This window comes from Nomascus leucogenys, unplaced genomic scaffold (assembly GCF_006542625.1).
Source record: "Nomascus leucogenys isolate Asia unplaced genomic scaffold, Asia_NLE_v1 Super-Scaffold_241, whole genome shotgun sequence".
Lineage (NCBI taxonomy): Eukaryota > Metazoa > Chordata > Mammalia > Primates > Hylobatidae > Nomascus > Nomascus leucogenys.
In genome coordinates, this window is record NW_022095767.1 from 1,919,587 (window position 1) to 2,060,964 (window position 141,378).

The following is a 141,378-nucleotide window of genomic DNA, read 5'->3' on the forward strand; positions in this document are numbered from 1 at the left end:
AACCTCACCTCACATTTACTGAACACCTAACATGTGCTAGATCCCACACGCTCTCTCTTTTTCTTTTTTACAGTTGGGGTGGTGGGTGGACCTCATTCTGTTTCTCAAGCTGGAATACAGTGGCAGGATCATAGCTCACTACAGCCTCGAACTCCCGGGTTCAAACGATCCTCTCACCTCAGCCTCCCGACTGGCTGGGACTACAGGCACACCTCACCACGCCCGGCTAATTTTAAAAACTTTTTGTAGAGACGGGGGTTCTCACTACGTTGCCCAGGCTGGTCGTGAACTCCTGGCCTCAGGCAATCCTCCCACCTTGGCCTCCCAAAGTGCTAGGACTACAAAGCCTGAGCCACCGCGCCCCGCCTGTCCCCCAAGTCTTAAGAAAAGTGCCTAGCACATCCTGTGTAAGACATCATTACTCCCAGTTACAGAGGACGAAACAGGCTCAGAGAGATCACGGGACTTGTACAAGATCACATGGGTAGCGGCAGAGCTGGGAACCCAGAACCGGGGGATTGCACCCTGCTCTCCTCCAGCAAACTCCTCAAGGTCCCTCACCAGCAGGGACTTCTCTTCTGCCTCCCGGAGGCCCAGCCGCAGGAGGCTCAACTCCACCTCCAGGGAGCCATTGGTGTAGAAACCGAAGCTGTTCAGCTGGATGTCTGCTCGCTTCTCCCCCTGCCGAAGACCAAGGAGGCAGAGGCAGTTCAGACCTCTTTCCGCCTGCCCAGCCCCAGGGGTCTGGCACGAGGACCTCCAGAAGGGCCTCCTGGTACCCCTCTATTTAGGACAGGCCCAGAGGATGACAAGAGAAAGTTGAGAGAGACTTCCTCCCTGCAGGGAAAGGGTGACCCTGCATTCTGCGACCTCTGTTCTGACAGCCCAGGAACAGAGATCCCGGGGCACCTGGAAGTCTCCCTACTGGGGTGAGCACCACCCGGAGAACAGTTATTCACCTCGGCGTGCCTGGCCTTCACCTCCCCGAAGAACTTTTAGATTCCAGTTGAGCTCCCAGCAACATTTCAACGGAACCCCCCAAATCCCATTACGTGCCCAGAGGACCCCACTCTATAGCCCCCCAGGACCCCGCTGTGCGGCTCCAAGGGTCTCTAGCGCCCCAAAAGTGATTCCAAGAATTTAAAGGACTAAGACCCAGTGGGGGGAGAGGGGTGTAGTCCCCAAGAGATGGAGCCCCGCCCCCGAAGGGAGGGGGCCGACCCCAGCGAGGCTGGCCCGGCAACTCCATCCGGAGGACCGAAGGGGATCCCGGGACTAGACCACTCCCGGCCCGGAAACGGGGGGCGCCGGACCACTCCACCGCGTCGGGGGCGGGGGAGGGCGGACGAGACCACTCCAAGCCAGGGGGCTTCTCCGAGACAAAGTTGCGCCCCCGACCCCAGACCCTCGCGCGGCGGGCCTCACCGTCAGCGCCAGCCGGTGGATGCGCCCGGAGCAGCCACCCAACAGCAGCAGCAGAAGTAGCCGCTGCCCCCACTCCGCGGGGCTCCCGCGGCCGAGCCCCCTCCTCTCGCTCACTGCCATCTCTGGAGCCACCGCCTCCCCGACCCCGCCTCTGGCGCCCAAGCCCGCCCACCGATGAGCCAATCGCAGCACGGCGGGGCCCGGCGCTTCGGGATTTCCAGTCCGCCAACCAGTCAGCAATTGCCTCTCCGCAAGCCCGCCTGCTTACGTCACCCGATGGACAGCACCGGTTCCGAATGGGAGTGCCGATAACGCTTAACCGCCGAGCTCACTCTTACCAATCGCAATAAAGATTGTCCGGATGTGATTTAATGAGCAGTTTATCTAACCAATTGTCATGGATCTGATATCCGGCCCTTGAAGCGGAATTTCTCCACCCACTCTTAACGGTCTGGAACTACATTACCCAGAGTGCAGCGGCCTCAGACAAGGTCCACAAAGCAGTAAATAAACTACATTTCCCAGTATCCCCAAGGACGGACTTCCTCTTCTTGCCCCAGGGATGTGGCTCCCAGCCAGAGCTCAGGCTTTTGGTAAACACACGCATCTGTTCAGGCCTGACCTGTTTTCCTAATCTTCCTGGTCCACAGAGAGGCCTAAAGCTGGCCTCAGGTTAAAGTTTGACCCTAGGATGACCTATGACCCCAGGCTGAGACCCCAGCCTTAGGCTAAGCCCTTTATTCCAGAGTGAGGCAATTGGAGCCCCACCCCCAGATTCCAGGCTAGACCGGACTCCAGGCTGAACCCTGACCCCAGGTGAACTCCCTCTCTGCAAGTTGAGTCCTAACTTCATCCTGAAACTCTGACACCCCCTTGTCCCCCACACCACACACTGAGGCTTAATCTCTGGTTTAGGCCACCGATCTGGACTAGCCCTGACTCCAGATTGGACCTGACCCCTTACCGGGTTGCTAATCCTTCTGGTTAAGCCTCTGGCCTCAGTTTGAGACCCTATCCCCACGGTGGTGCTGACCTGGGCTGAACCCCAATTCCAGTTTGAGTCTCTGAGCAGAGGTGAACTCAGAACTTTGCTAGGCTGAGCCCCCATTTGAGACGAGCCACTGAAGTCACTGGGTTCAGTTGCCCAACTGCAATCACATTTTCTAGCTCAGAAGCCACCGGCAGGTGGGGCCAGGTCTCAGCAGAGACATCAGTCCCAGTGTGGGCTCCCAAAGCTCTCCTCCTGGGCTCAGCCGTATCTCTCTGTTCTGGGAGCCTGGGTGCTCTGTGTAAGGGCAACATATCCCCAAGGGCCCCCCTGCAAGACGCCCCGCCTTGTCTGAGGCTGCAGAGAAAGCGCCAAAGGCCGGAGAGAATGGGAGTGGGAATCCCCAGTGCCTCCTCTCCTCTTTCATCCCAGCACCTCAAAGGGATTTACAAGGTGTGAACAGACTTTTATGGGAGAGGTGACAGACTTCCCTTCTCCAGGGCCCAGATGGCCCAGATGTCTGGAGGAGGGGCGGAGTCAGAATCTCAGGGGCAGTACTGAGAATGAAACCAGGTTAAACTGGAAAATGGGCAGATGCAGGCGCGAACTGGAAGGCAGCTGGGGAAGGGCCTGGGCCTGGCGCCCCAAGGACAGCCTGTCCTCAGTTTCCCAGCGGAGACTCTGGGGGAGGGAAGGCAGGATGCGGTGCGGGAGCTAATGGACCCGGCCTTGGCGGAAGCGCGTCCTGGGTTGGATCGAAGCCCTCTCATCCGCCCTGTGGCCGGAGGGACCAGACCATTAGTGGGACGAACCTAGACGCCTGGAGCCGGGCCGGCTCGCAAGAACGGGGTGACCTCAGGTTGCCCCTGAAATGGGGTTGAGGAAGGACTTCTTGAGTTTGGGGTTTTAGTGTCTTGGCCCTTTAAGGAATAATTGCGGGGAAAGGGGAAAAGGAGATAGGAAGAACCGTTTGGAGCGGTTAAGGAAGATGAGAGGACGAGAGGGACCCCGGGGATTTGGAAAAAATGGGTGCGGGTTTTTTAAGGGGTCGGTCCAGCGGAGTCGAGTGGCAACGTTGCTTTAAAAGGGGGCGGGGCGTCCGTTCGACCCCGCCCCCGAAGCGCAGGGCTAGGGCTCCGCGCGGGTGGGGGCGTGGCAGAGCGTGCAGGGGGGCGTGGAAGAGTCTGGGGTGGGCGGGGGCCGGGCGGGGTGGGGCGGGGGCAGGCGCACCGCCCTCGGCTGAGTCTCCCCGGGGAGGGCGGAGGGCGGCGGGCAGCGGGCGGCGGGGACCGGGTGCGGTGGTGGCTGCGGCGGCGGGAGCAGCATGGATTGGGGCACTGAGCTGTGGGTAAGTCCAATCGGCCCGCCTATAAGTTCCCCTTTGCTGGGGTCCAGGCACCCCCCTTTTGTCCCCAATGTATCTTAGAGGGGGCTCCGCGCCTTTCCTTTCCACCGACCTCTGGGTCCCCGCCCTCCACCCTCCGCCCTCTCTCGAAGTTTATCTGGGAGTTTCAGCACGCTCAGGGGCGAAGGGCGACTTTGCCGGACCGGCGTGGGGAAACTGAGGCACAGGGTTGAGAATGAGGCGGGCAGAAGGAATCCTGGGGCCAGGCCGGGGCGGCTGAGAGAGGTCACCTATTTTGGGCGCTCTGGTCGGGCAGGCGGCTTATCTTACGGCCCCTGGGTCCCTGCCCGTCGTCCGCCTGTCCGGCTGGGAGGGGGGAGGGGACCCTCTGGTCACCCTCATCCCCACCCACGTGGGACCTAGAAGTCCTGACCGCCCTTTCCCTCGCCTTTAATCAACACCTAGGGGCTGGGGACGCTCATGGAGGGGAAGGGGGATGCTAAGCTCGGCCTGATCCCCCTCCCTGGCTTCCCCCTGCTCACCCCAGGCCCAGGGCGCGACCGCCCCCTGGTCGCTTATAACCTCAGCCCTGGAAGCCCCAGAAATTTCCCCCATCCTAGCCGGACCTCTGACCCCTCCCCTTCCTGGGGGCGGTGGAATCCCTGAGTTCTTAGTGCAGCGGGGGTAACTAGACTGCCACCCCCTCCTCCACCTCTGCGATTTCTTTTGGATGTGTAGTGGGGTCAGTGGGGTAAATTGAGTCACCCATTGGGGGATCCCTGGAAGCAGGGAGATCCAGGGAACCTGGTGCCTGCCCCCTGGCCACTCAGGGGCCCCCAATCTGCCAGGAACCCTGCTCCTCTGGCCTTGACTCACGCCGGGCCGGCCGGATTTTCCGGAATCCGGGGGGATTAGGGGAGCCCGAGCTGGGGGAGTGGCCCTGTCCCCTTCCACGCCCCTCTTGGCGGTCCTATGTCGGAGACCTCCATCTCCCGGCCGGGGTGGCTGGGGCCTGGGCGCTCTTCTCCGGCCCTTCCCGGGAAGGGGAGGGGGTTCCCGCCAGTTTCCTGCCTCCCCCCGCGCCACGCCGGGGCGGCGCCGGGAAGCCACTCCTTCTAGGAACGCAGAGCCTTGGCGCGCCCTGGGAGTCTGGTCGGCGGGCTGTGGGGTCCCAAAATCGTGACCCCAGCCTCTCCCCTCCTCCCCCACCATGTCCCATGTCAGGATCAGTTCGAGGTGCTCGAGCGCCATACGCAGTGGGGGCTGGACCTGTTGGACAGATATGTAAAGTTCGTGAAAGAACGCACCGAAGTGGAACAGGCTTACGCCAAACAACTGCGGTGAGACCCTGGGGTGGACGCTACGGAGGACGCGCCTAGGGCGACGGGGAGCGGCGGGAGGGCTGCGGGCTCAGCCCTCCTACCTCTGTCTCCCCTTAGGAGCCTGGTGAAAAAATATCTGCCCAAGAGACCTGCCAAGGATGATCCTGAGTCCAAGTAAGGTTGGAGAGGGGCTGCAGGGCTAGATTTGTGGGGGAAGGCGGTGCGTGGGTCTCACTTCCCCTCCCTCAGCTGGGACACCCCACCGCTCCTCTCACTTCCCCCTCTAGAGGTGAGGGCATGGATGCAAGATGCGGGATTATCTGGCTTGGAATCCTGAGTCCACTGCTATGTAGATGAATTGCCTTGGGCTTGTGACTCAGGTTTTCTGCCACTATTTTCCTTAACTTAAATACAGAGGCCCCAGCAGTTACAAAAGCGGTAACTTTGGGCAGATGACTTAAAGTTTTGCGCCTTTGTTTTCCTCATCTGTGAAATGGAATGATGACGATTCCTCCAGCTTTGTAGGGCTTTCATGAACATGAGCTGGGTTAATGTATTAAAACAGTGTGCAGTCCATATTAAACGCCGTAAGGTGCATTTGACTTTGAGTCCTCAATTCCAAAATCCAAAAAAGCCTTGGAAATCAAGTTGTTTTGGTCACTTGTTTGGAGGCAATGTCTGACGTGAACTAACTTTTTGTTAATTGTAGTTTTTTTTTGTTTGTTTGACAAAGTTTCACTCTGTTGCCCAGGCGCGCCATCTCAGCTCACTGCAACTTCCGCCTCCCAGGTTCAAGCTATTCTCCTGCCTCAGCCTCCCTAGTAGCTGGGATTACAGTCACCTGCCACCATGCCCAGCTAATTTTTATATTTAATAGAGACAGGGTTTCACCATGTTAGCCAGGCTGGTAATTGTAGTTTTGACTTTTATCCCACTTAGTGTTACAATGTTAACACCTCTCATTGTAAATTAAAAAAAAAAAAAAGGGTTGGGCGCGGTGGCTCACACCTGTAATCCCAGCACCTTGGGAGGGCGGGCACTTGAGGTCAGGAGTTCGAGAGCAGCCTGGCCAACGTGGTGAAACCTTGTCTCTTCTAAAAATACAAAAATTAGCCAGGCGTTGTGGTGCGCGCCTGTAATCCCAGCTACTCAGGAGGCTAAGGCGTGAGAATCGCTTGAACCCGGGAGGTGGAGGTTGCAGTGAGCCAAGATCGCACCACTGCACTCCAGCCTGGGCGACAGAGGGAGACTCTGTCTCCAAAAAAAAAAAAAAAAAGATATGGTGTTTGATTACAAAATGATGCCCCCAACCCCACTGAGATGATGCATAAAAGGTGGTATAAGCCTTGTACACCATCTTTAAAAACTGGAACATTCTGTGTTCCAATATACATTCAAGGTCCTGTGTGGTGGCTCACACCTGTACTCCTAGCACTTTGGGAGGGCCAGGCAGGAAGATGCAGAGCTCGGGGGGATTGGAGTTTGAGACCTCATCTGGGAAAAAAAAAAAACATAGCCAGGTGTGGTGGCGTGTGCCTGTGGTCCCAGCTATTTGGGAGCCTGAGGTGGAGGATCACTTGAGCCCAGGAGTTTGAGGCTGCAGTGAGATGTGATCATGCTGCTGCGCTGCAGCCTAGGTGACAGCAAGACCCTGTCTCAAAAAAAAAAAAAATACATTCTACTCAAGGGTTGGGGTTAAGGAATATGGACCAGAATTTGTCATCACTTCAAGGATGAAATTCTTGGGGCTTAACCCTTTTCCACCTGGAGGTGTGTCCTGGGGCATCAGCCTGCTCGGGGGCGGGGGGAGGGGGCCTGACTCCCTGTTCCCTGATTCTCATCCGACCCCAGATTCAGCCAGCAACAGTCCTTCGTACAGATTCTCCAGGAGGTGAATGACTTTGCAGGCCAGCGGGAGCTCGTGGCCGAGAACCTCAGTGTCCGTGTATGTCTTGAGCTGACCAAGTACTCACAAGAGATGAAACAGGAGAGGAAAATGGTGAGGATCCCCCGATTCAGGTTTTGCAAAGGGCTCCTGCTGGAACCCTGGCGAGCCTTACCACTCTTCTTTCTGTAGCACTTCCAAGAAGGGCGGCGGGCCCAGCAGCAGCTGGAAAACGGCTTCAAACAGCTGGAGAATGTGAGTTTGCAGAGGTGGCAGTGACTGTGGCCCGGAGGCACGGGGGCAGGGTTGCGGATCCCGGAGTTAGGGAGCTGCCCTCTTTGTCAGACCTGGACCTTCCCTCCCCCATAGGCTTCCAGTACGCCCTTGTCCCCTACTTACTGGATGACATCCAAATAATCCCCGATACCTTGGTTTCCCACCCTGCTGTCTTCGGGATGGTGGCTCCCTCACTCCGGTTCTGTGCCCTACACAGAGTAAGCGTAAATTTGAGCGGGACTGCCGGGAGGCAGAGAAGGCAGCCCAGACTGCTGAACGGCTAGACCAGGATATCAACGCCACCAAGGCTGATGTGGAGAAGGTGTGTGTGGCGGGGGGGTGGGGTCTGGGACAAGCTTTGGGGGGTCCGAGTGGGACGTGACCAGAACCTGGCAGTACCTCCCACCTCTGCATTCCTCAGGCCAAGCAGCAAGCCCACCTTCGGAGTCATATGGCCGAAGAAAGCAAAAACGAATATGCGGCTCAACTGCAGCGCTTCAACCGAGACCAAGCCCACTTCTATTTTTCACAGATGCCCCAGATATTCGATGTGAGTACTCCCAGTTCTCAGATCTACCTTCCTGAAAGCCTCTAAATGTTAGCCAACTCCTACTCATTCATCAGAACCCCAGCTGTAATGTCCCAGTCCCTGGATTGAAAGGGAATCAGAAACCTATAGTAACAGTGAGCTGTGCTTTTAGTCGGCTGTTCTTCCTGCTGGGCATGCCTTTTACTTGTTTGTTTATTTACTTCTATAGAGAGATGGGGCCTGGCTCTGTCACCCAGGCAGGAGTGCAGTGGCGTAATCACAGCTCACTGCAGCCTGGAACCCCTGTGCTCAAGTGACCTTTCTTTCCTTTTGAAATTCCTACTTATTCTAAGCTCTACCTCTAACAGCCCCTCTGAAAGGTCTCAAATTTCCCCTCTCCTGTTTCAATCTAGCGCTCCACTCTCTGTCCCATCCCTGGCCCTGGGAGTATCAGGGCTGGTTCTGCTTTTCCTTCAAATCCCTGCTCCCTTGTCTCCTCCTTTGAGAAGCCTTTGCTGACCCCCTAGGCAGGCGTCCCCCTCTGAGATGCCCCTGGCCCTGTGTCTCTTCCCCAATCACACTGGGCTGGAGTCTCTCTTCCCGACTCTGTCTTCCCCTCCAGACTGGCTTGGGGCTGGGGCCAGCGTGGAGCGCGATCATATTTGCAGAGTGAATCACTGTGCTTCTAGTCCCTCTGTTAGCACCCCTGAGCCACCCTTGTCCCCGTCCTTACAGAAGCTCCAAGACATGGATGAACGCAGGGCCACCCGCCTGGGTGCTGGGTATGGACTCCTGTCGGAGGCCGAGCTGGAGGTGGTGCCCATCATAGCCAAGTGCTTGGAGGGCATGAAGGTGGCTGCAAATGCTGTGGATCCCAAGAACGTGGGTGCCTGGTCTGGATCCACTGGGCTATGGGAAGGGCAGAGGGAGGTCTCCATAGGCTAGGCACCTGACTACTCATCCACTGTCCCCCTCCCCCAGGACTCCCAAGTCCTTATAGAGCTGCACAAGTCAGGTTTTGCCCGCCCGGGCGACGTGGAATTCGAGGACTTCAGCCAGCCCATGAACCGTGCACCCTCGGACAGCAGTCTGGGCACCCCCTCGGATGGACGGCCTGAACTCCGAGGCCCAGGCCGCAGCCGCACCAAGCGCTGGCCTTTTGGCAAGAAAAACAAGGTGGGGGCCGGGACCCTTGGGATGGTGGGGGAGAAGGACAGTGAGGTGGGGACAGTGGGGCCCCTATTGAGTCAGCCCCAGCCGCCTGAACGCCGAGTCCTGGGCAGGAATTTTCCTCTTGGCTGCCAGCCCGGGCTGGAGGGAAGGAAGGCGGGCGGGCCGATTGGCCTGGGAGTCCCCGGAGGCGAAGGCGGGGGCAGGGTGGGGAGGTCTGTGGCGTTTGTCTGCTGCTTCTCGGGATGCTGGGAGAAAACCTGCTGGTGGAATTCAGGGCTGGCCTGAGGGCTGGTGACACCATCCCTGGGGACTCCCCGAGTTTCTCTCTCCATCCTGCTGATGGGACTCTGGGAGCCACCCTGCACGTCCTGTTTTCTTGGGGTTTTGGATTTTAATATACCTTAGCACCCTTGGTTTATACCTTTGATTTATACTTTGGGTCCCGCTTGACTTACACTCTCATACCTCTCCTTGACTTACACCTGTGATCCCCGAGCTTAAACCTCTGATGCCCCTAACCCCTCTCATTTTCCTGCCTTCTACTCCTTCTCAGCTTGTGGTTTTATTTTTGTTTATTTATTTTTGTCCTCTGTGGCCTCATACCTGTCTGAGACCTTGATTCCTGCATGCGTCTTCTAGACTGTCAGCCCAGAAAGCTAAGTGGACAGAGAGACATGGGCCTCCCTGCCTCCTGGACCCATGCTTGCTCCCGGACATAACATTCCAGAGACCTAGGAGATACCGGGGGAGTGAGAGTTCTGGCTTTCGGGCTTACAGTTCAACATCCTCCCCGCCACCTTCCAGATTTTTTTGTGTCGCTCCTGCATGCGTTTTCTCTGTGTGGTTGTGCATCTTGAGTTGTGGTTTTCTTACCGTTTTTTTCTTTCTCCATTTTGTTTTTCCTTTTTTCTTTTTTGCGTCCATCCGTCCATCCATGCGTCCATCCCTCCGTCCATTCGTCCTCATTCTCTACATCCTCCTATGCCCCCCGACCCCTTCAACCTGTCCCCCTCCCCGGCCCCCGCCGGTAGCCTCGCCCCCCACCCCTCTCCCCCCTGGGGGGCCCCGTACCCTCGGCATTGCCTAACGGACCCCCGTCCCCCCGCTCCGGCCGTGACCCCTTGGCCATACTGAGCGAGATCAGTAAGTCGGTCAAACCGAGGCTAGCATCCTTCCGCAGCCTTCGAGGCAGCCGTGGGGTAAGTGAGGCCTCGGGGCAGGAGGAGGTGGTGGCCCTAGCCTGCCCAGCGGCGGGTGGCGGGACCCTGGGCTCGCTTCCTGCCGCTGGCTGGGCCCCACTTCCCTGGTTGCCCAACCCAGACCTGCTTTGCTCTGTGCATGGCCTCGCTGCCAAGAACCATGGCTGGGGAAGGGAGTGAAATATCTCAGAAGGGTGCAGAGTCTGGCAGCCTAGACTCCTTGGTCCCAAATTCAGCCCTCTACCCACCTTGCAGACAGTGGTGACCGAGGATTTTAGCCACTTGCCCCCAGAGCAGCAGCGAAAGCGGCTTCAACAGCAGTTGGAAGAACGCAGTCGTGAACTTCAGAAGGAGGTTGACCAGAGGTAAGGTGGTGGGGTAGGGGAGGACAGGCAAGGAACATGATAAAATAGTAAATGAATTTCATTTATTTGTTTATTATTTGATTTGATTTGATTATATTTTATTTTGTGACAGGGTCTTACTCTGTTGCCCAGGCTGGAGTGCAGTGCCGTGATCTTAGCTCACTGCAATCTCCACATCCCAGGTTCAAGCGATTCTTGTGCCTCAGCCTGCCAATTAGCGAGGACCACAGGCATGCACCAGCTAATTTTTGTATTTTTAGTAGAGGCAGGGTTTCCCTATATTGGCCAGGCTGTCTTGAACTCCTGGCCTCAGTTGATCTGCCTGCCTCAGCCTCCCATAGTGCTGGGGTTATAGGCATGAGCCACTGCCCTGGTCTGTAAATGAATGACATTTAAATGGTGCTCAAAGATCTCCCCAATAATCCCAAGGCCCCGACGGTTTTACAGGTGATTCCTACCACACTTAGACAGTTACTACTTCTTGGCCAGGTGCAGTGGCTCATGCCTGCAATCCCAGCATTTTGGGAGGTTGAGGCAGGAGGATCATCTGAGCCTAGGAGTTTGAGACCTGCCTGGGCAACAGAGTGAGACCCCATTTCTAGCAAAAATAAAAAAATTAGCTGGGTGTGGTGGTTTGTGTCTGTAGTCCCAGCCACTTGGGAGGCTGAGGTGGGAGGACAGTAAACCTGGGAAATTGACACTGCAGTGAGCTGTGACTGCACCACTTGCACTTCAGCCTGGGTGTCAGAGTGAGACCCTGTCTCAAAAAGAAAAGAAGAAACAGTTACTTCTTGTCTTATACAAGTCATTCCAGGAAACAGAAAAAGAGTGAAAGCTGTCAACCTCTTTAGGCTGAAGAATCCAGATTCCCAAATCAGTGGCCAAGAATTCAATAAGATAAAATTGAGGGCTCATTTTACCTTATTTATGATCATAGAGGCAAAATCCTAGCCAAGCAAATCCAGTGTTTAAAAAATAATACATCACTTTGGGAGGCCAAGGCAGGCAGATCATGTGAGGTCAGGAGTTTGAGACCAGCCTGACCAACATGGTGAACCCCCATCTCTACTAAAAATACAAAAACTAGCTGGGCATTCTGGCACGCGCCTGTAATTCCAGCTACTCAAGAGGCTGAGGCAGGAGAATCGCTTGAACCTGGGAGGCGGAGGTTGCAGTGAGTCAAGATTGCACCATTGCACTCCAGCCTGGGCAACACAGCGAGTCTCTACCTCAAATAATAATAATAATAATAATACATTAGCTGAGCGCAGTGGCTCATGCCTATAAGCCCAGCACTTTGGGAGGCTGGGTAGATGGATCACTTGAGCCTAGGAGTTCAAGGCCAGCCTGGGCAACATAGCAAAACCCCATCTCGAAGAAGAAGAAAGAAAGAAAGAAGAGAGAAGGAGAAGAAGAAGGAGAAGGAGAAGGAGAAGGAGAAGGAGAAGAAGAGGAAAGAAGAAAAACCCAAATAAATTTTTTTTTTAAAACTAAAAAAAAAAAAAATCCACCATTGGTTGGGTTTTATCCCAATAATGCAAAGATAGTTCAATATCAAAAAATATATCAATCTAGTTCACCACGTTAATTGGCTAAAAGAAAAAAAAGCAGCATATGGTTATCTGTTTAACAGCTCAAACACTTAAAATATTGACAATAAAAAAATCTGCCAGATTAAAAAAAAAAATCTTTACTCACTCTTTCCAAGCAACCAAATCCTCTTCCCAGTCCTGTTACATAATAGGAATGATGTTTGCCACTTGCAAACAGGCAGCCAAATTATATTTTGCCATTTGCATGTAACCTCTTGGACAGAATGGCTTTTATTGGTGTAAAGTTCCATTCAGAACTCTCTAGTTCCTGGGTTTCTATGGTGGAGGGGTTAAGGGTGCATGTTCTGGAGTCACGACAAACTGGACTTGATTTCCAGGTTCATCTCAGGTCTTGGGAAGCTTGTTTCACCTTTTAATTCCTCAGTTTCTTCATCTGTAAAGTGGATCAGGTATTAGAACTGGAATGAAGTTGGCCAGGTGCAGTGGTTTACACCTGTAATCCAAGCACTTTGGGAGGCTGAGGCAGGCAGATGGCTTGAGGCCAGGAGTTTGAGACCAGCTTGGCCAACGTATGGAAATCCTGTCCTTACTAAAAATATAAAAATTAGCCAGGCATGGTGGCGTGTGCCTGTAGTCCCAGCTACTCTGGAGGCTGAGGCACGAGAATCACTTGATCCCAGGAGGCACAGGTTGCTGTGAGCCGAGATTGCGCCACTGCGTTCCAGCCTGGGCGACAGAGTGAGACTGTGTCTCAAAAAAAGATAAAAAATAACTGGAAGGAAGTTGAGCTCAGATCTGGTCTTTTCCAAAGGTCTATTATAGTCGTGACTACCTGTATATATAGATATAGAGGAGACAGGGATGAGAAACTAATGATAATGATAACAGTATTTATTAGTCACTTACTGCATTCTAGGCACTATTCTAAACAGTGTACATGGATTTATTCGAATTTTCAAGTTTTCCTGAGGGATTGTATGCAGACTTAAGATCCTGTCTTGTTTAGTGTTATATTTATCTTTATTTATTTTTTCCCCATCCCGCCCCCCCTTTTTTTATTTTTTAAAAATTGTTTTGATTTTTTACTAGGGACAAGGTCTCACACTGTTGCCCAGGCTGGTCTTGAACTCCTGGCCTCAAGTGATCCTTCCACCTCAGCCTCTCAAAATAATACTGGGATTACAGATGTGAGCCACCATGGCCAGCCCAGTGTTATATTTCTGATGCTTGGAATAGGATCTGTATGCAGTAGGTACTCAATATGTATATGAGTGATAGTGAGGACTTCCTAGGTATCAGGCATTGTATTAATCCTCACAGTGACCCACATGAGATATTAGGATCATTATCTCCCTTTCCAAAATAAGCAAACAGCAGTGGGGGTTCAATGATTTAAGCCAAGCTCACACAACTAGGAAATATTCAAACTGAGATTCGAGCCCAGGCAGTCGGGCACTAGTATTTGCATCCTTAACAGTTGTCCTGCCTTGCTATTTGCTCCCTGATGCAAAACCCGTGTGTTTTGCTTGTTAAATCACATGGAGCCTGGTGCTGTGGCTCATGCCTCTAATCCCAGCACTTTGGGAGGCTGAGGCAGGAGGATCCCTTGAACTCAGAAGTTTGAGACCAGCCTGGGCAACATAGCCAGACCCCATCTCTACTAAAAATTTTTGAAAAATCAGGCGAGTGTGATGATGCGGGTCTATCGTCCCAGTTACTCAGGAGGCTGAGGCAGGAGTATCGCTTGAGCCTGGGAGGTCAAGGTTGCAGTGAGCCATGATTGCACCACTGCACACCAGCCTGGGTAAAGAGTCAGATCGAGACCCTGACTCAAACAAAACAACAGCAACAAAAAAACTCACACGGAACTATGTTTTCCTGTCTACCTGTCTCCCTTGTCATAGGGAAGCCCTAAAGAAAATGAAGGATGTCTATGAGAAGACACCCCAGATGGGGGACCCCGCCAGCTTGGAGCCCCAGATCGCTGAAACCCTGAGCAACATTGAACGGCTGAAATTGGAAGTGCAGAAGTATGAGGTCAGGAAAGACCCTGGGGAGGGGCGGGAGCCAGCGGGCCTGGCTGAGTCACTGCTGGGTGGGGTGGCGGGGGGTCGGGGACAGGGGAGGTGTTCGGAGCTGGGGGTCTCCAGCTGTTTTCCATCACAGCCTTGGCTGTGCGTGGGTGATCTCAGGGAATCTCTGGGTCCAGAGTGGGCTGACCCCAGGGCTCTGCCCTGGAACGATTTTCCTGTCCCCTCCTCCCAGGCGTGGCTGGCAGAAGCTGAAAGTCGAGTCCTTAGCAACCGGGGAGACAGCCTGAGCCGGCACGCCCGGCCTCCCGACCCCCCCGCTAGCGCCCCGCCAGACAGCAGCAGCAACAGCGCATCACAGGACACCAAGGAGAGGTGAGGGGTGACGCCAGAGTGGGTCTGTTCCCAGTGTCCCAGGAGAGCCTGTCTTTATCTGCCGAATTCTCCCCAAACAGCTCTGAAGAGCCTCCCTCAGAAGAGAGCCAGGACACCCCCATTTACACGGAGTTTGATGAGGATTTCGAGGAGGAACCCACATCCCCCATAGGTCACTGCGTGGCCATCTACCACTTTGAAGGTGAGAACGGCCAGAGTGGGCTTGGTGGGGGATGGGCGGCAGTGTCTCTGGCTAGGTTCAGTTTAAATTCGCCTAAAGCAGGGCTGGGCGGGTGGCTCAGGCTTGTAATCCCAGCACTTTGGGAGGCTGAGGCAGACAGATCACTTGAGGTCAAGAATTCCAGACCAGCCTGGCGAACACAGTGAAACCCCATCTCTACTGAAAATACAAAAATTAGCCAGGTGTGGTGGCGCACGCCTGTGATCCCAGCTACTCGGCAGGCTGAGGCAGGAGAATCCCTTGAACCCGGGAGGCGGAGGTTGCAGGGATCCGAGATCGCGCCATTGCACGCCAGCCTGGGTGACAGAGCGAGACCCTGTCTCAAAAATAATAAATTTGCCTAAAGCAGATCTGGGCCCACCCCCACCCCCATCACAGGGTCCAGCGAGGGCACCATCTCTATGGCCGAGGGTGAAGACCTCAGTCTTATGGAAGAAGACAAAGGGGACGGCTGGACCCGGGTCAGGCGGAAAGAGGGAGGCGAGGGCTACGTGCCCACCTCCTACCTCCGAGTCACGCTCAATTGAACCCTGCCAGAGATGGGAAGAGGGGGGCTGTCGGCTGCTGCTTCTGGGCCACGGGGGGCCCCAGGACCTATGCACTTTATTTCTGACCCCGTGGCTTCGGCTGAGACCTGTGTAACCTGCTGCCCCCTCCACCCCCAACCCAATCCCACCTGTCACTCTGGACGGACCCGCTGTGCCTTCTACCATCGTTCCACCATTGATGTACATACTCATGTTTTACATCTTTTCTTCCTGCCGCTCGGCTCCGGCCATTTTGTTTTATACAAAAATGGAAAAAAAAAAAAGAAATCATATCAAGTTCCTGGAGTCGGTGTCTTATTAGAGGATTTAAATACTGGGACTGGAAGTACCTAACGCCACGTTTCTTACAGGCCACACAGGGAATGAGGAAGGGGAGGTGATCTTGGGCACACCTTGAGTCAACCCTGCCCCTTTCTGGAAGTTGGCCTATGCCATTGTCAGTGGGTGTCTGCTTGTGACTCAGGTCTGGAGAAGGATACCAAGTTTTTTTTTCTTTCTGAGACAGTCTCACCCAGTTGCCCAGGCTGGAGTGCAGTGGTGTGCATGATCTCAGCTCACTGCAGACTCCATCTCCCGAGTTCAAGCAATTCTGCCTCAGCCTCCCAAGTGGCTGGGATTACAGGCACACACCATCATGCCCAGCTAATTTTTTGTAGAGATAGGGTTTTGCCATGTCGGCCAGGCTGGTCTCGAACTCCTGACCTCAAGTGATCCATCTGCCTCGGCCTCCTAAAGTGCTGGGATTATGGGCGTGAGCCACCGCGCCTGGCCAGGACACCAAGTTTCATCCCTTCTGAATGCACTGCAGCTTCTGAGAATGGGTAGCACTTATTGAAGACCTACTGTGTGCCAGGCATTCTCCACCTGCTGTCTCATTCCCGGCCACAATTCTTAGAAAGTACACAGCCTCAACTTTTACATTTTTTAAAAGTTTTTTATTTTTCAGTTTTTGTAGAGATGAGGTCTCACCATGTTGCCCTGGCTGGTCTTGAACTCCTGGCCTCAAGCCTTCCTTCCGCCTCGGCCTCCCAAGGTGCTGAGATTATGGGCCTGAGCTGCTGTACGGCTATGATTTTGTTAAAGGCAGACACAGAGAGGTGAAGTCATCTGCTAGAAATCACGGCTTTTAAGAGGTGGAGTCACATTCGAACTCTGGCCTCTGATGCCAGATCTGCAGGTCACATGTTCACCATGACCCAGATGACCCTGACTGCGCTCCCCACCTCTTCTGTGAGGCACAGGGCAGGATTCCACCTGAGGTGTGAGGAGCCTGGGACTACTTCTTTGGTCTCTTCTGGGGTTCGCAAAAACCTGGGGGTCCCGGGTGTGAAGAAGGGTATCTGCGCTCTCAGCGGTCAGGCTCCAGGCGCTGCGACAGGACGCCGAGGACGCGCTGGAACTTCTCAAAGCGTTCAGCGCGCGGAGCTCCCGCGCCCCGGCTACCCCAGAGCAGCCTCCGCACGAAGTCGGTGGTCAGGGCCTCCCTCAGCTCCGGGTTAGGCCGGAATCCTGGAAGCAAGGTCAGGTGGGCTGGGGGCTGGGCCCAGGCGCCCGCCTTGCCCCTCCCAACCTCCCCGCACCTTCCTTTCCCCAGAGGACTTTGACCCAACAGGGGCCCGGGAGGGACCTGCCCCACCTGCGGGATGACTAGGCGGGGTCAGAGGGGAGGGGGCTTCCAGCTCTCTGCAGGAATGGGGGTGGGGTGCCTGAGGGGCTCTACTGCAGTGCAAGGGGGCGGCCTGTTCCAGGTGCCAGATCCTGGGGGTCCCGCCTTAGGGGCTGTGGCTGGACGTGGGGCTGCCCCGGGGACGGGATCCCAGGTTGTCGGGGAAGGTGGGGGATCTTGCCGGGTGGGCTGCCCTAGGATAAGAGGGAGGAGTCGTTTTGGAGGGAGCAGGGCGTTCTTGGGGATCGAGATCCCTGGGGGGCGGGATCGTCTTAGGTGGGAAGGGGGAGTGGGGACCCGCGGAGGTGGCTCTGGGGGCAGGGCAGCCCGTTTTGAGGTGGAAGGCCCTGTTCCTATCAACACCGCTGGATGCAGCGTTTGCTTGGGGTGAGAACCTTCCTGGAGTGTAGCCATCCCAGTTTGGGTGGGGCTCCGGGAGGCGTGGCGAGAGGCTCCCCTCCTGGGACAGGCTGGGTTTGGGGGATCCGGTTAGAACTTGCAGGGTGCTCTGAAGTCTGCAGTCCAGCGCAGAGGGAACGCTCACCTCGCAGGCGCTGGGCTGCCACCTTGCGGAATTTGGGTGCGTCCCGGGCCATGTGACGAGCCCCGTGCAGGGTGCGCAACAACCGCTCACAGCTCTCGTCCAGCGGCCCCGCGACTTCCTCGCCCTCCAGCAGGCGCACCATGGGCGCCACGTGCGGCAGCGCCACCTCGCCGGGGTCGCAAGGTCCTGCGGAGGTGGAGGGTCTGATCAGGGTTTGGGGCTGTAGATGGGGCATAGCGCGGAGGTGGAACCTAGGACAAATGCAGGGGCGGGGCTTAGGACTGAGCGACAGCGGGGTCTGTGGAAAGGGGCCAGGACCAGACGCCCCGTATGGAGGGCGGGGGTCTATGGCGAAGGGGCGTGGCCTAGGGAAAGGGGCGGGGACAAAGGCTGGTGGGGGCGTGGCCTAGGAACAAGTCTCGTGTGGAGGGCGGGGCCTAGGGAAAGGGCCAGGACCAACCCTCATGTGGAGGGCGGGGCCTATGGTGAAGGGACCGGGCCTAGAACAGATGCAGGGACTGGGCATAGGACTAGATTGAGTCCTGTTAAATTTGGTCTGGGCCCCCAGGGATGCCAAGCCCCAGACCTTCACTCACCAGCGCCCTCGTCCAGAGCCCGCATCAGCGGCTTTAGCTCCTGCTCAAAGGCCAGCGCAGCCTCCGTGTGGCTCCTTCGGAGCTGGCGCCACGTGTGCTCCAACCGGGACACCTGAGAGAAGAGACCTGCGCATGCCTCCTTTCCAGTCTTCCCAGTAACCCGCACTCCAGCTTCCTCCAGTCCCTGCTCCCCACGAACCTGGGGCATGAGCAGGGCGCCCATGACCGCAGCCAGCCCGGGCAGGTCCCCCGCCGCCCCTGGCCGCAGCGCCAGCGCCAGCTCTACCAGGCCCCTCAGTGCGGCTGCGCGCTCCTCCAGCGGCCCCGAGCAGCCCAGCACCGCCAGCGCCCCGGCCAGCGCCAGTGTCTCATGCCTGCAGAGGCGGAGGGCAAGGGTCTGGGGGAAGTGGGGAGGTTTGTAATGCAGGGGTGAGGGGGGACAGGAGGTGGCATTGCCCCATCTCCCTTCTTCCCTGGGGAGCCATGAGTGGGGAGCTGTTTGGAGACCTTGGGAAGTGGGGGGAATTGGCCTCCCCCAACCAAGATTCCAAGCTGCTGGCTCACCTCTCCAGCAGTTCCAACCTCAAGCGGTGTCCATGGGGAAGAGTGAGCAGCTCCAGGCCAGATGAGACTCCCATGTTGCCCCGCTGATCCCTGGTCACTCCCAGGAGGCCTGTGGCCTGCAGAAGGGAATGGGGAAGTCAGGTGAAGAGTGATTATGTAGGTATGTTTGGGTCTTGCCCTGGGCCTGGGGAGGAGCATCCCAGAAGGTGACCCACCTGGCAGTCTACCAATAGCAGGTGAAGGGCGGTGCTCCCAGGATGGTGCTCCAGGAACAGGCCACGGAGAGTATTCAGGACTTGGGGTTCCAGGGGCCGATTCTGGGGGCCCAGCAGGCAGGAGGGGGCATCAGGGGGGCAGAGAGAGATCTCAGCCTGTGGTCTTGTAAAACATCTATTCTCTTCCTCCTCATCCTCCTCGGCCTCCCACCATGGGGCCTCTGGCTCTGGGCAGCTTTGCCTCGGGGATGTTCCCTGGACACTGGGCACTCGGGGCACCAGCTCGCAGTACGTTGGGGGACGTTCAGAGGCATCAGGCAGTTCGAAGGAGGGTGTCCGGGGGGGCTTTGTTGGTGCCTTGGCTTGAAGCTGCCCATCGGAGGCCCTGAGACTGTCGGCAACAGTTCCTAGGGGAGCGGGGGCCTTCAGCAACACGGGGTCACTGCCCGTTCGGGGCAAGGCAGATACGGGCATGGTGGAGGCTCCTAGAGGTCATACAAGAGGGGTCAATGGGAATACACGGAGAAGACTGCTGAATGGGCGGGGGTGAGAGCTTCATCGGCTACCACCCACCTGATTTATCCACTCATTCCAATAATGGGGTATAACAACCTATCTGGGTGCAGTTTTGAATTTCAACCACCTTGACAGTAGAAATGCTACATGCTTACACATGGTTGGAAAACTTTGGCATCTCTATAGTTCTGTAAATTATTTTTTAAATATTTTATTTTATTTTATGGAGATGGGATCTCACTGTGTTGCCCAGGCTGGTCTGGAATTCCTAGTCTCAAGCAATCCTCCCTCCTCGTCCTCCCAAGGTGCTGGGATCACAGGCATGAGCCACCTTGCCTGACCCTATGAATTCTGAATACTACATTCTAAATTTGAATTCTTTGTTTTTGCCCCTCTGACTGAAAGATGGTAAGCAGTGACCCAAAGAAATTAAAAATTTTTTTTAAAAAAGGATGAGCGTGGTGGCTGACGCCTGTAATCTCAGCATTTTGGGAGGCCAAGGTGAGAGGATCGCTTGAGGCTAGGGATTCCAGACCAGCCTGGCAAACATAGCAAGATCTTGTCTCTACAAAAAGTTAGAAAATTAGCTGGGCATGGTGGCATGCCCAGCCGTCTTGGGAGGCAGACGTGGGAGGATCACTTGAGCCAGAGGCTGCAGTGAGGTATGACTGCAACACTGCACTCCAGCTTGGATGACAGAGTGAGACCCTGTCTCGAAAAAAAAAAAAAAGATATCTATCTACAATTAAGTATAGATATATCTCTCTATATCATATCTATAGAGATAGATATCTATATTATATAAATATATAATATATATTAAAATTAAGTATATGTTAAATAAAATTAACATTAAATGTATAATGTTGCCCTATATACTATATATAATTACATTTATATATGATAGATATTTTACTTTTTTGTGATAATATATATTATATCTCTCCATAGATATATCTATATAAAATATATATATAATTAATATAGATATCTATAGAGAGACAAAGTATAAAAAATTCACAAAGCTATGTATGGTATGACACTCAGATAAGTGTCAAAGAAACCAAGCTTATTAAACTTTTTCTTTTTTTTTTATTTCCTCTAAAAAAATAAAATAAAACAAGATACACATGCAGAATGTGGAGGTTGAGTATCCGTGTGCCATGGTGGTTTGCTGCACCTACTGACGCCTCCTCTAAGTTCCCTCCCCTCACCCTAAACTTTCAAATGATGTCCTTTGTAAGTTGGTGGCATGTTGACCTCCTGGACTATTAGTACTTAAAACTGTACTAAGACTTTTGGGAGACTGTATTTACCAGGCCTTTGAATAGGCTCTTTTCTAGGAACTTGAAATCATCCAACAGTGCCTGGCTCACTCTGAGTTAAGGTCCAAAGTGCTCACAGTAGCTGAAAAATCCTCACAATCTGAGCCCCAGGGTCTCCCTCTCTGACTCTCCCCTCATTCCCTCTGCTTCAGCTACACTCATCTGTCCCTCCTTCCCTCCCTCCCTCCCTTCCTTCCTTCCTTCCTTTCTTTTCTTTCTTGACGGAGTCTCACTCTGTCACCAGGCTGGAGTGCAGTCACGCCATCTCGGCTTTTTGCAACCTCTGCCTCCTGTGTTCAAGTGATTCTCCTGCTTCAGCCTCCCGAGTAGCTGGGACCACAGGCACCACCACACCCAGCTAATTTTTGTATTTTTAGTAGAGACGGGGTTTCACCATGTTGGCCAGGATGGTCTTGATCTCTTGACCTCGTGATCCGCCTGCTTCGGCCTCCCAAAGTGCTGGGATTACAGGCTTGAGCCACTGCACCCAGCCCTTCCTTTTCTTCTTCTTTTTTTTTTTTTTTTATTTGAGACAGGGTCTCACTCTGTGGCCCAGGCTGGAGTGCAATGGTACAATCACGGCTCACTGCAGCCTTGACTTCCTGGGTTCAAGGAGTCCTCCTGCTTCAACCTCCCAAGTGGCTAAGACCACAGGCGTGCAACACCACACCCAGCTGCCCACTCATTTTTTGGTTGAATGAACAGCTTAAATTCTTGTTCTGACCCAAGAGCCTTTGCACTGCCTCTTCTTCCTGCCTGCTTATCCCCCAGTTATCCACCTTGTTACCTCCCTCATTTCCTTCAATTTTATTTTATTTTTTTCTGCAATGGGGCCTTTCCTGAATACTATTTAAAATTGCTTACCCAGGTACAATGGCTCACGCCTGTAATCCCAGCACTTTGGGAGGTCGAGGTGGGTGGATCACCTGAGGTCAGGAGTTCGAGACCAGCCTGATCAATGTCGTGAAACCCCATCTCTACTAAAAATACAAAATTAGCAGGGTGTGATGCATGTGCCTGTAATCCCAGCTACTCAGGAGGCTGAGGCAGGAAAATCGCTTGAACCCAGAAGGTGGAGGTTGCAGTGAGCCGATATCACGCCATTGCACTCCATCCTGGGCAACAAGAGCACAACTCTATCTCAAAAATAAATAATTAAAAATAAAATAAAATTGCAATATACATCTCCATCTTTATAGTCTCTATCTCCCTTACTCTGTTTTTTTGTTTGTTTGTTTTTTTGTTTTGTTTTTGTTTTTTGTTTTTTTGGTTTTTTTGAGACAGAGTCTCACTCTGTCGCCCAGGCTGGAGTGTGGTGGCGCAATCTTGGCTCACTGCAACCTCCACCTCCTGGGTTCAAGCAATTCTCCTGCCTCAGCGTCCCAAGTAGCTGGGATTACAGGCATAAGCCACCACACCTGGCTAATTTTTGTTTTTTGTTTTTTTCTTCAGTAGAGATGGGTTTTCACCATGTTGGCCAGGCTGGTCTCGAACTCCTGACCTCAAGTGATCCACCCACCTGGGCCTCCCAAAGTGCTAGGATTACAGACCCGAGCCACCTCACCCTTCCCTTACTGTTTTTTTTGTTTTGTTTTGTTTTTTTGAGACAGAGTCTTACTCTGTTGTCCAGGCTGGAGTGCAGTGGTGTGATCTCGGCTCACTGCAACCTCTGCCTCCTGGGTTCAAGCAATTCTCATGCCTCAGCCTCCCGAGTAGCTGGGATTACAGGCATGCGCCACCACGCCCGGCTAATTTTTGTAGTTTTAGTAGCGACGGGGTTTCACCATGTTGGCCAGGCTGGTCTTGAACTCCTGACTTCAGGTGATCCACCCACCTCGGCCTCCCAAAGTGCTGGGATTACAGGCCTGAGCCACTGCGCCTGGCCTTGCCTTACTGTGTTTTAATTTTCATCTTGAAGCAAACAAAATTGCCTTATTTTTGTGGTTCATGGTTTGTTGTCCTCCCATAGACTGTTGGCTCCCATCGGGCAGGGATCTTTGTCTCTTTCTGGTTCATTGATGTATCCTAGCACTCTGTGCAGGGCCTGGGATGCAGAGAGGGCTCATGTTGAATGGGGTTGGGAGAAGGATGGGAAAAAAGGGGCATGAGGGGGCATTCAGTTGAGTCCTCCTTTAGGTAAGACCGTCAGACTCAACTGCTTTGAGGAACTTACCCTGGATGGAGAGGAGCCACTCAGGAAAAAAATAGGGGAATGCGAATGTTCCCATCACTGGTGGAAATGTAAAGTGCAAAGGCCCCGAGGCGGGAATAAAAGCCTGAGGGTTCGAACAACTGCAAGGAGGGCTGCGTGACCAGCATGAGGAGGGTATGTAGCAGAAGTTGTTAGCAAGGTAAGCTGTGGTCAGGACAGGTACAGCTCCTTGGAATAATTGTAAACACACTTTTTTTTTTTTTTTTTGAGATGGAGTTTTGTTCTGTCATCCAGTCTGGAGTGCAGTGGTGCCATCTCGGCTCACTGCAACCTCCGCCTCCCAGGTTCAAGCGATTCTCCTGCCGCAGCCTCCAGAGTAGCTGGGATTACAGGTGCGTGCCACCACGCTCGGCTAATTTTGCGTTTTTAGTGGAGATGGGGTTTCACCATGTTGGCCAGGCTGGTCTCGAATTCCTGACCTCAAGTGATCCACCGGCCTTGGCCTCCCAAAGTGCTGGGATTACAGGCGTGAGCCACCGCGCTCAGCCTTGTAAACACACATTTTAAGCACCCACAAAGTGCCTGCGTGTTTTAAGTCATCGTGATTGTCATCATTTTCTAAAGCAAGAAATTGAGGCTCCAAGAGGTTCTTGCACCTGACCAAGCTCTCTTAGGTGGTGAGTGGCAGAGCCAATCCCTGAGCCACAGGCCATTCTGGCAGACACTCACCCATCCCAGCGGGGTCTTCTCTTGACTGCCCCATATGTGCCAAATCTGCAGGCTGACTGTTGCTCCACTTCCTTGCCCTGGGGGACAGAAGTGGGAGAGACCTGTAGTCCCCACCTAAGCAGTGTCCCCCACCAATATCTGGAAAACCCTGTGTCCAGTTACTTTGTACCAGTAAGTCTCAACCAACCAAGGTGACCTACGTCCAGGGGACTCTTAGCAACGTGTGGAGACATCTTTAGTTGTCACGACTAGTAGCATCTAGTTGGATGGAGCTCAGGAATGCTGCTCAGCATCCTACGATGCACAGGATATCTCCACCTCCTCCCCCACAACCAAGAATGTTCGGGCCTCAAAAGTCAACCAAGGCCGGGTGCAGTGGCTCACACCTGTAATCCCAGCACTATGGGAGGCCGAGGCGGGTGGATCACTTGAGGTCAGGAGTTTGAGACCAGCCTGGCCAACATGGTGAAACCCTGTCTCTACTAAAAATACAAAAATTAGCCAGGCATGGTGCACCCCTGTAATCCCAGCTACTCGGGAAGCTGAGATAGGAGAATTGCTTGAACCCGGGAGGCGGAGGTTGCAGTGAGCTGAGATTGTGCCATTGCACTCCAGCCTGGGCAACAGAGTGAGACTTCCACTCAAGAAAAAAATAGAAATAAAAAAGTAAAAAAATTAGCTGGGCATGGTGGTGCACTCCTGTAATCCCAGCTACTCTGGAGGCTGAGGCAGGAGAATTGCTTGAACCTGAGAGGTGGAGGTTGCAGTGAGCTGAGATCATGCCACTGCACTCCAGCCTGGGCAACAGAGTGAGACTCAGTCAAAAAAAAAAAAAAAAAAGTCAACCATTGAGTTGGAAAACCCTGGGAGTGTTAGGTGTTCTCAAGGAGGCAGGGAGACTGTGAGTACCTGAGAGGCTGTATCCGAGCTGGGCCATCCATCAGGGTGTCCTCGCTAAAGCTGCGTCGCAGAGGCCCCTGCCAAGTCACAGGCCTGGAGACCACAGCCCCTGTGGCCTGGGACAGTGGGCGCCTGCCTGTCATATAACTGTGAACCAGAGCGGGTATGCTGGGGAATTGCTCATCCTCCAGTTGAAAGAGGGCTGTGGGTCTGCCTGGCCGGGGACGCAGGGCCACACGGAGCACCTCAAAATGGAGGGCTGAGCCCCGCCAGCGGCAGGAGATCACGGGGTGGCCCCCACGGGACCCAGAGGCACGAACCAGGAAGTCACCATCTTGCTGAAGAAGAGCTTCAGCCTTCTATGGATGGAGGTCAGGGGGCAGGGGAATTAGGAATGAGTCCAGAGCAGTGGTTATGGTGGCTCCCCCAACCATCGCCCCCACCACCCAAGAACAGCTACCCCAGTGAAACTTCTGTGGCAGGCAAAGACTGGGAACTTTCACACTAAGTTCTGTCCCCCTTTATCTTGGCACCTAAGTAGACTATATTTCCCAGGCTCCCTTGCAGCTAGGGTTGTCATGTGATGAGAACTGGCCAATGGGATGTGGGGTAGAAGGGCTATGGGAAATATCCAGACCTGGCCCATAAAACCCTGCTGCACAATCTTATAGGTTGTGTCCCCTAGCTGTCAGCTGATATCCCCCAAAGCCCAGAGGGATGACAGAGCTACAAGATGCACTTGGCTCCCGATTGATTTATGGAGCTTTGCATCTCCGCTTCTCAACCACCTTGGACTATGACATTAACATGTTGACTGTGTTTAGCTGGTGATATCTTGGGAATGTTTGTTACAGCCACTAGCTGATGCTGACCAATGCAACATCTAATTTGGTAAATGCACTGGGCTTGTTACACAAATGTGGCTTCAAGAGAAGCCATTAGCTGGATGCTTCCAGATTGGGGCCCCCTCTTTTATAAACATTTGCAAGCAGTCTTATGCCAGCTGTGGTGGCTGGTGTCAAAATAGGGTAGGAAGGGTGGGGCACAGTGGCTCACACCTGTAATCCCAGCACTTTGGGAGGCTGAGGTAGGCCGATCACTTGAGATCAGGAGTTTGAGACCAGCCTGGGCAACATGGCAAAACCCTGTCTCTACCAAAAAATATAAAAATTAGCTGGGCGTGGTGATGTGCACCTGTCATTCCAGCTACTCAGGAGGCTGAGGTGGGAGAATCGCTTGAACCCAGGAGGCAGAGGTTGCAGTGAGCCGAGATGGAGCCATCACACTCCAGCATGGGTGACAGAGTGAGATCATGTCTCAAAAAAAAAAGGCTTGGGGAGGTAGAAGGGCCAGGACCCCAGAGAGAGGCAAAGTAGAGCTGAATGTGGGGTCTGGGGACTGAATAATAGATGTAGCAGACACACGTGTGTAGCCCTTACTGTATGTCAAGCACTGCTTTGAATGTAAAGGGTATTAACTCCTGTAATTCCTGTAACAAGGGTGGTAGGTATTATTATACCTTTTTTTTTTTTTTTTTTTGTTCTTTGAGACGGAGTTTCACTCTTGTTGCCCAGGCTGGAGTGCAATGGCACGATCTCGGCTCGCTGCAACCTCCGCCTCCCGGGTTCAAGTGATTCTCCTGTCTCAGCCTCCCAAGTAGCTGGGATTACAGGCACGTGCCACCATGCCCGGCTAATTTTTTGTATTTTTAGTAGAGATGGGGTTTCATCATATAGGTCAGGCTGGTCTCGAACTCCTGACCTCAGGTGACCTAACCACCTCGGCCTCCCAAAGTGCTGGGATTACAGGCATGAGTCACCGTGCTTGGTCCGTTTTTTTCTTTCGGCCTTTTTTTTTTTTTTTTTGAGTCAAGGTCTCTCTCGATGGTCCAGGCTGAGTGCAGTGGAGCAATCATGGCTCACTTACAGCCTTGACCTCCTGGGCTTAAGCAATCCTCCCATCTCAGCCTCCTGAGTAGTTGGGACAACAGGTACATGCCACCCATGCCTGGCTAATTTTTGCTTTTTCTTTTTTTTTTTTTGTAGAGACAGATTTCTGCTATGTTGCCCAGACTGGTTTGGAACTCCTGGCCTCAAGTGATCCTCCTGCCTCAGCCTCCCCAAGTGCTGGGATTACAGGCATGAGCCAACATGCCTGGCTTGCTATCCCTATGTTAAAGATGGGGAGACTGAGGCCCAGAGAGGTCAAATATCCTGCCGAAGGTCACACACAATATAAGTTGTAGGGTTTGGATTCGAACCTAGGGTGTCTGGGTCTAGATTATGGGATTTTAACTATTAAGCTCTACTGCCTCTCATGATTTCATGAGATGCTCAGGGTCCCAGAATTTTTGGGGGTGACAACTGAGTTTCAGATGGAGGTGGGAGCCTCAGATTTGTTTGTTTGTTTATTTATTTATGTTTTTGACAGAGTCTCGCTCTGTTACCCAGTCTGGAGTGCAGTGGCACAATTTTGGCTCACTACAAACTCTGCCTCCCGGGTTCAAGAGATTCTCCTGCCTCAGCCTCCCAAGTAGCTAGGACTACAGGCGCATACCACCACATCCAGCTAATTTTTGTATTTTTAGTAGAGATGGGGTTTCACCATGTAGGCCAGGCTGGTCTTGAACTCCTGACTTCAAGTGATCTGCCCGCCTCAGCCTCTCAAACTGTTGGGATTACAGGCGTGAGCCACCGTGCCTGGCTTGGGAGCCTCACATTTAGAGGGAAATACCAGGAGGTAGATGGAGTTCAGAGGGAGAGACAGCCAGAGCCAAGAGTAGTTTGGGGGCATTAGGACTCTCCTTAAGCTCCATCACCAATCTCATCATCCCAAAGAAAGTGATCATTTAAATATAGTGACAGTCCCCAGCCAGCCAACCTTCAAGACAGTCCCCAGCCCTCTGCCACCTGTCCCAATAGACCTTGGCACTAAGTCCCTCATTCAGGGACCCAGGAGTCCTCAGCAAGGGTGGGAGAGGCTCCCCACCAGACGGTGCTGAGGGCCTGCTGTGGGTGGTACCTGGCGGGACAGGAGGCCGTGGTACCAGGGTTGGCCAGCAAGGTCTTCTCCATCCTGTGGCACCTGCATGGAGCTCTTGGGGACAGAAGGTGCCAGGGCTGAGCTCTGCACTTTCAACAGGCCTCAGTCTTCCACATCTGTAAAATGGGAATAATTAGCCCTTCTTCTTGAATGTCTGGGTCAGCTCCTTCTATCCTCTTCTTAATTTTGGAGACAGCTCCGTCAAATCTTTTTTTTTTTTTTTTTTTTGAGACAGTCTCATTCTATCACCCAGGCTGGAGTGCAATGGTGCAATCTTGGCTCACTGCAACCTCTGCCTCCCAGGTTCAAGCGATTCTCCTGCCTCAGCCTCCCAAGTAGCTGGGATTACAGGCGTGCACCACCACACCCAGCTAATTTTTTTCTTTTTTTGTATTTTTAGTAGAGATGGGGTTTCATCATATTGGTCAGGCTGGTCTTGAACTCCTGACCTCAGGTGATCCACCTGCCTCAGCCTCCCAAAGTGCTGGGATTACAGGCATGAGCCACTGCACCCAGACTTGTTTTTTTTACATGTAAAGAGAGAGGTCTCATGTGTTGCCCAGGCTGGAGTGCAGTGCTATTCACAGGTATGATCATAGCACACTTTAGCCTTGAATTCCTGGGCTCAAGGAATCCTCTAGCCTCAGCCTCCCAAGTAGTTGGGATTACAGATGTCACCATCATGCCTGTTCCAAATATAATGCAATTGAAGAAAAAAAAAATGACTGAAGATAACATCATGCCACCCCATCTTGCAGAAATGTAATTAATGAATTCACTGGACCCCTATTTATTCAGCACCTTATGGGGTCCCAGGCTCTGTTCTAGGCCCTGGAGACATAGCATTGAACAAAACAGATAGAAATCTCTGTCCTTGGAAGCTGACATTCTACTGGGGAGCAGCACCTCCGAAAAGAACTAGATGATGGCGTACATGAGTGAGTGCTAGACAAAAAAACTAAACCGTGGATGGGATATAATGAAAGTACAGGTGCTGGGGTGAACACTCTTTTTTTTTTTTTTTTTTTGAGACAGGGTCTTGCTTTATTACCCAGGCTGGAGTGCAGTGGTGCAATCACAGCTCATGGCAGCCTTGACCTCCTGGGCCTCAAGTGATCCTCCCACCTCATCCTTCTGAGTAGCTGGGACTATGAGCATGGGCCACTGTACCCAGCTAATTTTTTTTTTTTTCTTTGAGACCGAGTCTCACTCTGTTGCCCAGGCTGGAGTGCAGTGGCATGATCTCAGTTCATTGCAACTTCCACCTCCTGGGTTCAAGCAATTCTCGTGCCTCAGCCTCCTGAGTAGCTGGGGCTACAGGTGTGTGTCACCACGCCCGGCTAATTTTTCAAATATTTTTAATAGAGATGGGGTTTCTCCATGTTGGCCAGGCTGGTCTTGAACACCTGACCTCAGGTGATCCACCCGCTTCAGCCTCCCAGAGCACTGGGATTACCAGCATGAGCCACTGCATCTGGCCGTGCCTGGCTAATTTTTAAATATATATATGTAGAGATTGGGTCTTGCCATGTTGCCCAGGCCGGGTGAACATTTTTGATCATGTGGCCAGGGAAGGTCTCATTGAGTAAAGTCTGGAAGGAATTCTGGGGAGTGTGCGAGGTGACTCTCTGGGTGAAAAAACATCCCAGTCAGGGGGAATTTAACTTACAAACATCCATGGCTTCTCGGCAACCTATGCGCACACTCAGAGGTTCTCTGGATAGGTGCAAGTCTAACCCCTATTTTTTGCTTTAGAAGCAACGCTGGGGGCCAGGCACAGTGGTTCACTCTTGTAATCCTAGCACTTTGGGAGGCAGAGGCAGGTGGATTATCTGAGGTCAGGAGTTTGAGACCAGCCTGGTCAACACAGTGAAACCCCGTCTCTACTAAATATACAAAAATTCGCCAGTCCCAGCTACTCCGGAGGCTGGGGCGAGAGAATCGCTTGAACCCGGGAGGCAGACCCTGCAGTAAGCCAAGATCACACCACTGCACTCCAGCCTGGGTGACGGAGCAAGACTCCGTCTCAAAAAAAAAAAAAAAAAAAAAAATGTAACCCCAGGGTTAAGATTTTTAAAAGGTCACATTTTGTAGCAATGTCAGCAAACAGCAATGTTGCCTTTGCAGATCCTTCTATTTCGGAGCCCATACATTTGGTTATCATGATGATCGAATTTAGATCTCAGACATTTTGGTAGTTTCCTGATAATCTCACAGGCCTCAGGGCCAGTGTGTCTCAGGTGTCTGGTTGGGGAGATTTCTCTGGATGGTCCAGAAGAAGAAAATCTGCTTCTTACTCTCCTGCAAGCTCTCCCCGCAGCCCTGCAAAGTCTTCTGGTAGGGTCTGCAGAGAAATTCCTGCCTCCTGAGTCAGCAGGAAGTTCCCAGACCAGCCCTAGGTGGCTTTAGGGGAGGAGCGCTGGGCAGGGAGCCAGCTGCCAGTGCCGCATACCTGAAGCCAGGTGTGTCTTTGGAATGCCTGTGCGCTTCCTGTTTGTCACCTGGACCAGGGCTAGCCTCGGCCCCAAGTTCCTGTCTTGTGTCTCCCTTAGTGAGAGTGAAGTTGAGTAAATAGCAAGGTTCTGGTTAGTTTGGGGACACAGGGTGGCCATAGGTCAGCCAAAGGCCAACTAAGTCATCCTCCTGCCTCTGAGTCCTTTGGGATCATTTATGTGGGCACGGAAGAGAAGAAGGGGGCAGAATCAGGAATCAGACCAAGCGTAGGGAGAGGAGAGAGGGGATTATTCATGTTCCAGTTGGATCATAAACATGTGTCCACGTGTGGGGAGGACGTGGAGAGTGGGAACCACCAGTACAGGCAACACAAATACAGATGTATGCAGGACTCGCTTTTGACATTGGTCGAACATTGCTGGAGCACTTGCTGTGCACCAGGCTCTGTTCTAGGACCTAGAGATACAGTGACTAAGGAGACTAAAGCCCGGCACCGCCCTGCCCTCCAGAGCTTGCAGTAGGCTGGGCAAGACAGACTGCAAACAAGCACAAGATGAATGGAGAAGACAGACCATTTCTAAGAGTTATCAATGAAAGTGACAAGCCAGGGAGATGTGATAGAGGAGGCTGGACAGGACAGCCTCTCCTCTAAAGTGACATTGGAACTGAGACCTCAGTACAGAAGGAGGCAGTTAGGCAAAGATTTGGAGGAGTCGCCCGGATGAGGGGTACAGTAAGGGCAAAGGCCTGGAGCTGAGATGCACTTGCTTTTTATATTTTACATCATCAAGGCGGCTGGTGTAGCCGGAATACGATGAGCAAGGAGTAGATAGGAGGGAAACGAGGTTAGAGAGATCAGGAGGAGAGACCAGGCAGAAACTGGTGGACTTTGAATTTTAATCTCTATGGCCCAAGGGTTTTAAGTGAAGGAGGGGCCCGAACTGATTCGCCGTTTAAAAGGATCACTCAGGCAGAAATGGAAACAATGGCTTTCTGTGCTGCACAGGAAATACACTTAGAGAGGCACGCCCAGGTAAGCCCGGGCACACCGACACGCGTAACGCACAGCGACCCACTCATTCGCGAGGCGACCTCTTCTACCCCAGATCCTCCCTGCGAGCCGGTGGCCCCACCTGGAAAGAGAGGACTCCCCATCCCAATAATCCGGGTTCTGGATCTGCCCCGGGGCTCCACTCACCTGGGCAGGACCCGCGGGGCTCCCACGAGGCTGGGTCCAGGCGGAAGCTGAGGCTTTGCGGCTCCGGGCTGCTGTCACCCCCGCCCTCCACCTTGCCACCGCCCCAGACTTCCCAGACCACACCTAGTGGGAACCCAGCCCAGTTACCTGACCACGCCTCCTTCAGACCCCGCCCCCTGCGGGCCCCGCCTCAAACTAACTTCCCAGGCCCTTGCTCCGCCCCCTTAAAACAATTTTTTTGCTACTAGCCACGCCCTCTTTTGCATCGCATCGCTTTCTCCATAGACCCTGCCCACTAGGGGAGCACCGCGCATCCTTTCCTGCCAATGGCCCTCCCCCTTGCACATAGCCACGCCCATCGCCGAGTGACTACGCCCACCCGCAACCACCTCCTTCTTAGCCCCGTTCCTTAGGGAAATAGAACAAATTTCATCCCAACGTTCCCGCCCCTTAGAACCTTGCCCCTCCCTTCCACCCGGGCGGCCCCAGGCACCCAGGGCCCTTTGGTACCAGGGCGGGGTGGGGTGGGGTGTCTCTCTCCCCTCCCCGCCAAGGCTCCGGGTCAGGGCAGGGCAACTCCCTCGGGCTGTTACGCCAGGCTGGGGTAGCTGCGGCAGCTGTGACGTAAGGAGGGGTGCGCTTCCTCCAGACCGCCCTCCCGGATTTTCCGGAAAGAAGCCCCATTTGGTGGCGGGTTTTGTGGAGAGACGTCCGGGAAAACGCGACAGCTTCCTTCAGTGACAGCACGCTGGAGCGGGGCGGGACTTTGGGGGAGGTGGAAGGCAAATCATTCAAGTGGTTTCCCAGGTGGGAGGAAGGGTGGGGAGGACTTCCATCGTGATGCCTGGAGACGAACAAGAGAAAAGGTGACAGGGACCTAGAGCAAGACAGAGGACACTTTGGCCACGTTTATTCATGAGTTCCTCATATTAACATCAGTCTTGTCTTGTAGAGACAGGGTCTTGCTATATTGCCCAGGCCGGAGTGCAGCGGCGTGATCATAGCTCACTGTAGCCGCAACCTCCTGGGCTCAAGCTATCCTCCCGCTTCAGCCTTCCAAGCAGCTGAGCCTAAAGGTGCACACCACCACGCCCAGCTGATTTTATTTTATTTTTTGTAGAGATGGGGTCTTACTATGCTGCCTAGGCTCTGGAACTCCTGGGCTCATGCGATCTTCCTGCCTTGGCCTCCCAGAGCGCTGAGATTACAAGCATGAGCCACTGTGCTTGGCCCCAGTAACCACAGTCTTAAAAGCAGTAGCAGCAGCTAACATTTATTGAGCACTTACTGTACACAAGGGCTGTTCTGTCAACTTGCCTTTATTTTATTTTATTTTATTTTATTTTAATTTCATTTCTTTATTTTATTTATTTTATTTTATTTTATTTTATATTTTATTTTATTTTATTTTATTTTTTATTTTATTTTATTTTATATTTTTTGAGATGGAGTTTCACTCTCGTTGCCCAGACTGGAGTGCAGTGGCAGCAGTCTCAGCCCACTGCAACCTCCACCTCCCGGGTTTAAGCGATTCTCCTGCTGCAGACTCCCAAGTAGCTGGGATTGCAGGCTAATTTTTGTATTTTTAGTAGAGACGGGGTTTCACCATGTTGGCCAGACTGGTCTCAAACTCCTGACCTCATGTGATCCACCTGCCTCGGCCTCCCAAAGTGCTGGGGTTACAGGCATGAGGCCTCTATTTTAATTTTCAAACAGACCACCCTGTAAGGATGGTAGGTAGTATTTTCATCACTTCCATTTTCCAGATGGAGAAACTGAGGCACAGGGCAACTAAACCATTTGCCCAAGTTAACCTGGCTTGTAAGTGGTAGAGGAGAAATTCAAACCCGCAGCTCTGGAGCTTTATCCTGTCTGCCTCCCTTTCAATCTTCGCAGGCCCACTTTCCCCAAGATGCTGCTTTGCGGTGAAAGTTACTCACCTACCATTTTACAGATGAGGAAATTGAGGCCTAGAGGGCCAAGGATGCTTGGAGATGAAAAGTTTTGATGCCTGTAGGTTGCAAAGCAGGGAATTTCCAGACTGGGCTCCCCCCACCGGCCCTGGCAGATGTGAAAGAGACTCCCGGGTCAAGAGCGGAAGGAAGTTTCTTCCTTATCCCCCACCAGTCTAGTACTGGTACAGTCAGAGGGTAGGGGCCTGTCCAGGGAAGGGGTCTAGCGCCTCCTCGTGGTTATAATAATTTAAAAAGGGGGCCCAGCACTTTGGGAGGCCGAGGTGGGCAGATCACCTGAGGTCAGGAGTTCCAGACCAGCCTGACCAACATAGTGAAACCCTGTCTCTACTAAATACAAAATTAGCTGGATGTGGTGGCATGCACCTGTAATCCCAGCTACTGGGGAGGCTGAGGAAGGAGAATCACTTAAACTTGGGAGGCGGAGGTTGCTGTGAGCAGATTAGCTGGGTGTGGTGGCATGCACCTGTAATCCCAGCTACTAGGGAGGCTGAGGAAGGAGAAGCACTTGAACCTGGGAGGCGGAGGTTGCTGTGAGCAGAGATTGCACCATTGCACTCTAGCCTGGGCAACCAGAGTGAAACTCTGTCTCCTAAGAATAATAATAATAATAATGACAATTTAAAAAGAAACTCCATGACGAGGGCCACGTGTTAGGTGGAGGGGGAGGGCCCTGCTTACACTCTACTGGGGTGAAAGCTAGGGGTGGGGTCAGAGAGACCTAATCTCATGAAGATGATTTCAGCTAATGATAAGGTAATGGCTGGGAAGCCAGTAAATGTTTGTTGAATGAGTTAATGAAAGACACTATTGGGCCTGGCGCGGTGGCTCACGCCTGTAATCCCAGCACTTTGGGAGGCTGAGGCAGGTGGACCACTTGAGGCCAGGAGTTTGAGACCAGCCTGGGCAACATGGTGAAACCCTGTCTCTACTGAAAATACAAAAATTTACCCGCGCGTGGTGACACCTATAATCCCAGCTACTCGGGAGGCTGAGGCAGGAGAATCGCTTGAACCTGGGAAGCGGAGGTTGCAATGAGCCCAGATGCGCCACTGCACTCCAGCCTGGTCAACAGAGCAAGACAAAAAAAAGACACTATTGCAGTCTATAAGGAGAGGAATGATGGTGGCTTGAATTTGGGTGGTGGCCATGGACATGGGGATAAAGGGATGGATTTGGGATAAACGTCAGGTGCAGTCAATAGAGCTTTCAATTATTTATTCATTCAACAGGTATTTATGGGGCATGCATACGTGCCAGGTGCTGCATAAGGGAGGGTCAGTAGTGAACCAAAGAGACACAAATTCCTGAATAGACAATAAAGTAACAAGGATGACCAGGCACCGTGGGCCACATCTGTAATCCCAGTGCTTTGGGAAGCCAAGGTGGGAGGATTGCTTGAGGCCAGGAGTTCAAGACTAGCCTGGGCAACATAGTAAGAGCCCCTCTCTGCAAAGAAACTTAAAATTAGCCAGGCACGGTGGCACAAGCCTGTAGTTCCAGCTACTTGGGGGCTGAGGCGGGAGGATCACTTGAGCCCAGGAGCTTGAGGCTGCAGTAAGCTATGATCATGCCGCTGAGCTCCAGCCTGGGTGACAGAAGAAAGAGGCTGGGCACAGTGACTCAAGCCCGTAATCCCAGCACTTTGGAAGACCAAGGCAGGCAGATCGCTTGAGGTCACGAGTTTGAGACTAGCCTGGCCAACATGCTGAAACCCTGTCTCTGTGAAAATACAAAAATTACCTGGGCATGGTGGCAGGCGCCAGTAATCCCAGCTGCCTGGGAGGCTGAGGTGGGGGAGAACCTGGGAGGCGGAGCTTGCAGTGAGCCTAGATCATGCCACTGCACCCCAGCCTGGGGGACAGAATGAGACCCTGTCAAACAAACAAAACAAACCAAACAAACAAACAAAAAAAGCCAGGCGCGATGGCTCATGCCTGTAATTCCAGCACTTTGAGAGGCTGAGGCGGGTGGATCACCTGAGGTCAGGAGTTTGAGACCAGCCTGACCAACATGGAGAAACTCCATCTCTACTAAAAATACAAAATTAGCTGGGCGTGGTGATGCATGCCTGTAATCTCAGCTGCTTGGGAAGCTGAGACAGGAGAATTGCTTGAACCCAGGAGCAGAGGTTGTGGTGAGCTGATCACACCACTGCACTCTAGCCTGGGCAATGAGAGTGAAACTCCATCTCAAAAGAAGAAAGAAAGAAAGAAACAGAGAGAAAGAGAAAAAGGAAAGAAAGAAGAAAGAAAAAGAGAGAGAGAAAGAGAAAGAAAGGAAGGAAGGAAGGAAGCAAGCAAGGAAGGAATGAAGGGAGGGAGAGAAAGGAAGGAAGGAAAAAAATAACTATAAAAAAATCAGATTTGTTGGACGAAGATCAGAGCTTAACCTAGGGAAGTGGGTAGGGCTGATGGAATGTGGAAAAGGCTGTGATTTGAAATCAGGGGGTTTAGGAAGACCTCATGAGAAGGTAGCATTTGAGCAAAGACCTGTAGGGGTGAGGGAGCTAGCCATGAAGTTGCTTAAGGTGGAGGACACAGCCCGTGCAAAGGCCCTGGGGCAAGGCTGTATGTTCCTGGCATGTTGGAGGAAGAGTGAAGAGGCCTATGTGGCGGGAGCACAGTGAAGAGGGGGAGAGAGGGAGGGGGGAGGGCAGGGAGGGAACTGGGCAATTCAAGCAGGGTTTTGTGGGCCTTGGGGAGGACTTGGGCTTGTCCCTGGAGGAAAGTGGGAGCCATAGAGAGTTGTGGGCAGAAGAGGGGTGTGCCCTGACTCAGATGCTCACAGGCAACCTCTGGTGGTGGCTGCAGGGAGGACAGACTGTGGGGGATGGGGGCTGGAGCCAGGAGACCAGCTGAGTGATGATGGGGCTGGACCAGACAGAGGAGGGGGTGAGAAGTGGGTGAATTCTGGGTATATTTCAGAGTGTCACTGCCACTGTCTGCATATGGAGGAAGCTCACCCATCTCATAGTCTAGCTGGCCTGACTTCCCCAGCCCCCCAACTCCCCGTGCCCAGGCCTGTGTCGAGTGGGCGGAAGAAAGAGATGTCAGATTCTGCATGGAAGGCGCGGGGTGGGGCTGGGCTGCAGGTGCTCCCCCAGCTCCCCGCCGCCCCATGGCTCCTCCTCCTCCACCCCCTCTCAGGGCGACAGTTACAGGCAAAGAAGAGGAAGTGGTAGCACTAGCTGTCGCTCCACAGGCGAGCAGGGCAGGCGTGCGGGCGGGTGGGTGGTGGAGGCCGCGAGGGTGCACGGCTGGCCCTGGGCAGGCGGCAGCCATGGAGCTGTGGCGCCAATGCACTCACTGGCTCATCCAGTGCCGGGTGCTGCCGCCCAGCCACCGCGTGACCTGGGATGGGGCTCAGGTGTGTGAACTGGCCCAGGCCCTCCGGGATGGTGTCCTTCTGTGTCAGCTGCTTAACAACCTGCTACCCCATGCCATCAACCTGCGTGAGGTCAACCTGCGCCCCCAGATGTCCCAGGTGAGCCCTCCATGGGCAGGTGTGCTGAGGGTTGGAGACGGGGGTCCTCCCCGGGGCTGACAGTCGAGGGGTTGACGTGCTCCACCTCTGGGCCTGCAAAGGAGAGGGAATATGCTTACAGGTCCAGGGCTGGCCCAGGGGGTGGTCACAATCTGAGATTCTGGGGTGGCCTCCCCAACCTTAACAGGCCCCCTGTGTGGGTTCACGGGCCCTGAGTTGGCCCGCATCTGGGCTGAGAACTGGCAAACTAGGGGTTAACTCTCTTAAGCCCCAGGCTGCCTCTACTGTGGTTCATGCCCCCAAATGGGACCAACCAGAGGTCTCGGGGGAGCTCCCCAGAACCCCCAGGGTGGCCATTGGGTTACCTGAGGCTTTGGACTCCTTTGACCCCCAGAGTCTGGATGTGGGGGAGGAGCCTCCGCCAACATCTTCCCCCACATGTGTCTCCTCCTCCCGGGCCCTGGGCCCCTTCCTTCCCCTTACATCTTCCTTCCCCTTGGCTTCCTGCCTGGGCCTGGGGCAGCATGGGGCAGGTGGGGGGCTGCAGCCCCTGGGATCTGAGCTTCCTCCCTGTATCCATCTCAGAGGAGATAGTAAGGCAGGGCCCAGTCCTGGGCTCAGAGAGTGGGTCCTGAGGTCTTGGTTCTTGGAAGAGCTGCATTTTCTCGGCAGGGATTTCTGCAGGGGCCCAGGCTGGAGGGGTGGTGGCAGATTTGACTGTGGCTGTATGAGGCTGGCTCAGGAAATATATTCAAATCCCTATTTGAATGTGGTTGGGTGGGCGTGTGATGTGGCTGCATTATGTTTCTGTAGCATCTTGTCTGGTTCCCCAGGGCTGCTGGGTGGGAACGGGGGACGGGGCAGGGCTGGTGGAGTCCCATCTCCTCTGGGATGAAAGGAGATACAGCCTTATCCTGGGGCCTGGGGGACACAGTCCTGCCCTGAGGTCTGAGGGGACAGCTCCCATCTGGTCCTCAGGCTGGCCCTGCAGATGAGGAGCTGGGAGGATAAGTTAATGGAGATGGGCCCATGGGGGTTCCTGGGGGGTGGTTTTCAGGGGCAGGGCCATTGGTGGAAGAGATCCATGGGCCTTTACTCCTTCTGTTTATTTTATTTTATTTAACTTTATTTTTTTTGAGATGAAGTCTCACTCTGTCGCCCAGGCTGGAGTGCAGTGGCGCGATCTCGGCTCACTGCAAGCTCCACCTCCCAGGTTCATGCCATTCTCCTTCCTCAGCCTCCCGAGTAGCTGGGAGTACAGGTGCCCGCCACCATGCCCGGCTATTTTTTTTTTTTTTTTTTTGTATTTTTAGTAGAGACGGGGTTTCACCGTATTAGCCAGGATGGTCTCAATCTCCTGACCTTGTGATCCGCCCGCCACAGCCTCCCAAAGTCCTGGGATTACAGGTGTGAGCCACTGTGCCCGGCCTTTTTTTTTTCTTTAAAGACAGGGTCTCACTCTGTCACCCAGGCTGGAGTGCAGTGGTGCGGTCTCAGCTCACTGCAACCTTAGCCTCTCAGGATCAAGCAATTATCCTGCTTCAGCCTCCTGAGTAGCTGGGATTACAGGCGTACACCACCACACCCGGCTAATTTTTGTATTTTTAATAGAGACAGGGTTTCACCATGTTGGCCATGCTAGTCTTGAACTCCTGACCTCAAATGATCCACCCACCTCAGCCTTCCAAAGTGCTGGGATTACAGGTGTGAGCCACCGCGCCCGGCCGCTCCTTCTGTTTTTTTTTATTTTTTTTTTATTTTATGTTTTATTTTTTGAGACGGAGTCTTGCTCTGTCACCCAGGCTGGAATGTGGTGGTGCAATCTTGGCTCACTGCAACCTCCACTTCCCGCATTCAAGCCGTTCTCCTGCCCCAGCCTTCCTAGTAGCTCGGACTACAGGCACACGTCAACATGCCTGCCTAATTTTTTTTTTTTTTTTGTATTTCTAGTAGAGATGGGGTTTTGCCATGTTGACCAAGCTGGCCTTGAACTCCTGACCTCAGGTGATCTGCCCACCTCGGCCTCTCGAAATGCTAGGATTACAGGCATGAGCCACCTCGCCTGGCCCTTCTGTTTCTTCAGTGCCAGGGGCTTACACCGTCCTCAGCTGGGACAGGGCTTCCCGAAAGGAGAAGGCGCTCCCCGTACCAACCTAAGCATCCATCCTCCGGCCACAGCCCATCCCAGCTTTGCCTACATTTGCTTAATCTTCTGGTTTCTAGGGCATGAGGAAGAAGTCATGGGATCTGTTAGGCCCCATCTGTTAGACCTGGCAGGGAGTCAAGGTCTCTGTGATGCTTCAATAGCAGCTAATGGGAAAGTGGATAGACTTAAGGATGAACTTCCATTCCTGTGTGTGTCTTAGCTAAAGCTAGTTTTTGGATGAAGGGTGAGGGTGCATGATGCTAATCCCTGGGAGAGCAGCTGCACTCCACATACAGTCCTAATCCTCTGTAACAGGGAACAATGGGAACCCAGGTGGGGTCAGGCTTTATGCAAGAGGGGACATTTGTGCTGGGGTTTTGAAGAGTAAATAGGAGTTTTTCTCATTGTTCTGGCTTCCTGTGCCCAGCTGTATCAGGCTGCAGGCTGGGCAGGGGTGTACCCAGACCCTTTCCCTCTGGGAGGGGGCACATTCCTGCCCCTACCCATTTTGTTGCCCTTTGAAGCTCGGCCCTGTGTCTGGTATGTAGTGGGGACGTGTGAGGGAAGGTAAAAGGTCTCGACAAGAAGCCAGAGGAAGCTGCCACAGGAACAACATCTCTGGGTTTCTGGGTGCCTAACTGTCCAAAGATTGAAGCTAGAGCTGTGAATGCCCCATGGGATGTGAAAGGGTAGAGGGAAAAAGGAATGGTGCTTCTGTGGAGGAAATGGCATAAATAAAGGTGTGCAGGCTGGAATGAGAATTCTTCCCAGTTTCTGTCATTTCTCTTCAGAGTCCTCTTTTTTCTCAGTTGTTTCTTGGGAAGAGGGTGGAAAGAACATATTGATCCATCCATTCGTCCACCCACCCACTCATTCATCCACTCATCTATCCCTCCAATTATCCATCCATCTGCCCATCCATCCATCCATTTATCCATCCATCCATCCATCCATCCATCCATCTGCCATCCATTCATCCATCCATCATCATCCATCCATCCATCCATCATCATCCATCCATCCATCATCCATCCATCCATCCATCCATCCATCCACTCATCCATCCATTCATCCATCCATCCACCCATCCATCCATCCATTCATCCATCCATCCACCCATCCACCATCCATCCATTCATCCATCCACTCATCTATCCATCCATCCATCCATCCATCCATCCATCCAACCACCCACTCATTCACCCACTCATCCGTCCATCCACTCATCCATCCACCCATCCATCCATCCACTGATTTATCCATCTATCAATCTATCCATCCATCTACTTTTCCATCCATCTATCCACCCATCCACCCACCCACCCACCCATCTACCCATGGATCCATCCATCCACTAATCTATCTTTCTTATTTATTTATTTATTTATTTATTTATTTATTTATTTATTTTTATGGAGTCTCACTCTGTCACCCAGGCTGGAGTGCAGGGGCATGATCTTGGCTCATTGCAGCCTCTGCTTCCTAGGTTCAGGCAATTCTCCTGCCTCAGCCTCCCGAGTAGCTGGGACTACAGGCACCCGCCACCATGCCCAGCTAATTTTATATTTTTAGTAGAGATGGGGTTTCAACATATTGGCCAGGCTGGTCTTGAACTCCTGACCTTGTGATCCGCTCACCTCAGCCTTCCAAAGTGCTGGGATTACAGGTGTGAGCCACTACGCCCGGCCCATCCATTCATCTCTCTATCATCCACCCGCCCACCGACCCATCCATCCATCTACTCATCCATCCATCCATCCATCCATCCATCCATCCATCCATCCACCCACACACCCCATCCATCCATCCACTCATCCACCCATCTACTCATCTATCCATCCATCTACCCATCCATCCACTTATCTGTTTAACCATCCATCTATCCATCCATCCATCCACCCACCCATCCATCCATCCAACAATGACAAGGTCTGCCAGGGGGCCCTGTTCTTGGTGCTGGGGACAGTGAGAATAGCACACACACACACAAAAGCCCCTGTTGTTGAGGAGCCTGCATTCTAGTGGGGGAGGCTGACAGTGAGGAAATAAGACAATGTGTAAGTCATCAGGAGGTCGTGTGTACTCATCTGGAGAAAACAAAGTGGAACAGGGTATGCGGGAGGCACTTTGACGAGGAGGGCTAGTAGTAAGGTGACATTGGAGCAGAGACCTGGGGAAAATTAAGGAATGAACCATGTGGATCTGGTGAAATGGTGTCCCAGACAGTGGGTACTGGCAGTGCAAAGGCCCTGAGGTAGGAGCCAGTCAGTGCCTGTACGTTCAGGGCAGCGACTGGCCCAGCTGGTAGGAATGGTGCAGGAGGTCAGTTGGATGAATCTCCAAGCGGCTGGTCCCCTTGAGATTTGAGGCCCAGGGAGAGAATGATACCATCATAAGAAGCCACAGCTATACCAAGACACCCAACTCTCAATTACGAATTTTTTTTTTTTAAATGAGACAGAGCCTTGCTGTCTCCCAGGATGGAGTGCAGTGGCACTGTCCCAACTCACTGCAGCCTCCACCTCCCAGGTTCAAGCAATTCTCTTGCATCAGCCTCCTGAGTAGCTGGGATTACAGGCGCCTGCCACCACGCCTGGCTAATTTCTGTTGCCCAGGCTGGAGTGCAGCGGCATGATCTTGGCTCACTGCAACCTCCTCCTTCCGGGTTCAAGTGATTCTCCTGTCTCAGCCTCCTGAGTAGCTGGGGCTACAGATGCGTGCCACAATGCCTGGCTAATTTCTGTATTTTTAGTAGAGACGGGGTTTCAGCACGTTGGCCAGGCTGGTCTCAAACTCCTGACCTCAAGTGACCTACATGCCTCGGCCTCCCAAAGTGCTAGGATTACAGGCATAAGCCACCACGCCCAGCCACCACTGTGCTCTTGAAATCCAAAATCTGGGCTGCAGAGATGGAACTTGAAGGCCAAGAGACTGGAGAGGAAAGAATAGATTGTTGGAAAGATCCACCAGGACATGGGAGCTGGTTAGACCTAGGATGTGGGCAGCTGCTGGGGCCAAGATGATGTTAAGGTCCCCAGCCCCAGTGAATAGTGGGGAGAGGGTGGGACAGTTAGAGTAGGGGGTGGACTGGGGAGTGGGTTGGGTGGTGGCTTAGGAGAGCCACACCTGGGTTCAAATTCTGGTACCACCACTTCCTGGTTTCACCTCTCTGAGCTTTAGTTTCTCCATCTGTGAAACATAGATAAAAATGGCACCTTTTAAGGCTGGGTGGTGGCTCACGCCTGTGGTCCCAGCTACCTGAGAGGATAAGTGGGGAGGATCACTTAAGCCTGGGCTGCAGTGAGCTGTGATGGCACCACTGCATTCCAGCCTGGGCAACAGAGAGAGACTTTGTCTCAAAAAAACAAAACAAAACAAAACCCTATTTTGCCTGGGTGTGGTGGCTCATGCCTGTAATCCCAGCACTTTGGGAGGCTGAGGTGAGAGAATTGCTTGAGTTCAGGAGTTCAAAGCCTGGTAACATACTGAGACCCTGTCTCTACTTTTTTTTTTTTTTTTTTCTTAAGAGACAGAGTTTTGCTCTGTTGGCCAGGCTGGAGAGCAGTGGTATGATCACAGCTCACTGCAGCCTCAAACTCTTGGGCTCAAGCAGTCCTCCTGCCTCAGCCTCCCGAGTAGCTGGGACTACGGGTGTGCACCAGCAATACCTGGCTAATTTTTTATTTTTTGTAGAGATGGGGTTTTGCTATGATGCCCAGGCTGGTCTTGAACTCCTGGCCTCAAGCAATTCCTCCCGCCTTGGCTTTCCAAAGTGCTGGGATTACAGGCATGAGCCACTGCACCCGGCCAGAATAGAGGTTCTTATCTTCATCCTCCCATAACAGGAAAGATGACACATGCCACTCACTGATCTATGCTTGCTTTCCTCACTAATCACCTTGGCAGTCTTTCCAAGTCAGTCTGTAGAGATTATAATTATTCTTTATAACATGACTGTGTATTCCATTTATTTTAAGAAAGACTTACATTTTGCTTGCCCTGTGCTAGACATTAGTCTAAACCAGGGAGGGGCCTGGCTGAATGCAGTGGTTCAGGCCTGTAATCCCAGCACTTTGGGAGGCCGAGGCGGGAGGATTGCTTGAGTCCAGGAGTTAGAGGCCAGCCTGGGCAACAGAGTGTGACCTCGTCTCTATAAAAATGAAAAATAAAAATAAAATAAAGCTGGGGGCTGAGTGCGGTGGCTCATGCCTGTAATCCTAGCACTTTGGGAGGCCGAGGCGGGCAGATCACCTGAGGTCAGGAGTTCGAGACCAGCCTGGCTAACACGGTGAAACCCCATCTCTACTAAAAATACAAAACTTAGCTCAGTGTGGTGGCATGCGCCTGCAATCCCAGTAACTATGGAGGCTGAGGCAGGAGAATCACTTGAACCCGGAAGGCGGAGGTTGCAGTGAGCTGAGATCACACCACTGCACTCCAGCCTGGGCAACAGAGTGAGACTCCATGTCAAAAATGAAATGAAATATAAAATAAAATAAAATAAAAGTAAAGTGGGGGAAAATAATTTCCCTATTCTACAACTGAAGCTTCTTTTTTTTTTTTTGAGACGAGGTTTTGCTTTGTCCCCCATGGTGTAGCACAGTGGTGCAAATGGTTCGATCAGGGCTCACTGCATTCTCAATCTCCCAGGCCCAAGTGATCCTCCTACTTCAGCCTCCCAAGTAACTGGGACTACAGGTGCATGCTACCACGCCTAAGATTTTTAAATTTTTAAAAACATTTTTAATTTTTATGGGTACATAGTAGATATATATTTATGGGGTATGCGAGCTATTTTGATACAGGCGTGCAATGTGAAATAAGCACATCATGAAAAATGTTTTCTTTTAATTAATTAATTAACTAATTATTTTTGAGATGGAGTTTTGCTCTTGTTGCCCAGGTTGGAGTGCAGTAGTGCGATCTTGGCTCACTGCAACCTCTGCCTCCCGGGTTCAGGCGATTCTCCTCCCTCAGCCTCCCGAGTAGCTGGAATTACAGGCATCCACCGTCACGCCCAGCTAATTTTGTATTTTTAGTGGAGACTAAAAATTTTGGGGTTTCGCCATGTTCGCCAGGCTGGTCTCAAACTCCTGACCTCAGGTGATCCGCTAGCCTTGGCCTCCCAGAGTGCTGGAATTACAGGTGTGAGCCACTGTGCCTGGCCCAATTATAGCTTCTAAAAAATAATAATAACCTCATCCGTGAATCATTTTCCAGCTCCTCTGCTGTGTGCTCTTGGGAACATTAGTAAACCTCTCCGTTCCCTGGTTTCTCATTTGTAAAATGAGGATGCTAAATCCCTATTTACAGCATTGCTGTGGGGGATAAGTGTCTTATTATAAAGAACCTAGAAAAGTATTTAGCTGCATATACAGTCGTGTGTTGCTTAGTAAAAGGAATCTGTTCTGAGAAATGCGTAGTTAGATGATTTCATAGTTGTGTGAACATCATAGAGTACATTTACATAAACCTAGAGGGTACAGCGCACTGCACACCTGGGCTATATGGTATAACCTATTGCTCCTAGCTACAAACCTGTACAGCATGGGACTGCACTGAATACTTACCATTGCGTTGCAAGATTTCTTTTCTTTTCTTTTCCTTTTCTTTTCTTTCTTTTTTTTTTTTTGAGATGGAGTCTCACTCTATTCGCCAGGCTGGAGTGCAATGACGTGATCTCAGTTCACTGGAACCTCCACCTCCTGGGTTCAAGAGATTCTCCTGCCCCAGCCTCCCGAGTAGCTGGAATTACAGGCATGTGCCACCACATCCGGCTATTTTTTTTGTATTTTTAGTAGAGATGGGGTTTCACCATGTTGGCCAGGCTGGTCTTGAACTCCTGACCTCAGGTGATCTGCCCGCCTCAGCCTTCCAAAGTGCTGGGATTACAGGTGTGAGCCACCATGCCCAGGCGATTTCTTATCATTTATACCATATTTTATACAAAGATTTCTTATCTTTCTTTTGAGACAGAGTCTTGCTCTGTAACCCAGGCTGGAGTGCATTGGCACGATCTCTGCTCACTGCAACCTCCACTTCCTGGGTTCAAGTGATCCGTCTGCCTCAGCCTCCTAAGCAGCTGGGACTACAGGTGCATACCACCAAGCCCATTATTTTTAAAAGTAGAGATGGGGGTCTCCCCATGTTGCCCAGGCTGGTCTCAAACTCCTGGCCTCAAGAGATCCTCCCACCTCGGCCTCCCAAAGTGCTGGGATGATAAGCGTGAATCATCGTGCCCCACCCAGTCCTTGTGTTTTTATTTTTCAAATTTTAAGACGTTTTATTTTGTCAACGGAAGTGCTAGCCAATGTTTGTGTTTTTGATAGATATTGCCAAATTGTTATCCGTCTTGGATTGTTTCCATATGAGTTATTTCAATTATACCACCACATGCCAGACAGAGGACTGGCTTCTCTGCCGCCTCCCGACAGATGGTTCTGTTGCCAAGATTCTGGAGTTTTGCCAGCTGGATGGGAAATCAGTGGAGCTTATTAAGTCTCAATTTACATTTTCTCTTATTCTGAGTGAAGCTGAGCCTCTTTCCTTATGTTTAAGAGCTATTTATATTTTCTTCCTGTGATATAATCTCTGTTCATATCACTTGCTTACTATTGTTGCCCTTTCCAGAACTACTGACCTTTTCTCTTATTGATTTTTTTTTTTTGAGGCTGAGTCTTTCTCTGTTGCACAGGCTGCAGTGTAGTGGTGCGATCTCAGCTCACTGCAACCTCCGCCTCCCAGGTTCAAGTGATTCTCGTGCCTCAGCCTCCTGAGTAGCTGGGATTACAGGCGTGTGCCAAGATGCCCAGCTAATTTTTGTAGTTTTGGTAGAGACAGGGTTTCGCCATGTTGGGCTGGCTGGTCTCAAACTCCTGACCTTGAGTGCTCCGCCCGCCTTGGCCTCCCAAAGTGCTGGGATTACAGGCTTCTCTTACTGATTTTTAGGAGCTCTTTATATATAGGTCGACTTAAATTGCAAGTCAGGTATTTGCTAGCTTTGTGGTCTCGGAGAAAAAAAAATTACTTAACCTATTGGATCCCTGATTGTCTTATCTATAAAATAGGAAATCTATAAAATGAGAATTTTGGCCATGCACATGGCTCACGCCTGTAATTCCAGCACTTTGGGAGGCTGAGGTGGGTGGATCACCTGAGGTCAGGAGTTCAAGACCAGCCTGTCCAACATGGCGAAACCCCGACTCTACTACAAATACAATAATTAGCTGGGTGTGGTGGCGGGCACCTGTAATCCCAGCTACTCGGGAGGCTGAGGCAGAAGAATCCCTTGAACCCGGGAGGCGGAAGTTGTACTGAGCCAAGATTGCACCACTGCACTCCAGCCCGGGTGACAGAGTGAGACTCCATCTAAAATAAATAAATAAATAAATAAATAAATAAATAAATAAAATGGAAATGTTGACAGTACCTTTATTTCAGAGTTGTGTGAGGATTAAACATGATAAGGTAAATTAAATTCCCAGCATGGCAATTAACATATAGCAAGTGCTAAATGAAAGAGAGTCATTATTTTTGTTAGTTTAATTCCATTGAGTCTGAGCTGCCTGTAGGCAATGGTATATAAGTCAGGGTATGTATGTTAACTGCTGCAACAAATTGCATCATTTTGCCAGGCACAATGGCTCACACCTATAATCCCAACACTTTGGGAAGCCAAGGCAGGCTAATCGCTTGAGGCCAGGAGTTCGAGACTAGCCTGGGCAACATACAAGATCCCCATCTCTACAAAAAAAAATTACATATATATAAATATAAATATATATATACATATATATATATATATATATATATATATATTAGCAGAGCATGGTGGCATGTGCGTATGGTCCCAGCTATCTAGGAGGCTGAGGCAGGAGGATTGCTTGAGCCCAGGAATTGGAGGCTGCAGTGAGCTATGATCGTGCCACTGCAGTCCAGCCTGGGTGACAGAGTGAGACCCTGTCTCAGAAGAAAAAAAAAAAAAGGCTGTGTGCGGTGGCTCACGCCTGTAATCCCAGCACTTTGGGAGGCCGAGGCAGGCAGATCATGAAGTCAGGAGTTTGAAACCAGCCTGGCCAATATGGGGAAATCCCGTCTCTACTAAAAATACATAAATTAGCCGGGCGTGGTAGCAGGCGCCTGTAGTCCCAGCTACTTGGGAGGCTGAGGCAGGAGAATCGCTTGAACCTGGGAGGCGGAGGTTGCAGTGAGCCGAGATCACGCCACTGCACTCCAGCCTGGTGACAGAGCAAGACTCAGTCTCAAACAAACAAACAAAAAAACCAAAAACAAACAAAAAAAACCCCAAACCCTCAAAACACAAAACCAAATTATATGACTTCAATGATAGTGACAGTTTATTTCTTATTCATGTCACAATTCAGTTTGGGTCAACTTGGGGGGTTGGAGGAGGAGGGCTCTGTGTTAAAGTCTCTCCAGGGCAGAGGCTCCATCATCTCATGGTCTTAGCTTCCCGAAGGCCCTTGGAGTCTTTTCTACTGGGGAAAGAGCGCTATGAAAGAATTTGCCAGGCCTGGAAGTGGTGCTATCACCACCTCCATTCTTTTTTTTTTTTTTTTTTTTTTTTCAGACGGAGTTTTGCCCTTGTTGTCCAGGCTGGAGTGCAATGGCACGATCTCTGCTCACTGCATCACTGCAACCTCCGCCTCCCGGGTTCAAGTGATTCTCCTGCCTCAGCCTCCCAAGTAGCTGGGATTACAGGCATGCACCATCACACCTGGCTAATTTTGTAGGGGTTTCTCCATGTTGGTCAGGGTGGTCTCGAACTCCTGACCTCAGGTGATCCACTTGCCTCGGCCTCCCAAAGTGCTGGGATTACAGGGGTGAGCCACCACGCCCGGCCTCCATTCTTGTTATTGGCCAGAACTTGGTCATATGGCTCCATTTAACTACCAGGGATACTAGGGATGTGGTTAAACTGGAGCTGGGAATAAAAAGGAGATAGGTTGGTTGGATGCAAAGAGGTCAGTGCCCTAGAACCTCAGGGTAATGCTTCGCTGGCTCCAGAAATGCAGGTATGGAGGGGGTTTCAGGAATGCAGGTCTAGGGCCGGGCACGGTGGCTCATGCCTGTAATCTCAGTAATTTGAGAGGCCGAGACAGGAGGATTGCTTGAGGCCAGGAGTTCGAGACCAGCCTGGGCAACATACCAAGGTCCTGTCTCTACAAAAAATAAAAAAATTAGCCCGGCATGGTGGTGCACACCTATAGTCTCAGCTACTCAGGAAGTTGAGGCAGGAGGATCGCTTGAGCCCAGGAGTTCAGTGCTGCAGTGAGTGAGCTATGATTGTGCTACTGTACTCCAGCCTGGACAAAAGAGTAAGACCCTGTCTCTAAATATATCTGTGCAGGTCTGTGGAAATCTCAATGGGATGTAGAATGAGAAGGACCTGAGCCAAGGCCATGGGGGAGAAATTCAGCTGGGGATGAGGGGGCTGGGTGACAGCAAACCTCAGCAAAATGGGTTGGGCTGATTGGAAAACCTCCTCTTACCTAGCCTGCTAGGGCCAACGGGAGGGGCACCTAGGATGGGTCAGCACTTGGCACCGTCCCTTCCTTTCCATTCCATTCTGTTCTTTTTTTTTTTTTTTTTCAAGACAGAGTCTCACTCTCTCCCAGGCTGGAGTGCAGTGGCACCATCTTGGCTCACAGCAGCCTCTGCCTCCCAGGTTCAAGTGATTCTCCTGCCTCAGCCTCCTGAGTAGCTGGGATTACAGGCAAGTGCCACCACACCTAGCTGATTTTTGTATTTTTAGTAGAGATGGGGTTTCACCATGTTGGCCAAGCTGGTCTCCAACTCCTGGCCTCAAGTGATCCACCCGCCTCGGCCTCCCAAAGTGCTGGGATTACAGACGTGAGCCACCACACCCAGCCTCCATTCTGTTCTATTCACTGACCTCCTCTCTTGGTCCAGTGCTGGGAAATGTCACCTTTCAGGACTTTCACAGAGATGCTGGAAATCTCTGTCCCTTCCCTACTCACAGCCCTTCCCTGGTTCCCTATTGCCCTTGGTGAAAAAGACAAAATCCTCACTGTAGCCCACAAGGGCTTATGCATTTGGCCTCTGTCCACCTGTCAGCCCTCCCCTGCTCCCTCTCTTCCCATTGCTCTCTGCACTGCAGCCACATCAGCTACCCAGCACAATCCAGCCTCAGGGCCTTTGCACTGGCTCTTCCTTCTTCAGGGACTTCTCTTCCCTCAGGTACACACTGTGAGTGTTCTCTTATCTCCTTCAGGTTTCTCTTTCTCTCTCTCCATCTCTGCTTTTTCGGAGAAGGGGTCTTGCTCTATTGCCCAGGCTGGAGTGCAGTGGTGTTATCATAGCTCACTGCAGCCTCCAACTTCTGGGCTCAAGTGATCCTCCTGTCTCTGCCTCCCAAAGTGCTCAGATACAGACATGAGCCACTGCACCTTTTTCTTTTTTCTTTCTTTCTTTTTTTTTTTTTATGGGGTCTCTGTCTATTGCCCAGGCTGGAGTGCAGTGACATGATCTCAGCTCACTGCAACCTCCGCCTCTTGGATTCAAGTGATTCTCCGGCCTCAGCCTCCTGAGTAGCTGGAATTACAGGCATGTGCCCCCATGCACGGCTAATTTCTGTATTTTTAGTAGAGACAGGGTTTCACCATGTTGGCCAGGCTGGTCTCAAACTCCTGACTTCAGGTGATCTGCCCGCCTCGGCCTTTCAAAGTGCTGGGATTACTGATGTGAGCCACTGCACATGGTCAGCGGCCAGGTTTCTTTCTTTCTTTTTTTTTTGCGACAGAGTCTTGCTCTGTCACCCAGGCTGGAGTGCAGTGGCACGATCTCAGCTCACTGCAACCTCTGCCTCCTGGGCCCAAACGATTCTCCTGCCTCAGCCTTCCGAGTAGCTGGGATTACAGGCATGCGCCACCACACCCAACTAATTTTTGTATTTTTAGTAGAGATGGGGTTTCACCATGTTGGCCACCTGGTCTTGAACTCATGACTTCAGGTGATCCGCCCATCTCGGCCTCCCAAAGTGCTGGGATTACAGGTATGAGCCACCGCGCCTGGCCCAGATTTCTTATCTGAGAGATCTTCCACTGTTTCCAGATATAAAATCATAGATTTCCCGCTCCCAACTTCCCATTCTCTTTCATATTTTATTTTTCTCCATAGCACTTAGTGCTCTCTGACCTGTCATAGTTTTTAGTTATTTGCTTATTACCTGTTTTCCCCACTCAAATGTCAAGGCAAGGATTTTTGTCTATTTTACGTCCCCCAGTGCTTTAGAACAGCACCTGGCACATAGTAGGGGATCAATTAATTATTTTTCATTTATCATATGAATATATGATTCTAATTGCTTCATTCATTCACTTAACACAGGGGCTGGCAAATAATAACTCATGGGCCCAAGCTGCCTCGTGTTTTAAAAATTATTTTAGCTTGTGTCTGTAGTCCCAGCTACCTGGGAGGTTGAGAAGGGAGGATCGCTTGAGCCCAGGAGTTTGAGGCTGCAGTGAACTATGATCCTACCACTGTACTCCAGCCTGGGCAACACAGCAAGCCCATCTCTGAAAAATAAATTAATTAAAAAAATTAAAAATAAAAATTATGGCTGGGTGCAGTGGCTCACGCCTGTAATCTTAAGACATTGGGAGGCTGAGGCAGGAGGATCACTTGAGCCCAAAGGTTTGAGATCAGCCTGGGCATCCTGGCAAAACCCCATCTATACAAAAAATACAAAAATTACCTGGGTGTGATAGTGTGTGCCTATAGTCCCAGCTACTCAAGAGGCTGAGGTGGAAGGATCACTTGAGCCCGGGAGGTGGAGGTTGCAGTGAACCATGATTGCACCACTGCACTCTAGCCTGAGCAACAGAGTGAGACAGGGTCTCAAAACAAAATGAAACAAAACAAAATAAAAATTATTTTATTTACTTTTCTCATTATTGATTTGAAGTTTACTATTTTTATATTTTATTATTTTTTTTTTGGTATTCCACATATTCAGAAAAACGTCTCTAGTAACAATCTATAAAAATGATCCCTGAAAGTAGAGTCTTACTGCCTTATTTTGAAAATAAAATTTAACCAATACACGGTCAGGCCGATTTGTTGACATGCAATTTTTTTTTTTTTTTTTTTTGAGATGGAATCTTGCTCTGTCATCCAGGCTAGAGTGCAGTGGCCTTCAGGTCTGGCTGGATCCAGGGGCTCAGGCAATATCTCAGGACACCTTCTCCCCACCCTTGGTCTTTCCATTTCTGTCTCTATCTATTTTTTGTTTGTTTGCTTTTTTGTTTTTTGAGACAGGGTCTCACTCTGTCACCAAGGCTGGAGTGCAGTTGTGTGATCTCGGCTCACTGCAACCTCCACCTCCTGGCCTCAAGTGATCCTCCCACCTCAGCCTCCTGAGTAGTTGGGACTACAGGTGCACACCACCATGCTAGACTAATTTTTGTATTTTCAGTAGAGATGGGGTTTCACCAAGTTGGCAAGGCTGGTCTTGAACTCCTGACCTCAAGCAATCTTCCCCGCCTTGGCCTCCAAAAATGCTGAGATTGCAGGCGTGAGTCACCGCACCCAGCCCTCCATCTCTTAACTCTGCTTTCTTGTGGGTGTTTTCCTCCATCCTCAGTCATTCTTTTCCCTCATGGAGGCAGATGAGTGTGACCATCTACTCCAAATTTATTTATTTATTTATTTATTTATTTATTTATTTAGTCTAAGTTTTGCTTTGTCACACAGGCTGGAGTGCAGTGGCACAGTCATAGCTCCCTGCAGCCTCAAACTTCTGGGCTCAGGAGATCCTCCCACCTCAGCTTCCCAAGTAGTTGGGACTAATAGGTGTGCGCCACCATGCCCAACTTTTTTTTTAATGTTTTAAAGACATTAAAACACGGCTGGGCATGGTGGCTCACACCTGTAATCCCAGCATTTTGGGAGGCCGAGGCGGGTGGATCACGAGGTCAGGAGATCGAGACCATCCTAGCTAACACGGTGAAACCCCGTCTCTACTAAAAACACAAAAAAATTAGCTGGGTGTGGTGGCAGCGCCTGTAGTCCCAGCTACTCGGGAGGCTGAGGCAGAAGAATGGCGTGAACCTGGGAGGCAGAGCTGGCAGTGAGCTCAGATCCTGCCACTGCATTCCAGCCTGGGTGACAGAGTGAGACTCTGTCTCAAAAACAAACAAACAAACAGACAAAAAACATTAAAATATTCAGTGGAGATGGACCTCACTATGTTGCTCAGGCTGATATGGAACTTCAGGCCTCCAATGATCCTTCTACCTCAGCCTCCCAAAGCTCTTAGATCACAGGAATGAACCACCACGCCCTGCCTGCTCTAAATTTATATTCTCATCACGCTGAGTTCTATGGAAAATAGGGGGGTTGACTTTCTGGTCACTGAAGCCAAGGTCCTAGCATTATCCTTCGTTGAACATGATTCTTTTTATTATTATTATTATTATTATTATTATTATTATTTTGAGACTGAGTCTTGCTCTGTCGCCCAAGCTGGGGTGCAGCAGCACAATCTTGGCTCAGTGTAACCTCCACCTCCTGGGTTCAAGCAATTCTTGTGCCTCAGCCTCCCTAGTAGCTGGGATTACAGACAGGTGCCACCACACCTGGCTAATTTTTGTATTTTTAGTAGAGACGGGGTTTCACCAGATTGGCCAGGCTGGTCTTGAATGACCTCATGTGATCTGCCCGCCTCGGCCTTCCCAAGTGCTGGGATTACAGGTGTGAGCCACTGCACCTGGCTGTTTGAACATGATTCTTTTTTTGTGGAGGTGGGAGGTGGCTGGTCACATGTCTATTTCTGAACCGGCTGCTGTGGCCAGGAGAATACCATGCTCTGATGGACCAGGCCGGGGTCATGTGCCTATTCCTTGAGTTGAGGTTGGGGTGGCTTCCACAGGGGAAACTGAGGAACTGTTACCTCCGAAGGGGAAATAAGATGTCAGGAGGAAATCAGTGTTTGTATGGGCACCGAGTTCTAAATTTAAGCCAGAATTTCCAATTCTCAGTCCTGTTGACATTTGGGGCCGGATCATTTTCTGTCCTGGGAGCTGCCCTGTGTATTCTAAAATGCTTAGCAGTATGCTTGGACTCTATCCATTTCACACAAGTAGCACCTCTCCCCAATATCTCCAGACATTGCCAAATGTTCCCTGGGAGACAGAATCACCCGGGCGGGGGGCAAACCAGTTTTGGAGGGAGTGAGCTTGCTGGCTTGGGGAAAATCCAAAGAGATCTGATGATTACTGGCTGAGAACAGCAAAGAAGAGATTGAGGGCTTATTTGAATTAGAATATTCATTTTAATTTCTTTCTTTCTCTCTCCTTCCTTCCTTTTTTTTTTTTTTTTTTTGACAGAGTCTCGCTTTGTCGCCCAGGCTGGAGTGCAGTGGCACGATCTCGGCTCACTGCAAGCTCCACCTCCCAGGTTCACACCATTCTCCTGCCTCAGCCTCCCAAGTAGCTGGGACTACAGGTGCCCACCACCATGCCCAGCTAATTTTTTGTATTTTCGTAGAGATGAGGTTTCACCGTGTTAGCCAGGATGGTCTCAATCTCCTGACTTCATGATCCACCTGCCTCGGCCTCCCAAAGTGCTGGGATTTCAGGCATGAGCCACCGCACCAGGCTCTTTCTTTTCTTTTCTGTTCTGTTTTCTTTTCTTTTCTTTTCCTTCCTTCCTTCCTTCCTTCCTTCCTTCCTTCCTTCTTCCTTCCTTCCTTCCTTCCTTCTTTCCTTCCTTCCTTCCTTCCCTCCTCCCTCCCTCTCTCTCTCTCTATTCCCTCCCTTCCCTTCCCTTCCTTCCTTCCTTTCTGATGTAGTCTCTCTCTGTCACCCAGACTGGAGTGCAGTGGTGTGATCTCGGCTCACTGCAACCTCCACATCATGGGTTTGAGTGATTCTCCTGCCTCAGCCTCCAGAGTAGCTGGGTTTATAGGCACATGACACTATACCCAGCTAATTTTTGTATTTTTTAGTAGAGAAGGGGTTTTGCCATCTTGGCCAGGCTGGTCTGGAACTCCTGACCTCAAGTGACCTGCCTGCTTTGGCCTCCCAAACTGTTGGATTACAGGCATGAGCCATTGCGCCTGGCCTTATTTTTTATTTAATGATGGGGAGAGGCCAGGCGCGGTGGCTCATGCCTGTAATCTCAGCATTTTGGGAGGCTGAGGCGGATGGATCTCCAACATGGTGAAACCCCATCTCTACTAAAAATACAAAAAAATTAGCCGGCCATGGTGGCAGGCACCTGTGATCCCAGCTACTCGAGAGGCTGAGGCAGAAGAATCACTTGAGCCCAGGAGGTGGAGGTTGCAGTGAGCCGAGATCGTGCCACTGCACTCCAGCCTGGATGAGAGAGTGAGACTCTGTCTCAAAAATAAAAAATAAATGCTGGGGAAAGGAAGAGGGGAGGAAGACTCATTTGATGTTATTTTATCATCAGTGATAAGGGCTACACTGATTGCTGGGGTTACAGCAAGGGACATAATGGACACAGTTAATGCTTTTCTGAGTTCATGCCCTCGTGAGGGAGGGGGTGGTGTTTTTGTTCCTTGTAGCTTTTGTAACAAAGAACCACGGATCGGATGTCTTAGAACAAAGGACATCTATTCTCTCATAATCCTAGAGGCCACAGGTCTGAACTCAAGGTTTCTGCAGAGCTGTGCTCCCTCTGGAGGCTCCAAAGGAGAATCTTTCTCTGCCTATTCTTGCTTCTGGGGGCTCCAGATGATCCAGGACAGGCGAGCCCCTGGATTGGGGCTTAGCCCGGGAGGGTTCTTGGCTTCACCCAGGAAAGAATTCAAGGGCGAGCTGGCGGTGTTAGCAAGTTTTACTGAAGCAGCCATGCAGAGCAGCAGCAGAGGTACTGTTCCTTGCAGAGCAGGGCTACCCCATAGGCAGTGAGCACAGAGTAGCAGCTCAGAGGCAGTCCTGCAGGCATATTCATCCCATTTTAATTATATGCAAATCAAGGGGTGGATTATACAGAGATTTCTAGAAATAAGGTGGTAACTACTGAGTTGTCAGATATATGGAAAGGGGCATCAGCTTCTGGGTGTTGTCATGGCAATGGTAACCTGACATAGCACTGGTGGCCATGTTTTACAGAGAGGCGCTTTTGCCTCTTCCCTGTTTCAGCTAGTCCTCAATCTGGTCCAGTGTCTGAGCCCCACCTCCAGAGTCAAGCCCTGCCTCCTACCTCACATGCATCCTTGGATTGTAACTCCATCTTTACATGGTTTTCTCCTGTGTCTATCTGTGTGTCTCTTACAAGGACATTTGTCATTGGATTTAGGGCCCACCTGGATGATCCTGGATGGCCTGGGTGGGTCTTAAATATCTCCTCATCTTGAAGTCCTTGAGTTGTCTCCTCATCTTGAGGTCCTTGAGATAACTCCTCATTTTGAGGTCCTTGAGATACCTCCTCATCTTGACGTCCTTGAGCTATCTCCTTATCTCGAGGTCCTCAAGCTATCTCTTCATCTTGAGGTCCTCGAGATACCTCCTCATCTTGAGGTCCTTGGGATACCTCCTCATCTTGAAGTCCTTGGGATACCTCCTCATCTTGAAGTCCTTGGGATACCTCCCCATCTTGAGGTCCTTGGGATACCTCATCTTGAGGTCCTTGAGATACCTCCTCATCTTGAGGTCCTTGAGCTAGCTCCTCATCTGGAGGTCCTTGAGATATTTCCTCATCTGAAGGTCCTTGAGCTAGCTCCTTATCTTGAGGTCCTTGAGCTACCTCCTCGTCTCAAGGTCCTTGAGATAGCTCCTCATTTTGAGGTCCTTGAGCTATGTCTTCATCTCAAGGTCCCTGAGACATCTCCCCATCTCAAGATCCTTACCTTACATCTTACAAAGTTGTTTTCTCCAAAAAATGTTCACAGGTCACCTTCACAGCTTCCAGGGATTTGACCTGGATACATCTTTAGAGGGGAGCAGACCCATTCCAGACAGTAAACAAATAGACAGACAAAACGCTGGCACATTGTAATAAATGTCACAGATGAAACAAACCCAGGGATCAAGGGGAAGAAGAAGAGGAAGGCATGCTTTCTGGAGGGTGGTCAAGGAAAGCTGAGAGCTGAAGGAGGAGGAGCCAGCTCTGGGAAGCATGAGGCAGAGAGGGCAAAGACTGTGCAAATGCCCTAAAGTGAGAAGAATCAGAATGAAGGAGCTTCTGGAAGGAAGGGAGTGAGTGGAGGGAGAGTGGTAAAGAATGAGGTTTGGGAGGAAGGCACTTCCCTAGAATGGCTATGGGGATGTGTGTGGAACTTAAGGGGGATGGGAAATCCTTGGAGCATTTAAGCTGATCAATGGTTTAAAGAGGTCCCTGACCAGGTGTGGTGGCTCATGCTTGCAATCTGAGTGTTTTGGGAGGTTGAGGCAGGAGGATCACTTGAGGCCAAGGGTTTGAAACCATCCTGGGCAACATAGTGAGATCCCACCTCTACAAAAAACAAAAAAAGCAGAGGGATCTGGAAAAAGAAGGTTGATGAAGGCATCCCCATGAGAAGTGATGGTGGCCTCAACTGGGAGTCAGGAGTCATGGATCCAGCTCACATTTTCGTTGAGGAGGAAGGGTGGGGGTGGATGAAAAGAGGAGGCTGGTCTTATATTCCAGGAAGGCAAGAATTAAAAAAATGAAATGAAATGAAAACAGGAGGCAGGATGGTGTCTAGGTTTACAGCTTAGGGACTTGCATTAATTAGGGTATCTTCTACTGTAGTCGGAAGACTAGGGGAGGAACAGGTCTTGGGGAGTTTGATCAAGCAAAGGAAGGAAGGCAGTACAGCATAATGGCTAGCACATGGTTCTTTTTTCTGTTTTGTTTTGTTTTGTTTGTTTTTGTAGAGACAGGGTCTCACTATGTTGCCCAGGCTGCTCTTGACATCCTGGACTCAGGTGATCCTCCCATCCCAGCCTCAATGCTGGGATTACAGGGCATGAACTACCATGCCTGTCCAGTGCATGGTTCTTAACTAAGGGGTGGTGTGGGGTAGCAGTGGGGGCGAGGGGAGTGACTCTGTCCCCCCAGGGGACATTTGGCAATGCCTGGAGACAGTTTCAGTTCTCACTACTGGAGGGCCTGGTGTGCTATTGATATCTATTGGGTAGAGGCCAGAGATGCTTCTGAGTGTCTTCCAATGCCCAGGACAGGCCCCTCTCCCACCAAATGTCAACAGCGCTGAGACTGAGGGACTCAATGCTAGGCACATGGACTCCAGTTGCCTGGGGGGTCCAGGTTCTAGTCACAGCTGTGGGATCTTGGGCAAGTTATCAAATGCTTCAAGAAAGGACCATATATATGGCCAGGCGCGATGGCTCACATCTGTAATCCCAGCACTTTGGGAGGCCGAGGCAGGCGGATCACGAGGTCAGGAGATCAAGACCATCCTGGCTAACACGGTGAAACCTCGTCTGTACTGAAAATACAAAAAATTAGCCAGGAGTGGTGGCGGGCGCCTGTAGTCCCAGCTACTCGGGAGGCTGAGGCAGGAGAATGGTGCGAACCTGGGAGGCGGAGCTTGCAGTGAGCCGAGATGGCGCCACTGCACTCCAGCCTGTGCGACAGAGCGAGACTCCATCTCAAAAAAAAAAAAAAAGAAAGGACCATATATCAAAAGTGACCCCAAAAGCAGAGGGAGCCAAGACACCAAAGAATGCAGCAGACAAATCCTGTTTGTTGGTAAAGGGTGATTTGTTGGGGAGCTTATGGACAGAAACATGGTCTTGGGCGGTGGCAAGACAGGTACTTCTGTGCACCATTACCTCGCAGACCCAGTGCTTATATAGTACAGGAAAATGTGCAGGACAATTAAAGGCAGTCCTCCAGAACAGGCAAGAACACTGTGCACATCACAGCCTATAATTTGCATGATAACATCAAGTTTGCTTTGATATGTTCTTACACTAGGGAGAGCAAATAACGTAGAACTCAGGAGACGTTCCAGGGACTGGGGTTAGTCAGAAGTCAACATGGCGATTAGCATCCAAGATGGGGCCACTTTGTCTTCACACAGAACCTCTCTGTGACTCAGTTTCCCCATCTTTCAAATGGAGATAAAAATAGTCCCTACCTTATAGGATTGTTATAAGAATTAAAAGTGAGGTAATAATTGTAAAGTTGCAAAGTGGTTCAAGCAGTATCCGTTAAATGATTGGTAAATAAATCATTGGTAAATGATTTACCAGTGATATTGATAAATGACTTATCATTTATAAATCATTGATAAATGATTTATTTACCAATAAATCAATGGTAAATTATTTATTTACCAAGGGTAAATTTCACTCATTGATAAATGACTTATTGGTAATAAATCAATTATCAGTTTATTGGTTTATTGGTAATAAATCATGTATCAATGAGTGAAATCATTTGGGACAAAGAAGAGAGAGGGAAAAGAGGTGGTCTGAGGGTTGGGCCTTAGGCTGTAACAGCATAGAAACACTGGGGAGAGGAGAATACAGTGACTGAAGAGGAAAATCAGGCCAGGTGTGGTGGCCCATGCCTGTAATTTCAGCATTTTGGGAGACTGAGGCAGGAGGATCACTTGAGCCCAGGATGAGCTATGATTGCATCACTGCGCTCAAGCCTGGGTGACACAATGAGATTCTGTCTCAAAACAAAACAAAAAAACAAAGAGGATAACCAGATGGGTGTGGTGTCAAGAGACCAATGCCATTGAGAGGAGTAGATTCAGAAAGTGTCATGAATAGCAACAAAAACATAAGTCACTTTAATGAGCAACCACTATGTTCAGGTGTTGTTCTAGGTACTTTGTACTTATTAACGCTTTTGAATTTTCACAACAAATCCATAGTGTTGGCACCACCATATATTTAGGTTATTATTTATTGCTGTGAAACAAACCATCCCAAACTGAGTGATGTAAGAAAAACATGGTTTTTGATTCTCACAGATTCTATGACTCAGGAATTCAGACAGGGCATAGTGATGATGGTGTGAAACTTTGACTTTCTGGGGACTAGAATCCTCTGGAGGATTCTTTGTCACATGATGGGTGTCTGGGCTGGGATGACTTGAGGCTATGCTCAGTTGGAGCTATTGACTGGAGCACTTACCTGTGGTCTCTCCAAGTGGCTTGGGCTTCCCCACAACATGGCGACTAGGTTTCAAGAAACTCGGAGAGAGAGAAAGTATTCCTCAAAAAGATCAAGCCAGAAGCTGCAAGGCGTCTTCTAACCTACTTGGAAATCACGCAGTGTCACTTACGGCAGTTTTCGTAACAAGAAGCGATACCCTGGCTTCTCTCTTCCTACCCTAGGCACCAGCAAGGACCTCCAATTGGCTGAACCTATCTAGGAGCAGGGTGCAAAGGAGCCTGGGAAATGTAGTTGTGTTCCTGGCAGCGCAAAACAAAGGAAGGGGATGAGTCATTAACCAATGAGGTTAATGACCTACATGAACCTTGAGCAAATGACTCTCCTTCTCTGAGCCCTGTGTATCGCTCGCAAAATAGGAGCCCTACTTCATTGCAGGATCGTTTTGAAGACCAGAGGAGACAGTTGTAATGCACACGAACTGCTTCACCCAGGGCTTAGTTCTTTTATTTACTTATTTATTTATTGAATTAATTTTATTTATAACTCTAATGGGTAAGCAGCCTGGTTCTCAATTGATGGGAGCTGTTGATATTGCCATTGGTCTGAGAACTGATGATATGTAACGGTTTACCATGTCCTGGCACAGGGTGGCACGTCTTAGCTCTATTGGTCCTGCTGGTTTTGGGGTTTAGTCCACTCTTTTTGTTTGTTTGTTTTTTGAGATGGAGTCTCACTCTGTGTTTGTTTGTTTGTTTTTTGAGATGGAGTATCACTCTGTCGCCCAGGCTGGAGTGCAGTGGCAGAATCTCAGCTCACTGCAACCTCCGCCTCCTGGGTTCAAGTGATTCTCCTGTCTCAGCCTCCCGAGTAGCTGGGACTATAGGCGCGTGCCACCGCGCCCAGCTAATTTTTGTATTTTTAGTAGAGACAGGGTTTCACCATATTGGCCAGGCTGGTCTCAAACTCCTGACCTCGTGATCCGCCCGTCTCAGCCTCCCAAAGTGCTGGGATTCCAGGGATGAGCCACCGCGCCCGACTAGTCCACTTTTAGATCAAGCCCAGATATCCTTTCTTGTGACCGTCTCTGCCATGAGCTACCAGGACATGACGAATCTGCCTTCTTTCTTGCTGCCTGTTAGGGATATGCCCCCATGATCTAATCACCTCTTAAAGGTCCTGCTTCTCAACACCATTGCATTGGGGATTATATGTTCCCAACACGTGCACCTTCAAACCATAGCAGCGTTTAAGCACTCCAAGGATATGGGTCTACTGCCTTCAGCCTGACTTGCTATTGAGTGTGTACTCGAGGGAGAGGTGGGAGAAATACTTCAAAGGCTTCAAAATCATTTGTCCTTCTTTATAGAGACTCTGGGAGATATGGCAGGATGTGGGGTGCTTGGGGTGACAACCACTTGCTCCATTTTGATTACACGGCTACAGTTTGGGCATATCGGCACCTGAAATCACCCTTGGTTCACTCCCTTCCTCCCTCCCTCCCCCTTGCTTAGTCCGCTCCAGGCACACAGATCTCCTGGCTCCAACATGCCAGGGCCTCAGGGCCTTTGCACTGGCTGTTCCCGCTGCCTGAAATGCTTTTTTCTCAGAGCCTTTGCACTAACCTCAGGGCTTCTTGCACTAACCTCACTGGCTATTCCCTCTGCCTGACATGCTTTTCCTCCAGACACCCACTTGGATTGTCCCTTCACCTCCTTCAAACCTTTACTGAAACACCACTCTCTCAATGAGGCTTCCTGGACTTCCCTATTTAAAATTACACCCCCTCCTGACATTCTCCATTCCTTTTCCTACTTATTTTTTTCTCCCTTAACACTTACCACCTTCTGACAAGCTATGTAATATATTCCTACAATACCTTCATTGTCTTCCTTTGCCAGAATATCAGCCCCTTGAGGAGAGAGATGCTTATCTCTTTGGTTCATGGCTGTATCTCCAGCACCTAGACCAGTACTGGGTGTATAGTAGGTGCTCAATAAATATTTGCATATTTGGCCAGGCACGGTGGCTCACATCTGTAATTCCAGCACTTTGGGAAGCCGAGACGGGTGGATCACTTGAGGTCAGGAGACCAGCCCGGCCAACATGACAAAACCCCATCTCCACTAAAAATACAAAAATTAGCTAGGCGTGGTGGCAGGCGCCTATAATCCCAGCTGCTCGGGAGGCTGAGGCAGAAGAATCACTTGAACTCAAGAGGCGGAGATTGGTGTGAGCCGAGATTGCACCACTGCACTCCAGACTGGGTGACAGAGTGAGACTCAGTCTCAAAAAAAAAAAAAAAAAAAAAAATTGCATAGTGAATGAAGGAGTTTCTGAATGATCAAAGCCCTCTCACCTGCTACTCCCTCTGCTTGGAACCTTTTTACCACCTTCACACTCTAAAGTAAGAATAGTTTGAATTACAAAGAATACAAATTTATCTCTCATTCAGTATGTTTTATCAAGAGCAGGAGCAAAATGGCCGGGCGCAGTGGCTCATGCCTGTAATCCCAGCACTTTGGGTGGCCGAGGCGGGCGGATCATCTGAGGCTGGGAGTTCAAGACTCAGCCTGACCAACATGGTAAAACCCTGTCTCTACTAAAACTGCAAAATTAGCTGGGTGTGGTGGCGCATGCCTGTAATCCCAGCTACTCAGGAGGCTGAGGCAGGAGAGTTGTTTGAACCCCAGGGGCAGAGGTTGTTGTGAGCCGAGATTCTGCCATTGCACTCCAGCCTGGGCAACAAGAGTGAAAGATCGCGCCATTGCACTCCAGCCTGGGCAACAAGAGTGAAACTCCGTCTAAAAAAAAAAAAAAAAAAAAAAAGAGTAGGAGCAAAAATATGACTAAGACTGTATTTTGCATTATTGACCAATGATGGTTTATATTATTTCCTTATTTTCCACCCCATCTTCCCCCGCCCACTCCCTAAGCTGATAATCATCCTATGCACCTAGTTTTAGGGGAGAGACACAGCAGGGCAGCCAGTATCCTGCTGACTTAAAAAAAACCCAGCTATATTGACATACAGTAAATTACATATTTAAAATATATTGGTGGGGCATGGTGGCTCACGCTGTAATCCCAGCACTTTGGGAGGCCAAGGTGGGCGAATAACTTGAGGCCAGGAGTTCAATACCAGCCTAGCCAACATGGTGAGACCCTGTCTCTACTAAAAATACGAAATTAGCCAGGCATGGTGGCGGGCACCTATAATCCCAGCTACTCAGGAGGTGGAGTTAGGAGAATCACTTGAACCTGGGAGGCGGAGGTTGCAGTGAGTGGAGATCGCATCACTGCACTCCAGCCTGGGCAACAGAGTGAGACTCTGTCTCAAAACAAAAAAAAAAATACGATTTGGTAAACAATTTTTTCTTTAATTCCTAGATTTGTTTTCAGAAACGGTCTTGGCAGGGCATGGCGCCTGAAGCCTGTAATCTCGCCCCTTTGGGAAGCTGACGTGGGAGGATTGCTTGAGTTTAGGAGTTCGAGATCAGCCTGGGCAACATAGTGAGACCAGCCTCATCTCTAATAAATAATGAATAAATAAATAAAATAATTAGCTGGGCATGGTGGCATGTGCCTGTGGTCCCAGCTACTTGGGAGGCTGAGATGGGAGGATCATTTGAACCCGGGAGGTGGAGGCTGCAGTGAGCCAAGATTGCACCACTGCACTCCAGTCTGGGTGACAGAGTGAGACCCTGTTTCTCCCCTTCCTCCCACCCAAAAAAAAAGGGGAAAAAAAGAAAGAATCAGGGTCTCCCTATGTTGCCCAGACTGGCCTTGAACTCCTGGACTCAAGTGATCCTCCTACCCTAGCCTCCTGAGTAGCTGGGATTACAGGTGTGTGCCACTGAACCTGGCCTGATTTGATAAATTTTGGCATATGTGTGCAACTATGAAACCAGCCTTGAAATCAATGCATCAAATCCATTGCCCCTCAAAGTTTCCTCCATCCCACCCCTCCCTGCCTCCCCCTCCTCCCACCTCTCATTCCCTGGTACCTCCTGATTTGCTGTTAGTCACTGTCGATTAGTTTGTATTTCCTGGAGTTTTATGTAAGTGGAATGGTACCATCTGTGGTCTTCTGTGACTGGCTGCTTTCCCTGAGCATGATGTCCTAGTTCATCCCTGTTGTTGTATGTATCAGTGTATCATTCTGTTGTACGGACACCCCCCAGTTTGTTTATCCATTCATCCCTTGATTAGGTTTTTTTGTTTGTTTCGCTTTGTTTTTTTGAGATGGAGTCTTGCTCTGTCACCCAGGCTGGAGTGCAGTGGTGCAGTCTCGGCTCACTGCAACCTCCACCTCCCGGGTTCAAGCAATTCTTCTGCCTCAGCCTCTCGAACAGCTGGGACTACAGGTGTGCGCCACCACACCTGGCTAATTTTTTTGTATTTTTAGTAAAGACAGGGTTTCACCATGTTGGCCAGGCTGGTCTCGAACTCCTGACCTCGTGATCTGCCCACCTCGGCCTCCCAAAGTGCTGGGATTACAGGTGTGAGCCACCACACTCAGCCTATACTTTAAGTCCTGGGATACATGTGCAGAACGTGCAGGTTTGTTACATAGGTATACACAGGCCATGGTGGTTTGCTGCATCCATCAACCCATCATCTACATTAGGTATTTCTCCTAATGCTATCCCTCCCCTAGCCCCCCACCCCCTGACAGGCCCCAGTGTGTGATGTTCCCCTTGGTTGAGGTTTGAATTGCTGACGGCACTTTTGGCTATGATGAATCAAGTTGCTAGCTTGATTCATGGTGGCACATGACTGTAGTCCTAACTCTTCGGAAGGCTGAGGCAGGAGGATTGCTTGAGCCCAGGAATTTGAGACTGCAGTGAGCTATGATTGTGCCAGGTCGCACTCCAGCCTGGGTGACAGAGTGAGACTGTCTCAAAAAAAAAAAAAAAAAAAAAGAAAAGAAAAGGAAAGAAAAGAAAACAGAATCAAGCTGCTATGAACATTCTGTACAAGTCTTTGTATGGACATGTGCTTTCATTTCTCTTGAGTAAATGCCTGGTAATGGAATATATCGTATGATAGGTGCATGCTTAACGTTTTAAGAAAACTTACCAGGCCAGTCACGGTGGCTCATGCCTGTCATTCCAGCACTTTGGGGAACTGAGGCGGGAGGATTGCTGGATCCTAGGAGTTTGAGACCAACCTGGCCAACATAGTGAGGCTCTGTCTCTTAATTTTTTTTTTAATAAGAAGAAAATGTACCAGCTTTTCTTCCTTTGTGCTGGAATTGCAAGGTAAAAAAATAATAGTAATAACAAGGAAAACGTACCAACTTTTCCAAAGTGGATCTGCCATGTGATGTTCCCGCCAGCTGCTCAGCATGCTTCTCTTCTTTGCTTCACTGTTTGTCTCAATTTTTTTTTTTTGAGATGGAGTCTTGCTCTGTTGCCCAGGCTGGAGTGCAGTGGCATCATCTCAGCTCACTGCAACCTCTGCCTCCTGGGTTCAAGTGATTCTCCTGCCTCCGCTTTCCAAGTAGCTGGGACTACAGGCATGTACCACCACACCCAACGAATTTTGTATTTTTAGGAGAGACAGGTTTCACTATATGTTGGCCAGGTTTGTCTCAAACTCCTGACCTCAAGTGATCCACCCACCTCGGCGTCCCAGAGTGCTGGGATTACAGGCGTGAGCCACCACGCCCAGCTTCTTTTTTTTGTTTTGTTTTTTGTTTTTTTTGAGATATCCTCGGTCTGTTGCCCAGGCTGTGCAGTGGTGTGATCTTGGCTCACTGCCACCTCCGCCTCCTAGGTTCAAGTGATTCTCCTGCCTCAGCCTCCAGAGTAGCTGGGACTACAGGCGCCTGTCACCACGCCTGCTAATTTTCTTTTTTTGTATTTTTTGTAGAGTCGGGGTTTCACCATGTTGCCCAGGCTGGTCTTGAACCCCTGACCTCAAGTGATCCGCCCACCTCAGCCTCCCAAAGTGCTGGGATTACAGGCGTGAGCCACCGTACCCAGCCACTCACCATCTCTTTGTCGCCTGCATGGCACCATTCTCTCCTGTACCACCCCAAAGTCTTACCAGGTGCCTCCTGTATTTAACCAGGTACCATAGCTCTCTGTGCTTCCCGGCACACCCTCTTACCACCCTCATCATCAATTATTCACCTTGCTGTCTGCTCAGTGTTTGTCTCCTGGCTGGATTACATAAGCCCTGTAAGGGCAGAGCTCTGTTTGTCTTGACCACCACTAGGTTCTGGTGCTTGGCGTGCAGTAGGCATTCCACACATGCTTGCTGAATTAATGCATGACCGGGTCTGGGGTGCTGGGTTTCACACCAGGCTCTACCGCAAACATTTGGTCAAGTATTTTCATTCCCGATGTACAGAGGAGTCAACTGAATCAATGGAAAGCAAAATGACCCATCCAAGCTCCCTCAACTTGCTGGGCTGGTCTGGGAGTTGAACCAGATCTGCCTGACCCTCCCACCGGTGCTGAAAAGTGGAGTGTGTGCTGGGGTGGTAGAGGATGGGGCAGAAGAGAGACAGGCTTCCTCACAGAAGGGTTTGAGGGCTAGGATGAGGCGTGCACACTCTGCACCCCCGCTTCGGAGCTTTGAAAAGGTGCACAGCACACCCGCCCTCTCTGGGAACCCTCGGGAGCTTGAGGTTGCCTGATTAAGGGGCTGATGGGTTGAATGCAAAGGGCCCCTCCACCCACCCTTTTTTCTATCTCCCCAACCAAGCTCTGGTAACAGGCATTTCCGGTTTCCGGCCGGCTCCCTGGGGCTGGGGTGGGGGTGGGGAGTTGATTGCTGCCGTCATGCTTGGCTCTGGGTCCCTTCTCTCAGACCCCAGAGGCCTCTGTCCCTGCACACTGCTTCCCCGAAGGAGCGTGGAAAGCCAGCGGACCTTTCTGGCTCTTTCTTCATCTTGGGCAGGGGTTTTGTTGATGGGAGACTGGCTGGCAAAGGGGGAAGAAGGAACCTCAGGCAGGGTTCACCGCAGTGCGCCTGGGTGCTGATTTGCATATGGGCAAGATGCCAGCACAATGGGTGCCCGCCTCTTCCTGGAGGAAGGAAAAGGGGCACTGAGGGGGGTTGCCCCCAGCAGGGAGGAACCGTCCTCATATGCCCCTCCTACGTTTGTTTAAAGGACCTCCTGTCCTTTGCCACTTCCTCACACTCTTCAGGCGACCGGGAAGTCCTTTCTGGTGGTCTAACTGCAGTCACTGCTGCTGTCTGATGGAGCCCCTTTCTTTAGCTGGCCCCACCGCATCCGGGAGAGGGGATGAATCATGCCCCCTTTCCCCTCTTTGAGGCATCACATGACTGGAAGGAAGCTGTCTCCGGGTTCAGCTGATCTCCCTGAGGTCAGGAGGGAACTTCCTCCCCTGAGCCACAGACACAGCCATCTGCTCTATTGTCTCTGGTGACCTGCCTGCCCATGACCGCCCTCATTATGCCAGTCTCTAAGAGGCACCAGGAGCAGCTTAGTGTGGTTCAAAGAGGCAGTGTTGTACAGAGGTTAGAGGCACAGACTTTGGGCTCACAGTGCTGGTATCTGGTTCTCCATTCCTATCTGTGTGGTCCTGGATGGGCAGTATCCCCTCTCTGAGCCTCAGTTGTTTCCTCTGTCAAAGGGAGATTTATTCATTCAACAGATTTTATTGAGCATCTACTAGTGTCAGACATGGTACTAGGTATTGAGGTCCTCTATTTACCCAAACGAGTTGAACATTTATGTCCACACAAAAACTTGCACGCAAGTCTTTGTAGCAGCTTTATTCATGATTGCTGAAACTGGGAAGCAACAAAGATGTCCTTCGGTAGGTGAATGTGATGTAGGGCAAGGCAAGCCCTAAATTGGGGCTTAGCCTGGGAGGGTTCTTGGTTTTGCCCAGGAAAGAATTCCAGGGTGAGCTGGAGGTGTTAGACAGCAGCTTTTACTGAAGTGAAAGTGCACAGCGGCAGTTGCAGAAGTCCTGCTTGTTGCAGAGCAGGGCTACCCCACAGGCTGTGAGCCCCGAGTTGTCAATGTTGCAGTCATACTTATACCCACTTTAATTATGTGCAAATTAAAGGGCAGATTATGCAAATTTCTAGGAAAAGGGTGGTAACTTCTGGGTTGCCGGGTCATTGCCATGGGAAAGGAGTAGTAGCTGCTGGTGTTACCATCACAATGGCAAACTGCCATGGCACACTGGTGGGCATGTGTTATGGAAAGGTGCTTCTGCTCCAGCCCTGTTTTAGCTAGTCCTCAATTTGGTCCATTGTCTGAGCCCCACCTCCGGAGTCAAGTTCCACCTACTTCCTCATATGGATAAATAAGCTGTGGTACATCCAGACAATGGAATATTATTGTGATTATTACAGATGGACTTTTGCCCTTGTTGCCCAGGTTGGAGTGCAATGGTGTGGTCTCAGCCCACTGCAACCTCTGCCTCCCAGGTTCAAGCTATTCTCCTGCCTCAGTCTCCTGAGTAGCTGGGATTACTGGCACCTGCCACCACACCTGGCTAATTTTTGTATTTTTAGTAGAGATGAGGTTTCTCCATGTTGGCCAGGCTGGTCTCGAATTCCCGACCTCAGGTGATCTGCCTGCCTTGGCCTCCCAAAGTGCTGGGATTACAAGCATGAACACTGTGCCATTCCCATACCTCCTTTTTTTTTTTTTGAGATGGAGTCTTGCTCTGTTGCCCAGGCTGGAGTGCAGTGGCATGATCTCAGCTCACTGCAAGCTCTGCCTCCCAGGTTCATGCCATTCTCCTGCTTCAGCCTCCCGAGTAGTTGGGACTACAGGTGCCTGCCACCTCGCCCAGCTAATTTTTTGTATTTTTAGTAGAGACAGGATTTCACCATGTTAGCTAGGATGGTCTCGATCTCCTGACCTTGTGATCTGCCCTCCTCAGCCTCCCAAAGTGCTGGGATTACAGGCGTGAGCCACCGCGCCCAGCCCATACCTCCTTTTAATTACATGTACAGTAAGGGGCAGTTTATGCAGAAATTTCTAGGGAAGGGGTAGTAACTTTTGGGTGATCAGGTAATTGCCATGGAAAGGGGTGGTAAAGCCAGGTGCAGTGCTTCATGCCTGTAATCCCGGCACTTTGGGAGGCCAAGGCAGGCGGATCACCTGAGGTCAGGAGTTTGGTACCAGCCTGGCCAACATGGTGAAACTCCATCTGTACTAAAAATACAAAAATTAGCTGGGCATGGTGGCACACACCTGTGATCCCAGCTACTCAGGAGGCTGAGGCAGGAGCATTGCTTGAACCCGGGAGGTGGAGGTTGCAGTGAGCCAAGATCACAACACTGCACTCTAGCCTGGGCCACAGAGCGAGACTCCATCTCAAACAAAACAAAACAAAAACAAAGAAAGTAGACCAGGCGTGGTGGCTTACATCTGTAATCCCAGCACCTTAGGAGGCTGAGGCAGGAGGATCACTTGAGCCCAGGAGTTCAAGACCAGCCTGGGCAATATAGTGAGACCCCCATCTCTACAGATATATATACACACACACACACATATATATACACACATACATATATATCTACACACACACATATGAGTTGGGGGGATGGTTTCAGGATGAATCAAGCGCATTACATTTCTTGTTCACTTTATTATTATTACATTGTAATATATAATGAAATAATTATACAGCTCACACGTATGTATGTGTGTATATATACATGCACACACATATATTATATATAGTAATATTTATTCATATATATGAACAAAAAAGAAAATAAAAGAGAGGAGGAAAGGAAGGAAGGAAAAAGGAAGGAAGAAAGGAAGGAAGATCAGTGTGGAGCCTCTGATGGAAGTGTCTTGGATGCTAGAGGGGTTTATGGGCTGATTCCCTCAACTTCCTCCCGTCTAACAAGGTCTGGTGTTCCATCAAGGCAGTGGGTATGCCCCAAGAAGTTTGCAAATGACAGAAAACCTAATTACAGGTCAACAAACCATGACCTGTGGGCCAAATGCAGCCTGCCACCTGTTTTTGTAAATGAAGCTTTTTTTTTTTTTTTGAGACGGAGTCTCACTCTGTCATCCAGGCTGTAGTACAGTGGCACAATCTCGGCTCACTGCAACTTCTGCTTCCAGGGTTCAAGCAATTCTTCTGCCTCAGCCTCCCGAGTAGCTGGGATTACAGGTGCATTCCACCACGCCCAGCTAATTTTTGTATTTTTAGTAGAGACGGGGTTTCACCATGTTGGTCAGGCTGGTTTAGAACTCCTGACCTCATGATTCACCTGCTGTGGCCTCCCAAAGTGCTGGGATTCCAGGCGTGAGCCACCATGCATGGAAGACAATTTTTCTAATGAAAAAAATTTTTTCTCAATGCCATTTTGGAAGAGAAGCAAACTCTTCTGTGGGTTTTAAGTATGGCTTCATTCAGTAGCTCCAGCAATGTCATCAAGGACTGCATGTCTCTGTGATGGATTCCTTTTCCAGCTTTGTAAATCTAGGATCTCCCACTCATGGCAGCAAAGTAGATGCAGTTGCTCCAGACCACGTAACCTCACCCTTGACCAACAGAGGGGAGAATAAATCACTGTCCCGGAAGCTGGAGCTTAAGATCCGGGATTTGCACTCTCTCATTGGTCTGAGGTGGGTCATGTGTTAATCTCTGAACCAATAGCCATAGGCAAGGGGATGGGCCATGCTAATTGACTGGAACTGGGGGTGGAGCCCCTCTCAGCCCATGTTGCTAGAAGAGAAAGAGGAGGGGGTATTGATGTATGCATAATTAGTTAATGAATATGTTCGTTCTTTCCACCAACCCTCACTGATTTGTCTACTGTGTCCCAACAGCAGGGAATGTGATGGTTGATAAGAACTTGTTTCTGCTGTCATGGTGATCCCAGCCTACTGAGATTCCATGATCTGTTCACACAGTTACAGCCTGTTGTAATCAATGCTGTGTATTTATTAGGATAGAGGTTTGGCTACTGTAACAGTTAGGTAGAGATTAATTTATCATCTAAACCTACAGAGCAGCAGTCTCCAACCTTTTTGGTAGCAGGGACCAGTTTTGTGGAAGACAATTTTTCCATGGACCAGAGTTAGGGGGGATGGCTTCAGGATGATTCAAATGCATTACATTTATCGTTCCCTTTATTTCTATTATTATTACATTGTAACGTATAGTAAAATAAGTATACAACTCACCATAATGTAGAATCAGTGGGAGCCCTGAGCTTGTTTTCCTGCAACTAGTTGATCCCATCTGGGGGTGATGGGAGACAGTGACATCATCAGGCACTAGATTCCCGATAAGCAGTGCACAAGGTGGATCCCTCACGTGGGGTTCACAGTAGGGTTTGCACTCCTATGAGGATCTAACGCTGCAGCTGATCTGACAGGAGGTGGAGCTCAGGTGGTAATGTGAGCAATGGGGAGTGGTTGTAAACACAGATGAAGCTATGCTAGCTCACCTGCCTACCACTCACCTCCTGATGTGTGGCCCAGTTCCTAACAGACGATAGACCAGTACCAGCAGGCTGGTACTGGGAGCTACTCTGGAGGTGGAGGTGGGAGGATCACTTGAGCCCAGGACGTGGAGGCTGCAGTGAGCTGTAATCACGCCACTGCACTCAGCTGGGCAACAGAGTGAGACCCTGTCTTTAAAAAAGAAGTTTAAATCACGCCTGTAATCCCAGCACTTTGGGAGGCCGACGTGGGCAGATCACGAGGTCAGGAGTTCGAGACTCGTCTGACCAAGATGGTGAAACCCCATCTCTACTAAAAGTACAAAAATTAGCTGGGCATCGTGGCATGCACCTGTAATCCCAGCTACTCAAGAGGCTGAGCAGGAGAATCGCTTGAACCCGGGAGCCAGAAGTTGCAGTGAGTCGAGATTGTGCCACTGCACTCCATCCTGGGTGACAGAGTGAGACTCTGTCTCAAAAAAAAAAAAAAAGTTAGAAAAAAAAAGGCCGGGCACAGTGGCTCAAGCCTATAATCCCAGCACTTTGGGAGGCCGAGGCAGATGGATTGCCTGAGGTCAGGAGTTTGAGACCAGCCTTGCCAACATGGTGAAACGCGTCTTTACGAAAAATACAAAAATTAGCCAGGTGTGGTGGCAGGTGCCTGTAATCCCAGCTACTCATGAGGCTGAGGGAGGAGAATCACTTGAACCCAGGAGGCGGAGGTTGCAGTGAGCCAAGATCACACCATTGCACTCCAGCCTGGGTGACAAGAGTGAGACTTCATCTCAAAAAAAAAAAAAAAAAAAAGTTCAAAAAACCCCCAACCAATTCTCTCCTCCCCAATAATTACCCTAGGACAACAGGCATAAACTTGGGTCATCCTTGGCAAACTGGGAGGTAAGTCACTCTGTGTAGCAGAGAACCAAAGTAACAATGACTTAAATAAAACTGAAGATTATTTATTTCTTATGCAATAATCTCAGCTTAATCAGTCCAAGGCTGTCATCGTCCTTTCTACAGTGCCGAAGACGAGCTCCTCCTGTTCTGTTGTCCCGCCACCTGTGAATTTCCTTTGTCCTCAGTTTCCAAGAATACTTATCACCATACTCACTTGCCAGCCAGATAAAGGGGCTAGAATGTTCCTCCCTTTAAGAACGCAACCTGGCATTGCACATTATCAGTTAGCTTTTGCTGTGCAACAAACAGTCCCCTGAAATGGAATGGCTTAAAGACAACATTTGTTATTCCAATTCATTTGGTAAATTATCTGGGCAGATAGGTGATCTCTGTGGTTAGCTAATAACCTGGCTGGGGTAGGTAGTCTAGAAGGGCCTCATTCACATATCTGCTGGTTGGCCAGTTGATCAGTGTAGGGTACCTTTAGCTAGGTGCTTGTCTCTGCTCCACACCGTCTCTCATCCTTTGGCAATTTAGCCTGAGTGCTTGAATTTGGCAGGAGTATTCCAAGAAAGCAACAGGAGAAGTTGCAAACCCTCTATGGGCTAAAGCAAGTCACGAGACCAACCTAGACACAAAAGATGAAGACTTAGATTCTACCTCTTTTTTTTTTTTTTTTTTTGAGACAGGATCTCATTTTGTCACCCAAGCTGGGGTGCAGTGACTTGACCTTAGCTCACTGCAACCTCAAACTCCTGGACTCAATTGATCCTTAGCCTCCTGAGTAGCTGGAACTACAGGCATGTGCCACCACGCCTGGCTAATTTTAAATTTATTTGTAGAGACGGGGGCTTGCTTTGTTGCCAGGCTGGTCTTGAACTCCTGGCCTCAAACAATTCTCCCACCCCACCCAATCCTCCTAATCATGTCTTGGAATTACAGGCGTGAGCCACCATACCCGGCAATTCTCTCTTTGGATGGTAGGGGCTGGAAAGTATTTGTAATCTACCACAAAGGGCATTCAGGCAGAGGCAACCTTATATACGAGACCTGGAGACGAGAGATGGTAAAATAGGTTGCATTTAGCGTGTGGCAACCATTTCTACCTGGCTGGAGCAGAGGTGGGAGATGTAAGTGAGAAAAAAAGAGTAGAGTCATCACAGAAGTCAGCAGGGGCCGTGGTGAGGTTGGACTTTGTGCTGAGGATGATGGGGGAACCATGGCAAGGTTTCAAGAGGAGATTGACGTGGTTAGATTTGCTGTATGAAGGTGGGCTGAGACAAGTATAAAACGGATCAGGAAGATCACTGAGGAGGCTGTTGCAGCCACAAAGGTGATCACTGTGGTGGCTGCTCTAGGATTTGGGAACGGGGATGGTGAGAAGAGCTTAGATGTAAGAGATAGTTTGGATGTAGAATCTGAATGATCTATTGATTGACTGGAAATGGATTCAATGAATTCTCCATTTCCAGCCAGGTACAGTGGCTCATGCCTGTAATACCAGCACTTTGGGAAGCCAAGACGAGCTAATTGTTTGAGGCCAGGGGTTCGAAACCAGCCTGGACAACATAATAAGACCCTGTCTCTACAAAAAATAAAAATAAAAATAAAGTTATCTGGGCATGGTGGTGCATGCCTGTAGTCCCAACACTCAGGAGGCTGAGGCAAGAGGATCAATTGAGCCCAAAAGGTGGAGGCTGCAGTGAGCTATGATTGTGCCACTTCACTCCAGTCTGGGTGACAGAGCAAGACCTCATCACTACAAATAAAAAGTTAGCCAGGTGTGGTGGTGCATGCCCATAGTCCTAGCTGCTCAGGAGGCTGAGGCAGGAAGATTGCTTGAGCCCAAGCTCAAGGCTGCAGATTGCACTACTGCACTTCAGCCTGGGCAACAGAGTGAGACCCTGTCTCTAAAGAAATAAATAAAAATAAACCCGACTTTCAAAACACTTAGATTCATTCCTGGCTTGTAGACGATCACCTATGAAATTACTCTAACTTGCCCGGGCGCAGTGGCTCATGCCTTTAATCCCAGCACTTTGAGAGGCAGAGGTGGGTGGATCCCTTGAGGTCAGGAGTTCGAGACCAGCCTGGCCTACATGGTGAAACCCTGCCTCTACTAAAAATACAAAACATTAGCCAGGCGTGGTGGCGGGAGGCTGTAATCCCAGCTACTCAGGAGGCAGAGGCTGGAGAATTGCTTGAACCCAGGAGGCAGAGGCTGCAGTGAGCTGAGATCACGTCATTGCACTCTGGCCTGGGCGACAAGAGTGAAACGCTGTCTCAAAAAAACTCTAACTTGATTCTGAAGGATTGGGGAGTGTTGAAAATCATCTTGGGTTCGTAAGCCAGATTGCTGGGTGGTGATGGAGGCATTGTTAGATGAAGAGGCTGGAGGGAGGAGAGCAAGTTTGAACTGGCAATGATGTCAGTCTTGGACCTGTTAAGTTTGAGGTGCCCATTGTTGAAAGAATGAACCTGTTTCCCCAGCTGTAAGCAAAGAAATGGATTGCAATGAAAAGGCTTGCTTTCAACTGTTGTTCCAAAACCTTGGTCCTGGTCTGGAACAGAGTTACAGACTGTCTTCTAGTTACCGTGTTATTCATTTTTATTTATTTATTTATTTATTTATTTACTTATTTATTTATTTTTGAGATGGCGTCTTGCTCTGTTGCCCAGGCTGGAGTGCAGTGGCACGAGCTCGGCTCACTGCAACCTCCACCTTCCAGGTTCAAGTGATCCTCCTGTCTCAGCCTCTCAAGTAGCTGGGATTACAGGCATGCACCACCATGCCCGGCTAATTTTTGTATTTTTAGTAGAGACGGCATTTCACCATGTTGGCCAGGCTGGTCTCGAACTCCTGACTTCAAGTGATCTACCCTCTTCGGCCTCCCGTAGTGCTGGGATTATAGGCATCAGTCTCCATGCCCAGCCTCATTTATTTATTCAATAAATTGTATTGGGCACTATTGCATGCCACCACGTGGTGTTCAGGATTCAGAGGTGACTCAACCCTAGGTCCTGACTTTGTCTGGAGAGAGCCCAGCACAGGCGTCTTCGTTGTCAGGCCTGGGTTGAGGAGGGACATCATGTTAAGGGAGGCTGCAGTGTGGGGGAGGATGAGGACTCTGCTTGGCTGAAGACATTGGGGAAGGCTTCCTGGAAGGAGAAATATTGGAGACGGGCCTTGAAGGATGAGTAGGAGTTCACCAGGCAAATAGGAGAGGAACTTTTAGCCCAGACATCAGTCCTTTATTCATCTCCCTGCATATAATTACTGTAAGAATTGGCAAGAGAAGCTGGAATGGAGATCCATGAGGTTTCTGAGGATCAGACGGACACATCACAGCTAACTCTGGCCCAAAGGGTACTTCATTAGGACAACACCAGCTACTGTAACAAACAAGACATTTCAGTGACTTAACATGGTAAAAATTTATTTCTTGTACACAAAACAGTACAATGCATGTGCTTCTGGTTCCAGGTTGGGGGACTTTTCCCCACAGAGTAATTAAGGGACCCAGGCTACTTTCATTTGCGGTTTTGCCATTCCTTAGAGTCTCAGCCTGCAGAAAATAGGGAGAGAGGAGGTATGGAGAAGTAATTTCTCCTTAAATACAGTGCCCTGAAAGTGATGCATATGACAAATGCTCCTATTCTATTGGCCAGAAGCAGTCACATGACTGCATCCACATGCAAGGAGAGATGGGAAATGCAGTCCTTAGCTGGGTAGGCATTTTCCAGCAGCAATTCCATATTATGGAAGAGAAAGCATGAATTTTGGTGGATCTTTAGTGGCCTCTGCCTGAGGTAGACAGCAGGAATAGAACTAAGGGCTTGGAGGCAGTAACACTCAGTTTGATTTGTGCTCTTGAGTAAACCCTTCTTCTCACTCTTTGGGTTTCTCTCTCTGAGTGATGAGTGATGAAGATTGGAAGCTGGTTAATACCTAAGGTCTTTTCCAGTTTCAAAAATTGACTGGGTGCAGTGCTTCACGCCTGTCATCCCAACACTTTGGGAGACCAAGGCAGGCAGATTACTTGAGGTAAGGAGTTCAAGACCAGCCTGGCCAACATGGTGAAACCCTGTCTCTACTAAAAAGAAAATACAAAAATTAGCAGGGCACGGTGGTGGGCGCCTGTAATTCCAGCAATTCGGGAGACTGAGGCACTTGAACTTGGGAGGTGGAGGTTGCAGTGAGCCAAGATCACACCACTGCACTCCAGCCTGGGCGACAGAGGGAGACTCTATCTCAAAACAAAAACAGAAACAAAAACAACCAAAAATACAAAAATTGATGGGTTGGTGAATGCTCTTGGGTTTCCCAGCTGGAGCTAAGATGATGATGGTGATGATGATGATGGTGGTGATGGCCATGGTCATGAATATGATTGTGGTAATGATGGTGGTGATGGTTATAATGGTAATGATGATGGTGATGGTGATAGTAATGACAATGATGATGAGAATGGTGATGACGAGTATGGTGATGGTGATGATGGTGGTGATAATGATATCACTATCATGATGATAATGATAATTTCCAGAACTTGAAACGTCCAGCCCTTTTTATGAGTTATATAATTGAATTACAACAACATGACACAGTAGGCATAAACCCTTCATGTTGGTTCATTTGCCTTTATCCTTATGTTACCTATTTATTGCTAAGTAACAAATTATCCCCAAACTTAATTGTAAAAAACAACCATTTATTATGCTTATGTATTATTTGGGTCAGGAATTCTGAAATAGCTCATCTAGGCAGTTCCCACTGGGGTTTCTAATGAGGTTGCGCACAGATGTTGGCTGGGGCTGCAGTCATCTGAAGGCCTTAGCTGGAGGGTCTACTTCCTGAGTGGCTGGGTCACATAGAACTTCAGCTCCTCACCACCTGGGGCTCCCCACAGGACTGATTGAGTGGCCTCACAACATGGTGGCCAGTGAGTGGTCCAAGAGACCAAAATGGAGCTTCGATACGTTTCATTATGTAGTCTTGAGAACTCACATCTTGTTACTTCCACCCTATTCTTTTAGTGACACATGGCCAGTCTTGGTTCAATGTGGGAGGGGATTACAAAAGGGCATTTTAACTTGTGTATGAATACTAGGAGCTGTGGGCCATTGGGGGCCATCTTGGAGGCTGGCTACTACAAGCACATTGTCTTAATTACTGTAGATTTATGGTGTCAATATTCGGTAGGACTCATACCCTTTATTTTCCCTCTGTAGGAGTATATTGGTGACTCATGACTGAGGTTTTCTGTACAAATCTTAGGATTTGTATGTCAAGTTCAATGAAAAACCATTCTGGGGTTTTTAATTGAAATTGAATTAAATCTATAGCTCAATTTTGGAGAGAATTGAAGATTTTAAAACTTGAGTCATGGGGCTGGGTGCGGTGGCTCATACCTGTAATCTCAGCACTTTGAGAGCCTGTGGTGGGAAAGTCACTTGAGACCAGGAGTTGAAGACCAGCCTGGGTGATATAGTGACACCCTGTCTCTATAAAAAATCTTTAAAAAAAATTAGCCAGGTATGGTGGCATATGCCTGTAGTCCCAGCTACTTGGGAGACTGACACAGGAGGATTTTTTGAGCCCAAGAGGTCAAGATTACAGTGAACTATGATCGTGCCACTGCACTCTGGCCTGGGTAACAGAGTGATACCCTGTTGCTAAAAATAAATCAATGAATGAATAAATAAAATAAAACAAAACACTGAGTCTTGCTAGAAAGGAACTGGTATACATTCTATTTTGTTTAGGTCACTAGCTTTATGTAGTTTTGTTTCACATCTTCTAGGCTACAGTCAATAGTAGTATCCTTTTAAAATCAAAGTCTGATTTCCCTATGTGAAATGCTAAATTCTTCATTTTACCATTCAATCAGTTCTAGCAACTGTGGACGCTTGTGCAATCCACACCCTTATCAAAACAGAACATTTCCATCACTTGTGGCCTCTCTGAGTCAATCTCTACCTTCCCTCTTGCCCCGGAAGCAACCACTGATTTTTCTATCATCATAGGTTAGTTTTGCTTACTCTAGGATTTCACAAATTTTTTTTTTTTAATTTGTGAGTTATTTTTGCTTATGTACTGACACTTAGTACACTTTGTATATTGATTTTGTATTCAGCCACACTGCCAAATGATTTTATTAATTTTAGCAATTTATCTGTATATTCTTTGGGAATTTCTATGTTGACGATTGCTTCTTCTGCAAAAACGACTACTGTCTGCCTTTCTTTCTTTCTTTCTTTCTTTCTTTCTTTCTTTCTTTCTTTCTTTCCTTCCTTCCTTCCTTCCTTCTTTCTTTCTTTCTTTCTTTCTTTCTTTCTTTCTTTCTTTCTTTCTTTTCTTTCCTTCTTTCCCTTTTCCTTCTGTCTTGTCTTGCAGTACAGGCTGAGATCTTCAATACAATGTTGAATAGAAATGGTGATAGCAGGTTGTGTAGTTCTGATTTCAAAGGGAATCTTTTCAACATCTCATTATTAAGTATAGTGTTTCGGTCTACGTTTTTTGAAGGCCTTCTTTATCAGGTTACAGAAGTTCCCTTTCATTTTTACTTTGCCAAGAGATTTTCCCCCTCTTTCTTTTGATCAGGAATGAGTGTTGAGTTGTTATGGCATCTTTCATGTGTCTCTGTTGCAAATTTCTCTTTTTGACAAAAAGAGAACAGGTCTTGGGTCAGAGCCTTGGGCAGGCAACAGAATCTACCTAGAATTTAATAACAATGTTTGAACCATATTTATTCTACAGTTGCTTCTTCTTTTATTTATTTATTTTGAGACAGGGTCTCATTGTGTTGCCTGGGCTGGAGTGCAGGGGTGCGATCATAGCTCACTGCAGCCTCTACCTCCTGGCCTCAAGTGATCCTCCTGCCTCAGCCTCCTGAGTAGCTGGGACTACTGGCCATCACACCAGGCTAATTTTTGTATTTTTTGTAGAGACAGTGTCTCTCCATGTTGCTCAGGCTGGTCCCAAACCTCTGACCTCAAAGTGATCCTCTCGCCTTGGCTTCCCAAAGTGCTGGGATTACAGGTATGAGCCATGACACCCATCATACAGTTGCTTCTGTTTGTAGCACATGAGCTTAATTTTGTAGGAGGATGTAAATTTCTCTTCTTAAACACAAAAGAGTTAAAGTTCATGTTCCATACGCAATGGGTTACATAGCCTGTGGCAGCAATTGAGAAGATGATACATTCTGCAAATGGAAGTGTGAGAAACAGGGTTACAACAGGCACTAAGTGCCAGATCAATTCGCACACACAGCTGTGGCATAATGGTTACACACAGGCTTGGAAGTCATGCTGCCTGAGTTTGCATCCCAGCTGTGTGTCTCACCTCAGTTTCCTTGTCTGTAAAATGAGGATAATAATATTACTTACCTTGAAGAGTTGCTGGGAGGAGTCCATGTTATCTCTGTAGCATGCTAAAATTGAGAGCACGGTGGGTGGAAGCTCATGCCAGCTTCCACTACACACAAGGTAAAGAGAAAAGGCTGTGGTCAAGAAAGTGGGCTCAGCTGGGAGTTGTGGCTCCCACCTGTAATACCAACATTTAGGGAGGCTGAGGCAGGAGGATTGCTTGAGGACCAGCCTGGTCAAGATAATGAAACTCTCTGCTGTCCCTGCAAATTTTTTTTTTTTTTTTGAGACGGAGTCTCGCTCTGTCGCCCAGGCTGGAGTGCAGTGGCGCAATCTCGGCTCACTGCAAGCTCCGCCTCCTGGGTTCACGCCATTCTCCTGCCTCAGCCTCCCGAGTAGCTGGAACTACAGGCGCCTGCCACCACGCCCGGCTGATTTTTTTGTGTTTTTGGTAGAGATGAGGTTTCACCGTGTTAGCCAGGATGGTCTCGATCTCCTGACCTCGTGATTCGCCCGCCTCGGCTTCCCAAAGTGCTGGGATTACAGGCGTGAGCCACCACGCCTGGCTACAAAAACATTTTTAAAATTAGCTGGATGTGGTGGCACACATCCATTGTCCTGGCTACATGGGCCTCCTTGCTGTTCCTTCAACATGTTAGGCAAGGTCCTGCCTCAGGACCATTGCATGCGCTGTTCTCTCTTCTTGGAATACACTTTCTTGTGTGCTATGGGTTGAACTGTGTCCCCCCAACATTTATACATTGAAGCCTTAACCCCTAGTACATCAGAATGTGGCTGTATTTGGATATGGAGTATTTACAGAGGTAGTTCGGTTAGAATGAGGTCATCTGTGTGGGCCCTAATGCACTCTGACTGATGTCCTTATAAGAAGAGTAAACTAGGGTACACAGGCAGGGCAAGACCACGTCACAGTGCAGGGAGAAGGTGGCTGTCTACTGACATGAGCCCTTAGAGGAACCTACAAATATCCAGTCCTAAAAAGTAGAAACAAACTGGCCGGGCGCGGTGGCTCATGCCTGTAATCCCAGCGCTTTGGGAGGCCGAGGTGGGTGGATCACCTGAGGTCAGGAGTTCAAGACCAGCCTGACCAACATGGTGAAACCTCATCTCTACTAAAAATACAAAAATAAGCTGGGTGTGATGGCGGGTGCCTGTAATCCCAGCTACTCAGGAGGCTGAGACAGGAGAATTGCTTGAACCTGGGAGGCGGAGGTTGCAGTGAGCTAAGATCGCACCATTGCACTCCAGCCTGGGGGACAAAGTGAGACTCCATCCCCTCCCAAAAAAGAAAGAAAAGAAACAAGCCATCCATGAAAACACTTTGTGATGTGCTGTTTTATATCACAGAATGGAACCTGTGTTTTGATTCAACAAGTTCAAAACACTCTTTTTGTAAAATCTAAGAAGTTATGTTTCTGAACCTATTGAGCCTTTATAGGAACATATGAATATCCAGTCCTAAAAACTAGAAACGAGCTATCTGTGAAAACACTTCGTGATGTGCTGTTTCATATCACAGAAGGGGACCTGTGTTTTGAAGAAACCAACCCTACTGACACCTTGATCTTGGACTTTTAGTCTCAGAACTATTCTGGACATTTCCTATGAATAGAATTGTACAATACATGGCATTTTGTGATTTGCTTCTTTCACTGAGCATGTTTTTAAGGTTCATCCATGTCATGGTGTGGAACAGTATTTTGCTCCTTTTTTATGGCTCAGTAATATTCTGTTGTGTGCATTTGCCTGTGCTGGACATTTCATATAAATTGATGCATGCAATACGTGGCTTTGGAAGATGGATTTTAACCAACTCTACTGACGAGTCTGCTTTAGGACTCTTGGTTCACACTGACTTCATGGAGAATGTTGGGGGCTGTGGGAGAGGCCAAGTCTACAAGCTGCGGGAGGCTGGTGGATGGAAGCCTGGTTAGAATCCTTCAGGATCTGGGGAACCTCAGAGAGTGCTGAACCTGTTGGGACGTTGGATGAGCCAATACTTGGCAAATGCAAGAATACAAAGGTTTCTTTCTTTCTTTTTCTTTTTCCAGATACTCAAAAGCTGGGGCCGTGTTACATGTGCCCGGCTGTTTCATTACTTAATATCTTTTTGGTTGCAGGCCATGGCAACCGAATCTAAAGTGACTTAAACAAGAAAAGGAATGTTTTGGCTCATGAAATAAAAAAGTTTAGGGATGGCCAGCCATGGTGGCTCCCACCTGTAATCTCAGCACTTTAGGAGGCCAAGGCGGGCAGATTCCTCAAGTCTAGGAGTTCAAGACCAGCCTGGGCAAAATAGCGAGACCTTGTCTCTACAAAAAATACGGAAATTATCTGGGTGTTGTGGCACATGACTGAAGTCCCAGCTACCTGGGAGGTGGAGGCAGGAGGCCTGGGTTTTTGTTCGTTTGTTTGTTTGTTTGTTTGAGACAGGGTCTTGCTTTGTTGCCCAGGCTGGAGTGCAGTGGTGCCATCATAGCTCACTGCAGGCTCGAACTCCTGGGCTTACCGATCCACTCATCTCAGCCTCCTGAGTAGTTCAAAATGTTTTTGAGGTCATCCACATTGTAGTATGAATCAGTGCTTCATTCCTTTTTATGGCTGAATAATATTCCATCTTATGGATATACCACATTTGTTTAACTGTTAGTGATTAATTTTATCTTTTGTGAATTTTAAGCGAACAAAAACGTTCAGAGCATAGATCTGGATCATGCACAGCTTAATCTTTATCAGAAGAGAATGCAATTTTATGGAAGGGGGTCTGTGCTTTCATTTCCCCTCCACACCAGTCCCCAAGCCAGGTGGCCTGGGGGTCAGTTTCTCCCCTGCCCTTTCATCCTCCCCCACCCTCATTTCTCTGTCTCCTCACAGTTCCTGTGCCTTAAGAACATTAGAACCTTCCTGTCCACCTGCTGTGAGAAGTTTGGCCTCAAGCGGAGCGAGCTCTTTGAAGCCTTTGACCTCTTTGATGTGCAGGATTTTGGCAAGGTGAGCTGGGCACTTGAAGCCCAAAGACCGAGTTTCAGTTCATTTCCATTGACATCTACACTGAGCAAGCTAAGGGCTGTCAGGGGACAGTCAGACAAGCCAGACCAGGCCATATACAAGGTGCAAATAGCACTGGCTTGGTATACGTGGAACTGGGTTTCAGTTCCTGCTCTGACACTTGCTGTGTGACCTTGGATACGTGGCTGTGCCTCTCTGAGCCCCCCGTTTGTCATCTGAAATATGGGAATATTGTCACCCTGTCCTCTCTGAGTGGCTATGAGGATTAAATAGAAAGATAGAGGGCCGGGCGCAGTGGCTTACGCCTGTAATCCCAGCACTTTGGGAGGCTGAGGTGGGCGGGTCACGAGGTCAGGAGATCGAGACCACCCTGGATAACACAGTGAAACCCTGTCTCTACTAAAAATACAAAAAATTAGCTAGGTGTGGTGGCCGGCGCCTGTAGTCCCAGCTACTTGGGAGGCTGAGGCAGGAGAATCACTTGAACCAGGGAGGCTGAGGTTGCAGTGAGCAGAGATTGCGCCACTGCACTCCAGCCTGGGCGACAGAGTGAGACTCTGTTAAAAGAAAGAAAAAGAAAGAAAAGAAAGAAAGAGAAGAAGGGAGGAAAGAAAGAAAGAAGGAAGGAAGGAAGGAAGGAAGGAAGGAAGGAAAAGAAAGAAAGAAAAAGAAAGAGAAAGAAAAAAGAAAGAAAGGAAGAAAGAAAGAAAGAAAAGGAAGAAAAGAAAGAAAGAAAAGGACGGAAGAAAAAGAAAGAAAGAAAAAGAAAGAAAGAAGAAAGAAAAAGAAAGAAAGAGAAAGAAAAAAGAAAGAAAGAAGAAAAGAAAGAAAGAAAGGAAGAAAGAAAGAAAGGAAGGAAAGAAGGGAAGAAGGAAAGAAAAGAAGGAAGGAAGGAAGAAAGGAAGAAAGAACAAAAGAGAGAAAGAAAAAAGAAATAAAGAAAGAAAAGAAGGAAAGAAGGGAAGAAGGAAGGAAAGAAAGAAGGACGGAAGGAAGAAAGAAAGAAAGAGAAAGAAAAAGAAAGAAGGAAAGAAAGAAGGAAAGAAAAGAAAGAAAGAAAGAAAGAAAGAAAAGAAAGAAAGAGGAAGGAAGGAAGGAAGGAAGGAAGAAAGAAAGGAGCAAAGGGTGGGGCTCATTTGAGGGAACGATGGTATGGGAATGGGAGGTAGAGAAAATCCTGAATTAGGCTCCCAAGAGGCATGGGGTCTAGTGCCTCAGACAGTCTTGCAGCTGGAAGCTGTGTTCTGCCGTGGGGGTGTATGAGGGGCTCACTGAGTGGCCACTGCCCCTTCACAGGTTATCTACACCCTGTCTGCTCTGTCCTGGACCCCGATCGCCCAGAACAGGGGGATCATGTGAGTAACCACCTGGGCCTTGGGCCATTTAGCCCCAGTCCTCTCCCTCCCTGAAGCCCCACTTCTACCCAGCCCCCAGGCCCCTGGCTCACACCCTCCTGACCCCCCAGGCCCTTCCCCACCGAGGAGGAGAGTGTAGGTGATGAAGACATCTACAGTGGCCTGTCCGACCAGATCGAGTGAGTGCTCAGGCCTGTGGCCGTACAGCTCACTGGAGCACCGTCCTGGGGGTGGAGGGTCTGAGGGGACATGGCCTTGCCCTTCGGGAAATAAGCTCATACCCTGGTGTCTGGGGCACACAACCTTGCCTGGGAGTCTGGGGAGACACAGCCCTGCCCCGGGGTCTTGGGGGGACATGGCGCTGCCCTGGAGTCTTGGGGGACATGGCCTGCCCTTGGGGCCTGAGGTCCCACCCTGGGAGTCTTGAGGGGACAAAGCCCTGCCCTGGGGTCTGAGGGGACCCTGCTCTGATCTGGGAGAGGTCCGAGGGATCCCTGACCTCACAACCCACAGCGACACGGTGGAGGAGGATGAGGACCTGTATGACTGCGTGGAGAATGAGGAGACGGAAGGCGACGAGATCTATGAGGACCTCATGCGTTCGGAGCCCGTGTCCATGCCGGTGCGTGAGGTGGAGGGTCGGGCCTGGGGAGGGCGCGGGCGGGGGGCAGCCCCAGGCCTCCCAACACCGGCCTCTCCCCTCGCTCTCAGCCCAAGATGACAGAGTATGACAAGCGCTGCTGCTGCCTGCGGGAGATCCAGCAGACGGAGGAGAAGTACACGGACACGCTGGGCTCCATCCAGCAGGTGGGCACCTCCCACCCAGCGCCTGCCAGGCGCATGCGCAGGAGCTGGGCCGGCAGGTGCACGTCCACCTGTCCCGCCGCTGTGGGCAACTGAGGCTTTTCCTGCCCCCATCGCTTTTCCTTTCTGTGACTGTCTCCGTCTCTGAGTTTCTCTGACCTACATATGTATATATAAATATGAGTCTGACATATATATATATATATATATATATATATATATATATAGTATAGGACACTGCCTGCAGGAGCAGCCAAAAAAACAAAAACAAACAAAATAAATACAAAATTAAAAAAAATAAATATATTAAACATATATATAAATAGAAAATATATAAATATATACAAAGTATATAAATATATAAATATAAACATATAATGTGTATAAAATATAAATATATGATATATGATATTTATAAGATATAAAATATATAGTTTTTTATATAGAGCTATATGTAAATAATATATACAATATATAAATATATGACATATAAATAATATGTAGATATATTGATACAGGTATATATCTTTTTATATAGGTATATATTTTTAATATACCAGATATATATCCATATGTAGATATATATCTTTATATATCTTATATACCTATTAGATATATATCTTTATATATCTTATATACCTATTAGATATATATCTTTATATATCTTATATACCTATTAGATATATATCTTTATATATCTTATATACCTATTAGATATATATCTTTATATATCTTATATACCTATTAGATATATATCTTTATATATCTTATATACCTATTAGATATATATCTTTATCTATTTATCTATCTTTTTTTTCTTTTTGAGACAGGATTTCTCTCTCATTGCCCAGGCTAGAGGGCAATGGCACGCTCTTGCTTTACTACAATCTCTGCTTACCAGGCTCAAGCAATCCTTCTGCTTCAGCCTCCCAAGTAGCTGGGATTACAGGCATGCACCACCATGCTCAACTAATTTTTGTATTTTTAATAGAGACGAGGTTTCTTTTTTTTTTTTTTTTTTTTTTTTTGAGACGAAGTCTTTCTCTGTCCCCCAGGCTGGAGTGCAGTGGCGCGATCTCGGCTCACTGCAAGCTCCACCTCCCGGGTTCACGCCATTCCCCTGCCTCAGCCTCCCAAGTAGCTGGGACTACAGGCGTCCGCCAACACGCCCGGCTAATTTTTTGTATTTTTAGTAGAGACGGGGTTTCACCGTGTTAGCCAGGATGGTCTCGATCTCCTGACCCTGTGATCCACCCGCCTCGGCCTCCCAAAGTGCTGGGATTACAGGCGTGAGCCACCGCGCCCGGCCCAGAGACAAGGTTTCGCCATGTTGGCCAGGCTGGTCTCGAACTCTGACCTCAAGTGATCTGCCCACCTCGGCCTCCAAAAGTGCTGGGATTACAGGCGTGAGCCACTGTGCCCGGCTTATATATCTATCTTTTAAAGATATATATCGTTATTTAAAGATATATATAAAGTATATATAAGATATATAATATATAAAAATATATATTATATATATATTTTTTTGCTATGTTACCCAGGCTGGTCTCAAACTCCTGGGCTCAAGCAATCCTCCTGTGATCCAAGCCCTTTGGGAGGCTGCACTGGGCCTCTTCCTCTTGTCTCTCTGTCTCTCTCTTTATCTCTCACTCTGTCTGTTTTTCCCTCTGAGTCTCCTCTCGCTACTTTCTTCCTCCATGTGTCATTCTCTCCTTTGTAGCTCTTTATCCCAGGCTCAGTCTTTTTCTGTATCCTCACCTCTCCATTTCTTTTAAAAATAGCTTTATTGAGATTTCATTAATATACATATAATCCACCCATTTAGAGTATACAGTTCAATGGTTTTTGGCATACACACAAGATTATGCAGTCATCACCACTGTCTAATTTTGGAAGATTTTCATTTGTTTTGTTTTGATCTTTTTTGTTTCTTTTGTTTTGATTTGTTTTGTTTTGAAATGGGGTCTCGCTCTCCCATCCAGGCTGCAGTGCAGTGGCACGATCATAGTTCACTGCAGCCTCCAACTCCTGGGCTCAAGTGATCCTCCTGCCTTAACCTCCTGAGGAGCTGGGGCTACAGGTGCATGCCACCACGCCCTGCTTAATTCTTTAATTTTTTTTTTGTAGATATGTGGTCTTGCTATGTTGCCCAGGCTGGTCTCCTACTCCTGGTCTGAAGTGATCCTCCTGCCTTGGCCTCCCAAAGTGTTGGGATTACGGGTGTGAGCCACCACTCCTGGCCTTAATTTTAGAACATTTTCATCATCTCCCAAAGAAACCCCAAACTCTTTAGCTGTTCCCCTTCAATCTCTTATGTTCCCCCAGCCCATGGCAACCACGAGCTTACTCCCTGTCTCTGTGGATTGCTCTCTTCTGGACATTTCATATAAAGGGCATCACATAATATGTGGTTTATATGCATCTGGCTTCTTTTGCTGAGCAGTGTTTTCAAGGTTCATCCACGTTGTAGCCTGTGTCAGAGCTTCATTCCTTTTCATGGCTGAATAATATTGCATTGTATGGATGGACCACATTTTTTTTTTTTTTGAGACAGAGTCTCACTCTGTCGCCCAGGCTGGAGTGCAGTGGCATGATCTTGGCTCACTGCAACCTCTGCCATCCAGGTTCAAGTGATTCTCCTGCTTCAGCCTCTTGAGTAGCTGGGATTACAAGCACCTGCCACCATGCCCAGCTAATTTTTGTAGTTTTAGTAGAGACGGGGATTCACCATCTTGGCCAGGCTGGTCTTGAACTCCTGACCTCGTGATCGACCCGCCTCAGCCTCCCAAAGTGCTGGGATTACAGGCGTGAGCCACCGTGCCTGGCCAGACCACATTTTAAACACCCATTCACCCACTGATAAGCATTTTGGTTGTTTCCGCTTTGGGATTATTATGAATAATTTCACTGTGAACATTCTTGTACAAGTTTTTGTGTGGACACGCTCCCTCTCTTTATCTCCCTCTGTGTCTCCTTCCCCTGTCTCTCTGAGACTGGTCTGGAGGAGGGAATCTTATCTTCCGTCATCTTTCTCTCCCTTCCCCGCAGCATTTCTTGAAGCCCCTGCAACGGTTCCTGAAACCTCAAGACATTGAGATAATCTTTATCAACATTGAGGTGAGCCAGCCGATCCCCAGCCCTCTTGGGTCTGTCTAGTGCGGATAACCTGCTGCCCCTACCTGTCCCTGGATTACGGGGATTGGGAGTTGAGCAGCATGGGATGGGTGGGTGACCCTTTCCTGCCTGGCCCCCTGAGCCCTGGGCTCTGGTCCCAGCCCTCACCCTTCCTTCCGAGTAGGACCTGCTTCGTGTTCATACTCACTTCCTAAAGGAGATGAAGGACGCCCTGGGCACCCCTGGCGCAGCCAATCTCTACCAGGTCTTCATCAAATACAAGGAGAGGTGAGACCCAGCTGGCCAGACTGAAGCTGTAGGGTTACTCTGCCTTGCCTAGGCTGGGCATTTGAGAGATCTTACCCTCAGACACCACTGGACAGGGAGGGCTTTGTGCTGTGTGCTCCTGGGCGAGGGGCTGCCCATCTCTGGTTCAATCCCCAGCTCTGCTGTGTGGCACTAGGTAGTCACTTAACCTCTCTGTGCTTCTGCTTCCTCAACTGTACATCAGTGGGTCACAGGAATGTGCCTCCTAGGCTGGTGGTGAGGGTTGACTACACGGATGCACACAGGGCCTGGCACATAGTAGATGCTCAATAAGTACTTGTTAAATGAAGGAACATTGGCCAGGTGTGGTGGCTCATGCCTGTAATCCCAGCACGTTGGGAGGCTGAGGCAGGTGGATCATTTGAGGTCAGGAGTTCAAGACCAGGCTGGCCAGTATGGTGAAACCCTGTCTCCATCGCCTAAAAATACAACTAAAATACAACTAAAAATACAAAAAACAATTAGCCGGGCATGGTGGCGTTCGCCTGTAATCCCAGTTACTCAAGAGAATTGCTTGAGAATTGGAGGTTGCAGTGAGTCAAGATCACACCACTGGACTCCAGCCTGGGCGGCAGAGCAAGACTGTGTCTCAAAAATAAAAATAGGCCAGGCGTGGTGGCTCACGCCTGTAATTCCAGCACTTTGGGAGGCCAAGGAGGGTGGATCACTTGAGGTCAGGAGTTCGAGATCAGCCTGGCCAACATGGCAAAACCCCGTCTGTACTAAAAATACAAAAATTAGCTAGGCCTGGTGGCAGGCACCTGTAATCCCAGCTACTTGGGAGGCTGATGCAAGAGAATCACTTGAACCCGGGAGGTGGAGGTTGCAGTGAGCCGAGATCGCACCACTGTACTCCAGCCTGGGCGACAAGCGTGAAACTCTGTCTCAAAAATAAATAAATAAATAAAATAAAATAAAATAAAAAATAAATAAACATTGGGCAGAGACAATACCAGGTACTATGGTGAAATTACTGTAGCATTAAATGAGATAATGCTACAATAGCCTCACGTGGGAGATGCTATTGTTATGCCCATTTCACAGATGGAGAAACTGAGACTCACGTTTCTTCTCCGGCTGGGAAGAGCAAGGCCAGGGCTGACGCCAGCCTCTGCCCGACCTTGATGCCAGCCACCCTTACCTGGTGGCCTGTCCTCTCCCTGTAGGTTCCTCGTCTATGGCCGCTACTGCAGCCAGGTGGAGTCAGCCAGCAAACACCTGGACCGTGTGGCCGCAGCCCGGGAGGACGTGCAGATGAAGCTGGAGGTGGGGGCCGGACCACTTCTGGGGGGCCTCTCCCACTCCTCCCCAGGCCCTGGGGGCAGCAGGGAGGACACTGAGTTGCAGAGGGTCCACTTTCTGCTGCAGCCCAGCCAGGGATCCATCAAAGGCCTAGGGAGGGAGGTACTAGCCAGCCAAGCAGAGGAAATGGAGAAGAACAGAAATGGGCTGGCCCTGGGTCTGGGCTGACCCCCGATATCAGGGTGAAGTCCTGACCCTGAAGTGAGCTCTGATCTCACACTGAACCCCAGCTCTGGGCTGAGCCCTAGCACTGATTGTACCCCAAGTCTGGGCTGAGCTCCCACTTCTCACTGAACCCCAATTCCAACCAACCCCTGATCCCAGGCTGAACCTGATCTTGAATTGAACTTCAACCTGGATCTGTTTGTCTGGTGGAAACACAGACAGGGCAGGGGTGGTGAGGACGGGGGCTCTCCAGACCTGTCCCTCTCCCCATCTCCAGCCCCCCTCAGCAGGCAGAATAATAGACCGCTATCCCAGGCAGCATTTGCCACATTCCAGTGTTTTTTGTTTGTTCGTTTGTTTGTTTTGAGACAGGGTCTCATTCTGTCCCCCAAGCTGGAGTGCAGTGGCATGATCATAACTCACCGCAGCCTCGACCTCCTGGACTCAAGCAATCCTCCCAACTCCTGCCTTGGCCTGCTGAGTAGCTGGGACTACAGATGCATGCCACCATTCCTGGCTAATTTTTGTGTTTTTTTTTTTTGTTTTTTTTTTTTAATTATAGGGTTTCACCATGTTGTCCAGGGTGGTCTCAAACTCCTGGGCTCAAGTGATTCACCCACCTCAGCCTCTCAATCAAAGAGCTAGGATTACAGGAGTGAGCAATCGTGCCCAGCCTCTTCCTGTTGCTTTTGTTTGTTTGTTTGTTTTTTGAGATGGAGTCTCCCTCTGTCACCCAGGTTGGAGTGCAGTGGTGTGATCTCAGCTCAGTGCCATCTCTGCCTCCTGGGTTCAAGCAATTCTCCTGCCTCAGTCTCCTGAGTATCTGGGATTGCAGGAGTCCGCCACCACGCCAGCTATTTTTTTTTTTTTTTCATAGCAGAGACGGGATTTCCCCATGTTGGCCAGGCTGGTCTTGAACTCCTGACCTCAAGTGATCCTCCCACCTCGGCCTCCCAAAGTTCCTTCCAGTGGTTCTCAAGCTGCCCCCACCTCATGGAGTCCTTTCCCTGTTTCCTTGGGGGCAGATATGATGCTTTGGCCTCTAGAAAAATCCCCACAGCTCTGGGGTGGAGAGCTGCCCACGTATTTATTCAAATCTATCTGCACCCACCCTGCAACTGGCTCTTGCTGGGACCTGCCTCAGTTTCCCCATCGTTCTCTGATTCCCCAGGAATGTTCTCAGCGAGCCAACAACGGGAGGTTCACCCTGCGGGACCTGCTGATGGTGCCTATGCAGCGAGTTCTCAAGTATCACCTCCTTCTCCAGGTGCCGGGCACATCCCTGAGGCGTGGGCTCCACGTACCTACCCTCCTGTGTCTATAAAAGTGGGGACGGGGCTGGCTTCTGGGGGTTGGGTCTCTAGGACGCTCAGGGATGGGTCACTGGGGTCCTGTCTCAGCCTCCAGGGTCAGCAGTACGATGCAGGAGCTGGTGAGCTAGCATTGTTTGGAAGGCCCTCCCCCCAGGGAGAAGGGGAGGGGCCCAGGTGACGTCTGACGTCTTGGTTCTCTCAGGAGCTGGTGAAACACACGCAGGAGGCGATGGAGAAGGAGAACCTGCGGCTGGCCCTGGATGCCATGAGGGTGAGTGGGTGTAGGGTGCTGGTGACTCACCTGCTGCGGACACCCTCCTGGTGGGGCTGATCCTCTAGCCGGGGTTAGGTAGGATCCTGGGTCGGCTGTTGGGGAACCAGGTTCACCCCTGCCCCCTCCCCAGGACCTGGCTCAGTGCGTGAACGAGGTCAAGCGAGACAACGAGACACTGCGGCAGATCACCAATTTCCAGCTGTCCATTGAGAATCTGGTGAGGCGGTGGAGCCAGGTGGACCAGGGGTGTGGCCACGTGGGGAGGGTGTCTGGCTCCTTTCTTGGGAGACCCTTGCTAGACCCCCTGCCTGCTGCATAGGACCAGTCTCTGGCTCACTATGGCCGGCCCAAGATCGACGGGGAGCTCAAGATCACCTCGGTGGAACGGCGCTCCAAGATGGACAGGTGGGTGGAGTCAACATGGATCTGGGATGGAGCCTGGGCAAAGGGGTGGGGCCAGGCTCCTAGATGGGTAGGTAGGTGGAGTCAACACAGATCTGGGTGGAGCCTGGGCAGGGGCGGAGCCAGGCTTCTAGATAGGCAGATGGGTGGAGTCAACACGGATCTGGGAGGAGCCTGGGCAGGGATGGTGCCAGGCTCCTAGATGAGCAGGTGGGTGGAGTCAACACAGATCTGGGTGGAGTCTGGGCAAGGTGGGGGCCAGGCTCCTAGATGGGTAGGTGAGTGGAGCAAACCATATCTGTGGTGGAGCCTGGGTAGGGATGGGGCCAGGTTTCTAGATAGGCAGTTGGGTGGAATCAACACAGGTCTGGGGAAGAGCCTGGATAGGGGCGTGGCCAGGCTCCTAGATGGACAAGTGGGTGGAGCCAACACAGATCTGGGGTGGAGCCTGGGTAGGGGTGGGGCCAGGTTCTTATGTAGACTTGTAGGTGGAATTAAGATGAATTTGGGGAGGGACCTGAGTGGGGGTGAGGCAAGGTTTCTAGACAGACAGGTGGTAGACCCATCCAGAGAAGGCGGTGGAGCCTTGATGGACAGGCAGGACAGGGCCAGCGAGGGGTATGGGTGGAGCGAAGACTGACAGGCAGTAGGGCCAACGCGGATCACGTGGGTGAAGTCAGTATGGAAAGGTGGGCATGGCCAAGTTGGCCAAGGAGGAGGAGAAGGGCAGGGTGGGATCAGGATGTGGAGGAACTGGTCAGAGAGCTGATGGGGACAGTTGGGAAGAGCCAGACAGGAATGCCTTATCCATCCTTCCAGGTACGCCTTCCTGCTCGACAAAGCTCTGCTCATCTGTAAGCGCCGGGGAGACTCCTATGACCTCAAGGACTTTGTGAACCTGCACAGCTTCCAGGTTCGGGATGACTCTTCAGGAGACCGAGACAACAAGAAGGTGGGGCTTTGACGCCAGAGCTATGGGGTCCTCCACGCAGTCGGCAGCTTAGCCCTCTCCACTTGGGCATGCGCCTGTTTGCCAGACTATATCTACATGGAAGTGTGTGTTAATCCACTCAACAGGTGTTTTTTTGTTTGTTTGTTTGTTTTGTTTTGTTTTGTTTTTTAAGATGGAGTCTCGCTCTGTCGCCAGGCCAAAGTGCAGTGGCGCAATCTCGGCTCACCGCAACCTCCGCCTCCCGGGTTCAAGCCATTCTCCTGGCTCAGTCTCCCGAGTAGTGGGGACTACAGGCACACACCACCACACCCAGCTAATCTTTGTATTTTTAGTAGAGACGGGATTTCACCATGTTGGCCAGGATGGTCTCGATTTCTTGACCCCGTGATCCATCTGCCTCGGCCTCCCAAAGTGCTGGGATTATAAGTGTGAGCCCACTCAACAGTTTTTAAATTGAGCACCTACTATATCCAGGGCACTCTTCTAGGCACTAGGACTAAAATGGAAAGCAAGAGTTTTCATTTTGTTTGTTTGTCTGTTTGTTTCCTTTTCTTTTTCTTTTTTTTTTTTGAGACAGTCTTACTTTGTCGTTCAGGCCGGAGTGCAGTGGCACAATCTCGGCTCACTGCAACCTCCGGCTCCCAGGCTGAAGCAATTCTCCTGCCTCAGCCTCCTGAGTAGCTGGAATTACGGGCACCCACCACCATGCCCAGCTAAATTTTGTATTTTTAGTAGAGACGAGGTTTCACCATGTTGGCCAGGCTGGTCTCAAACTCCTGACCTCAAGTGATCTGCCCATCTTGGCCTCCCAAAGTGCTGAGATTACAAGCGTGAGCCACTGTGCCTGGCTTATTTTATTTCTTGTATGGTACTTGCATTCTTATGGGATGCTTTCTACAAAGAAAAGTAGATGGCTGGGTGCAGTGGCTCATGCCTGTAATCCCAGTACTTTGGGAGGCCGAAGTGGGAGAATCGCTTGAGCCCAGGAGTTTGAGATCAGCCTGGGCAACATAGGGAGATCCCCGTCTCTACAAAACATAAAAAAAAAAAAAAATTAGCTGGGCTTGGTGGCACATGCCTGTAGCCCTAGCTACATGGGAGGCTGAGGTGGGAGGATTGCCTGTGGCTAGGAGTTGGAGGCTGCAGTGAGCTATGATTGCACTACAGCTGGGACCACAGAGTGAGACCCTGTCTCTATTAAAAAATAAATGAATAAAACAGGAGATGTGGCTGTGGTAGGTGAGGGTGGGAGGGGAAGCAATCTTACCTCCATTATTCAGGGACATTCTCCGTGGAAGTGACATTTGAGCTGAGACCCCTCTCCCTCTCGGCTCTTCCTTACTTCCTTCTGCTTTTTCTCCTGTGAACTCTTCTCTTTAGTTTTTCCCCTGGAGATCCCCCCTGTGCTATGGTCTGTGGCTTCTCTATTTCTTTTTTTGAGACAGAGTCTCGCTCTGTCGCCAGGCTGGAGTGCAGTGGCATGATCTCGGCTCACTGCAACCTCCGCCTCCTGGGTTCAAGCGATTCTCCTACCTCAGCCTCCTGAGTAGCTGGGATTACAGATGCCCGCCACCACGCCTGGCTAATTTTTTTGTATTTTTAGTAGAGACAGAGTTTCGCCACATTGGTCAGGCTGGTCTCGAACTCCTGACCTCGTGATCCACCCACCTCAGCCTCCCAAAGTGCTGGGATTACAGGTGTGAGCCACCGCTCCCCGCTGGCTTCTCTATTTCTCAACCTGTGCCTCCCTCGAGGAGCCAGTTGCTGTCTTGTAACTGCCTGCTTACAGCATCCGTCTCTCCTACCAGGCTGGAGCTCTGGGGACCACATCCTATTCACTGCTCTGTCCCCAGCTCCTAGCAGTGTCTGTTTCTCAGCAGGCGCTGCACCAATGCTTTGTTGAACAGACAAATCAATGATGAGTGACATGCTGTGTCAGGTGTGTGCTTCTGCAAAGGGGTGTGTGTGTGTGTGTGCATGTGCACGCATGTGTGTGTGGTTTTGGGTTTATGGTTGTGTATTTGGATATCCTAGAAAGCCCTTTTACAAGGATATCCATGCATGGTGCTAGGGGCATAGAGACTGTCATGGGCTTTCTTGTTCCTTACAGAGGGAGGGGTGGGTGGGTGTGTGCTCCCACCTCTGCAGGGGCAGTGCCTTCAGTCTGAGCTCTGCTTCCCTGCAGTGGAGCCACATGTTCCTCCTGATTGAGGACCAAGGTGCCCAGGGCTATGAGCTGTTCTTCAAGACAAGAGAATTGAAGAAGAAGTGGATGGAGCAGTTTGAGATGGCCATGTGAGTCCCCGTCTTCCTCCCTCTTTCTGTCCGCAGAGGGGCAGGGGCTGGGAAGAAGGAACCTGCTCTAGTCCCTACTCTGTCCTGACATGCCATGGGACCACTCTGAACCGCAGTCTCTTCATTTGGGAAATAAGAGGGACAGGCCCAAGGCTGTCTTCATCCTTGGAATGCAGGGGTTGTGTGCAGCTACCAGCCCAGACTCTTCTCCTTTCCTCCTCCTCTTTCTTGCTCTCCTCTCCTCTTCCTTCTCATCCTCCTGGTTTCCTTCCTGCCCCTCCTCCTCCTCTTTCTCCTTCTCCTTTCCTCCTCTTCTTTCCTCCTCCTCCCCTTCCTCTTCTTCTTCCTTCTCCTCTCCTTCCTCCCGTTCCTCCTCCTCTCCTTCCTCCTCTTCCTCTTCCTCCTATTCCTCCTCCACCTCTTCTTCCTTCTCCTCCTCCTTTTCCTCCCCTTCTTCCTCTTCCTCCTCTTCCTGCTCTTCTTCCTCCTCCTCCCTTTCCTCCTCTTCCTCTTCCTCTCCTCCTTCTTTTCCCTCTTCCTCCTCCTCCTTCTTTTTCCCCTCTTCCTCCTTCTTTTTCCCCTCTTCCTCCTCTTCCACTTTTGTCTTCTCCTTCTCCTTCTCCTTTTTATATGAGGCAAAATTTCCACAACAAAAAATCTAACAATTTCAAAGTGTACGATCGTATGGCATTTTGTACACTAACAGTGTTGTGCAACCATCACCTCTATCCAGTTTCAAAACCTTTTCATCAGCCCAAAGGAGACCTCATACTCATTAAGCATTCACTCCCAATTCCCCGCTCTCCAAGCCCCTGGAAACTCCTAACCTGCTTTCTCTTTCTCCCAGTGTGCATGGCAGCACGATTCAGTGTGGCCAAAGGGTGGAAACGACCCAAACATCAATCGATGAATGAGTGGACATGCAAAATGTGGTCTGTTCATACCATGGAATAGTATTCGGCCATAAAAAGGAATAAAATACTGGCCTTTTTTTTTTTTTTTAATTTTCCCCTGTCAGCTCCAACATCTACCCGGAGAATGCCGCTGCCAACGGGCATGACTTCCAGATGTTCTCCTTTGAGGAGACCACGTCCTGCAGGGCCTGTCAGATGCTGCTTAGGTGAGAATCTGGGAGGAGGGTCCTGCATCCTGGGGTCCTCCAGTAGTTGGTCCCCTAAATTGGGAGATGGGGGGTCCCTACTTTGATCTTCTGCTTCTCCGTCACTCTCCTGATCTAAAGAGAACCCAAGGGGTCCCTTTATGTTTTTAGCAGAATATTTGGCCCTGTCTGTAAAGGTCACTCACTCTTCTTTACGTGTCCCCTGCATCTCAGAGGTACCTTCTATCAGGGCTACCGCTGCCATCGGTGCCGGGCACCTGCACACAAGGAGTGTCTGGGGAGGGTCCCTCCATGTGGCCGACATGGGCAAGGTACGAGTGGGAGGGAGGCTGGGAGGTGAGCTTGGTTCTCTGTGGAGGATCTCCCATTCTCACCATTTCTTTTACCCTTCCATAGATTTCCCAGGAACTATGAAGAAGGTAAGACTTTCCCATGGTCCTTCCTGTGCACCGCAAATAATGGGTGACAGTGCGGGGAGGACCCAGGACATCCCGGAACTGGGCATGATCCTTTGTGGGGTGAGGACAATGAGGGGGCCTACAAGCCCCCAGGCTGGGCATAGGTAGACAGGCTTTCTTTGCTTCTCCTTCCAGGACAAACTACATCGCAGGGCTCAGGACAAAAAGAGGAATGAGCTGGGTGAGTTGGCAGGGGGTGCTGTGTGGGGGCAGGAGGAAAATTCATCTCTATTGATGTTGACCCGGGGACAGATTTCCATGATCATATTAACAGCCACACTGGGCTGGGTGCAACTGGCTCACACCTGTAATCCCAACAATTTGGGAGGCCAAGGTCAGAGGATCGCTTAAAGTCAGGTGCACACCACCACACCTGACTAATTTTTAATTTTTTTAAATAGAGATGGGGTCTTGGGACATTGCCCAGCCATACTGTATAAATTAAATCATACAGTATGTGCTTATTTTAATTAATTAATTTATTTATTTTTGGAGATGGAGTCTTGCTGTGTCACCCAGGCTGGAGTGCAGTGGTACGATCTTGGCTCACTACAACCTCCACCTCCCAAGTTCAAGTTATTCTCCTGCCTCAGCCTCCCAAGTAGCTGGGACTACAGGCACATGTCACCACACTCGGCTAATTTTTGTATTTTTAGTAGAGACGGGGTTTCACCATGTTGGGCAGGCTGGTCTCAAACTCTTGACCTCAGGTGATCTGCCTGCTCAGCCTCCCAAAGTGCTGGGATTACAGGCATGAGCCACCGTGCCCAGCCTTAATTAAAAAAAATTTAAAAATATATGTATTTTTATTCAATATGTAAAAATAACAATACATTATATTATTTAATAATATATTAATATTTAATTGATGCATAATAATGTAATAATTAATAATATATTATAATAATATATAAAAATATATATTAAATAATATATAGTTATTAAAATATATTTTATATATATAATATATCTTTTTTTATTTTTAGAGGTAGGGTCTTGCTCTGTATCCCAGGCTAGAGTGCAGAGGCAGGAGTGTTCCAATTATATGCCATTTATATGACGTATAAATATATAACATAAATCAGGTGTGGTGGTTCATGTCTGTGATGCCAGCACTTTGAGAGGCCAAGGCCAGGAGTTTGAGACCAGCCTGGGCAACATAACGAGACCCTGTGTCTACAAAAATTTTTTTAAAAATTAGCGGGGTTCCTGCTTCAGCCCAGGATTTCAAGGTTTCAGTGAGCCGTGATCACGCCACTGCACTCCAACCTGGGCAACAGAGCAAGATCCTCTTTCAAGAAAATAAAAAAATAAATATATGAAATCTATGAATGGGTATGTTTTCTTCTTACTATTACTTATTATGTAATTAGCAATAGTCAGTCAGCTTTCTTAGCAACAGTCAAAATTAGAAACAACCCAAGTGTCCTTTGTACAATAGAATATATATATATACATATATATATATATACACACACACATACATGTATTTTATTGAGAGAGGAAATACATACTTTAAGATATGTAAAAATCAATAAATCTTAAGTATATGACTTAATAAATTTTATCCATACAACCAACAATCAAATAAAAATATAGAACATTTCCATCCCTCCAGAACTGCACTGTCCAATATAAATTAATTAAAATGAAATCACCTTAAAAATTTTTTTACTTGCATTAGCCTTGAAGTTCTCAATAACTGCCTGTGGCTAGTCGCTACCATATTGGACATATCCATCACCACAGAAAGTTTTATCAGAAAGCACTGCTACTCACCTATCTCCCATAGGGAACCTCTATCACCTGACCTCTATCACCATAGATTAATTTTGTCTGCTCTTGAGTTTTCTATAAATAAAATCATATAGTACATGCTTATTTCATCTGGTTTCTTTTATCTGACATAATGACGGTGAGATGCATTGATGTGATTGCCTGTAGCAATAGCTTGTTCCTTTTCATTGCTGTATGGTATTCCATTATGTGATGATATCACAATTTGTTTATTGATTGATCAACCTATTGAGGACGTTTGGTTGGTTGCCAGTTTTGGGATATTGTGAATAAAGCTGCAACTTTTGAAGGACATTTTTGTTTGTTTGTTTGTTTGTTTGTTTGTTTGTTTTGTTTTGAGACAGAGTCTCACTCCATCGCCCAGGCTGGAGTGCAGTGGCATGATCTCAGCTCACTGAAACCTCTGCCTCCTGGGAGTTCAAGTGATTCTCCTGCCTCAGCCCCTCCCAAGTAGCTGGGATTACAGGCACCCACCACCACACCTGGCTAATTTCTGTAGTTTTAGTAGAGATGGGGTTTCACCACGTTGGCCAGTCTGGTCTCGAACTCCTGACCTCAGGTGATCTTCCTGCCTCAGCCTCCCAAAGTGCTGGGATTACAGGTATGAGCCACCGTGCCCAGCCAGGACACATGTTTTCATTTCTCTTGGGTTGCTGGGTTACAGAGTAGGTACGATGTTTAGCTTCAGTAGATATTGCCAAATAGTTTTCCAAAGAGTATCCCCACCAGCAATGAGTGAGAATTCCAGTTGCTCCACCTCCTTGGCAACACTTAGTATTGCCAGTCTAAAAAGAAAAATTTTAGCCATTCTGGAGGGTGGCAAGATTCAGGGTTGAAAGTTGACTGCCAACCACCCTGTACTCCTGTACCCTGTCCTCCAGGTCTGCCCAAGATGGAGGTGTTTCAGGAATACTACGGGCTTCCTCCACCCCCTGGAGCCATTGGACCCTTCCTACGGCTCAACCCTGGAGACATTGTGGAGCTCACGAAGGCTGAGGCTGAACAGAACTGGTGGGAGGTACAGGCTGGGGCCACAGGAGTGATGGGGTGGAACCCAAGTGTAGGGTTATGGATTCATGTGGTCTCAGGGAGTTGGGTCATAGTTCCACCGTGCTCTGGAGGTGATGCCTGGGGAGTGGGGTAGGTAGACTGAGATTTCTGGGCATGGCTTTTCCGAGCGGGCCATCTTCCCAGGAAGTTAATACTCATTATCACCTCTCTGGGCTCTCCAGGCCATCCTGAGATACATGGACAAGCAGAGTGACCATTGAGCGGAGAGATGGACACACCCACACACACACACACACACACACACACGAGTGATGGGGCAGGATCCATGTGTAGGGTTATGGGTTTAGATGGCGGGTGGGGTTATGGATCCTATAACCTCTCTGTTTCTGTTTTTGTCTCCTGGGTGTTTAGGGCAAGAATACATCTACTAATGAAATTGGCTGGTTTCCTTGTAACAGGGTGAAGCCCTATGTCCATGTAAGTGCCTCAAGTCTGAATGGAACAAGGGCAAGGGGTCCAGGGCGGGTCCTGGGAGGATGGGCAGACTTGGAAAGACACCCGTGGAGTTGGGGAGGGGGCTGCCCATCACGGCAGGTCTTTCTCCAACTCAAGGCTTTGCCCACCCCACCAACTGAGCCCAGGGAGGAGCCACCCTGGAAACAATGATTGATCTTTTTCTCTTTGATTTTTGTGTAAAGGTCCTTTCCTTCCTACATGAGTATGGTAGGGAGGAAGAAGCAGGGACCTAGAAGGTGGGCCTGCCCCTTGCTTCCTTCTGAGACACTGAATTGAGTTCTGTGAGAGCACTGTGGCCTCCATTGCCTGTGTCCTTGCCCTGCTCCTGGTGGACACACCTGTCCACCCCAGCCTCTGCTGTTCTTCCAGTGTTCTCTGCTCGGTGGACACCTCACTCTTCATGATGACTTCACATTTCTTCCTCTCTCCCCAACCTCAGACGCCCCCTACCTCATTCACAGCAAATGACCCCACTGTCCACTTCACAGGCTGCAGAGGGAAATTCTCTCCAGTATTGGTTTTAACTTTATATTATTTCAGACTTCTAGCAAAGTTATGAGAATAATGCCAAGAGCTCCCGTGTAGCCTTTACCCAGTTTCATCAGTCCTGTTACTGTTTTGTTCCATTTGCTCTGTCATTTCCTCTCTCTACCCACACATAGTATTTATTTTTCCTGGAAGAATTAAAAGTGAGTTTGCAGACGACGTTCCCCTTTACCCCTAAATACTTCTTAAGAGCAAGAGCCTTCTTGTACATAACCAGAGCAAGATTTTAAAAGACACAAAATTCAACATTGACATTACATTATTATTTAATTCATAGTCTGTATTTAAATGTTGCCAATTTCCCCAAAAATTTTATCAAAAATTTTTTTGTTCCTATGGTTTCTCCATTGTCAAGTTACAACAGGAGTTTCCAACTCCATCATTCTTTCCAAATTTATTAGCTGGTGTTCTGCTGCAAGGAAGAGTTGTTCCTTCTGCCCTCATCTGTCTGTCTGTCTATCTATCTATCTGTCTATCTATCTATCTAGCTAGCTAGCTAGCTAGCTAGCTAGCTATCTGTCTATCTATCTAGCTAGCTATCTGTCTATCTACCCATGCATCCATCATTTACCTGCATATTATCTATCTATCTATTTACCTATCATCTATTTGCCTATCACCTATCTACCCATTTATTATCTATCTATCTATCTATCATCTATATGTCTATCTATCCATGTACCTACCCATCAATCCATCCATTCATCAATCAATTCTTCTATCCATCCATCCATCCATCCATCCATCCATCCATCATCTATCATCTATCTACTTATCAATACATTCATGATCTGTTCATCCACCTACCATTTATCTATGTATCGTCTGTCTGTGTATTATCTATCATCTATCTATTCACCGATCACCTCTCTATTTTTCACCTACCTATCTAACCATCTATTATCTGTCTATTACCTATTTATTATAATTTCTCTCTCATCTATTCATTTATCATTTATTTATCACCTGTCTGTTTATCATCTGTCATCTATCCATCTACCTATTACCTATCTATCCATCTATTCTATCGATCTCTTAATTTTTTGTTTTAGAGAGAGGGTCTCATTCTGTCACCCAGGCTGGAGTGCAATGGTGTGATTTTAACTCACTGCAGCCTTGATCTCCTGGGCTCAAGCAATCCTCCCACCTCACCCTCCTGAGTAGCTAGGACCACAGATGGCAGCCATTATGCTCAGCTTTATTTATTTATTTATTTAAGATGGAGTTTCACTCTTGTTTCCCAGGCTGGAGTGCAGTGGGGTGATCTCGGCTCATTGCAACCTCTGCCTTCCGGTTTCAAGTGATTTTCCTGCCTCAGCCTCCTGACTAGCTAGGATTACAGGCGCCCACCACCACGCCTGGCTAATGTTTGTATTTTTAGTAGGGATGGAGTTTCACCATGTTGGCCAGGCTGGTCTCAAACTCCTGACCTTGTGATCCGCCAGCCTCGGCCTCCCAAAGTGTTGAGATTGCAGGTGTGAGCCACTGCGCCCGGCCACAGCCATTTTTTTGTGTGTGATTTTTTTTTTAGAGATGGGGTCTCACTATGTTGCCCAGGCTGGTCTTGAACTCCTGGGCTCATGCAATCCTCTCATAGAACATCCTTCTCTTTTTTCTTTTAAAAAATTGAGGTAAAATTTGCACAACATAAAACTGACCATTACAATGAAAAATTGGGAATACTGAGTAGCTGAGATTACAGGCGTGCACCACCACGCCTGGCTAATTTTTTGTATTTTTAGTAGAAATGGGATTTTACCATGTTGGTCAGGCTGACCTCGAACTCCTGACCTCAAATGATCTGCCTGCCTCGGCCTCCCAAAGTGCTGGGATTACAGGCGTGAGCCACCATGCCCGGCTGGGTATGGTATTTTCTTTTGGAGTGATAAAAATGTTTTAGAACTAGATAGAGGTGATGATTCCTCATTCATTTTATTATTATTGTTTTTGATTATGGCAAAATATATAGAACATAAAAGTTAACAATGTAACCTTTCTTTTGGAGACAGGATCTCACTCTGTTGCTCAGGCTGGAGTGCAATGGTGCAATCTTGGCCCACTGCAGCCTCGCCTCCCAGGCTCAGGTGGTCCTCACACTTCAGCCTCCCAAGTAGCTGGGACTACAGGTGCATACCACCATGCCTGGCTAATTTTTTGTATTTTTCGTAGAGACGGGGTTTTGCCATGTTGCCCAGGCTGGTTTCGAACTTCTAGGTGCAAGTGATCCCCCTGCTTCAGCCTCCCAAAGCGCTGGGATTGCAGGCGTGAGCCGCCACGCCTGGCCAACATAACCATTTTCTAAGGTACAGTTGAGTGGCATTAAGTACATTCACGGTGTTTTGCCACCATCATCACCACCATCATCTCCAGGACACTTTTCATCTTGCAGCACTCTGTACCTGTTAAACAGCAACCACCTATTCCCCTCTCCCAGCCCCTGACATTCACATTCTACTCTCCAGCTCTATGGATTTTCCTATCCTAAGTACCTCATCTAAGTGAAATCACACAGTATTTGTCCTTTGTGTCTAGCTTGTTTCACTTGGCATAATGTATTCAAGGCTCACCCATGTTGTGGAATGTGTCAGAATTTTCTTTTTTTTTTTTTTTTTTTTTTTTTTTGAGATGGAGTCTAACTCTGTCGCCCAAGCTGGAGTGCAGTGGCACAATCTTGGCTCACTGCAAGCTCCGCCTCCCGGGTTCACGCCATTCTCCTGCCTCAGCCTCCCGAGTAGCTGGGACTACAGGCACCTGCCACCATGCCTGGCTAATTTTTTGTGTTTTTAGTAGAGACGGGGTTTCACCGTGTTAGCCAGGATGGTCTCGATCTCCTGACCTTGTGATCCTCCCTCCTCGGCTTCCCAAAGTGCTGGGATGACAGGCGTGAGCCACTGCGCCCGGCCATTTTATTTTTATTTTTTAAATTTTTGAGACAGGGTATGGTTCTGTTACCCAGGCTGGAGTGCAGTGGTTGTGCAATTTTAACTCACTGCAGCCTTGACCTCCTAAGCTTAAGTGATCCTCTCACTTCAGCCTCCTGAGAAGCTGGGACTACAGGCATGTGCCACCATGCCTGGTAAATTTTTGTATTTTTTAAAAAATTTTTGAGGCGGAGTTTCGCTCTTGTTGCCCAGGCTGGAGTGGAATGGTGCGATCTTGGCTCACTGCAACCTTGGCCTCCTGGGTTCAAGCGATTCTCCCGCCTCAGCCTCTCGAGTAGCTGGGATTACAGGCATGCACCACCACACCAAGCTAATTTTTGTGTTTTTAGTAGAGACGGGGTTTCACCATGTTGGCCAGGCTGGTCTCAAACTCCTGACCTCAGGTGATTGCCCTCGTTGGCCTCCCAAAGTGCTGGGAGTACAAGCGTGAGCCACCATGCCCTGCCTAATTTTTGTATTCTTTTGTAGGGACGGGGTTTCATCATGTTGCCCAGGCTGGTCTCGAACTCCTGGGCTCAAGTGACCCACACTCCTTGGCTTCCCAAAGTGCTAGGATTACAGGCATGAGCCACCGTGCCCGGGCAATTTTCTTAATTCTTAAGGCTAATATTCCATGGTATGCATATACCGTATTTTGTTTATCCGTTTTCCTGTCAATGAACAATTGGTTGCTTCAACTTTTTTTTTTTTTTTTTTTTTTGAGACGGAGTCTCACTCTGTCACCCAGGCTGGAGTGCAGTGGCGCAATCTTGGCTCACTGCTAGCTCCGCCTCCCGGGTTCACGCCATTCTCCTGCCTCAGCCTCTCCGAGTAGCTGGGACTACAGGCACCCGCCACCACGCCTGGCAAATTTTTTTTTTTTTGTATTTTTTTAGTAGAGATGGGGTTTCACCGTGGTCTCGATCTCCTGACCTCGTGATCTGCCCGCCTCGGCCTCCCAAAGTGCTGGGATTACAAGTGTGAGCCACCGCACCCGGCCGGTTGCTTCAACTTTTGCGTATTGTGAATAAAGCTGCTACGAACATGGGTGTGCAAATATCGTTTCAAATCCATGCTTTTCAGTTCCTTTCGGTATATACTCAGAAATGGGACGGCTGGGTCATATGGTAGTTCTAGTTTTTAATGTTTTGAGGAACCACCATACTATTTTTCTTTTCCTTTTTTTTTTTTTTTTTTGATAGGCAGTTTTGCTCTGTCCCCAGGCTGGAGTGCAATGGAACGAGCTCGGCTCACTGCAACCTCCACCTCCCAGGTTCAAGCGATTCTCCTGCCTCAGCCTTCCAAGTAGCTAGGATTACAGGCATGCGTCACCACGCCTGGCTAATTTTTTGTATTTTTAGTAGAGATGGGGTTTTGCCATGTTGGTCAGGCTGGTCTTGAACTTCTGACCTCGTGATCCGACTGCTTCGGCCTCACAAAGTGCTGGGACTACAGGCGTGAGCCACCGTGCCCGGCACATACTGTTTTTCTTTTCTTTTTTTTCTTTTTTTTTTTTTTTTTGAGACGGAGTCTCGCTCTGTCGCCCAGGCCAGAATTCAGTGGCGCGATCTTGGCTCACTGCGGCTCCGCCCCCTGGGGTTCACGCCATTCTCCTGCCTCAGCCTCCCAAGTAGCTGGGACTACAGGCGCCCGCCACCACGCCCGGCTAATTTTTTGTATTTTTAGTAGAGACCTGGTTTCACCGTGTTAGCCAAGATGGTCTCGATCTCCTGACCTTGTGATCCGCCCGCCTCGGCCTCCCAAAGTGCTGGGATTACAGGCTTGAGCCACCGTGCCCGGCCTCCACATACTGTTTTTCATAGTGCACCATTTTCCATTCCCACCAACAGTGCACAAGGGTTCCGATTTTTCCACATCCTTGCCAACATTTGCTACTTTGTGTTTTGTTTGTTGATTTGTTTTTGCCTTATAGTAGCTGTCCTAATTGTTTTAAGGTAGTGAAAGTGAGCACTTTAGGCGGGGCGCGGTGGCTCACGCCTGTTATCCCAACACTTTGGAAGGCCGAGGCGGGCGGATCACCTGAGGTCGGGAGTTCCAGACCAGCCTGACCAACATGGAAGAAACCCCATCCCTACTAAAAATACAAAATCAGCCGGGCGTGGTGACACACACCAGTAATCCCAGCTACTCAGGAGGCTGAGGCAGGAGAATCGCTTGAACCTGGGAGGCGGAGGTTGCTGTGAGCCGAGATTGCGCCACTGCACTCCAGCCTGGGCAATAAGAGCAAAACTCTGTCTCAAAATAAATAAATAAATAAATAAATACATAAAATGAAAAAGAAAGCACTTTCACCCGTATTTAGATGAGGGTTGGTAAACTTTTTCTGTAAAGAGCCAAAGAATAGTGTAAATATGCTCACCCTCCAGGGTCCTATATTGTTTTGCAACTCTTCAGTTCTGCCCTTGTAGTGCAAAAGTAGCTGTAAATGATGTATAGATGCGGCTATGTTCCTATAAAGCACAATTCATGGGCACTGACAGGTGAGTTTCATATAATCTTCACAATCCCAAAAATATTCTTTTGGCTAGGCATGGTGGCTCATGCTTGTAATCCCAGCCCTTTGGGAGGCCAGGACAGGAGGATTACTTGAGGCCAGGAGTTTAAGAACAGCCTGGGAAACAAAGGGAGACCCTCCCCCTCATCTCCACAAAATTTTTTTAAAAATTAAAAATTAGCGGGTGTGGTGGTGCGTGCCTGTAGTCCCAGCTACTTGGGAGGCTGAGGTGAGAGGATCGCTTGAACCTGGGAGATGGAGGCTGCAGTGAGCTGTGATCATACTGCTGCACTTCAGCCTGGGCAACATAGTGAGACTCTGTCCCTAAAAAAAAAAAATTCTTTTGATTTTTGCCAACCATCTAAAAATGTAAAAACCATTCTTGACTTGAGGGTTATGATAAACAACCCCTGCTTTCTATGATACTGGGACAGTCTCTACCCCGAGATTCTGGGACTTTATCCCCAATGAGTACCACAGTGCCTGGCACATAATAGGCACTCACTAAACGCAAGTGGAATGAGTGAATGAATGAATGAATGAATGAAGTGCCCTGCCCTCTGCTGTCACGCTGGGGTCTTTACATTAAGTCGGGGTGTCTCTCTGTATTCTTAGGGCCCTCCTCAGGACTTGTCTGTTCATCTCTGGTGAGTAGAAACATTTATTTTTGTTTCAATGAGAGGTTTCTGGGTTGGGGTTCCAGGCTGGGTATGGGAGGAACCTCCGAGCCAATTAGTTATGCCATTCTGAGATCCCTGAGCACCGACTTCTGAATCTAGCTCTGGGCTGGGGGCTGCTGGGGATGGGACAGACAAAGGAGGGTCCCTGACCTTGGGAGATGATGGTCTTGTTGGAAGGAAAATGGTTACGATGATGATGGCGATGATGATGACGATGATGATGATGGTAATGATGATGGTGGTGATGGTAATGACAGTTCCAGTTGTTTTTGCAGGATTTTTTGTTTTGTTTGTTTGTTTCTTTTGCACCTATAGCATGTCAAGCATATAGGGGTGGAGGTTTACAGTGTGGCTTTTGGAGCCTGCTGACCTGGATTCGAATTCTGACCCTCACCTTACCTAGCTGCGTGACCTTGGGCCGGTAACTTAACCTCTCTCTGTTTCAGCATTCCTCTCTGGAAAATAGCTTAATGACAGTATCTACTTCATAGTGCTTTTAGGAGGTGTAAACGAGTCTGTCAAGTGCTTAGTCCTGGTCCTGACACACAATGAGGACTTTATACAGCATTAGCTGTTGTTATTACTACATTTAATCTGTTCTAAGATGCATGGTTGTTTTTTATTTTTCTTCACATTTGAACATCTCTGACATTGAAACGGCTCTTGAGATCCACAGTGTCCATCTTCTGCTGAATTTTATAGGCAGGAAATGTTCTTTCATAATGGCACATAAAAGAATGGTGCATTGAACAATTGCTGGTGCCTCAGCTCTTTAATGAGCTCCTTTAATCTTCACAAAAGCCCTTCGGAAAATAGATTTGATTCTTACTCTCTGCCCCTCTACTTTCTTCTTTTCTTCTTCTTCTTCTTCTTCTTCTTCTTCTTCTTCTTCTTCTTCTTCTTCTTCTTCTTCTTCTTCTTTCTTCTTCTTCTTTCTTCTTCTCTTCCTCTTCCTCTTCTTCCTCTTCCTCTTCTTTCTTCTTCTTCTTCTTCTTCCTCTTCCTCTTCCTCTTCCTCTTCCTCTTCTTCTTCTTCTTTCTCCTTCTCCTTCTTCTTCTTCTTTTCTTCTTTTTTTTTTTTGCAAAGGAGGAGGGTAAGTGAATTACTTAATGTCACATGGTGAGGAAGTGATGGAGATGGGATTTGAACCCAAAGCCTCAGTGCCTCAGTTTACCATCTCTTGCTAGTAATAAAACACAGCATGATGATGCTCCCATCTTCTTGTTGCCCAGGCTGGAGTGCAATGGCATGATCTCAGCTCACTGCAACCTCTGCCTCCCAGGTTCAAGCGATTCTCCTGCCTCAGCCTCCCAAGCTGGGATTACAGGCACCCGCCACCACACCTGGCTAATTTTTTATATTTTTAGTAAAGACAGAGTTTCACCATGTTGGCCAGGCTGGTCTCGAACTCCTGACCTCAGGTGATCCACTCGCCTCAGTCTCCCAAAATGCTGGGGTTACAGGTGTGAGCCACCGCGCCCAGCCGACGCTCCCATCTTCTAAGTGCATACCACATAATAGCAGGTGCACTATTGCCATTTATAAAAAATGTGCAGCTGTGGCATCTCCCTCTTTTCAGAAGAGGAACTTGAGGCCCAGAGAGGCAAAACCAGTTGCCGAGGTCTTAGAACACGCAAGTGGCAGGGTCAGGATTTGAATCGTGTTCTCCTGCGTTAGCGCTCCTTCCGCCCTTCCGCGCCAAGATGTGGTCAATGGGGTGGGGACCAGGGTGAGACCAGGGAGGCTCTCTCGTGGGTGCAAGATTTAAGGGGACGCTGAAAATCTCAGTCATTAAGGTCCATCATGTTTTAATGCAACATTAAAAAAAATCAAAAACAAGGCAAAAAAATTTCGAGATGAACAAATATCAAAATTATAACTAAAGACAGGATCCAATAGAGCCGGGACTAAAAGGAGGTGGATGAGGTGAGTCGGGCAGTCAGATTGTGTCTTTTTTCAAAATTTTGATGTTTGTTCAACATGGTTTCTTTGCATCCATTAAAAAAAAAAGTTAAACACCAACTTGAACCAGATTTGCATTCGTTTTTTAAAATTGAGGTGAAATTCGGCTGGGCGCAGTGGCTCACGCCTGTAATCTCAGCACTTTGGGAGGCCGAGGCGGGTCAATCACTTGAGGTCAGGAGTTCAAGACCAGCCTGGGCAACATGGTGAAACTCTGTCTGTACTAAAAATACAAAAAAATTAGCTGGGCATGGTGGCACACGCCTGTAGTCCCAGGTACTCAGGAGGCTGAGGCAGGGGAATCGCTTGAACCCGGGAGGCGGAGGTTGCAGTGAGCCGAGATCGCACCATTGCACTCCAGCCTGGGCGACAGAGCAAGACTCTGTCTCAAAAATAAATAAATAAATAAATAAATAAATAAATAAATAAGGTGAAATTCATACAACATAAAATTAATCTTGTAATGGTTACTGGCATTTCTATTTCTCTTCATATTTACATTTATATTACATATTAGCATTTACATGATGTTAGATATTATATGCAATTACATATGATTTGTAATTAATACTTATTCTTTATATTGTGTATTTATGTTTACAACCTATTATATATTATACCACATGTCATAAAATATATTTATATTATGCTATGTATTTTCACAAATTAATGTTTTTATATTTCACATTTATGTTTATACAGTATGCAATATAATAAGATTTATAGATTGCCTATTTACATTTACATTATATTATATTTATATGCAATTACATATAATATATAACTAATTTATTCTTTATATTGTATATTTACATTTATATCATCTTATCACATATTATACCATATATCATATTTATATTACAGATTTACATTTATATTATGCTACAAATTCTAGAGAATTAACATTTATTATTTATATTGCACATTTATGTTTATATACCATATTATGCATTATATAATACACTATACCGTAGCTTTATATATTACATATTTACATTTACATTATGTTAGGTGATATAAAATTATATATTATGTATAATTAATATTTATTATTTGTATGTTACATTTATGTCGTATTGTACATTATGTATTTTAATATACATTTACATTAACATGACACATTTACACTTATACAAAATTATATATTATGTATAATTATGTATTACACATAATTAATATTCTTTATTGTATGTTACATTTATATCATGTTGTACATTATATACTATAATATACATTACATTAACATGAGGTATTTATACTTATATAAAATTATGTATTATGGGCTGGGCACGGTGGCTCATGCCTGTAATCCCAGCACTTTGGGAAGCTGAGGCGGGTGGATCACTTGAGGTCAGGAGTTCGAGACCAGCTTGGCCTACATGGTGAAACCCCGCCTCTACTAAAACTACAAAAAATTAGCTGGGCGTGGTGGTGTGCACCTGTAATCCCAGCTGCTTGAGAAGCTGAGGCAGGAGAATTGCTTGAACCCAAGAGGTTGCAGTGAGCCAAAACCGTGCCACTGCACTCCAGCCTGGGCGACAGAGCGAGGCTCTGTCTCAAAAAAAAAAATTATATATTATGTATAAGTATGTATTACATGTAATTAGTATGTATTATTTATGTTGCCCATTTACATTTATAGTATATTATATGTTATACCACATATTTTACATTTACAAAGACTACGGTGTATTCTATGTAATATAAATATTACACGTATATTTATATCATATTCATTTTATATATTATAGAGTTATATATAGAATTATATATAACTATAATTATTATATATAGCTATCTGCAATATAGTTATATATTATTATATAATGATTATATATTATATAATTATATATAACTATTATTTATATTGAATATTTACACTCAGATTATAAATATATTCATGTTACATTTATATTCAGTGGCTTTTTTTTTTTGGAGACAGAGTTTCACACTGTTGCCTGGGCTGGAGGGCAGTGGTGTGATCTCAGCTCACTGCAACCTCTGCCTACTGAGTTCAAGCGATTCTCCTGCCTCAGCCTCCTGAATAGCTGGGATTACAGGCACCCGCCATCAAGCCCAGCTAATTTGTGTATTGTTAGTAGAGACGGGGTTTCACCATGTTGCCCAGGCTGGTCTCGAACTCCTGACCTTGTGATTCACCCACCTCGGCCTCCCAAAGTGCTGGGATTACAGGCGTGAGCCACAGCCCCCGGCCAGTGGCATTTAGTATATTTACAATACTGCGCCGCCATCACTGCCGTTTAGCTCCAAAACATTCTCATCACCCCCAAGAGAAACCCCATCCAGGGCAGTTGCTCCTGCCTCCCGCAGCCCCCCGGGAACCAAGAGTCTCCTTCCTGTCGCTGTGGATTGGCGTGTTCTGGGCATTTCCTATGAATGGAATCACACAGTGTGTGGCCGTTTGTGCCTGGCTTCTCTCACTGGGTGTGATGTTTTGAAGGCTCATCTCCATTGTAGCCCGTGTCAGTGCTGCTTCCCTTTTGATGGCTGACTTTATTCATTTTGATTTCTAAGAATACTGTATTAGAATACTGCTTGTTTTACTTATTGTCATTTACCTTGATGACTGGGTTTTTTGCCTCTCACGTTTTGCACCTGAGGCTTGTGACTCATTTTCCTTCCCCTACTTCTGTCCGAGTGACCATGGAGATGGGCACACAGTGAGCCTTCAGGAAATGCCCGGCGAAGCCATCGCCAAATTCCAGACACCCAGCCAGACCCAAAGAGCTGAGCCATCCCCCCGAATCCGTGTGTCAAAACTTGGTGGTGACCTGTAGAAGTGGAAGCCCGCTCCCCATGTCTGGGCTCTGGCCCCTGTCTCCAAGGGGCCTACCTTGATGCTGAAGGGCTGTTAGATCCAGGCTGTCACCGACTTAAAAAATCAAAGGGGTTCAGGGGGAAAGGCAGCCTCCATATGGCAATATGGGGACCCAGGCATGGGGGCCGTGCCACCTCTGTCCTTGGTGTCTCTTTGCAGGTACGCAGGCCCCATGGAGCGGGCAGGGGCAGAGAGCATCCTGGCCAACCGCTCAGACGGGACTTTCTTGGTGCGGCAGAGGGTGAAGGATGCAGCAGAATTTGCCATCAGCATTAAGTAACTCCTCTCTCCCTGACTCATAACCTTTTGGGGCCTGGGCCCTACGGGCCTGGGAAAAAGGGTGTCCAGGTAGAAGTGTACAGTAATAACATCCACCTTTTACTGAGGCCCTGCTGGGTCCCAAGTGCCTTTCACCTTCCTTATTTCTTTTAATTGACAACCACAAGAAAGAGATATGATTCCTATAGAGGCTCAAAAAGGCTTTTAAAAATTAATTAATTAATTTGAGTCAGAGTCTCCCTCTGTCGCCCTGACCTTTCTTTTTCCCGCTTTTTTTCTTTTCTTTTCTTTTTCTTTTTTTTTTTTTTGAGACAGAGTCCCTCTGTCGCCCAGGCTGGAGTACAGTGGTGAGATCTCAGCTCACGGCAACCTCCGCCTCCCAGGTTCAAGAGATTATCCTGCCTCAGACTCCCGAGTAGCTGGGATTACAGGTGCCCGTCACCACGCCCAGCTAATTTTTGTATTTTTAGTAGATATGGGGTTTCTCCATGTTGGCCAGCCTGGTCTCGAACTCCTGACCTCAAGTGATCCGCCTGCCTTGGCCTCCCAAAGTGTTGGGATGACAGGCGTGAGCCATCGTGCCTGGCCTGAAGGCTTTTATTTTTAACCAATTTTCATATTTTTTCTTTTTTTTAACTTCCAGGAATTTCTAATTTTTTAAATTTTATTATTATTATTATTATTATTATTATTTTTTTGGTGACAGAGTCTCTCTCTGTTGCCCAGGCTGGAGTGCAGTGGTGAGATCTCAGCTCACTGCAACCTCCACCTCCCAGGTTCAAGCGAGTCTTCTGCCTTCGCCTCTTGAGTAGCTGGGATTACAGGTGCACATCACCATGCCTGGCTAATTTTTTTGTATTTTTAGTAGAGACAGTGGGGTCGGGGGGTGCAGTTTCACCATGTTGGCCAGGCTGGTCTTGAACTCCTGACCTCAGGTGATCCACCCGCCTCGGCCTCCCAAAGTGCTGGGATTACAGGCGTGAGCCGCCGTGCCTGGCCAATATTTTTCCCATCTTTATGTCCATGTGTACCCAATGTTTAACCCCTGCTTTTAAGTGAGAGCACGTGGTATTTGGTTTTCTGTTTCTGTGTTAATTTGTTTAGGATAATAACACCCAGTGCATCCGTGCTGCTGCAATGCACATGATCTCATTCTTCTTTATGGCTATATAGTAGTCCATAGTGTATATGTACCACATTTTCTTATCCAGTGCACTGTTGATGGGCACCTGGGCCGATCCATGTCTTTGCTATTGTGAATGGTGCTGTGATGAACATACGAGGGCATGCGTCTTTTTGGTAGCACAATTACTTCTTCCTTTGGGTATATACCCAGTCATAGGGTAGCTGCATCAAATGGTGGTTCTATTTTTAGTTCTTCGAGAAACCTCCAAACTGCTTTCCACGGTGGCTAAACCACGTGACATTCCAACCCACAGTCTAGAGGAATTCCCTTCTCTCACATGCCGCTGAGTTTGTAATTTCATTGTTATTTTTGGCTCCTGTGAATTTCCCTTCGTTTTTTTTTTGAGAGCTCAGCAATTTTTTTCTCAGCGTTTCTAGGGGGTTTTTTTTAATAGGAAGAGTTTTTTTGTTTTGTTTTGTTTTTTGTTTTTTTGTGATCTAGTTTGCCACGTGAGCAGGAGTGGAGGTCTTCTCCAAGGCCCCTTTTAGCCTATGTCCAGCATGTTGACAGAAACGGATTTTTCCTCCCTCTTCCTTTATATCCTATGGTCGTCTATATTCGTGGAAGGGGAGGTCTCTTCCTATCTGTTCTAGAACACCGCCTTCTTTACAAGATCTTACTGACTTCTCAACAAACCTGTGAGTCAGGGAAGATGATTCCTCTTCTACGAGAGGAAGGCATTAAGGCTTTAGAGTAGCAAAGGCCCCAGGGAATGGGTTCTGTTGGGACAGCTTCAGTCTTTGGGTTTCAGTAGTTACTCCTCCCTGAAGGGGTCAAGGTTGCTTCCTCCATGACTGGGGCTTGATGGGGAATGGGCCTGGTCCCCAGACTCAGGGCCTGGTGACTATCTGGTTCCAGATATAACGTCGAGGTCAAGCACATTAAAATCATGACAGCAGAAGGACTGTACCGGATCACAGAGAAAAAGGCTTTCCGGGGGCTTACGGTAAGGGCCAATGTGCGCTCAATCCCAGCTTTCCAGAACCTAGGAGGACCCTCCCTGCACCTCCGCCTTGGGACCCCCTTTTCCCACATTCAGGGTGACCCCCCTCCAGTGGCATGACAGTGCAAGTGACCTTAAACTTATGCTCTTAATGATGTACAATTGGAATAATAATGAATAACAGCAGTTGAGTATTGACAGAGCATTTAAGTGTAAGATATGTTCATTTTTAAATTTTATTTATATATATATACACGTATGTTACGTATACATGTATGTGTGTATATATGTATATATACATACATATGTATGTGTATTTAAATTTTACTTACGTATATATACATACATATGTATACGTATGTATGTAGTATATATGTATATATGTGTGTCTGTTTATTTATATAGATAGATAGATAGATAGAGAGAGAGAGAGAGAGAGAGAGAGTCTTGCTCTGTTGCCCAGGCTGGAGTGCAGTGGTGCAATCATAGTATGCTGCAGCCTCAAATTCCTGGGTTAAATAATCCTCTCGCCTCAGCCTCCTGAATAATCCTCTCGCCTCAGCCTCCTGAGTAGCTGGGACTATAGGCATGCACCATCATGCCTGGCTAATTTTAAAAAAAGTGTTTTTTTGTAGAGATGGGGACTTGCTTTGTTGCTCAGCCTGGCCTTGAACTCCTGGGCTCAAATAATCCTTCTGTCTTGGCCTCCCAAGGTGTTGGGATTACAGGTGTGAGCTACTGCATTCAGCCCTCAAATATGTTATGGATAGAAACCTAATTAATCCCCTCAAACTTCTTTCTGAGTTCCCATTTCACAGATGGGTAAAACTGAGGTTTACTCCTCGTCTAGCTTCACTGAATGGCAGAGCCCATAGCTTGTCTTTGCCTAATCTGCTGCATAATCATTTCAGCAATAATTCAAATGCCTTTTGAGTGTTCTTGCTTCTGTTTGGTGCCTTGTAATTTTCAACCATATTTTAGACATTTTAGGCCTAGTGGTCTAAGGCTTATGGTTTTTACCCATGGTCTATGGGCCCTTGAGAAGCTGAGTCTTCTGAAAGAAAATCCAGAATTTTGCATGCATCTGTATTTTTTGTCTTAGATTTCACCGATTCTCAGATGGATCTTTGACTCCCCCAAAGGTTAATTTGTTCAACAAATCTTTTTTTCCCCCATACTTTTTATTCTAAAACATATTCCCCCAATTTTTAACTTCTGAAAAATTTCAGACAAGCTGTTGGAATAGGGTAGTGAGTATCTATGAACCTTTCATATAGGTTTACTTTAAAAAAATACAAGAGACAGGGTCTTGCTCTGTGGCCCAGGCTAGAGTGCAGTGTTGTGATCATAGCTCACTGTAGCTTCAAACCCCTGGGCTCAGGCGATCCTCCCTCCTCAGCCTCCTGAATAGCTGGGACTACAGGCATGCACTGTCATGCCTGGCTAATTTTTTAAATCTTTTGTAGAGATGGGATCTTGCTATGTTGCCCAGGCTGGTCTTGAACTCTTGGCTTCAAGTGATCCTCCCACCTTGACTTCCCAAGGTGCTGAGATTACAGGCATGAGCCACTACATCTGGCCCTATGATGATTGCTAATTGTAAATTAAGGCATGTGGCCCCATAGAAGGTTTTGAATTTGGTGAGCTAATTATCTGGTAAATTTGTCACGAAGTAAGTGAGTCCAGTATTGGAAGAACTTGTTTTAGGCAGTGTGGTCCCTTCCCTATAAATAGTTCTGGCTGCTCAGGGAGGTGATGAACTCCCCATCATGGGGAGTATTCAAGGGGTCACTTTCCAAGGAGGCCAGAAGCAGGGCCTGCTTCGTGTGAGGAGTTGCAGATGGCTCTTCCTAGCTCTGCCCCATTACGGGCTGGGCCGCTGGGCTAGCATCTGCCATGTTGTCCGCCTTCTAGGAGCTGGTGGAGTTTTACCAGCAGAACTCCCTAAAGGATTGCTTCAAGTCTCTGGACACCACTTTGCAGTTCCCCTTCAAGGAGCCTGAGAAGAGGACCATCAGCAAGCCGGCAGGTAGGAGGTCTCAGACTGGGGGCTTACAGCCCCAGCCCCTTCCCATTGTGGAGGGAAAGTCTGGGGATGCCATTGACACCCCTTCCAATGGGCTTGCAGAGGTCATATCTATGCAGTAGCAGGAACCCCTTTCCACTCCTGTGTATCCTTTCATATATTTTTTTATTTTATTTAATTAATTAATTTATTAATTTATTTATTTTTTGAGACAGAGTCTCACTCTGTCGCCTTAGCTGGAGTGCAGTGGTGCAATCTTAGCTCACTGCAACCTTTGCCTCCCACCCCCCAGGTTCAAGGGATTCTCATGCCTCAGCGTCAAAATAAAAAAATAAAAATAAACATTCAAAAGCAGTCTTATTTTCTGGCTGGGTGCAGTGGCTCATGCCTGTAACTCCAGCACTTCGGGAGGCCAAGGCGGGTGGATCACTTGAGGTTAGGAGTTCAAGACCAGCCTGGCCAACATGGTGAAACCCCATCTCTACTAAAAAAAAAAAAAAAAAAACCATAAAAATCAGCCGGACATGGTGGCACAGGCCTGTAATCCCTGCTATTCAGGAGGCTGAGGCAGGAGAACCACTTGAACCCAGGAGGCATGGATTGCAGTGGGCTGAGATCGTGCCACCGCACTCCAGTCTGGGTGACAGAGAGAGACTCTATCTCAAAAAAAAAAAAAAAAAAGTGTTGTTTTCTAAATTCGGATGGGAGGATGATGCTGGGAGTACACTTGTGTCCCCTTAAAGTACAGGGCATCCAGTACTCTGCAGAAAAGAGCACTGAGGAGCCCTTTATCCTGGAGTTACTGTCCTGAGAGCTTGTGCCCCCAAACAGTGAGTGGGTATCTGCCCCAGACCCTTTTCTCACTTCTGTTATCTCTCCACAGTGGGAAGTACAAAGTATTTTGGCACAGCCAAAGCCCGCTATGACTTCTGCGCCCGGGACCGATCAGAGCTGTCGCTCAAGGAGGGTGACATCATCAAGATCCTTAACAAGAAGGGACAGCAAGGCTGGTGGCGAGGGGAGATCTATGGCCGGGTGAGGCAGGCAGGGCTGGGTGACAGGGGGAGGGCATGGGGGTTGAGCTGGTGGTGGAGGAGACTGGAATTGGGGACTGGAGAAGGTGAGGTGCGGCTCCCATGGAGGTCTCTCCTGGTCGGAGGGAAGGAAGGGACACAGGGATGTCATTTATGCATTTATGCAACCTACCTGCGTGTATTCAGCACCTGCTGTGTGCAGACATTGTGCTGGGTGCCAAGGAGACAGAAACAAGCACGGTACAAGGATTGCCTTCATGAAACTTATAATCGAACGTGGAGGACAGACCTGTAACCAAGCAGTCATGACACTGAGTGGTCAAGGCTAACAAGGGTGCTGGTCACGGTGGCTCATGCCTGTAATCCCAGTGCTTTGGGAGGCTGAGGTGGGAGGATCTCTTGAGGCCACAAATTCAAGGCCAGCCTGGCTAAAATAGTGAGATCCCACCTCCACATAAATAAAAATAAAAACAAAAACATGAGTCGGGCGTGGTAGTGTGTCCCAGGTACTCGGGAGGCTGAGGTGGGAGGATTGCTTGAGTCCAGGAGTTGGGTGCTGCAGTGAGCTACGATTGTGCCACTGCACTCCAGCCTGGGTGACAGAACAAGACCCTGTCTTTCAAAAAAACAAGAAAGAATAAAAGAGATTGTGGTGGAGAATCACAGGGCAGCGTGGGAGCACTGAGGGAGCTCCTGACTCACCCTAGGAGCGGATCAGGATGACTTCTGAAAGGCCAAACTGATTAATAAGGGATAAATAAAGTCATCCAAGTGAAAAGGTTGCAGATGTGTTGGGGGAAAGTGTTCCAGACAGAAGGACCAGTGTGTGCAAAGGCCCTGGGGTGAGAGGGTGATTGGCATGTTTGGAAAACGTCGAGGCAGGAGGCAGGTATTTGTGTCTGTCTTGCTCATTGCAACATCACATCACTGCTTGAGACAATGCCTGGCACACAGTAGGTGCATAATCAGTACTGAATATACAAAGAGGTAGAGCTGGGACTAAACCACTGTGCTCCCTTTGCCGGTTTGAATTCCGACTCTAAGGAGTGGAATAGACCTCAAGCCTCTTCAAGTCCACTTGTTTCTGCCAGGTTCTCATTTTTGTTCCATGAAGGCAGAGCACCTTCTTTATTTCATCCACTGATGACTTCTCAGCCTCTAGAATTCTGCCTTATGATGGATTTCTCAGAAATATGTTTGTGTAATGAAGGAAAGGACAGTGGTTAGAGTTTACATTCTACTGGGGAAAATATACATAAAAAATGATCTGGATAATTGCATAGATGAGGAGTTTTGTTACAACATTGGAAAGTCAGTTTAATGAACAGTGGAGAACAATTAGAGTTTGAGAGAGGCTTTTGGAGCACTGAGGAAGGACTGGGATGTAAAGGATTCATCCATCCATCCATCCATCTATCCATCCATCCATCTCAACCGATGCATCTATCCATTCATCCACCCACCCTTCCATTCACGCATCTATCTATCTATCCATCTATCCACCTACCAACCCATTAAAACATTAATCTATCCATTAATCCACCCATCCAGCCAACATCTATTCATCCATTTCTATCTGTGCATCCATCCATCTATCCATGCATGCACCCATCTGTTAATCTATCTCTATATTTATCCATCCATCCACCTACCCACCAGTCCATTAATTCATCCATCCATCCATCCATCCGACCACCATCCACTCATCCATCCAATCACCATTCATCAACCCATGTATCCATCCACCTATCTATCCATCCATCCATTATCTATCTTTCTATCTAGCTATCTATCTATCCACCTACCCATCAATCCAATAATCCATCCATTCATCTATCCATCCAGCCAACAAATATTCATTAAGTATCTACTGTGTGCCAGGAACTGTTCTAGGCTCTTGGGATTCAGTGACAAATAATACAGACAAAAATCCCTGCTGGCCAGGCGTGGTGGCTTATGCCTGTAATCCCAGCACTTTGGGAGGCCAAGGTGGGTGGATCACTTGAGGAGAGGAGTTTGAGACCCGCCTGGCCAACATGGTGAAACCCTGTCTTAACTAAAGATACAAAAAAATTAGCTGGGCATTGTGGCATGCGCCTGTAATCCCAGCTACTTGTTAAGCTGAGGCAGGAGAATCGCTTGAACTCAGGAGGCGGAGGTTGTGGTGAGCTGAGATCGCACCACTGCACTCCGGCCTGGGCAACAGAGTGAGACTCTGTCTCAAAAAAAAAAAAAAAAAAATTCTGCCTTGTAGAGCTCACGTTGTAGTTGCAGGGAGGGGAACAGACAAAAGCTTGTAAATAAGCAAATGATACATAATGAATCAGACGGTGATACGTGCTATAGAGACAGATAAAGCAAGAAAAGGGGTCCGGGCGCGGTGGCTCACGCCTGTAATCCTAGCACCTTGGGAGGCCGAGATGGGCAGATCACCGGAGGTCAGGAGTTTGAAACCAGCCTGGCCAACGTGGTGAAACCCCGTCTCTACTAAAAATACAAAACAATTAGCCGGGTGTGGTGGCAGGTGCCTGTAATCCCAGCTACTCAGGAGACTGAGGCAGGAGAATCACTCGAACCCGGGAGGTGGAGGTTGCAATGAGCCGAGATTGCACCATTGCACTCCAGCCTGGGGGGCAGAGCGAGACTCTGTCTCAAAAAAAAAGAAAAAGAAAAAGGAAAGGGGCTAAGCAATGTTGGGGTGGGTGGAGCTTGCAATTTTGAATAGTGTGGCTAGGAAGGCCTTGCTGATAGTGACATTTAGGGAGGGACTTTTAGGAGGTAATGTGTGTGTGTGTGTGGTCAGCCTTGTGTATGTTGGGTGATGTGTTTTCTGGGATAGAAGGAATAGCAGGTGCAAAGGCCCTGAGGTGGGAGGGAGCCTGCCTGGCATGTGGAGGGCAGTAGGAGGATGTGCAGAAGCTGCTCTGATGAACTCCTCATCTGTTTCCAGGTTGGCTGGTTCCCTGCCAACTACGTGGAGGAAGATTATTCTGAATACTGCTGAGCCCTGGTGCATTGGCAGAGACGAGAAACTCCAGGCTCTGAGCCCAGCGTGGGCAGGCAGCGGGGCCAGGGGCTGTGACAGCTCCCGGCGGGTGGAGACTTTGGGATGGACTGGAGGAGACCAGCGTCCAGCTGGCGGTGCTCCCGGGATATGCCCTGCCATGGTTAATTTATAACACCCCAATTTCCTCTTGGGTCCCCTCAAACAGTTAGGGTTTAAGGGGGTTACATTTAATAAAAGGATGAAGATGGATGGAAGGACTGGTGTTGTTCAGAAGGACCTGACAGGAGAGAGATGGGGAGACAGTGTGCCACACTGACAAAACTGTCTCACCAATCCACAGACAAAACCCCCTCACCAGTTCACAGACACACAAAGCCGTCTCACTAATCCACAAAGCCCCCTCACCAACCACAGACATACAAAGCCCCCTCACCAATCACAGACAAGCCCCTCACCAATCACAGACAAAGCCCCCTCACCAACCACAGACAAAGCCCCCTCACCAACCACAGACAAAGCCCCCTCACCAACCACAGACAAAGCCCCCTCACCAGCCACAGACAAAGCCCCCTCACCAACCACAGACAAAGCCCCTCACCAACCACAGACAAACCCCCCCCACACCCCCCACCACCACAGCCCCCCCCCCCCCCCCCCCCCCCCCCCCCCCACCCACCAAACCCCCCCTCCACCACCCCCCAATCACAGACAAAGCCCCCTCACCAACCACAGACAAAGCCCCCCCCCCCCCCCCACCAACCACAACCCCCCCCCCCCCCCCCCCCCCCCCCCCCCCCCCCCACCCCCCCACCAACCACAGACAAAGCCCCCCCACCAACCACAACAGACAAAGCCCCCCAAAGCCCCCCACCAACCACAGACAAAGCCCCCCACCAACAAGCCCCCCACCAACCACAGACAACCCCCCCCCCCCCCCCCCCCCCCCCCCCCCCCCCCCCCCCCCCCCCCCCCCCCCCCCCCCCCCCCCCCCCCCCCCCCCCCCCCCCCCCCCCCCCCCCCCCCAACCACAGACAAAGCCCCCCACCAACCACAGACAAAGCCCCCTCACCAATCCACAGACAAAGCCCCTCACCAATCCACAGACAAAGCCCCCACCAACCACAGACAAAGCCCCTCTCACCAATCCACAGACAAAGCCCCTCACCAACCACAGACAAAGCCCCCCCACCCAACCCCCTCACCAACCACAGACAAAGCCCCTCACCACCACAGACCCCCTCACCAACCACAGACAAAGCCCCCCTCACCAGACCACAGACAAAGCCCCCTCACCAATCCACAGACAAAGCCCCCACCACCAACCCCCACCACACAAAGCCCCCCACCAACCACAGACAAAGCCCCCTCACCAACCACAGACAAAGCCCCCTCACCAACCACAGACAAAGCCCCCTCACCAACCACAGACAAAGCCCCCTCACCAACCACAGACAAAGCCCCCCACCAACCACAGACAAAGCCCCCCACCAACCACAGACAAAGCCCCTCACCAATCCACAGACAAAGCCCCTCACCAATTTCTGTCTCCCAACTTGACTGCTGTTCTCTGTCATTTATTAATACAATACAACTTGAATCCAGGATATGAAATTCCCTCTTTTGGGCTGGGCATGGCGGCTCATGCCTGTAATCCCAGCACTTTGGGAGGCCGAAGAGGGCGAATCACCTGAGGTCAGGAGTTCAAGACCAGACTGGCCAACAAGGCAAAACTCCGTCTCTACTAAAAATACAAAAACTAGCCAGTGCCTATAATCCCAACTACTCAGGAGGCTGAGGCAGAAGAATCGCTTGAACCTGGGAGGCGGAGGTTGCAGTGAGCCAAGATCGCACCCCTGCACTCCAGCCTGGGCAACAGAGTGAGACTCTGTCTCAAAAAATAAATAAATAAAAAAAATAAAATAAATCGGGAATTTGCTGGGCGCAGTAGCCCATGCTTGTAATCCCAACACTTTGGGAGATTGAAGTGGGTGGATCACCTGAGGTCAAGAGTTCAAGACCAGCCTGACCAACATGGTGAAACCCCGTCTCTACTAAGAATACAAAAACTAGCCTGGCATGGTGGCAGGTGCCTGTAATCCCAGCTACTTGGGAGGCTGAGGCAGGAGAATCGCTTGAACTCAGGAGGCAGAGGTTACTGTGAGCTGAGATCAGGACACTGCACTCCAGCCTGGGTGACAGAGCAAGACTCCGTCTCAAAAAATAAATAAATAAAAATAAATAAGTAAATAAATAAAAGCGAGAATTTCTTCTTTTTTTTTTTTTTTAGTACTCAAAGATTTTTATACTCAGGAAAGAATTTTATACTCAAAGATTCAAGATCACAAAAATGTACCGCTCATTCGTTTTTCTTTCTTTTTAAATTATTTTATTTCATTTTTTTCAGGGACAGGGTCTTATTCTGTTGCCCAGCCGGGGGCACAGTGGCACAATCATAGCTCACTGCAGCCTCCACCTCCTGGTGTCAAACAATCCTCCCACATCAGCCTCCCAAGTAGCTGGGACTAAAAGCGAGCACCACCACATCCGGCTAATATTTTATTTTTTGTAGGGAGGGGGTGTTGCTATGTTGGTCAGGCTGGTCTAGATCTCATGGGCTCAAGCGATCCTCTCACCTTGGCCTCCCAAAGTGCTGGGATTACAGGTGTGAGCCACTGCACCTGGCCTCATTTGTTTTTCTTTTTGAGACAGAGTCTTGCTCTGTTGCCCAAGCTGGAGTGCAGTGGTGTGATCTTGGCTCACTGCAACCTCCGCCTCCCGGGTTCAAGTGATTTTCCTGCCTTAGTCTCCCAAGTAGCTGGGACTACAGGCACGCACCATCATGCCCTGCTAATTTTTTATATTTTTAGTAGAGATGGGGTTTCGCCATGTTGGCCAGTCTGGTCTTGAACTCCTGACCTCAGGTGATCCACCCGCCTCGGCCTCCCAAAGTGCTGGGATTACAGGGGTCAGCCACTGCGCCTGGCCATTTTTTATGTAATAGTCTTTATTAATTATTAAAATTGCAGTAAAGTATACATCACATGAAATTTATTATCTTAACCTTTTTTTTTTTTTTTTTTGAGACGGTGTCTTGCTCTGTCACCCAGGCTGGAGTGCAGTGGCACAGTCTCAGCTCACTGCAAGCTCTGCCTCCTGGGTTCACGCCATTCTCCTGCCTCAGCCTCCTGAGTAGCTGGGACTACAGGTGCCCGCCACCATGCCTGGCTAATTTTTTGTATTTTTAGTAGAGATGGGGTTTTCACCTTGTTAGCCAGGATGGTCTCTATCTCCTGACCTCATGATGCACCCACCTCAGCCTCCCAAAGTGCTGGGATTACAGGCATGAGCTACCATGCCTGGCTTTTTTTTTTTGAGACAGTGTCTTGCTCTGTCACCCAGGCTAGAGTGCAGTGGCGTGATCTCGGCTCACTGAAACCTCCGCCTCCCGGGTTCAAGCGATTCTCCTATCTCAGCCTCCCAAGTAGCTGGGATCACAGGCACCCACCACCACACCTAGCTAATTTTTGTATTTTTAGTGGAGACGAGGTTTCACCATCTTGGCCAGGCTGGTCTTGAACTCCTGACCTCGTGATCCACCCACCTCAACCTCCCAAAGTGCTGGGATTACAGGCATGAGCCACTGCGCCCGGCCTATCTTAACCATTTTTAAGTGTTGAATAGTGTTAAGTACATTCACATTGTTGTGCAACCATCACTGTCATCCATCTCCAGAACTTTTTCACCTTGCAAAACTGAAACTCTGTACCCATTAATCAACTCCCCATTCCTCTCTGCCCCTATCCCCTAGCACCTACTATGATCAGATTTTTATTTGGAGTCCTTTAGAGCTTAGACTTTTTTTTTTTTTTTTTTTTTGAGATGGAGTCTCGCTCTGTCACCAGGCTGAGATGCAGTGGCGTGATCTCGGCTCACTGTAACCTCCGACTCCCAGGTTCAAGCGATTCTCCTGCCTCAGCCTCTCGAGTAGCTGGGAATACAGGCGCCCACCACCACGCCCAGCTAATTCTTGTAGTTTTAGTAGAAATGGGGTTTCCCCATGTTGGCCAAGATGGTCTCGATCTCCTGACCTCGTGATCCACCAGCCCTGGCCTCCCAAAGTGCTGGGATTACAGGCGTGAGCCACCGCGCCCAGCCCTTAGACTTTTAATGCTCATAAACTAAGATTCAGGATCTCCAAGGAAGATTTTGAAGTTCGAAAGCCAGGGAGGCTGAGGCCAGAGGATTGCTTCAGGCCAGTGCATGGTGGCACACAACTGTAGTCCCAGCTACTCAGGAGGCTGAGGCGGGAGGATTGCTTGAGCCCAGGAGGTGGAGGCTGTGGTGAACTATAATGGCACCACTGCACTCCAGCCTAGGCAACAGAGTGAGACCTCATCTCTAAAAACCAACCAGGCCAGGCACGGTGGCTCACGCCTGTAATCCCAGCACTTTGGGAGGCCGAGGTGGGCAGATCACTTGAGGTCAGGAGTTTGAGACCAGCCTGGCCAACATGGTGAAATCTCGTCTCTACTAAAAATACAAAAATTAGCCGGGCATGGTGGCAGGTGCCTGTAATCCCAGCTACTTGGGGGGCTGAGAAAGGAGAATCACTTGAACCTGGGAGGTGGAGGTTGCAGTGAGATGAGACTGCACCACTGCTCTCCAGCCTGGGTGACAGAGCAAAACTCTGTCTCAAAAAAACAAAAACAAAAACAAAACAAAACAAAACAACCAACTAATCAACTGACCAACAAAAGCCAGGGAGTTGCTTTTTGGGTAAATCTGCAGGCTGCTAGAATAACCCTTAGTAGGCAAAAAGATGGGCTGGCCTAAGCAGACAGGGCTGGGGAAGGACCATGGGCTATAAATTAATTTGGGAAAAAGTAGTTCATAGTTCCAAATATATTACCCTACCATACTACTAACAGAGGCACCTCCCATGTCAAGCATTCAATGTTGTCTGGCGCTGTGAAAGTAAGCACTTTCACTTTGATCTCACAGCCAGCTTCGTGATATTTTATTTTATTTTATTATTTATTTATTTATTTATTTTTTAGATGGAGTCTAGCTCTGTCACCAGGCTGGAGTGCAGTGGCACGATCTTGGCTCACTGCAACCTCCACCTCCCGAGTTCGAGCGATTCTCCTGCTTCAGCCTCCGGAGTAGCTGGAATTACAGACACATGCTGCCACGCCCAGCTAATAGTCGTATTTTTAGTAGAGACAGGGGTTTCACCATGTTGGCCAGGATGGTCTCGATCTCCTGACCTCGTGATCTGCCCACCTCAGCCACCCAAAGTGCTGGGATTACAGGCATGAGCCACTGGGCCTGGCCGGGTTTTTTGTTGTTGTTGTTGTTGTTGTTTTTGAGACGGAGTCTAGCTCTGTTGCTCTCAGGCTGGAGGGCAGTGGTGCGATCTCGCCTCACTGCAGGCTCCGCCTCCCGGGTTCACGCCATTCTCCTGCCTCAGCCTCTCGAGTAGGTGGGACTACAGGCACCCACCACCATACCCAGCTAATTTTTTGTATTTTTAGTAAAGACGGGGTTTCACCTTGTTAATCAGGATGGTCTTGATCTCCTGGCCTCGTGATCCACCCGCCTCGGCCTCCCAAAGTGCTGGGATTACAGGCGTGAGCCACTGGGCCTGACCGGTTTTTATTTTTGTATGAAGTAGAGCACAGTGGCCAGGGCTCTAAGAGATTCTAAGTTCCTCTCTGCCCCTGTGAAATTAGCTATAAAGTTTTGGGAAAGACTTCACCTCTCTGAACCAGAGAAAGATGAAATCAGCTCGCCACGGGCACAGGGTCGATATACATCTAAGCACAGAGCCACGCTCTTAACCATCACACTAGTGCCAGGTGGGGATCTTGGCATATCCTAGCTCTCTCTACAACCCCAGGTAAGCCAACGCCTAGATGGTACCTGCACACACCTGGCCAGGTGCAGGATATAGCTTCTGAAGCCTGGAGTGAAGTGTTTTTATGTTTGAGGAACCATGAACCTGGAAATGGGTGTTGGAGGAAGCAATGCAGTCCCAAGGGATCAGGAACTAGGATGGGGGGTTTCTGCCCCTCCCGTGACTCCCCCAGAGTCACACCATGAACCTACCTACGGCCTAAGGTGGCTACCTGGCTGTCTAGTTCAGGGTGTTGGTGAGGCTGAGGTCATGGACTTGTTCATGGAGTTCCTGGCTGGCCCTCACCTTCAGCCCCCGGCTGTGTGAATGACTCAGGCGCAGACCTGCCTGAAGAGCACGTATAATCCAGTCGGGGACTGTAACAATCAACCAGGCAATTATAACACAGAGTTGATGAATTTCATAAGGAAAACAGGTGGCTGTGGAAGCAAATACATATCTAACCCAGGCTTGAGAAGGGGAGGATGGTCAGGGAGGGCTTCCTGGAGGAGGAAACATCTAAGGTGGCAACTGTATAATCAGCTGGATGGAGTCACCTAGAAAATAAATGAAGGGACAGCCAAGCACGGTGGCTCATGTCTGTAATCCCGGCACTTGGGGAGGCCGAGGTGGTGGATCACTGGAGGTCAGGAGTTTGAGACCAGCCTGGGCAACATGGTGAAACCCCCATCTCTACTAAAAATACAAAAATTAGCTGGTGTGGTGGCAGGTGCCTGTAATCCTGGCTACTCGGGAGGCTGAGGTAGGAGAATCACTTGAACCTGGGAGGCAGAGATTGCAGTGAGCTGAGATTGCACTACTGCACCCCAGCCTGGACAACAGAGTGAGACTCAATAAGAATAATAATAATTAATAAATAATGAAGGGAAAGTTTTTTAGGGAGAGGTGCAAATGATAGTGATCCTGGTAGGTTCTGGAAACTTCAAGGGGCTCATTTTGCCTGGAGAGGGAGGAAAGTGGGGGGTGGGGTGGGTGAAAAGTTGTTGGGAGACTGGGCGTGGTGGCTCACACCTATAATCCTAGCACTTTGGGAGGCCGAGGCAGGTGGATCACTTGAGCTCAGGAGTTCGAAACCAGCCTGGCCAAGATGGTGAAACACCGTCTCTACTAAAAAAATATGTGTATATATATATATATATATATATATATATATATATATATATATATATTTAGCCTGGGTTGGTGGCATGCACCTGTAATCCCAGCTACTCAGGAGACTGAGGCAGGAGAATCGCTTGAACCCAGGAAGTGGAGGTTGTAGTGAGCTGAGATTGTGTCATTGCACTCCAGCCTGGGCGACAGAGCAAGACCCCATCTCAAAAAAAAAGAAAAAGAAAAGAAAGGGCTGTTAGGAGTGGGATGAAGCCCAGGTGAGGCCTGATGCAAGATTTCCCTTCTTATGTGTCCCCGGGGGACCAGGAAGAAGGCGGGAGTAACTGAATCCTGAAGGTATCTTGATGGAGGAAGCCACTTCTTGCAGGTGTGGTGGAGGTGATGAGGGGCCCTTGGTCAGCTCTGAGGGCCTCAGGTGTGCCCTGAAGCAGCCTCTGCTAATGGCTGGGGAGTTGGGTTTGAAGGAACAGCTGGTACCCCAATATGTGAATACAGAGTTTCAAAGTTCACACAGCAGCCTCACAGTGCCCTAACTGGGAAGTCCTCTGGGGCTGGATGTCAGTTACTCAGGCACACCTGAGGCCCTCAGAGCTGACCAAGGGCCCCTCATCACCTCCACCACACCTGCAAGAAGTGGCTTCCTCCATCAAGATACCTTCAGGATTCAGTTACTCCCTCCTTCTTCCTGGTCCCCTGGAGGTGTGTGTGTCTGTTCACGTGCACACACACACACACACAGGCACACACGTGTGTGCTCACATACCCTGTATGAGTTTGCTGGACCCACATAGATGGCATATGCATATGCACACACATACACACGCGTGTGCACACGTGGACACTGTATTAGTTTGCTATACCCACGTGCATGGGACACACATGCCTGTGCACACACACACATGCGTGTGTGCACACACAGACACTGTATTAGTTTGCTAAGCCCACATGCATAGCACACACACATGCACACACATACACGCACATATGTGGACACACACACACGGTATTAGTTTGCGAGACCCACCTGTGTGGCACAAACAGATGCACACACATACACAAACATTTGTGCACACACACAGACACTATATTAGTTTGCTGGACCCACATGCATGGCACACACATACACACACGTGTGCACACACACATGCACATGTGTGCACACAGACACTGTATTAGCTTGCTAGACCCACGTGCGTGGCACACACATGTGCACACACACAGGCACTGTATTGGTTCTCTAGGGCTGCTATACCAAACCACCACCAACAAAGTGGCTGAAACCACAGAGATCAATTCTCTCCCAGCTGTGGAGGCCAGAAGTCCAAGATCAAGGTGTGGGCAGGGCCACGCTCACCCTGACGGCTGCGGGGTAGGGTCTGTGCTTGCCTGTTCCAGCTTCCGGTGGTGGCAGGCGATCTCCAGTGCTCCTTGCCTTGCAGACACATCGCCCCGATCTCTCACTCTGTCTTCACGTGAACAGCTCCTCTGTGTGTCCAAATCTCCTTCTCCTGTCTTATAAAGACTTGTCATTATATTTAGGATCTACCCTAAATCCAGAATGATTTCATCTCAAGATCCTTAACTCCATCTGTAAAGACTCTGCTTCCAAATAAGGTCACATTCTGATGTCCCGGGGATTAGGATTTCAATATGTAAATTTGAGGAGGTGGGGGAAGCAATTCAACCCCTGAGACAGATACACACACACACACACACACACACACACTGTACACAAAGTCCTCATAGAAATGCCTACATGTGCAACTGGCCAAAACAGACACACAGATGTTGATAAAGAAGGCGGCCCCGGAGATAACACACAAACAAGCACACACTGCAGAGATTCACGAGACAAAGATGCCCTCCCCATGACCCTACATTCTTGGCAAACAGATGCACAAATGGACATGGACCCAGACAGTCAAAAACTCCTTGCCAGCCGGGCGCGGTGGCTCACGCCTGTAAGCCCAGCACTCTGGGAGGCTGATGTGGGAGGATCACGAGGTCAGGAGTTTGAGACCAGCCTGGCTAACATGGTGAAACCCCATCTCTATTAAAAACACAAAAATTAGGCCGGGCACGGTGGCTCACACCTGTAATCCCAGCACTTTGGGAGGCCGAGGCAGTGGATCACGAGGTCAGGAGATCGAGACCATCCTGGCTAACATGGTGAAACCCCGTCTCTACTAAAAATACAAAAAATTAGCCGGGCGTGGTGGCGGGCGCCTGTAGTCCCAGCTACTCGGGAGGCCGAGGCAGGAGAATGGCGTGAACCTGGGGGGCAGAGCTTGCAGTGAGCGGAGATTGCACCACTGCACTCCAGCCTGGGTGACAGAGCGAGACTCTGTCTCAAAAAAAAACAAAAAACAAAAAACAAACAAACAAAAAAATTAGCCGGGCATGGTGGCACACGTCTGTAGTCCCAGCTACTTGGGAGGCTGAGGCAGGAGAATCGCTTGAACTTGGCAGGCAGAGGTTGCAGTGAGCCAAGATCACGCCGTTACACTCCAGCCTGGGGGACAGAGCGAGACTCCGTCTCAAACCGCACCAAACCGAACCAAACCAAACAAAAATCAAACAAAAATCTTGCCTATTGCAATAGGCAAACACAGCAGAGAGACAGCCACAGAGACACACACCGTGACTGACTGCAACAGGAAGACAGACCCCAGACCCAAATACTTTTCTCCATCCCCCGACAAAACCACCAAACAAGACTGAAAAAATGAATAGAAACACATGCACACAGATACAAAAATACAGGCTGGGTGCGGTGGCTCACTCCTGTAATCCCAGCATTTTGGGAGCCCGAGGCGAGCGGATCACCTGAGGTCAGGAGTTTGAGACCATCCTGGCCAACATGGTGAAACCCTATCTCTACTAAAGATACAAAAAATTAGCTGGGTGTGGTGTCAGCCACCTGTAATCCCAGCTACTCAGCCTGTACTTGGGAGGCTGAGGCAGGAGAACCGCTTGAACCCAGGAGGTGGAAGTTGCAGTGAGCTGAGATTGCACCATTGCACTCCAGCCTGGGCAAGAAGAGCTTAACTCAGTCAAGAAAGAAAGAAAGGAAGGAAGGAAGGAAGGAAGGAAGGAAGGAAGGAAGGAAGGAAGGGAAGGAAAACAGATGCAAAAACACAAACACCCTTTTTCTTTCATTTTTTTTAAGAGACAGGGTCTTGCTATGTTGCCCCGGCTGGGGTACATTGGTGAAATCATAATTCATGGCAGCCGTAGACTCCTATGTTCAAGTGATCCTCTCACCTTAGCATCCTGAGTAGCTGGGACTACAGATGCACGCCACCATGCCCGGTTAATTAAAAAAAATTTTTTTGTAGATATGGGGTCTTGCTTTGTTGCCCAGGCTGGTCCTGAACTCCTGGCCCCAAGTCATCCTCCCACCTCAGCCTCCCAAAGTGCTGGGGACTATAGGCGTGCCCAAATGCGCCTGGCCCCAACAGCCTCTTTCAAGAGGCAATTGCATGTGCACAAAATATTCACGGTGCTCCCTGAATGTACAACAGACAGCCCCCAATATAGACAGACATACACCCACACTCACTCACTCACTCCTACGTCCAGCCCTAAGAATTTACAAACACTGATAAAGACAAATGAAATCAGCGGATATAGACTTCAAACGCCGTCAGACAGACACCCACTAGATCAAACAGGGACATTCCGAAACATCACACAGACACACCGCCAGGCAGTCCCACCGCAGACAGCCGCAAATTAAAGCCGCGCTTGCCCCCTGATGGACAGCAGCAGTAGTGCGCCAGCTCGATAGTGCAATCCCCCAGAGCGCTGGGATTGCAGGCGTGAGCCAACGTCCGCAGCCAAACACGTTCATATTGTTGAGAAAGCAGAGAAATATAAAGTAGGTGGAAGGGGCTCTACCTATAGCTGTTTTCTGTGGTCTGAGGATTCTTCCCACTTCTTTAATTTCTCGTGATTTCTAGGGGTCTCAACTTGAACTATTTAATATTTTCTGGAAGAGAAACTTTTTTTGTGGGGGGGTCGGTGGGGGGGGGAGGTGGGACCGAGTCTCGCTCTTGTCTCCCAGGCTGGAGCACAGTTGCGCGATCTTGGCTCACTGCAACCTCCGCCTCCCAGGTTGAAGCGATTTTCCTGCCTCAGCCTCCCGAGTAGCTGGGATTACAGCGCCCAGCTAATTTTTGTATTTTTAGTAGAGATGGGGTTTCACCATGTTGGCCAGGCTGGTCTCGAACTCCTAACCTCAGGTGATTCGCCCGCCTCGGCTTCCCAAAGTGCTGGGATTACAGGCGTGAGCCACTGCGCGCGGCCCAGAGGAACTTTTTTTTTTTTTTTTTTTCAGAGGAACATTTTTTATCCAAAGGAATGACTCCCTAATGGTGGAATTCCAGGCAATGAAGTTAGGCGCGAGGCAGATTTTCACATAGGGAGCCGTCATATTTCATGGGTACCATTCACGCAAGGCGGGACTTGTTCTTAGGCAGCCAACACTTCCGCATTGCCCTGGCATGTGAGCCGCGGAACCAAGTTCCGCGTACCTTGCCCATTGTAACCCCACAGCACCAATTTGAAGCTATGTACTGCCCTCTGGTGGCCTTCGGTGATTTGGCTTCAGTGTCTCAAACTGATTAGACTGTTTCCAAAGATAAGGCTGTTAGGGGGCCTCAGAAGTCAGGTTTGGATGTTTGAGCTCTAAGCTGCAGGATCTGGGGAGCCGTGGTGTGGGGGTGATTGATTGATTGATTGATTGATTGATTGATTGATTTTTGAGAAAGGGTCTCACTCTGTCGCCCAGGCTGGAGTGCAATGGTGTGATCTTGGCTCACTGCAACCTCCACCTCCCAGGTTCAAGTGATTCTCCTCCCTCAGCCTCCCAAGTAGCTGGGACAACAAGAGCCCGCCACCACGCCCAGCTAATTTTTGTATTTTCTTTTGAGTAGAGACGGGGTTTCACCATGTTGGCCAGGCTGGTCTCAAACTCCTGACCTCAGGTTATCCACCTGCCTTGGCTTTCCAAAGTGCTGGGATTACAGGTGTGAACCATGCCTGGCCGGAGTGGAGATGATTTAAACAGTGGATATTCGCATATAATGTGCCCATTCCTGTGGTGTAAATAGTCCCACCACATCTGATTTCTTTTTTCTTTTTTTTGTTTTTTTGTTTTTTTGTTTGTTTGTTTTTGAGATAGAGTCTTGCTCTGTTGCCCAGGCTGGAATGCAGTGGCACAATCTCAGCTCACTGCAACCTCCACCTCCTGGGTTCCAGCAGTTCTCCCTGCCTCAGCTGCCTGAGTAGCTGGATCACAAGTGCCCACCACCATGCCCAGCTAACTTTTGTATTTTTATTAGAGATGGGGGTTTTGCTGTTTGCCAGGCTGGTCTTGAACTCCTGACCTCAGATGATTGGCCCGCCTCGGCCTCCTACAGTGCTGGGATTACAGGTGTGGGCCACCGCACCTGGCCCACAGCTGATTTCAAGTCATCATAAGTATCCTCACTTTCCTTGCCTCCAGTCCACCCAGCAAAAGCACAACCAACATCAGAGAGCTCAGGCACGGGGATAACCACAAGGTCCTAGGTAATCTGCATCTCCCTTCCTGCCTTGGCCATGCTGGCCACAGGCAGCAGGAAGGGGCAGAGGAAGGAGCTGGGCGAGGATGTGGCCTCAGCTGGAGTTTACTTAGATATTAGTTCCATGGAGAAAAATAAAGTGGAGTAACATGCTAGCAAGTCTTTATTTAAAACTTTAAAAATAAAAGAGTTTTTGAGGCCGGGTGCGGTGGCTCACACCTGTAATCCCAGCACTCCGGGAGGCCGAGGCGGGCGGATCACGAGGTCAGGAGATCAAGACCATCCTGGCTAACACGGTGAAACCCCGTCTCTACTAAAAGAATACAAAAAAATTAGCCAGGCGTGGTGGCAGGCGACCGTAGTTCCAGCTACTCAGGAGGCTGAGGCAGGAGAATGGCGTGAACCCAGGAGACGGAGCTTGCAGTGAGCTGAGATCGCCCCACTGCACCCCAGCCTGGGCAACAGAGTGAGACTCCCCCTCAAAAAAAAAAAAAAAAGAAAGAAATCTAGCCCCTTCTTCAGGGCCGAGAGAATTTTGAGCACTAGCCGTCTCTTGGTGGCCAGCAATAAAAAAATTTCTTTTTCCTTTTTTTTTTTTTTTGAGACAGAGTCTCGCTCTGTGGCCCAAGCTGGAGTGCAGTGGCATGATCTGGGCTCACTGCCAGCTCCGCCTCCTGGGTTCATGCCATTCTCCTGCCTCAGCTTCCCAAGTAGCTGGGACTACAGGCACCCGCCACCACGCCCGGCTAATTTTTTTTTTTTTTTTTCATTTAGTAGAGACGGGGTTTCACTGTGTTAGCCAGGATGGTCTCGATCTCCTGACCTCAAGATCTGCCCACCTCGGCCTCCCAAAGTACTGGGATTACAGGCGTGAGCCACCGCCCCTGGCCAAACCAATGTATTTCTTAAATGTATCTGATTGATGTCTCATGCCTCCCTAAAACGTATAAAACTAAACTGCTCCCCAACCACCTTGGACACATGTTCTCAGGACCTCCTAAGGGCTGTGTCATGGGTCATGGTCGTTCATATTTGGCTCAGACTAAATCTCTTCAAATATTTTACAGAGTTTTAATCTTTTCATCGACAGTAGATTTACACTAACTGAAGTCTCACCAGTATGTAACCATTCCTCTTACTGCCAGCCTTCCCCTTTTTAGAGAAAATGTATAAATACTGAACCTCTTAAGAACCTCTTTGGAAAAAACAGCTCCAGGCCAGGCACAGTAATCCAGTGCCTGTAATCCCAGCACTTTGGGAGGCCAAGGCCAGCAGACCACCTAAGGTCAGGAGTTCGAGACCAGCCTAGCCAACATATAGTGAAACCCCATCTCTACTAAAATCAACTGGGTGTGGTGGTGCACACCTGTAATTCCAGCTACTTGGGAGGCTGAGGCAGGAGAATCACTTGAACCCAGGGGGCAGAGGTTGCAGCGAGCTCACGATCGTGCCACTGCACTCCAGCCTGGGTGACAGAGCAAGACTCTGTCTCTCAAAACAAACAAACACAGCACCAAGTGAGTCTATTTTTCCTGGGTGCACCCTCAAGCTGGCTCAATAAATCTCAATTGATTGAAACACCTATTTTCAGTCACTCATTTTGGTTGTCAATATCTATTTTTGAGTCCATGGACCCCAAAGTATCTGAGACAGGTCTCAATCAATTGAGAAAGTTTATTCTGCCAGGGTTAAGGACCAACTTGTGACACAGCCTCAGGAGATCCTGATGACATGTGCCCAAGGTGGTTGGGGTACAGCTAGCTTTTATACCTTTTAGGGAGACATCAGTCAACACCTGTAAGATGTACATTGGTTTTATGTGCAAAAGTGGTACAACTCGAAGTGGGGAGTTTCCAGGTTATATGTAGATTTAAACATTTTCTGATTGGCAATTGGTTGAAAGACTTAAGTTATTATTATTATTATTTTTCAAGACAGAGTCTTGCTCTGTCACCCAGGCTGGAGTGCAGTGGTGCAATCTCGGCTCACTGCAACCTCCGCCTCCCGGGTTCAAGCAATTCTCCTGCCTCAGCCTCCCAAGTAGCTGGGATTACAGGTTCGCGCCACCATGCCTGGCTAATTTTTGTATTTTTAGTAGAGACGGGGTTTCACCGTGTTGGCCAGCTGGTCTCAAACTCCTGACCTTGCAATCTGCTCACCTTGGCCTCCCAAAGTGCTGGGACTACAGGCATGAGCCACTGCACCCCACCAAAAGACTTAAGTTATTATCTGAAGACCTGGAGTCAGTAGAAAGGAATGTCTAGGTTATGATAATAAGATGTTGTGGAGATCAGAGTTTTATTACATAGTTGAAGCCTCCAGGTAGCAGGCTTCAAAGAGAATAGATTGTAAATGTTTCTTTTTTTTTTTTTTTTTTTTTTGTATTTTTTAGTAGAGACGGGGTTTCACTGTGTTAGCCAGGATGGTCTCGATCTCCTGACCTTGTGATCCGCCCGCCTCGGCCTCCCAAAGTGCTGGGATTACAGGCGTGAGCCACCGCGCCTGGCCATTGTAAATGTTTCTTATCAGATTTAGGGTCTGTGTTGATGTTAGTGCTGGTTATCTCTTCCTGAATTCCAAAAGGGAGGAGGGTAGAATGAGGCATTTCTGACCCTCCCTTCCCATCATGGCCTGAAGTTTTTCAGGTTGACTTTGGAATGCTCTTGACTGAGAGGAGGGCTCCATTCCGATGGTTGGTGGTGGGGGGCTTCGAATTTTATTTTTGGTTTACAAGTGGATGAGAAAAATGGGGATCAGAGAGGCTAAGGATGTCACATGTTAAGGGCACGCAGTAAGCAGCTGGAGCTGGTATGTGAATGTTAGGGACACAGTTTTGTCCCCTGCAAAATTCCCGTGTTGAAGTCCTAACCTTCAGTACCCCTGAATGTCACTGAGTTTGGAGACAGAGTCTTTAAAAAGGTAATTAAGTTAAAATGAGGTCATATGAGTGAGTCTTTATCCAGTATGACTGAGGTCCTTCTAAGAAGAGGAGATTAGGGCTGGGCATGGTGGCTCACACCTGTAATCCCAGCACTTTGGGGGGTCAAGGCAGGAGGATCACTTGAGGTCAGGAGTTCGAGACCAGCCTGGCCAACATGGTGAAACCCTGTCTCTACTAAAAACACAAAAATTAGCTGGGCATGGTGGCGCATGCCTGTAATCTCAGCTACTCGGGACACTGGGACAGGGGAATCGCTTGAACCCGGGAGGCAGAGGTTGCAGTGAGCTGAGATTGTGCCACTGCACTCCAGCCAGGGCAAGAGAGGGAGACTCTGTCAAAAAAAAAAAAAAAAAAAGAAAGAAAGAAAAAGAGGAGATTAGGACACAGAGATGAACAGGAGGATGACCATGTGAGGATGCAGGGAAAAGATGGCTGTCTACAAACAAGGAGAGGGGCCTCAGGAGAACGTAACCCTACCAACACCTGATCTAGGACTTCCAGCCTCCAGAACATTGAGAAAAATTTCTGTTGTTTAAACCACCCAGTCTGGGTCACATGCAGTGGCTCATGCCTGTAATCCCAGCACTTTGGGAAGCCAAGCTGGGAGGATCGTTTGAGCTCAAGAGTTCAAGACTAGCCTGTTCAACATAGTGAGACCCCCATCTCTACAAAAAATTTAAAAATCAGCTGGGCGTGGGGGCTTGCACCTGTAGTCCCAGCTACTCTGGAGGCTGAGGTGAGAGGATAGCTTGAGCATAGGAGGCTGAGGCTGCAGTGAGCTATGATTGTACCATTGCACTCCAGCCTGGGCAACAAAGCAAGACCCTCATCTCAAAACAAAAGCAAAGATAATAATAATAAAAGAAAACCCAACCTTCACCCAGTCTGTAGTACTTAGTTATGGCATTCCTAACAGACCAATACAGTGAAACTAGATCTATCTGCCAGAAAAGCCCATTCTGTGAGCTGACAGAATATATTGCCCCTTATTTTTTTATTTTTTTAGATGGAGTATTGCTCTGTCACCCAGGTTGGAGTGCAGTGGGGTGATCTTGGCTCACTGCAATCTCCACCTACTGGTTTCAAGCGATTCTTCTGCCTTAGCCTCCCGAGTAGCTGGGATTACAGGCATCCACCACCATGCTTTGCTAATTTCTGTATTTTTAGTAGAGATGGGGTGTCACCATATTGGCCAGGCTGGTCTTGAACTCTTGACCTCGTGATCCGCCCACCTCAGCCTCCCAAAGTGCTGGGATTACAGGTATGAGCCACCATGCCCAGCCTATTGCCCCTTATTTCGGCTGTATCTTTGTGTAGCTCCTCCACTTCCCAGAACCCTCTACCTTCTCAGAGGCTTAGGCCTGGAGATCCATTTTCTTTCTCCAGATTCTTTGAGACCCATTTCCTTCAAATTCAGCTCCCCGTCTGCCTGGTGTCAGGGGCCCTATCTTTGGGGATGAATATGATGATTTATTATTTTTTTCTTCAGTCATTTTGCACTTTCACATATTCTTCTGGGTCATCTTCTCATAATGTCCAAAGACAGTCTAGAGTATCAGTTCCTCTAGCTGGTTCTTCTGCCCCCTGTGAGATGCAAGGATAAGTAAAACCATTCGGGGAACTGGCTTGGAGCTCAGCCAGAAACCCTTGCAGAAATTGGCAGAGGGAGAGTCTGTGCATAGCAATGCTTGCAGATGTTAGGTGTCCCTTGCAAAGGGAGTGGGTAAACACACAGCTGCACACTGGGTAAGTTCAGGAGCCTGTGCCCCGAGCTCTAAACAGGACTGGGGAAAGGTTTCCAAGATGTATTTCTTATCAGCAGCGTGCAGTTAGGAAACGAAAATTGCAACAGTTTTTGTTGCTTTATTTTAGTTTTTAAGGAAGTATATGGTTAGATTGTTGCTAAGGTTTATAAGGTCATATGTCTTTTTCTTTTCTTTTTTCTTTTTTTTTGAGATGGAGTCTTGCTCTGTTGCCCAGGCTGGAGTGCAGTGGCATGATCTCAGCTCACTGCAACCTCCGCCTCCGGGGTTCAAGCAATTCTCTTGCCTCAGCCTCCTGAGTAGCTGGGATTAAAGGCATGCACCACCACACCCGGCTAATTTTTGTATTTTTAGCAGAGACAGGGTTTCACCATGTTGGCCAGGCTGGTCTCAAACTGTGGGTGGAGGATTACCTAGGTGCCGAGTCAACTGAAGGCACAAACTGTTTCAGTATAATAAAGAAAATAGTTATGATGAGTTCATGTCCTTTGTAGGGACATGGATGAAACTGGAAAACATCATTCTCAGTAAACTATCGCAAGGACAAAAAACCAAACACCGCATGTTCTCACTCATAGGTGGGAATTGAACAATGAGAACTCATGGACACAGGAAGGGGAACATCACACTCTGGGGACTGTTGTGGGGTGGGGGCAGGGGGGAGGGACAGCATTAGGAGATATACCTAATGCTAAATGATGAGTTAATGGGTGCAGCAAACCAACATGGCACATGGATACATATGTAACAAACCTGCACATTGTGCACATGCACCCTAAAACCTAAAGTATAATAATAAAAAAAAGAAAATAGTTAGAATAGTCATAATACAAATTAGATATAGAGATGATAATGAACAATTATTAATAATTATTATAAACATTATTAATCATTAGCTTTTAAAATTACTCTTTGTTGCATTACTAATATAACCTAGGAATAACCGGCGGATATAGGGTCAGGTGCTGAAGGGACCTTGTGAGAAGTGACCAAGAAGGGCAAGAGGTGAGCCTTCTGTCATGACCGCATAAGGGCCACTTGAGGGCTCCTTGGTCAAGTGGTAACGCCAGTGTCTGGGAAGGCACCCGTTACTTAGCAGACCGCGAAAGGGAGTCTCCTTTCCTTGGAGGAGTCAGGGAACACTCTGCTCCACCAGCTTCTCGTGGAAGGCTGGATATTATCCAGGCCTGCCCGCAGTCATCCGGAGGCCTAAACCCCTCCCTGTGGTGCTGTGCTTCAGTGGTCACATTCCTTGTCCACTTTCATGCTTCTCCCGTACTGCTGGTTCCTCTTTGAAATTCGTAGTAGATAGCGGTAGAAAGTCTTAAAGTCTTTGATCTTTCTTATAAGTGCAGAGAAGAAAACGCCGATGTATGCCGCCTTCTCTCTCTGCTACCTAAAAGGTAAGGGCCCCCTATCCTGTAATCATCCTGTAATCACGTGACTTGCTTCACCTTGTCAATCACTTAGAAGATTCACCCTCCTTACCCTGCCCCCTTGTCTTGTGTGTAATAAATATCAGCGTGCGCAGCCGTTCGGGGCCACTACCAGTCTCCGCATCTTGATGGTAGTAGTCCCCCGGGCTCAGCTGCTTTCTCTTTATCTCTTTGTCTTGTGTCTTTATTTGTTACAATCTCTCGTCTCCGCACACAGGGAGAACAGCCGCTGAGCCCCGTAGGGCTGGACCCTACATCGAACTCCTGACTTCAGGTGATTCACCTGCCTCGGCTTCCGAAAGTGCTGGGATTACAGGCGTGAGCCACCGCACACAGCTGGTCACATGTCTTTAACATTATGCAATGAGATCAACTCTATATTAAAAGAAATTTAAGAGATCACATTTCATTGGAGATGCGCAAAACAAATGTCATTAGGTCCCTTTATATGGCATACACAATAAAATAATTTGATTCCTCCATTTAGCAGGCACCATAAAATAATTTGGTTGCTTTGTAGAACATGCACCAACAAATAACATGGTCCCCTTATGCAGAATGCACCATAAAATAATTTGACAGGATGGTGAGTGCTCTTTTATTTTGGGGCCTATTTTATCAACTTCATTGAAGAATAATTTGTGTACAACAAATGGCATCCTTTGGCAGTGTACGATGTGGTGTTTTGACAAGCACTGCTACAATGCTACAGTAAAAATATAGATCAGGCGGGGCACGGTGGTTCATGCCTGTAATCCCAGCACTTTGGGAGGCTGAGGCGGGCAGATCACTTGAGGTCAGGAGTTGGAGACTCCAATATGGTGAAACCCCGTCTCTACTAAAAATACAAAAATTAGCTAGGCATGGTGGTGCGTGCTTGTAATCCCAGCTACTTGGGAGGCTGAGGCAGGAGAATTGCTTGAACCCAGGAGGCAGAGCTTGCAGTGAGCCGAGATTGCACCACTGCACTCCAGCCTAGGCAACAGAGTAAGACTCCGTCTTAAAGAATATACATAGGTCATTTCCATCATTCCCCTAAGTCCCCTGGGACCCTCTTGTAATTCATCCCTCCCTCCACCCCTGGCCCTAGGTAACCACTGATTTGCTTTCTCTACCCCTAACCACATGTGGTTTCTGTTTTCTAGAATTTCAAATACATAGACTTAGAGTGGTTAATTTTATGTGTCAACTTGTCTAGACTGTGGGAAGGTATTTTTAAGCTACGATGAATGTTTATAGTCAGTTGACTTTCAGTAAATTAGATGACTCTCTATAAAGTAAGTGGGCCACTTCCAATCAGTTGAATTCCTTAGGAGCATAGACAGGTTTCCCAAAGAAGAAGGAATTCTGACTTCAGACTTTAACATAGAGATATAGAAATTCTGCCTGTGAATTGCAACAAAAGCAAAAATTGACTAATGGGATCTAATTAAACTAAAGAGTTTCCGCACAGCAAAAGAAACTGTCATCAGAGTGAACAGGCAACAGCTGGGCCTGGTGACGCACTCCTGTAGTCCCAGCACTTTGGGAGGCTGAGGAGAGTGGATCACTAGGTCAGGAGTTTGAGACCAGCCTGGCCAACATGGTGAAACCCTGTCTTTACTAAAAATACAAAAATTAGCGGGGCGTGGTGGTGGGTGCCTGTAATCCAGCTACATGGGAGGCTGAGGCAGGAGAATTGCTTGAACCTGGGAGGTGGAGGTTGCAGTGAGCCGAGATTATGCCACTGCACTCCAGCCTGGGTGACAGAGCGAGAGTCCATCTCAAACAAACAAAAAATTAACTGGGCATGATGGCACATGCCTGTAGTCCTAGCTACTGGGGTGGCTGAGGTGGGAGGATCACTAGAGCCCAGGAGGCTGAGGCTGCAGTGAGCCAAGATCGTGCCACTGCACTCCAGCCTGGGCAACAGAGCAAGACTCCGTCTCAAAAAAAAAACAAAACAAAAACAAAAACAAAAGAAACAAACAAACAAACAAACAAAAAATGAGTGAAAAGGCAACCTACAGAGTGGGAGAAAATCTTTGCAATTTATCCATCTGACAGAGGTCGAATATCCAGAATCTACAAGAAACTCAAACAAATTTGAAAAAGACAAACGACACCATTGAAAAGTGGGCAAAGGGCATGAACAGACACTTCTCAAAAGAAGACATTCATGCAGTCAACAAAAATATGAAGAAAAGCTCAACATCAATGATCATCAGAGAAATGCAAATTGAAACCACAATGAGATACCATCTCATGCCAGTCAGAATGACCACTATTAAAAAGTCAAGAAACAATAGATGCTGGCGCGGTTGCAGAGAAATAGGAATGTTTTTACACTGTTGGTGGGAAAGTACATTAGTTTAGCCATTGTGGAAGATGGTGCGCAATTCTTCAAAGATCTATAACCAGAAATACCATTTGACCCAGCGATCTCATTACTGCAAATATACCCAAAGGAATATAAATGCTACTATTACAAAGATACATGTATGAGTACGTTCATTGCAGCACTACTCACAATAGCAAGGACATGGAATCTACCCAAATGCCCATCAATGACAGACTGGATAAAGAAAATTTGGTACATATACACCATGGAATACTATGCAGCCATAAAAAAGAATGAGATCATGTCCTTTGCAGGGATGGATGAAGCTGGAAGCCATTATCCTCAGCAAACTAACGCAAGAACAGAGAACCAAATACCACATGTTCTCACTTATCGTGGGAGCTGTTCTCACTTATAGTGGGAGCTGAAAAATGAGAACATATGGACACAGGGAGGGGAACAACACACACTGGGGCCTGTCAGGGGGTGGGGTTGGGAGAGGGAGAGTATTAGGAAAAATAGTGAACTCATGCTGGGCTTAATACCTAGGCAACAGATTGATAGCAAACCACCATGGCACATGTCTACCTGTGCAAGAAACCTGCACATCCTGCATATGTACCCCAGAACTAAAAATACAAATTTAAAAAAATTTTTAAAAAGAAACAAGGTGGCCGGGCGAAGTGGCTCACACCCGTAATCCCAGCACTTTGGGAGGCCGAGGCAGGTGGATCACCTGAGGTCAGGAGTTCAAGATCAGCCTGGCCAACATGGTGAAATCCCGTCTCTGCCAAAACCACAAAATTAGCTGGGTATGGTGGCACATGCCTGTAGACCCAGCTACTCGGGAGGCTGAGGCAGGAGAATTGCTTGAACCCGGGAGGCAGAGGTTGCTGTGAGCCAAGATCATGCCATGGCACTCCAGCCTGGGCAACCCAAGAGTGAAACTCCATCTCGGGAAAAAAAAAAAAAGAAAAAGAAATAAAGCTGGGTGCGGTGGCTCACGCCTGTAATCCCAGCACTTTGGGAGGCCGAGGTGGGTGGATCACCTTAAGGTCAGGAGTTCCAGACCAGCCTGGCCAACATGGTGAAACCCCATTTTTAGTCTCTACTAAAAATACAAAAGTTAGCCAGGCGTGGTGGTGCATGCTTGTAATCCCAGCTATTCAGGAGGCTGAGGCAAGAGAATCACTTGAACCCAGGAAGCAGAGGTTGCAGTGAGCCAAGACTGCGTCACTGCACTCCAGCCTGGGTGACAGAGTGAGACTCTGTCTCAAAAAATAAATAAAATAAAATAAAATAAATTTTAAAAGAAGAAAGAAATTCTGCTTGTGCTTTAAGCCTTTGAGCCCAAGACTGCAGTATCACCTCTTACCTGAATCTGCAGCCTGTCAGATTGCCCTAGGGATTTTAGACTTGTAACCCCTACAATCCTGTGATCCAGTTCCTTAAAATCACTCTCTCTCTCTCTCTCTGACTCTCTGTCTCCCTCTCTCTGTCTCTTGTTTCTGTCTCTCTGTCTCTCCTCTTAGTTTTGTTTCTCTGGAGAACCTTGAATAATACAAGATCCTTTTAGTTTATTCCCTCTTTGTGTCTGGCTTCTTTTCTTTCTTTTTTCAAAAATTTG

The 141,378-nt window shown here is 48.9% G+C and overlaps 4 protein-coding genes across 11 annotated transcripts in view; 2 read left to right on the forward strand and 2 right to left on the reverse strand.

Moving 5' to 3' along the window:
- The window catches only part of GPR108 (G protein-coupled receptor 108), a 7,768-nt gene extending 6,176 nt beyond the window's left edge, over nt 1-1,592 (reverse strand). Inside the window, exons 1-2 of one of the 6 annotated variants that reach the window (XM_030807867.1) lie at nt 1,426-1,592; nt 562-681 (exon numbers count right to left, since the gene is read on the reverse strand). In XM_030807867.1, the coding sequence (XP_030663727.1) occupies nt 562-681; nt 1,426-1,545 (240 nt within the window). In that variant the 5' untranslated portion in view covers nt 1,546-1,592. Of the gene's footprint in view, nt 1-561; nt 682-959; nt 1,276-1,425 lie in introns of those variants that run through there. The other 5 variants (XM_030807869.1, XM_030807872.1, XM_030807868.1 and 2 more) reach the window with 5 other exon arrangements.
- A 2,068-nt stretch (nt 1,593-3,660) lies between these two features.
- On the forward strand, nt 3,661-15,536 carry TRIP10 (thyroid hormone receptor interactor 10). Of its 3 annotated transcripts, XM_030807874.1 has the most exons (15): nt 3,661-3,761; nt 4,983-5,098; nt 5,198-5,254; nt 6,932-7,079; nt 7,158-7,220; nt 7,459-7,563; nt 7,663-7,791; nt 8,506-8,652; nt 8,752-8,946; nt 9,975-10,142; nt 10,398-10,507; nt 13,965-14,097; nt 14,326-14,465; nt 14,546-14,667; nt 15,085-15,536. In XM_030807874.1, the coding sequence occupies exons 1-15, from the start codon at nt 3,738-3,740 to the stop codon at nt 15,231-15,233; spliced, it is 1,806 nt and encodes a 601-aa protein (XP_030663734.1). In that variant the 5' UTR covers nt 3,661-3,737; the 3' UTR covers nt 15,234-15,536. The 3 variants fall into 3 exon arrangements, with proteins under 3 accessions (XP_030663734.1, XP_030663735.1, XP_030663736.1); XM_030807875.1 differs by lacking the exon at nt 9,975-10,142; XM_030807876.1 differs by lacking the exon at nt 9,975-10,142 and having other exon boundaries at nt 15,056-15,527.
- Nucleotides 15,537-16,167: 631 nt separating this feature from the next.
- Nucleotides 16,168-31,357, reverse strand: SH2D3A (SH2 domain containing 3A). Its single transcript, XM_003282035.2, has 10 exons — nt 31,156-31,357; nt 27,483-27,619; nt 24,471-24,820; nt 23,562-23,638; nt 18,840-19,324; nt 18,625-18,740; nt 18,260-18,434; nt 18,061-18,172; nt 17,465-17,650; nt 16,168-16,763 (listed from the first exon to the last, which is right to left on the reverse strand). Exons 2-10 carry the CDS (start codon nt 27,549-27,551, stop codon nt 16,603-16,605), a joined length of 1,731 nt encoding a protein of 576 aa, XP_003282083.2. The 5' UTR covers nt 27,552-27,619; nt 31,156-31,357; the 3' UTR covers nt 16,168-16,602.
- Nucleotides 31,358-36,289: 4,932 nt separating this feature from the next.
- Nucleotides 36,290-118,944, forward strand: VAV1 (vav guanine nucleotide exchange factor 1). Its single transcript, XM_030807814.1, has 27 exons — nt 36,290-36,614; nt 81,414-81,530; nt 82,845-82,903; nt 83,014-83,082; nt 83,417-83,525; nt 83,615-83,710; nt 86,759-86,827; nt 87,009-87,112; nt 88,318-88,417; nt 89,790-89,885; nt 90,134-90,202; nt 90,336-90,422; nt 90,525-90,610; nt 91,427-91,559; nt 93,745-93,854; nt 94,873-94,974; nt 95,188-95,285; nt 95,371-95,393; nt 95,568-95,613; nt 98,111-98,247; nt 98,652-98,717; nt 105,354-105,385; nt 110,379-110,495; nt 112,543-112,630; nt 114,542-114,656; nt 115,537-115,688; nt 118,638-118,944. The coding sequence occupies exons 1-27, from the start codon at nt 36,411-36,413 to the stop codon at nt 118,689-118,691; spliced, it is 2,538 nt and encodes an 845-aa protein (XP_030663674.1). The 5' UTR covers nt 36,290-36,410; the 3' UTR covers nt 118,692-118,944.
- The last annotated feature ends 22,434 nt before the right edge of the window (nt 118,945-141,378 follow it).

Excerpts from the sequence above, each read along its gene's own strand:
- TRIP10 (XM_030807874.1), top strand. The coding sequence starts at position 3,738 with ATGGATTGGGGCACTGAGCTGTGG. Across the intron at positions 7,792-8,505 it reads AGATGCCCCAGATATTCGAT|AAGCTCCAAGACATGGATGA; the intron begins GTGAGTACTCCC and ends CCGTCCTTACAG. Across the intron at positions 14,668-15,084 it reads GGCCATCTACCACTTTGAAG|GGTCCAGCGAGGGCACCATC; the intron begins GTGAGAACGGCC and ends CCCCCATCACAG.
- SH2D3A (XM_003282035.2), bottom strand. The coding sequence starts at position 27,551 with ATGCAGGTGCCACAGGATGGAGAAGACCTTGCTGGCCAACCCTGGTAC. Across the intron at positions 18,741-18,839 it reads TGCTATTGGTAGACTGCCAG|GCCACAGGCCTCCTGGGAGT; the intron begins GTGGGTCACCTT and ends TCCCTTCTGCAG. Across the intron at positions 18,435-18,624 it reads AGGTTGGAACTGCTGGAGAG|GCATGAGACACTGGCGCTGG; the intron begins GTGAGCCAGCAG and ends CCGCCTCTGCAG.
- VAV1 (XM_030807814.1), top strand. The coding sequence starts at position 36,411 with ATGGAGCTGTGGCGCCAATGCACTCACTGGCTCATCCAGTGCCGGGTG. Across the intron at positions 36,615-81,413 it reads TGCGCCCCCAGATGTCCCAG|TTCCTGTGCCTTAAGAACAT; the intron begins GTGAGCCCTCCA and ends GTCTCCTCACAG. Across the intron at positions 86,828-87,008 it reads TAATCTTTATCAACATTGAG|GACCTGCTTCGTGTTCATAC; the intron begins GTGAGCCAGCCG and ends CCTTCCGAGTAG.